Source organism: Squalius cephalus (assembly GCF_949319135.1).
Source record: "Squalius cephalus genome assembly, chromosome: 18".
NCBI lineage: Eukaryota > Metazoa > Chordata > Actinopteri > Cypriniformes > Leuciscidae > Squalius > Squalius cephalus.
The window spans coordinates 33,507,491-33,640,623 of NC_137139.1; the positions used below are offsets into that span (position 1 = coordinate 33,507,491).

Genomic DNA, 133,133 nt, shown 5'->3' on the forward strand with positions numbered 1-133,133 from the left:
TCTATAAACGCAGCCCCTAACGCATCATTTTGATTATCTATGTGTATGTTAAAATCTCCAACAATTAATGCTTTATCGACATTGACCAATAGGTCTGAGAGAAAATCTGCAAACTCTTTTAGGAAATCAGCGTAAGGCCCAGGCGGTCTATATACGGTAGCCAAGGCTAGAGATAATAGGGATGTTTTTCTAGCATCTAAGAGCGTAACATTTAGTACAAGTACTTCAAACGAAATAAACTTATAACCCGTTTTCTGAGTAACACTAAGAAAATCTCTATAGATTGTTGCAATACCGCCGCCACGACCAATCAGACGGGGCTCATGCTTATAGGAGTATCCTGATGGAGTAGACTCATTTAGACCGAAATAATTATTTGGTTTAAGCCAGGTTTCAGTAAGGCAAAGTACATCGAAGCTATTATCTGTGACTATTTCATTTACAATAACTGCCTTAGGTGTGAGTGATCTAATGTTTAGAAGACCTAGCTTTAGAAATTGTTTTTGTTTACTAATAGCAACATTTTCTGTTTTAATAACAATTAGATTTTTCCTAGATCCTGCAGTAGATTTATTATTTGATCTCACTAAACGAGGAATAGACACAATTTCTATGCAATGTTCTACACTAGTATTTATATCAGTTAATTTGGTGCAGCAGAGACTATGATTTGGACTTTTGGTTACTAGTCAAAAGGTATTTAACATTTTGGAGATGTTATCTGACAGAAGATCCGATCCGAATCTGCTTGGGTGTAAGCCATCAGCACGGTAAAGCCTAGGACGCTCCCAAAACAGATTCCAATTATTTACAAAGAGCAGTTTCTGCTCATTGCACCATGACGTTAACCATTCATTTAGCGCGAATAATCTACTAAACTTTTCATGTCCTAGACGGTACGTGGGAAGCGGTCCTGTCACAATGATCGTTATATCAGGCGATGTGCTGCGTACCGTATCGATCAGATTCCTGAAGTCTTTCTTCAGAACCTCCGTCTGGCGCAGCCTGATGTTGTTCACTCCCGCGTGCAAGACCACAGTTCCGACGCGCACGTCACCGTTCAGAATCTCGGGTATGTGAGCAGCGATTTCAGAAACACGAGCACCAGGAAAGCAGTGACTGTGCACCTTACTTTTACCTAATGTAGCGTGGACGTGCCGAACGATGGAATCGCCGATGATCACAGCATCGCGTTCTGTTCGCGAAGAGGGGAGAAGCGGTTTTGTGTGGATAACTCGAAAACCGGGAGGGTCGGAGAGAGTCTTGGTCTAGACCTGACTCGCGTCTTCCGCTGTGGAACCATCCAGGCTTCGTGGTGGCGTGTTGGAGCCGGAGTGAACGAGACCATGGCTGATCGCGACCTCGGCGCTCGGGACCGATGCTGAGTAACGCACGGAGTAGACGAGGTCGGAGTCAGCGGGTTAGTAACGTTAATCACTGATTTGTGTGCATCGGCGCGTGATGTTTCAAGAGCTAACCGCCGGTCTATCAGTTCGGCTTGTCTCACTAAAAGGTCGTGGATCTGTTTCTCAACAGCTTCCAGCTCAGACTGCACCGCGTGCAGCTCAAATGTGTCCTCACCTGCACCAAAAGGTAGACTACTTACATCTGATATATTCGCCATTTTAACAGATGGACAGTAAGTTAGCAACGACGCTACCAGTGATGCTATCAATATTAATACTAATTTATGACTGAAGTCTTGGATATAATCCGTTTTTTTAGTGGTACGGGTGTAGAGTAGACGCACGATAGGCAAAAAATGTTTGTAAGTGAGTGTTGAGAAGACGCGTTCAGCCGTGATCCACGGACGTAACCTATAGGAGTATCCAGCGTTGGATCACTAATAGGCTTGAGACGCGTCTGCTCAACAGTCCGAGTTGTAACTATGAGGTTTGAGCAGTAGTGCTTCTCAGTGAGGAAAAGTAGAAAATGTTTGTAAGTAAGTTTAAAGAGTAAAATCAAGAATTATAAATCAAATCGATGGAGCTCCAAAGACAACAACGCGTTCAGACGCGACGCATGCGCATTCTACAACAGGACAGACAACAGAATGCGCATGCGCATTCGAAAAACTGTAATTCTTTTGTCTTATATGAATTTAATAAAGAGCTCTGTCTCGTATTCTGTCCAAACATACCGGGTAATCTACGTCAGGTGACTGTAAATGCGTAAAATCTGTTTCCATTGCAGTTTTGCAAAAAAAAAAATATTTTTCGAATTGCCTGAAAAACACCTCATGTGAGTGTAAAAACTTTTTTGCGATAAATGGGAGTTTTTGCGAAATTGACGTGTTTCCATTGGGCGTATTTTCAATTCGCAATTTCAATTTGCGCAATTTGAAGGGTAATTTTGTGTTTATTTTAATGAGACAAATCTGATATTATTTTAATCTTATCTGTTATTTAAAGGGGGGGTGAAATGCTCATTTTCACTCAATCTCCTGTTAATCTTGAGTACCTATAGAGTAGTATTGCATCCTTCATATCTCCAAAACGTATTTATTATATTTATAAAAGAAAGATAGGCTGTACCGAGTCTTTCCGGAAAAAAACGAGCGGCTGGGGGCGGGCCGTGTGGGCGGTGTGCTATAGCTGTGCTAACTGAGCTAATAACAACACAGAGAGACATTTGAAGCAGTTTACTCACCGCATGCGACAGCGAACCTTTATCATTGTGACTGCTCGATCCTTAAGCATTAGACGATCTGCAAATCCGTCGATCTGGGCTTTGTTTATAAAACAATCATCGTCGAAATGCAGGGAACAAAGAGTCTTGCACAACCTCTGTTGATGCTTTGAAAAAACAAACTCCATCCACTGTTACCTTAACGCTGGGTTCTTTGGGAATCTGTGCAGGGTTGTCTTGCCCTGGCAACCAAAAACCCACTTCTTTGGTGACATTGACTTCCCTAAGCGGAAGGTAACGTACTGCTTTCGCTCTCTTCTCTCTCTGGTCTACGAGTGCGCGCCCGCCCGCGGAGATGTGCCCTTAAGGACCCATATAAGGAAATTCCGCCCTATCTTACGCAAGACAGAGCCATACTCGAAAAAAACTTTCCGAAACTTGTGACAAACCGGAAGGAGTATTTTTGGAACAAAAATACTTCTTCAAACGTACAACTTAACTTTTGAAACTTTGTCCATGTTTAGCATGGGAATCCAACTCTTTAACAGTGTAAAAAACTCAGTATGCATGAAACAGCAATTCACCCCCCCTTTAACCCTCTGGGGTCTGAGGTGTAGATCTACGCTATTCTATTCTATTCTATACTTTTATGAATTCTATTGAGAAACCATGAGATAAAGGGGAATAAAGACTGAGAGTCAATGTTCAGAAATTATTAATGATTATTATGTTTTGAACTATGCTCTATAGCTGTGTTTTGCGGTGTGTTTGTTGTCAAACTCAAAAATTTTGTTCTTTTTTATTATTAAAAATTGCGATAATTTTATATGAAAAAGTTAATTATTTTATTTTATTGACATGTATTTTATTTTTATTTATTTTTAATGATTGTATTTTATTTGAGTTTGTCTTGTAATTATTATTATTTTTAATTAGATCTGATAAAATTGTAATCTGTCATATGGTCATGTTACTATGGGGCATGTTGTCACATTTCACTTCCATTCTTTCGGGGTAAATCAAGAAAAAAATTTACACTGTATTAATGAAACAAAACTACATAATTGTACTAGACGTGTGGGACAAAAGAAAGTCAGAGTGTTCGGTTGTGTCCCGCTCTCCTCTATCAGTTATAGAATTGAACATTTGTCTTTATTTACATGAACCAAGAACCTCAACATTTCACAAGTAATTCAGTGTTAACAGCTGGAGAGAAGAGAGAGAAAATGGCTTCAGAAATGTTTGTAGAAACACTGGAAAGTTTGGAAATTTAGTATTTTGTAGAATTTCACCATATAATATGAAATCATATTATGTAAAATGTCATAGTGGATTTGAAAAGCAAAGTATTAATATAAGACAAAAGAAATGTATAGATGTGTAACAAATTATCCATTTACACGCGTATATTCAGTATAACACACAAATATTTAATTATCATTTTTAAGGGCCTGAAAAAAAAAAAAAAATTCCGCTTGTATCACATATTCATTTTCTTAATAATTGTAAGTAAAAACTTCTTGATTATGATTAGTGCAAATTCTTTTTTGGTTTTTAATTACATATTCTAAAAACAGCACATCCACAGGTAATATTTTGAGATTTTATGTTATTTTGTTCGTTTCATCTGACAGGAGTGATGATCAGTGGGTTTGAGTTTTTACCTTCATCATTAAGGCCTGGGCTGAAATATGGATAGAGTTTCTCAGTGAAAGTCTGACCAGTGAAAGAGTAGATATGAGATCTGGACTCCACGTCATAAAAAGAGACCAGACCCTCCTCATAATCCACAAACACACCAACCTTCTCAGGTTTCACTCTCTGAGATAAAGAGACAGATGGACTATCATAAGCTTTATAATGATTCTCATTCTTCAGAATCACAGTCCAGTATCCATCCTCAGGACTCAGTGTGATCACCTCCTTCCTGTTAATGGATTCTCTGGCCACTCCTAAAGCCCACTGAGTCTTTCCGTTCACCTGCACCTCATAGTAAAATCTCCCTGAACTGAATCCCTGCTTTGCCAGAACACACAAAAACGTATCAAATCTCTTTGGGTTTTCTGGGACGTTCTGCCAAACGTCTCCATCACTGACTTGTTTTCCATCATCAGACAGGATGAGAAATGGATTCGCTGTATCAGGATCCAGAGTCACATCCACTGAGAGAGATCAGACATTATCAATCAACTTCAGAACAAACATTTTCATGTGTTCATTATAAACAAAAGTATTGTGAGTGTATCGGTGTCAGTCACACTGTACCTGCAAACTTCTGCACAAACTTCAACCCTGTGGACACAGATGACAATATAATGATGAATTATTCATAGCAGTAATTTCAGGTTAACAGTGAGTTTCTCTACTGGCAGCATCATGGAAATATTGATCGGTTTGTAAAACAAAATGCAGAATGTTATTGCAGTAAATATACGTATGATGGAGGTCTATGAGACAATCATAACAGAGGGTTTAAAAGCAGAAATGTCAAGTTGTATTTTTATTAAAGCTGTAATAATAATTATTCAGTGTAAAAAAAATGTGTTATGTTTGCTGTCTATATTGTGAAGTGAGGAAACCTTTTAGACAGTTTATTTTATAGTCAGACTTGTGGTTGTGTGTCAGTGACGGGATCTCTGTGCTCTAGGGTTGCCAACTTCAGAAAAGGAAAATAAGGGACAATCGTGGTTCTTTATAAGGGACACTCAAAATATGTGTACTGTACCACACAGTGTATGTCATTTCAGTGTCTGCAGTTAAGTGTGTGTATAAAAGGTTCTCAGATATAAACACATTTGTTTTGCTTAACCTATCAATGCACAGTTCAATCCTAAAAATAATTTAATGTCATAGAAATAAATGTCAATTGTTACACACAAACCATCTAAAGCTTTTGTAGCATACACTACCGTTCTAACGTTTGGCATTAGTAATAATTTGTTTTAAAGAAATGAATAGTTTTATTCAGCAAGAATACATTAAATGTGTAAAAAGTGACAGTAAAGACATTTTAATGTCACAAAAGCTTTCTTTTTTACTTTCTATTCATCAAAGAATCCTGAAAAAAAATTTACAAAACTGTTTTCAACATGGATTTCTCATTACAGTATCACCGTGAATATCATAATGATTTGTTTGCAAAATAATCTAACACAAACAGATGTTCTTCCACATTTTACACGCATACACCTAGTTTGCCGAACAAATTAAACCAACAAACTAAGCGCTCTTGTGGTGTCTGCCATTGCTAAGCAATCATGAGCCACGTTCTCCATGATGATGAAGAAGTTTCAGCAAAGGATAAATGGATTTTCTTGCTTTAGCTCTACTGCTAGATATATTTATGGAGATGAGCAATCTATGATCAGCTGTTCGTCCATTTTGGCTGAGCTTTCAGTGTTGTTACGGAAAGGCCAAAGCTGATCGCTTGGTTCGATGTCACATGACCTGCTTGCTGCATTCTGAAAAGTTGAGATTTTTCCATCTCTCTGCGGCATAGACGCGCCTGGGGAAAATGAGTGCCGCAACGGCGTTGCTCTCTATGTGAGCGTGCTTGTAGCGCGTCTACATTTAAAATAACAAACTTGAGAGCACAAAAGACGCAACATATGTGAAGCCCCTTAGTTAGTGGTTAGATCAGCGTAGCAGTCAATAAATGGGACAAGGGAGGTCACGTACGGGACAAATTATTTAGGCCCAATATACAGGATGTCCCGGCTAATATGGGACAGTTGGTAACCCTACTGTGCTCACCGCGTGTGCTTTGTTTGCTCGTTTGAGATCTTAAGTTTGTTTTGAAGAGTTTGTTTTCATTTGATGTGAATTAAACTTGCTGGAAACGGTATTTTACCCTGTATTCTGCCATGAATTTCACACTACTGTGATATTATTTTGCCTTACGACATTCAGGCCTGGGAATAACTGCTGGACAGACGACAAGTCTATGCTAAGAGCTGAACATGATTGTGACCATGATTGTGAATTCAGGTCTTGTCCACACTAATACGGTTTCGTTTGAAAACACATCTTTTTCTCTCTGTTTTGGCTTTTCGTCCACACTGAGACCGTGTTTTTAGCAATGAAAACGAAGCTTTTCAAAAACGCTCTCCAAAGTGGATACATTAGAAAAAGCCGTTTTCGCGTTGTAGTGTGGACTGTCAGAACAGAGGTATTTGAAACCGATGACGCAAGTTTAGTCATGTTGTAACGCTTTAACCAGAAGTGCCTGAATGGTTGTAGCCAAGTGTAAGCAAAGACTCAAGTATCTGATATTCCACAGTGGTTATGTATTATCAGCGTTGTCGATCCCACGCACACATGGGGCGGTTTGCAAAACACTCCACTAACAACTGCGTTACTGAATAGACATAAAACAGGATAAGAGCAACAGAATTATAAAACAGGCTTTACATGCATACATGCCGTACCGTCCTCATACCGACTGACATACTCATCAGTGAGGGAGTAATGCCGAGTTCACACTGAACTATTTTCACTGTTATTTTCACACTGCAGGACTATCTGGGGTGACATTCAGTTGCTGCTGTTGCACGATGGATCGGCGACAGAATCCGCAAAACTACGTTTCACAACCAAACATGCGTGAGAAGTGATAAGGAAATAACGCAAGATCACGTGTGCGTGAGACAGAAATTGTTATTAAAAATGATAGCCTGCAAGAAGATTTACGGTCCAAATTGTTTGTGCGCTGATTTGCAGTGAAAAGATTATGCCGGAGGGAATGGTTGGGGAGACGTAATGTGGAGCAAGGATTGTGTTTCTGCAAAGAGAGTTGGAGAAAATAAATAATTTCACTGTGCTGCTGTTGCTGCTGGTCAAGCAAATGTTTGTGCTTTATTTTTGTATGATATAATTGTAAATATCAATTAAAAATACTGATACTGTGATCTATTACTCCTCCCTGAACTTCCTGCTGCCCTGTATCTTGTTCTCTCATTGGCTGTAGGTCTTCGCCGACGTAGTTTTCAGTCAGAACACATTCACACAGCAGGATTTTGAAGATACTTATCATGTCAAATATCTCAAGGGCTTCGGCTACTCATCGGCGATTCTCTCAGATCGTGTCTTTGATAATTCACACTGTGTGATTGTCACTTGCGTGAACGAGCACCGATTTGCCTGTGATTTCGCCCATTTGTCGGCAATCTCACAAAACCTGTCGACGAGCGAAAATCGGGCCTAAAATCATTCAATGTGAACTCGGCATAAGAGAGTGGTTTCCACCTTAAAGGAGCAGTACCTAATTCTACTTGTTACAATGTGACGCATAATGAACCCATAGATATTCATGTTTATACCGGTATTGTGCCTGTTATGTGTTATTCACTTTTACAAAGTTTCTAAAATATGTTTTATTTTTTGCACACTTTTTATGTCACAGTCCTGCAAAGATGACAGAAAATTCACTCGCATTTGCTGTCCTGCAGCAAAACATGAGAGCGTCGCGTTTTAGACCAAACACATAATGGTGAGTGAGTGCGACCTGGACGCATCAGTGAATGCTGAGATATTTAGCTAAATAAAATGATCCTGCCAGAAGAATTGAGTGATAACTTGATTATTTCAGTCTGTATCATCTCAGTGAGCTTTTATGAGGGTTTATGCATGCGCTGTAAGGGGAATTTAGTGTTTAATTTTATCGCATGAAACCACACGCGATTTGGCAAACGCTGCGATTATTTTATGTTTGTCAGTTTGTCAGTGCAACACGGCTGATCAGTAGTAAATGCTCCATCTGAAAACCAGAGGGCGTCTCAAACACACACACACACACACATCAAATATCCATCTGAACACCGCAGAAGTACGATAACACATATCATTCCAGGAAACCCCTATGGGCATCATCGCTGTCGCTGAATAAACAGAAGATTGAAACGCTTTGATTGATTAAACATGACTAATAAACACACGACTGCCTTATTCTGTGTAAGAAGCACATCATCCTTCTGATGAGCTCAGCTGTCGTTATGAAGTGAGTCTGGAGTTAAAGCATGTTATTAAGTAAGGGTTAATGCCCGACGAGGTGTCCATTGTCAGGTATTAATGGACGACAGCGAGGCGTGAACCACCCGACGCGCAGCGGAGCCTCCGCCGAAGTCCATTAATACCTGACAATGGACACCTCGAAGGGCATTAACTCGCAGTGCTTTCAGAGTGAGCTAGGGCTGCTCGATTATGGAAAAAATCATAATCACGATTATTTTGGTCAGTATTGAAATCACGATTATGTAACACGATTATTTCACATGACTTTGGGAATGTGTTGCATTTATTAAAAAGACACGGTAACACTTTACAATAAGGTTAATTAGTTAACATTAGCCTAGTTAATGTATTAACTAACATGAACTAACAATGAGAAATACATTTGTTACAGTATTTATTAATCTTTTTTAATGTTAGTTAATAAAAATACAGCTGTTCATTGTTCATGTTAGTTCACAGTGCATTAACTAATGTTTAAAAATACAACCTTTCATTTTAATAACATATTAGTAAATGGTGAAATTAATATTAACTAAGATTAATAAATGCTGTAGAAGTATTGTTCATTATTAGTTAATGTTAACTAAGGTAGTTAACTAATGCTAATTAATTAACCTTATTGTAAAGTGTTACCAAAGACACCTTTCAAGAATTCTTAAAAAAAAAAATCGAAATTTGAACATTGATTGTACTTTTTGAACTATTAAAATAAATAATGTAACAGATAATACTTCAATGAGTATTTTAATAATTCCCGCAGGTCTACCACTTATAATGCGGGAAATTCCCCCACAAACATTGATTCACTTTAGCATGTAGATTGTATGAGTAGCCTAAATGAATCCACACAGATTATAAAATCAAATCTATCATTTTAAAACTTTCTCCAAGACGCAATTTCACAAACCGCGTGAGTGTTCAGAGGTGCTGCGTCTTCTCTCTCTCTGTCTCTCTCTCTGAATGTGTTGGACAAGGCAAGCGTCGAAACTACACTTTCGCGTTTAGGAGTCGGGACATGACAGAATTGTCACTTACACAATCGGGACAGCATTGCATCGTAACTAAAGGTTATCATTTCCACTTCTTTTTAAGTCTTACCAGTTTAAACGTTCAAGCTAAGAGAGTTTACGGCTTCGGGAGGGGCGGATGTGCGCGTGCGCGCGTCATTCAGAACACAAGACAAAATTATCGCAAAATAATCGTTTTTACTCGATTGTACTATTTTGGTGATCGTTGGGAGCCAAAATCGAAATCGAAATTCAATTAATTGCACAGCCCTAGAGTGAGCTGCGTTTACAAGCCGATCATCAATGACAAGCTGCGCTTAACAAATAATCACAGGATTTACAATTTCAAAAGCGCTTTAAGCCAAATCGGTTGAAGTACGATTACATGGAAATTGCGATTAATCGTAAAGCTCTAGTGTGGATGAGAACTTTTTGAAAACGCTAGTGTGGACGGAGAGTATTTTGAAACAAAACTCAGTTTTCAAATCTATCCGGATTAATGTAGTAACCTTGTTTGTCTTACAGAAACTCGGATCAAAGATCATCATGCAACCCTGTGCCTAACAGATTAACAACAATACGAGCGACAGAGACGAGCGTAGATCATTTAAATCCATTGGAGGGCTGTGTGTGTTTGCTTACAACAGCTGGGCCACACAATACTGTGTACGCAAGTAAGTGTGCACACCGGACTTTGAGATTTTAACCATTTCTTTAGCCTATTTCTCACATACCCCTTTTCCACCTAAAAAGAACTGGTTCGGACCTGGTGCTGGTTCAAAGTTGGTTCAACTTGCAAACCTTCTCAGAACCTGTTTGTTTTTCCACTGACTAGAGAGCCCAGCGAACGACGTCGTTACATCACTGTGTACGTTGCCATAGGTCTTAGCTTTCGCCAACTTCAAGCATAATAATTACAATGCTGGACTACATCGTCTTTCTTCAAATGTTTCTCCTGGCTTAGACGTTTAGAACACATTTGTGCTGCTCGTCTGGATTACTATAGACGGAGGTTGCTTTCGAGAAGAAGTTCGACAATAACCCGCCCCCAGCCCCCGATGTAAGCATGACGAGGTAAAAGAACGGTTCTAGTCCAGCAAAGAGTTGGTGCCGCTTTGGAACCAATTTTCTTGGCCGAGAACCGGTTCTTTGGCTGTCGAAACACAAAGAAATGGTTTGCATGTAGGCACCGGCTCCGAACCGGCACCAGCACTGCCTTGGTGGAAAAGGGGTAAAAGAAGTTCATCCAGATAACTGTCAGATTTATTAATGTATCCGGACCGAACGTTGATGCTGCAGGAGAGAATACAATGATGCAGTATTCTTTTACTGTTCTTGTTTTTTTCTTTCTTTCCCGTAAATCCATTTAAATCCTTTATTTATTTATTTTAACCTCCAACCGAACTGCTGAGACCATCACATCGTTCAAGAAGCAGCTGAAGACACACTTAACTGCAGGTACCAAACCACACACTCCTAAACCAATGCACTTACACACACTCACTCACCCTCTCTCATGGTGTATTGTTTGGCCAAGATGATCAGTACTGCTACCAACAGGACACCCAGACCAATAATCATCCAGTTTGAAAAGTGGACGGTTCGAGAAAAAGTAGTGGAACAATCCATGGAGGCTCGGCGAGTCTGCAAAAAGAGGAAGATTCAGTTCAAGTAACACTTCTCGAAGAAAGATTGCAAAGCTTGTGATAAGTTGTGGCTCAAAGTGCAAGAAGCCAAATGATTCAAATATTTTTTTCCACTCACTTTTCTCTGCTCTGAGCGCGTGATCTCTTGAATCTTCTTAATTCTGTCCTGGATCATCTACACACATAGAAAAACACAGACACATTTATCACTGAATTTAGTGTTAAATCTTCTGACAACATAATTCTTATTTGAATAATAAATGTTTGACCCCATAAATTAAATTTTATACATATGGCTTTTAGTCCATGTCTGTCAGCTTTAAAGGTAACATATTGCATTCTCAAAAATTGATAAAATTAACTTTTACCTGATTTAGGATGCATTTCACAGTGTGTTTAAAGTGTTTTGTCTGTAACTCTTTACCTTCTTCTCTCGACTCTCCTCCTCTATAGGAACAGTGTTGTGAGTCCTGTGTTCTCCTTCAGTGCAGGACAGACAAACACACGTCTGATCATCTCTGCAGAACAGCTCCAGAGGTCTCTCGTGTTTCTGGCATATATAATCCTCCAGATTTTCCACAGGATTGATGAGTTTGTGTTTCTTTAGACGTGGGACTCTGTGATGAGGCTCCAGATGAGTCTCACAGTAAGAGCTTTGACACGTCAGGCAGGTCTTCACTGCTTTCTGCTTTCTTTCACCACAGAAGTCACAGAAGACCTCAGATTCTCCTGGATTAAGCTTCTTAAAGTGTTGCACAACCTCTCTGAATGTTGTATTAATCTTGAGATCAGGTCTTCTGCTGAATTTTTCTTTACAGAGTGGACAGAAGCAGGTCCGTGTGTTCGGCCAGCTCTTGCTCAGGCAGGTTCTGCAGAAGCTGTGTCCACATGGAGTGGTGACTGGATCAGTGAACACTTCCAGACAGATGGAGCACTGGAGCTCCTCATTTAGAGCTGGACCACTGGAGGACGCCATGGCTGAAAAAATAAGTAAGTAGTAATAAGATAAATAATGTCAATATATCTTCTACATTGCTGAAGAGAGCAAGTTTGATAATTATATGTGCTGAGTAAATTAGGCTATGGATGTTTGCATGTTAAATACTATTATAACTTACAACAATATATCATGTACCACTGTCTATATCAAAGTCAAATACTGTCAAACACGTACCAACACTAACCCTAACCACACTGAGCCTATAAGGTTTTGTTTTAGATGGTTACTGTAATAATAGAAATAACCTGAAGAAACTAAATACAAAAACTTAACAGAAACTAGGAGTCACAGTACAGCAAATGTAACAGGTTTTTAATACCATCATAAGATCTTTTATAAAAAAAAAAAACAACATAGAAAATGAGTGGAACTGTAATTTTTCAAACAAATAACTTGCTAAATTAACATCTGTAACCACCAAGAGTCATTTCTGTTTAATAGAGTTATGGTTTTCATTGAACTTTGTTTATTCTGTCTGCAGTTCAAATACTTCCTGGTTCTGATATATGTTGCATGAACTTTAATTTTACAAACGTTCTTGTACTGCATCATGCTATTAAACTAGTGCACTTTAAACTTATATTTCCATCACTTACCTGTGAGTGATTGTCAGATTTGATCGTTAATTTCAGGGTTTCTGAAAAGAAGTGTTGTTTTGAAGAAGCTTCCAGTTCATCTGTTCAGTTTCACTTTCACTGAAGTCTTTACACACGTGCAGTGTTGTCATATACTGTAGCTCCGCCCATAATCATAAATATGAAACTGTTCCTAATCCATTCATGATGAGTGAGTAAACAGTGTAAGAAACTTTTAGAATATGTGTAGTTTTGTTTAGTTCCTTAATTTTTTAAGAGAGCAGTGGCAAATATCAAGTTATCACAGTTTATACAACTGAAGTTTGTTTCAAAAGACACACTAAACATATGATTCAGTGTAATTTGCCTTTATTTCCTGGATCGGTAAAACAATAAAACATATAAAGGCTTTCTAGTAGCTAAAAATAAATGAAGGCGTGGTAAAAAAAAAAAAAAAAAAAAAAAAAAAAGATTGTTATATGTTTTTAAAATCAACCCCATAGAGATAAAATGCTTACCGTTGTCTGGCCACTGTACGAGTGCACACACACGTCACTGAAGCGCGAATCTCAGCTATTTAAATTTCAACTGATTTTTGTCGTCTGTCGTCTGAGAGAAATCTGATTTTACCTGCAGGTAAAACCACTAAAGAAAGAGCTCACAAAAGGATAAACATAAACAGAATCTATAAACATATTTCAAATATGCTAACAGTCGCTATAGAGTGCAGTGCTTTTGCTCTGGACGGTGTGTGAGGCTCAGTGTGGATATGAAGAGATGAAGGGTGTTTTCTGGTCCATATACTGCCAATAGGTGGCGCTAATGCACTGTTTAGTAGTTTAAAGGGGTGGTATAATGCCCTTTTCAAAAGATGTAAAATAAGTCTCTGATGTCCCCAGAGTGTGTGTGTGAAGTTTTAGCTCAAAATACACCACAGATATTTTTATAAAGCATGTTAAAGTTGTCACTTTTTGAGAGTGATCAAAAATGCACCATTTTGTGTCTGTCCCTTCAAATGCAAATGAGCTGCTGCTCCCGGCACAGGGGGCGGAGCTTCAACAGCTTGTGTCCTTTTACCTCACAAAGACATGCACTGAAAATGTCAAAAACTTTTAGCCTTTTATGTTCAAACCAGATTCAGAAACATGGAGAGACCCAAGAAGAAGTGACAACATGTAGACAACATTTCTGAATGGTTAGTTGGTGAATTTATGTAGCTTATGTGGAGTTTATGTGGAATTTATGTAGCTTATGTGGATCTTCTAGTCATTGATTAGCCTATTCTGTCTTGATAATCTATAAATCGTGTTCCGGGGGTGGGGTTTATGTAAATTCTTGGGTTTGTGATGTCACTAACCTGAGAGAAAGCTCTTGTAGTCCCTACCAGCCGTTTGTTGTAGTCCTTAAAAAGTGATTTCTGTAAAAGCAAATATCTCCCTTTTCTTTGAACTTTGAGTGTTGTAACTTTACAGATGTTGTTTATGCTCAAACAGCAACAATACACACTAACTAATGTTAGAAAAGTTAAATCATAATCAACCACCCCTTTAAAATCCACTGTAAATGTGGAAGCAGCAGTAGCTCACCCTATCTTTTGAAAGGAGTTCACACAGTGCTCACAGATTCAAACCAGCAGAAGTTTGAGAATATCATGTCTGCAATTTAATCGTGTTTAATGAAGGAGATAATATATGTCTGTCCATCCTGGATATTGATAGTTTCATAACAGAAATCTGTCAGCTGAAGAAAGAGAAGGCGTCACTGGAGGTAAAGATGATGGAGAGAAACCAGAAACTAAAGGGATCGAGAGCTTTGTACATTATAAAGATTCACTTCATCCTTAAATACCCGAATTACCTGAAACTGTTTGTCTTTCCCTCGTTTTTCTTTTCTTTCTGCTGAGTAATGATCTAATAAAGTTGATTATTGAATCGATTCTCACAATTCAAATATCCTGATATGACTGCAGATTCTGACTGCAATGTTTATATGTACAATAAAGTGTATTAGTGTATTTAGTGTATTACCAGAACAACGAGAAGCTTCCAGCATTCCTGTCAGACATAGTGACTGAGAACGACTCCATGGTCTCTACTGCTATTTTGACATTTCTAAAAATGTTACATCCAGTCTGCTTACAGTTTATTATTCTTTAAAATAGTCTCCTTCAGAGGAACAGTTGTTATATAAATTGAAAGTCGCTGTGATTCTGTGTTCCTCAGGAGCTGGAAGAGGTTTGAGTGTGTGTGACTGATGGACAGGATTCAGTGGAGCGTCAGAGATCAACTCTCTGAACACACACAGATCCAGATACACACAGGACTCACTTTACTCTGTTGCCCTGATGATGCTCAGGAGAGTGTGTGTGTGTGTATGACAGTCATAGATCCACCGATAAAACCTGCACAGTCTCTGGGTTCAGACTGTAACGCTGGAGAACAGCAGATGTAGCAGACGCCACTGAAGATGATGATGAAGATGAGGAGAAAAAACACAGCTGAGGAAGAACGGAGTGATGATGATTTTAATACTTCAGGTATTTTTTTTCCTTTTGTTACTTTTGCATAATTTTTACATTTGTAGTTTCAAAACCTGTAACAAGAAAGATGGTCAAAGACAAAACTTTTAAAAAGTCTAAAAAGTGTGATTTTTATTGTAGCTTCAAAAGTTCTCAGTCCCCTTTTAACCCTCTGAGGTCGGCAAACGCGCGGGCAAGTTTTCCTGGATTTTCTTCACATTGTAGCACAATAAACTTAAATTACTCTGTCATTTGTGGTCACACAGAAAAAAGAAATATAAAAAAGGAATCTGTGAGATGTCAACTTTTAAATGTGTCCACTTACAATCAAATCAAAACATTGTGCTTTTGTAAAATAAAGAAAATAAACAGGGTGTGCTTTCTGCCTCTCCGTCGCGGTGAACTTTTTTTTCTTGAGCACATCTATAAACTGAAACAAAACTCAGCGAATACTTGTCACACATTTATGAGCCATATATCTTTATAAACATTTAAGTGTGTACTTTTAAATAATCGGATTCAAACTGAAAACAAATATTCTCTGTTTAAGTAATTTGTATAAAACCAACAAGATGTCCAGCTTCTCAAATGCTTGCTCATTATTTTTAATTCGACCACGCCCACTCGCGCAAAAGAGATTCACATGCAAATCTCCACATGGAACGCGAAAGCTCTCGTTACCTCAAAACAAAGCAGCGCCAAACTTCATAAGTCTCTGCTTTTCGTCGAGTTTGGAAGACACTTTGTGAGCTTACATTGGATTTACCTCAGAAGAAGAAGAACGTGATTTGAAGACAAGAAAGATGTAAGGTAAGAAATTCTTACTTATATTAGTTGAATATTATTGTTGCATAAACTTCACATTGCAGTTGAACTGTTGCTAGATATATGATGAATATTATAATATTTAGACCCGTGTTTACTGTTAAATACTGTTTGTGGATATCTGCTCAAACGTAGATACTGTATAATATGGTAACCATAATGTTTCATATTTTGGAGCGCGCTCAGCGTTTGAATGTAACATATATTTTGAAGCGCGCTCTGTTTGAATGTAACATATTTTGGAGCGTGCTGTGCGTTTGAATTTTTCATATTATATCATCATAACGAATGGAAACATTTGAAGTAACTATAAGTTACGTATAAAGTTAACTATAAGTAATGGTAAGTTTTTCTAGTAGTTGTTACTGAAGTGATCCGTTTGCAAGATTTATAGGCTGCTATAGATTATTGTTATTATTATATATTGTTGGAAACATTTGTGTGTGTATTCTGTGAATTTTAAAAAGCAATTTTAACCAGAAAAAAAAAAAAACCTTTTAACCGTACCATAGTTTCTCTTGATATCAGCATGTTCACAGTTTTTTCTATTTATATACAGGGACCAGATGCCACTGAGTCCTGCTGACTTCAACATTCACATGAGTCTCTGAACATGAACATGGTAAAGTGAAAAACAAACACCTTGGAAATGAAAGGTATGTACAATGTTTTTAGGAATGGCACAAAAGTCTCTGTCTTTGGATCATTGTTTTCAATAGTGTTCTTTTTTGTAATTTGTTGTGTATCTTTGGATTATGTTATGTTGTAAATAAATCCAAACAATCAAAAAGCCATTCTTTTTTAAAGGAGTCATAACCTGCAAATTTCACTTTTCCACGAGAATCAATGTATGTTATGATTGCATAATGATTATACACTGGCCGGGAAGCCGATATTTAAAAGTGAAGCGTTTGTTTACCTCAGGGTTTGTAAAATAGCCCACGTGCACGCGCACTAAAAAACGAGATTTTGATTTCAGCCCCGTCTTGACGTCAAGACGGGGCAGGATATACCATATATGGACACCGCAGCAGGAAGCCCGCCCTTCCCCTCTCCCCCTCATATTCAGTTCAGTCGCGAAAGATGGAGAAACCGAGTGCACACGTGAGTTGCTCTGTGGTTGACTGCCAGAAACAACATGCGAATGTGTTTTCTATACCAAAAATGGACCAAACTATCAGGGACCAGTGGGTAAAATTCATTTTTAATGACGCTGTCCCAGCAACACTTTAAACTGGCTTATTGTTCGGTGTCTGCGCTAAACATTTTACGCCGGAATCATTCATAAATTTGGGCCAATATCAGGCGAAGTTGGCCACGAAGCTCCGTTTGAAAAAAGGTGCCATTCCAACCATCCGGGACTTGCCTGAAATTGAAACGGTAAGACTGTTTTTATTGCTCTACTGTGTGTAACAAACAGCAGCTAACTACTAATGCGGCTATTGTATGTAACGTTAGCTTCAAGGTAAACACGGGGAATGGACTCTACGTCCACGACAGCCAAAACATCGCATCAGATCTCGCGAGACAATAATGCCTTCAGAAATAAAGGTTTTAGGAGCTCTGTTTTTATTTTTTTTCCACTTTCATTTTTTAGAAGGGCATGAAAGACTATAATACAGCAGTAGGTATCCAAATTAAGACTAGGTTATGACTCCTTTAAATCTCCTCATTTTTTGTGAAAGGTTGCTCAGAATGATAGGGCCTGATAGCTCCTAATAGGGCCATAAGGGGAGGGCCTTTGTCTTTCTTAGGTGTGAAAAGCCATACATATGCAGGATGTGTTACGCCTCTTTGCATAAAGCATTCTTACACAAAACACGCCATACAAATTTTAAATCAATATATTGTCTTATCTGAATGAGCAGTCAGGGTGATTTTCACATAGTTTTGGAGCAAATATTCTAGGCTATGTGATACAATTTTCAAAAGTCTTGTGAAGAAATAATCAGTATGGGTTTCATGACCTTATTTCAGTGACATTTTTTTTTTGTATTTTCACAAACCACGCATAAATGTCATTATCTCAAAACTACAAACTTTTACATACATGCTGCTGATATATTATTGTAGCAGAGTTTGTGCTAAATACAGTGTAATCAGACTTTAGCCATGAAAATGTCACAAGTAACAGAAATAAGCACAAATGTCAGAGCATGTCAGAACACCTCCAGGGCCCAGAAAACACATCAGACCCCAGAGGGTTAAATACCTGGTTTCTCTGAATATCCTTCGTCGTGCGCTTTCTTCAGCCCAGGGACGTTACACTTATGCATCCTAAATGATATGCCAGGGTTTTATTAATAAATTTAAGCTCAGCTTTTAATTCAATGAAGACACACATTCTCCTGAAAATTCTGATTGATCTCAATATTAATACAGGGTTATTGGTCCACAATGCTGCGTTCTCTCCCCTGTTCTTTTTTCTCTTTTAACAAATAACTTTTTGATCAATTAGAAACACTTTAGATCTTTAAATATGCTGATGACACGGCCTTAGAGAACACAAACCCCTCAGCTGATACTGCCTATCTGACTCACATTAAGGCCCTTGAAACATGGTGTTGCTCTAGCCAGTTAGAAATTAATGTTGCCAAGACAAATTAATTAATTATTTGCACAAAACAAGATATGACAATTGAGCCAGTTTCACTTAATGGCCAACATGTTGAAATTGTGGAAAACTTTAAATATCTTGGAACAATTCTGGACTCCCAGGGTGAGCTTCTCTGGAAATACAGAGTATGTAGATGTAGTTTTGTGTTGGTGAGCCATAGACAAATTTCCACTCCAGTGGACAATAAAGATATTTAAATTCAAATAAAGTTTATAAAAGGATAGTTACGTCATGTGCCTTTTATGTCACTAAAGTTCACATAATGCTTCCTTACAGCTGCAGTCCGTAACTTTTGGGGCTTTAGCGTTTAATAAACAGACCTGCATGCGCCTGCTCCAGCTCAGTGTTTCTCCTCTTCAGCTCTTTAATGAGATCTTCAGCATGTTTCTCTGCTGCTTTATGCCGTTCCTCCTTCTTCAACAGCTCAGACTGACGTCTCTAAATTGAGCAGATCAGATCAGATCAGATCAGAAGAGCTCAGTATAAACCATGCTTAACACTGCTATTCTCTTGTCTTGTCATGGTGAGCATGTGGTTCCCTTTCAGTCGGTCACTCCCGACGTCACGTTAGTGACTGACGAATAGGAATCTCGCTAAAGAGGCCAATCTACTTCAAGTGTAACTAAAACGAGCCAATGCACATCGCAATGCGATAATTGCTATCAGCTACGCTGCATCGCGGCACGAGCATATAATGAGCAGAAGGTGCATCGCATCTTAAGGTTTTCGCTGAGGAGCCGAGCCGGTGAACTGAACCAGCGGGGCACAGCAGATATAGCGACGGGACACGACGCGAAGTGCGAGGTCCGTTGCGCTATGATGTTCGTACAAAACTCGAACTCGTGACCACCCTCATGCAGTTCCTTCAGTGCCTTGGCCTGATGGACCTGCAACAACGCCATGGTATGTATGGCAGAGGCGGCCTTGATGGTTAAATCCAAGTAGGTACTGGGGTGGGACGCTGGGAACAACCCCGAGAAACCAATCATCTAGCCTCAAGGGCTCGGGACACTGTGGTGGGTTCCACTTGAGCCTGACCCTCTGAGCGGCCCGGGATAGCATAGCTATCATCTCTGGATCTGACTCAGGCAATGCTACGGTTCACGAAATAGGCAACATAGCCGAATAGTCACCTCCAAAGAAGTCTGGCTCATCGTCCGATGCAGCGATCGACATCCGGTCATCAGGGGACTTCTGAGGAGGATTAGATCGAGGCAGAGACACAGGGACCCTGCCCGTGCCACGATGCAGCGCAGCTGATAGCAATTATCGCATTGTGATGTGCATTTGCTCGTTTTAGTTACACTCGAAGTAGTTTGGCCTCTCTAGCGAGATTCCTATTCGTCAGTCACTAACCTGACGTCAGGGGTGACCAACTGAAAGGGAACCACAGGCTCACCATGACAAGACAAGAGAATAGCAGTGTCAAGCTTGGTTCATACTGGTCGCATCCGCACAAGCACGAAAGTTCCTGTGCAAAAAATTACGTAATCACGGTGTGGGCGGGCGGTCTTGTGTGTTGAGTGTACGAGACCCCATTTTGCATGGTGGTGTGCACGGCATTGTTTGTAACTTTGTAAAAAAAAAAAACGACTTCGAGCCGATTCTGTCCGAGCAGGTACGTTGTCTACCATCAGGCACCCAGTTTGTCCATATTAATGGCTTACATTTACATAATGAGCCTACAATAGCAGAAATAAATATTTTTAATATAAGTAAAGATCCATGTTTAAGAAAATATTTAAGAGATTGTTGTTTAATTTAGTTTTATTCATATGTTCTCATATCCATATATTTTGTGCTAATGTCACAATGAATAATCTCAAGGTTTACTGCTTTACACAATTCTTTTGTAGTGTGTTTTGTAGTATTCTTTTTTATAACGTTTGCTTTCAGATACAACTACAAATGGCTGTCCCCAAATAGGGCCCTTCTTAATAGAGCCCTATTTGAGGGTATAGGGGGTGAATTCGGATTTAGCCATTGTCACGTGTGTATCTTACTTCTTCTCACCGCTGCGTCCTGATGGTTTAGAGGACAATTACTCCCAGTCGCACCCTGTTGTGTCAAAGAATATTACATTGGCGAGCACATCAAGTACAAACGCCTCGTCCGTTTGGGGAGAAGTGTGCGGAGTCAGCGGAGGCTCGCGCTACGGTGACAGGCAAAACTATAGGGTGTATTCACACCTGCCTTGTTTGGTTCGATTGAATCGAACTCTAGTTCGTTTCCCCCAGGGGCGCAACTACCCAGTGTCAGAGGGGTATGCAGCAACAATTTTGGTTAAGCTTTTTAATGTTGAATTCATCAATCTGGTGCACTTTGAGAGTTCAAAATTAAAAGGTCCAACCCATATTCAGTGTGCAAATTAAACAAAGAAAAATTCAAACCTTTTTTAGTAACAGTGTCTGTCTAGTGTCTACATTACACTACTACATAATAATAGTTATAATATTAATCCCATGATAGTAATAGCCATCGCCATGCATTTATTTTTCACAAATGCACTGAAAAATAAAGCAAACTTTCATAATTAGTTTTGTACTAATTTCTATACTTCACATTAAAGATGTGATTGGGCCAGCCCAGTGTCAATCAAGAAAAGAACCAATGGGCCGCTGATCTACATGTTTAATGAAAAATGTAAAAAAAATAAAAAATAACGCTGACTTGTTTTTTTTTTTTGACCAATGCATTACAACGGCACTAACCCAGCGTCGCAAATTACGCAAAACAAAATAAAACGAATGGGCCGATGTACGAGTTTTATGGGCCGTTAAGACAAAGACAAAAAAAAAAAAAATAGCCTATTTGATGTATCGGCCCAAAAAGCACGTCGGCCCACCAGGAATCTCCTAGCCTACATGCTGTTGCCTTTGACCATCCACTTTTTTAGCTGCTGGCTCATCAATTGACATGCCATCTAATTTTCCCTCTATCTTTTTCTATTTTTAGTCCCGACAGCTTTTTTGCGTTATCCATCTTTTTCGACTCGTAAAGTTACCTGCTCACGATATTACCCCCAACCCCCCCCCCCCCCCCCCCCCTCTATGTCAAAATTCTACGATGGAATCTTACGAATATCCTACTCTAGCCTGTTAGTCCTCTAAAAAGTTATATAACATTGAGGAAATGCAGAAATTATTTAGAAACGCACAACAGCAGCTACGTATAGATTTAAAAAAAAAAATTACCATCGCTTTGGCGCCCCCCTGGTGCTGCGCCCCTATGCGCCGCATATAGCGCATACCCACTTTTTTCGCCACTGGTTTCCCCCCTTGGTGCGGATCTTTTGGGCAGGTGTGAATACAGCAATCGAACTCGGGTGCGGACCAAACAACCGAACCGTTTTACGGTGTGAACATGAACCGACCCAATTGCAGAAAACTGCGCCTTTTTATTTGACTGCTCTTATGAGGATACTTAACAAAACGGACATTTTGGCATAATGGTGTTCGTTCAAGCGTGGAAGAGAATTCCAGCACGCTGTCTGTGCACGCGATACTGTTGCGCGTCTTTCTGCGCGTCATGTGTGCATCAGGACATTCACAGACAGAGCGTCCTCTTTTGTCTTATCGCGCTTACATGGTTTAAAAGCATGTTCTCTCCGCCGGAACCGTCTTGCAGCACATCATCGTCTTCTCAAAATCCTAATCACAACATCGTATAGATGACATTGTATCATATGATGCTCATTAGTTTCTTCATATTGCGTTTGTAGAGAATAACACCAAATCAGTCAAATAAATATTGCATTACGAAATATCTTCATGCTGAGCCTGTTTTTGCACTTCCTGCTTTTCCCTGCTTGAGAATTCCTGTCCAATGAATGGACGACCTTAGCACACGTGTGGTTTTGTTTACATATTTTGGTTCACTTGCAAAAAGAGCAGTGTGAAAGCGAACCGTACCAAACAAAAAAAATCAACATTGTATTTGGTCCGGACCAAAGCAAGTGAACTATCGGACTTTCCTGGTGTGAATACACCCATAAACAAGGCTTCAGAGTTCTCTCATCAAAACCACTAATAAACAGACCAAAGTGACAGAACACTGACACTGTTTTAATGTTAAATGACCAACAGTATTATCAAGTGATGCAAGTTATGTGATTTATGTAATTCATTGACTAAGGAGACTAGAAGACTAGATTTTTTCCGTTTTGCATTTTCAACATATTAGGTATATGAATACGACTGAATAAACAGTAACAAAAAAACAATCAGTAACTTTTACTGATCTTTTTATCTTTTTGTTTTCCCCTAATTTAAATATTTTATTTATTTATTTTAACCTCCAACCGAACAGCTGAGACCATCACATCATTCTAGAAGCAGCTGAAGACACACTTAACCGCAAGTACCAAACCACTCACTCCTAAACCAATGCCCTTACACACACTCTTGCACACTCACTTACACTGGTATATATCAATGCTGCTACCAACAGGACACCCAGACTAATAATCATCCAGTTGGAAATGTGGACGGTCTGAGACGAAGTAAGGAAACAATCATTGGAGGCGCGAGTCTGCAAAAAGAGGAAAATTCAGTTCAAGCAACACTTCTCGAAGAAAGATCGCAAAGCTTGTGATAAGTTGTGGCCCAAAGTGCAAGAAGCCAAATTATTAAAAAAAGAATAATTTCCACTCACTTTTTAAAGTGAAAGTGAAAGGGGGATCGGAACGACCATGAGTCAGGATATGAACTCAGGTTGATCGAAGCACAAACCTTTCTCAGCTCTACTGAGTGTTTAATCTCTTGAATCTTCTTCATTCTGTCCTGGATCATCTGATGAACGTCTGTCTGTGTCTGAACCAGCTGATTCTACTGTACATACAGAGAAACACACAGACACATTTATCACTGAATTTAGCATTCGATCTTCTGACAAAACAATTCTTATTTGAATAATAAATGTTAGACCCCATGAATTAAATGGCTTTTATACATATGTCTTTTAGTCCATGTCTGTCAGCTTTGAAGGTAACTTATATTGCATTCTCAAAAATTGACAAAATTAACTTTTAGCTGGAATTTAGGATGCATTTCACAGTGTGTTTAAAGTGTTTTGTCTGTATCTCTTTACCTTCTTCTCTCGACAGAAACAGTGTTGTGAGTCCTGGATAAACGGGATAAAAGTTTAGCTGGTTAGCACAGTCCACGTAGCCCCTGCTGGCAGATGCTGTAACTACACCATTCTATGGCCAAAAAGTATCATTCAGTAATTCACAAGTAGTCATGTACTGTATACTGGCAAAATATTTATTTCCATGCAACTTATAAATTGTATTAAAGACGCTGTGCTCATGGACAAAGATGACAACAGGTAAGTTGTGTATTTCTAGGTGTCCTGCACATGCCAAGCAACTGCCATTGAGATAAAAAGAAATACAGATAGCTTTTTATCAGGTATCATAGACTTTCTTATCTTTTGATACTGTAAGTCTAAATGAGACTGTAAGGAGTACAAAGTACAAGGTTTTTCCCTAGTTTTACTCTAACGTTTAGGCTACATGAGTAGGTAAAAATTCTTCAAAACTAACTAGAAACTAGTATTATTCTGTCAGTTATTCCTGGCCTTAAACTGCTAGGCTACACCACCACAGGCAGGGCAGCACCTCAGAAGATCAACTCGTATCATTCTTTCTAGTTCTGGATAATTTGTGTATTTTCATTTAAGAAATGCCTTTGCTGTATCACAGAAAAATACATGAAATTGATTATAAGGAATTGTTGTTAAGGAATTGTCATACAAACACCAAAAGTTGGGACAAAATCCATCATTATAGTGACATATTCCTAGCCTGGGTTTCCCCATGCTGCCTTGAGCGCAGCGCAATTTTATTCACGCTGGCAGCCTGGATACCATGGACTAGGTTTTCCCCTCAAATAGGGAACCAGTCACAGAATGGGGAGGGAGCAGCAAGACGATGACGAAGTCTATGCCACACACCGAAGCAGTTTGTTTATCTATGGATCCAACATGACAGACGTAAAAATATATGCATATTTTTAGGAACACATCTACAAAAATATGCCTGTATTTCAAGTTGATAAAATAATTTAAAATCCACATCAGTTCATTTGTGCCGACGCGCCACACCCTCCCAGGATCTATAACGTTACCTAGGCTACTTTCACTTTTAAAAATTCTTCATAACCGCGCGCGCGATCTGCTTGCAGTCGTCGAGATGGATGCTGAGGAGCTGAAGAAAAGAATAGCTAGTGGAGATTGTAAAGTTGTCGACAATACGTCATCAAAAATCAAGTCCAGTGTCTGGGAGAAATTTGGAGTTATCTGAAGAAAATATTGCGAAAGGCTTTGCTGCATCCATTTTCGTGTTGGATAGCCGCAAATGTGGAACTTCATCCCTGAGGAAGCACGCAGAAACTGTGGTAACAAAGCAGTACATCGAACAGTATTTTTCTAATTTAATACTGTTAAGTATGTGTGGTGTGCAGGGCGTGTTTGAACCCAAAATTGTCAGATGTAGGCTAGACGAAATTGCGTTGCAGATATAGGCTAGTGTTGTAGCCGCGTCTGTTCGATTGGTAAAATGTTATAAGGCTACTCAGTTTTGTGGTAACGTTAGCCATGTTCTTCATGTACCGGCCTTTTGACAGCTTCGGCTGAAGTTGTCCTTGTGTTAATTGTCGTGTAATAACTTCTGTATGACCTGGCAATAAACATTTTTGTAAGTGTGTCTATAATGTGATAGTCTAAACTGATTTTATTTCGGGGCGGGTCGGGTGTCGGTTCTATTTTAAGCGGGTCGGGTCGGGTGCAGATTTTAATTAGTGCTGCTGTTGGAAAACGGGTCGGGTGCGGATTTACAAAATCGGACCCGTGCAGGACTCTGGTGTACACATAAATCTCTGACCCATCGTCATCTTCGTTGAATATCTGTCGCTCTACATACGTCATCTGGTATAATTAAAACGATTGGCTATGAGCTACGTACAGGCGCATTTGATAGACATTTGTAGCGCCCAATAAACGGCTCTGGGCATTCGTAAACCACGCCTCAAATACGAGAAAATGAGCATGTGGTTCCCAGACCACGTCTCAACGAGAAAGAGGTCTGACGTTAGCCAGGCTAACATATTCCAGTGTATTCATAAAATCTGTTATAGCAATGTAAATATGAACAGCTGTTTATGTCAAAGTATTTGATTATCATCTTCATGCGTAAAATAAACTACTTGTGTCTCTAATAGCCACAGTGAAGAACAACAGCATTTAATACCAGCAAGAAAGGATCTTTCTATATATGAAAGACAACACAGCAAAGTACTTATTTTACAGATAAAAAAACCCAATAAATAAAAAATCTTCTAAACATTATGCAATTCTCATTTTATGGAGTAGCCTAGTTCTCTTACGAGAGGTTCTCTCGTATTGCGTAAGGAACTTACGCTACGGGAAAAGTCATCTTTTCTCGAGATACTGAAGCCAAAAAATTATCCTTAATTTTTCATAATTTGTCAACGCAGTGCAGCAGGCAGCACAGCAGAGCTAGAGCGGGCAATACTGCATGCTCATTGGCTGCCGCGCGGCAACTGCTTAAGCCTACCAGTGAGCCCCGCGTGACGTCACGCCCAATCAGGGTGCGCGCGCCCTCGCGCGTCACAGCCCGCCAGAAGGGGCGGCGTCAGAGCGTATAAAAACAGGGCTCGGAGGCTTAATTCTCTGATTTCTGTCTCTTCAGCGAAGCTCTTCGCATCGCTGCTCTCTGAGAGAAGCCGTCGCCGTCGAAACCAGCAACGAGCCAGCCTAGGACAGCCTGAGGAAGCCGGACGAATCTTCGCCGCCTTCAGCCTGCCGTGCCAGCTCAGCTATCCGGCGATATATCCTTTCTCATTATGTGTTTTACTGATGTATCTCTCCCCGCTCTCTCTCTCCCTCTGTCGAGCCGCGCAACTGCGCCTCTCACAAGGTGTGTTAGAGATGCGGATGATTACGGGGCTCGCTCTCTCCCTCTGTTCGAGCCGCGCAAAACGTGCCGCTCACAAGGGATCGCAGACGCGTACGGTCACGGGGCTAGCTTTCTTTACGTTACAAGAAAGCTACCCCCCTCCCCCCCGCCCGCCGTCTCCCGGCGAAAGGAGAAAAGAGTGTTCTAGACCCGCCAAGGCCGGTCTAACCTCCATCTCTAACATATTTCTCAGTCCCCTCCTAGTTCAGGCTACTGGGAATATCTATACTGCAGTAAACGAGCCTGTCACAGTACACGCACGCCTGCAAACAGGATAACGCTCTCTGGCTACTCGCTCTCCCCGCACTCTCTCCCTCTGTTCGAGCCGCGCAGACTGCGCCGCTCACAAGGGATTGCAGAAGCTGACAGTCGCGGGGTTAGTTTTCTTTACGTTACAAGAAAGCTACTGTCCCCGCGTCCGTCACTCGCCGGTGATAGGAGAAAAGAGAGTGTTCGAGTCTCACCGAGGCTTGGCTACCGCCTTTCTCACATATTTCTCAGTCCCCTCTAAGTTCAGGCGGCTGGAAATATTAATATTGCAGTAAACGAGCCTGTTACAGTACACGCACGCCTGCAAACAGGATAACGCTCTCTGGCTACTCGCTCTCCCCGCACTCTCTCCCTCTGTTCGAGCCGCGCAGACTGCGCCGCTCACAAGGGATTGCAGAAGCTGACAGTCGCGGGGTTAGTTTTCTTTACGTTACAAGAAAGCTACTGTCCCCGCGTCCGTCACTCGCCGGTGATAGGAGAAAAGAGAGTGTTCGAGTCTCACCGAGGCTTGGCTACCGCCTTTCTCACATATTTCTCAGTCCCCTCTAAGTTCAGGCGGCTGGAAATATTAATATTGCAGTAAACGAGCCTGTCTCAGTACACGCACGCCTGCAAACAGGATAACGCTCTCTGGCTACTCGCTCTCCCCGCACTCTCTCCCTCTGTTCGAGCCGCGCAGACTGCGCCGCTCACAAGGGATTGCAGAAGCTGACAGTCGCGGGGTTAGTTTTCTTTACGTTACAAGAAAGCTACTGTCCCCGCGTCCGTCACTCGCCGGTGATAGGAGGAAAGAGAGCGTTCGAGTCCCACCGAGGCTTGGCTTCCGCCTTTCTCACATATTTCTCAGTCCCCTCTAAGTTCAGGCGGCTGGAAATATTAATATTGCAGTAAACGAGCCTGTTACCTTACACGCTCGCCTGCAAAACATGACGACGCTCCGGCTACTCGCCCCGCTTCCCGCGCAAACTGCGCCGTTCTCAGGGATGTCAGAGCGGACGGTCACGAGTAATGCTCAGCACCCTGCGTGCCTCACTCACCGGCGGAATGAGGAGGGAGATGTTTGTAGCCCCGCTGAGGCCGGGCCATTCTCCAATTCCCATACGTTTCTCAGCCCCCTCTGAGTTTAGGCGGCTGAAAATGTTAATGTGGCAGCAACGAGCCTGTTATAATACACGCACGTCTGCACGCTATCGCCGACGAAAAACATGACCCGCACTCTCTTATGCTCGAGCGAACCGATAGCATATGCACTCTTCCCCTGTGGCTCAGTGGCAGAATAACAGGCTTTCACACCAGAGACCCGTGTTCGATCCCGGCTCTGGCAGCAAAATTTTTTATGCTGTTCGCTGATCCAAGCTCGCGGCCAGCTTCTCACACGCAGAAAGTGTGTGTATTGCAGCCAATGAGTCAGTTATACAACTCGCTCGCCTGCACACAAACGCTGTTCATACAGCGGCCCAGAAAATCTGGAAAAGAGTGTTAATTCTGGTTATTCGGCTCACGCCGACGGTGTTTGAGTGTGGTAAATATGCCCACGACCCAGTGTTCGTTTCTACACACAAGCACAATTCCCCCTGTGTACCCCACAGAGCACACTCACATAAAGCGCGCACTTGCCGCTCGAGTGTTAAGTGTAGGAAATGTGCCCGCTCACGAGTGCTCACAACCACACTCTGTTCGCTCTGTCTCACACGTTCAGGGTTCAGATATCGCCACTGCCACCGGCCGTGTTTTAATAAAGAGTCCTGTGCCCGCTCCCCCGCGTTCACACTCTGCTATAAACACTCACGCGCGCTCTCTCAGCGCAATCCGGCCGGTCACTGCTATCAGCGAGTCCCCGTCTCGCAGCACTGTCTCAGTGCGCACCGCACGCCCGCCACTGCAGGTCCCTCGTCCCACGCTATGCAGCGGGCAGGACTCAGAGGCCATTCGACCCCTAGCTATGAGTGCGAATGCATGGAAAGCTATTCCGGGTGTGTCGACATGGGTGCTGGACACGGCAATACAGGGCTATTCGCTACAGTTCAGTCGTCGGCCTCCGCGCTTTCAAGCCCGGACCGAAACGAAAGTGAACGCAGAAGCAGCCCATCTACTTCAGAAATAGCGAAGCTGCTACGAAAAAAGGCGATAGAGAGAGTTCCTCCTTCTCTGACCGAGGCGGGCTTTTACAGCCGTTATTTCCTTGTGCCCAAGAAGGACGGTGGTCTCAGACCCATATTAGATCTGAGACATTTGAACAGGGCTCTCATGAGACGGCCGTTCAAAATGCTTACGACCAGGCAGATCCTCGCGCTAATTCGCCCGAGGGACTGGTTCATATCTCTCGATCTGAAAGACGCGTATTTTCAAATCCAGATTATACCCCGTCACAGGCCATTCTTGAGATTCGCCTTCGACGGCCAGGTGTATCAATATACCGTCCTTCCGTTCGGCCTGTCCCTAGCACCCCGTACATTTACGAAGTGCATGGATTCAGCTCTCGCTCCCCTGAGAAAACAGGGCATGCGAATTCTGAACTATCTGGACGATTGGCTCATTCTAGCGCAGTCAAAAGAGGAACTCATCTCTCACAAGATAGCGCTTCTCAGTCATCTGGAAAGCCTGGGTCTTTCGGTGAACTAGGCCAAGAGCTCACTTATCCCCAGTCAGTCAATTTCCTTCCTAGGAATAGAACTGGACTCGGTGGCGATGACGGCCAGGCTGTCAGAACAGCGCGTGCGCTGTGTTCGACACCTCGCCGCATCCTTCCAAAAGGGCAGATACCTCCCTCTGAAACGTTTCCAGAAGCTGTTAGGCCATATGGCATCAGCCGCAGCGGTCCTACAGCTGGGTTTACTTCGAATGCGCCCGCTTCAATGCTGGCTGAAATCGAAAATACCCCGCGGAGCGTGGGTTTCGGGCAGCGCTCAAGTCAGCGTGACTCAGGTCTGTGTCTCAGCCCTGCAGCCCTGGCTAGCGCCCGAATGGTACCGACAGGGAGTGACAATGGGAGTCATCTCACACCGCAAAGTGGTCTCGACAGACGCGTCCAACATGGGTTGGGGAGCGCTTTACGAGGGCAGACCAATCTGCGGCCCCTGGTCGGGCCCAGAGCGGAACCTCCATATAAACTGTCTGGAGATGTTAGCGGTCGAGAAGGCTTTGAAGCATTTTCTCCCATACTTGCGGGTTCGCTCAGACAACATGTCAGTGGTGTCCTACGTGAACCGCCAGGGCGGACTCAGATCCAGAGCCCTGCGCGCTCTAACAGAACGCCTTTTGGTCTGGGCTCAGGGCTCGCTGCGCTCGCTGAGAGCCGCGCACGTGCCCGGGCACCTGAACGACGACCCGGACAAACTGTCCAGGGACAATGTTCCCCCAGGGGAATGGGCGTTACACAGCCAGACTGTACAGACGTTGTGGCGCCGCTTCGGCGAAGCGAAATTGGACCTTTTTGCCACAAGCGAGAACGCTCAGTGCAAAAGGTTCTTTTCGAAGAGCGAGGATGCGCTGGCCCAAGTTTGGCCCAGTGTCCCGTTGTACGCTTTCCCCCCGATCTCAATGCTGCCTCAGGTATTAGCAAAGATCAGGGAAACGCGCTGCGCAGTGCTCCTCATAGCCCCGCACTGGGAGAACCAACCCTGGTTCCCGGAGCTGGTGAGCCTGTCAGACACAGCCCCGTGGCCGATTCCGGCGAGGAGAGACCGTCTCTCTCAAGCCCGAGGGTCAATTCTGCATCCCCATCCAGAGCGCTGGTCTCTGCATGCGTGGGTAATCAACGAATATTCGCTGATCTGCCAGAAGGGGTAGTTAACACGATCTCGCAGTCCAGAGCCCCCTCGATGAGGCGGCTCTATGCGTCTAAATGGTCAGTGTTTAACAAATGGTGTGCAGGGAAGAGTTTGAACTCTCAGTCCTGTGGGGTTCCACAGGTTCTGAACTTCCTCCAAGAGCTCTTGGTCCCCCTCCACGCTCAAGGTGTATGTTGCGGCGATTGCTGCGTTCACCGACTCGGCGCGCGGCCGCGCACTAGGAAGAAACAAACTCATTACCCGTTTCCTGCGAGGCGCCAGGAGGCTGAACCCTCCGCGGCCACCTTCGGTTCCGATATGGGATCTGTCTTTGGTCCTGGAGGCCCTTAAAGCTTTTCCCTTCGAGCCGCTAGACTCTGTGGGTCTCAAATACCTCACTTTCAAAACCGTTTTTCTGCTGGCCCTCGCCTCAGTAAAACGTGTGGGTGACTTGCATGCGCTATCAGTTAGCGCGTCGTGTCTCGAGTTTGGACCTAACGACTCGTTAGTCATTCTCAAACCTAGACATGGCTATGTCCCTAAAGTGTTGGGTACTCCTTTCAGAGCACAGGTTATCTCCCTCTCAGCCCTGCCGCCGGCAGCCAGCGAGGTCGATAATAACCTCTTTTGCCCTGTCAGGGCGTTAAGGCTTTATATTACGCGCTCTGCAGCCTTCAGGCTCTCAGAGCAGCTCTTTGTTTCGTTTGGTGGGCACACCAAGGGTCTCGCCGCCTCGAAACAGACGCTATCCAGATGGATAGTGGACGCTATTGCTACAGCATACGCGTCCAAAGACCTGCAGTGCCCTCTGGGCATACGGGCTCATTCCACCAGAGGCGTTGCCTCATCGTGGGCATGGTCCAGTGGGATTTCCATTTATGACATTTGTACGGCAGCAGGCTGGGCCTCCCCGTCTACATTTGTTAGGTTTTATAACCTGGAAGTTCCCGCCCTGCAGGCTAAACTTCTTGCAGTCTAAAATCATGTTCATGCCCTGCTCTTCGCAGGCTGGATATTAGATTTGACTCTTCTGGTCGAGCCGCACTTTCAGGGAAAGCTTTTATATACAGACCGGCTGCGCCGCTCTGTTTCTCCCTGCCCGGGTCCCCTCCCCCTGGAGTTGTGTGTGGATGCATGGCGCGCACGGCGTTGACAAAGGGTTCCCGTAGCGTAAGTTCCTTACGCAATACGAGAGAACCTCTCGTAAGAGAACGATACTCGGTTACTCACGTAACCTCGGTTCTCTCTAGAGAGGGAACGAGTATTGCGTTCCTTGCCGTGCTTGCGCCTCGAGCTCATGTCGCTTCATTCGACAGAAATCAGAGAATTAAGCCTCCGAGCCCTGTTTTTATACGCTCTGACGCCGCCCCTTCTGGCGGGCTGTGACGCGCGAGGGCGCGCGCACCCTGATTGGGCGTGACGTCACGCGGGGCTCACTGGTAGGCTTAAGCAGTTGCCGCGCGGCAGCCAATGAGCATGCAGTATTGCCCGCTCTAGCTCTGCTGTGCTGCCTGCTGCACTGCGTTGACAAATTATGAAAAATTAAGGATAATTTTTTGGCTTCAGTATCTCGAGAAAAGATGACTTTTCCCGTAGCGTAAGTTCCTTACGCAATACGAGAGAACCTCTCGTAAGAGAACCGAGGTTACGTGAGTAACCGAGTATCGTTTTCATTGGACTTTGTTCATTCTGTCTATCTATTCAGGTTCTTCCTGTTTCTGAAGTCTGACATGAAAATACACAAATCAAACACACTTTTAATAGCATACTGCTTTTGATAATACTGCTTTCTGGTAAACTCTACTAAACTCTTACATTTCTGTCTCTTACCTGTGAGTGAATATCAGATGTAAATCACTAGTTTCAGAGTGTTTGAATAAAAAGGTTGTTGTCTGAAGAAGCTTTCAGTTTACCTGTTATAGTTTCACCTTCACGAAAGTCTTTCACTCGCCTGCAGTGATGTCATAAAGCTCCGCCCATATTTCATGAATATTGAGCAGTGTGTAAATAGTGTCATTAATCTTCATTGATTTCCTGCATATTGTACAAGGGTAAACCAATATGGCATTTAAAAGTAAAAAATAAATGATGAAAGCATACTAAAAAAGTTTCTAAGATATAATAATAATAATAATAATAATCTGTTAGCTTTAATAAAACTGTTGTCACTGTACGAGTGCACACGTCACTATCCTGAAGTGCGAATCTCTACAATTTAAAATTTACGGTCCGTCTGAGGAGAATTGAGCTAAAGGCCAAAATATTCTTCACTTTTTATGCGGACACGAGAAAAATTAAATGCAACCACCTTGTGTCAATCATGTTTACACACTGCCTCCGAAACATTCGTCCATCATAAAAATTTAAAATCTGGATCGGGTTAAATTTTATGCTTTTTTCGCTTCAGTAGCAAGCATGTTGAGAGGTGTTTTGACAATTCAGAGCCACCGTAGAAGCGAACGCCGATATCCAGAACTGTCCAGGATCAATATGTTCACATAAATTGATGGTCTTCTTTTATATGCGGCTCCAGTATCGCTAGCAAAGCATCAAACTGAGCCACTGACATCCTGACATAAACTTTGAATCGCTCTGGATAATCCCGCAGCGAACTCTCCTTCCTCTCTACGCAATCTCAGGATTGGATGGACCCAAATTTCCTCTTTCTTTTTCTCTTTTTAAGAAGAGAGGACAACAAAATCATCCTCACTGCTTGGAGACTCAATTTTGTATTGTTTCGCGAATTTTTCCGCAATGGATGAATTAATACGCATCGGACTCAGTGTGCAAGGTTTCTGTGTGTGACAAATTTTAAGGATGACGAAAACGAAAAAAACGCATACAAAAATTTCGGACACAGTGTGGACCTTAAGAAGCTAAAGTGATAACTTAGGTTCATTCATTAATCACTGTGGTAGTGAACTAAAACTATACATTTTTAGACCCTTGTCTGTTCAACTCTAAACCTCTGAGTTAGTCACACTCTGCTTGGTCAGTCACACAGGCTCTGGATCATTATTTAGACAAACTGATGTTATCTGAGCGTTCAGTTCAAATCCTATGCTTTCCTATCAGAGCTTAAGCTTCCAGCCTTACATACTCCAGTCTTCAGTGTCACGAGATCCTTCAGAACTCTTGCTAATATGCTGATTTGGTGCTCAAGAAACAAGAAACATCTCATCGTGTCAGCGTGGGTTTCCTCTGGATGCTCCGGTTTCCCTCACAGTGTCCAAAGACTATACGTGAGGAAGAGACTCAATTTATGTTAGATTTCGAACTTCATTCTCTATTTTGCACATTCAAACTTGCATGATACGCTCAGTTACGTCACGTAAGAATCCATTGCCTTTAGTGTTGATGCTCAACCTGGTGAAACATCTAAAGACGTCGTGTCTGGATTCAGTTCATCACAAAAATAATCTCTCTCTCTCTTGATTGTGTTTGTATGTTTCAGCCTCTAGATGGTGGGTAAAGCGTTGACGGTCAAGATCACGTTCCAGAACCCGCTGTCACAAGTGTTGAGGAATATTTTGTTCCATATAGAGGGATTGGGAATGCAGAGCGTCAGAAAGATCCCGTATGGGTAAGTGTTTAACAGCAGTTTAATTTCAGCTGTGACGTGTTCATGCACTTTAAATTTGCTTCAAAACATAAATTGTACTGCATTAAATATGATATTTATAGAGTGAAGCTTCCAGAGAGTTGATATTGTCTTTGTGTCTGTCAGTGATGTGGAGAAGCTTGCGACGGTTACACTGATGGAGAAGTTTGTTCCCACCATCTCCGGCTCTCAGAAGCTCCTGGCATCGATGGACTGCCGTCTGCTCACTCAGGTGCACGGATTCACTGATATTGTGCTCAAACCAAAGTCAAAAACACTGTCATTGTGAAGCCTTCTAATGCTCTCGCTTCTCTTGAAGAATATGTACTAGATTTAAGGGTCATCTGCATTCGAGGGCCATGCCCACCCTAACGAGTTACTGTGCCCCCCCACCAAACGCGAGCGATTTTCAAAATACAAATGCGTGAAATGGTTGAGCGCAGTAAAGTTAGTTTTAGGTTCGATATTCGCCGGTCATTTGTTTTCCCTTGCCACCGTTGCAACCTTCTTCGTTGCTCTGGTTGGTTGTAGTGCTATCCTATTGCGTGCAGAGGGAATTTGAAAGACAACCGTTTATCCCGCCCCTCAGATTGAGCCCTGCCAATCCTGTGTTCCCAGACCCAACATCTTGATGTGGGTCTAGCTTGCCAGGCTAGGAACGTCTGCCAAATCCACCAACTGCGTTAAACGGAGCCTATAGTTTGTATTATTTAAAATGACTTTTAACATTTAAAAACAGACATTTTCAAATTCCAAAGCTTGTAGAAGGGTTCCCTTTGACCAGACTGACTTGATACAGGTGAAATTGTCCCTAATACCTCCTTTCATGTATTTACAGTAAACAATTACTTTTATAAAAAATACTGTAATTCACCACAAGGGTTTTTGGTGATTTACTACAGGTGAGATTTTGCATGATTTACAAGTAGTAAGTCATTCTGGTCACTGGGAACGTACTACAACCATGGCTGGAGCCATGTATGAGCTCACAGAGGTCTGAATAATAATGGTGTATATAATAAAGGTTGTAAAATAATTGCCACATATAGTATTAACTCGACTTTAGTGCTGCAAGGATATTGCACAGCATCAAGATAATTTATTAATGGTCATAAAGTGTGAGGTAAGATAAAGTAGCTAAAGTAAAGATTTCATAATTGACAGCTTTTTTAAGATAGAAATGTTAAAAGACCAACAAAAATAATCAGGCAAACTAAGAAACTTTTGACTAATTTCACCATTTTGGATTAAAAATAGGCCTATATAATTTACGTAACATCCATGTATGTAATAATTTTAGAAACTGTCAATGTGAGAGAACAAGAAACCTTAATGAAGCCTTCTTTTTAATCATATTGGGCATGAGATTAATAATGAATGTATACATATTGTGAATGAATTTAATAAACTTTGTTAGCTTTCCTGGTAGCCTTCAGTAAATTAACTTGTCTAAGAAAATTATTCACAAAACATATAAGTATCAGTTGACCCTGTGTTTACTTGCTAAACTGACACAGACAAAAATTAAAATACTATCAGTCAAAGCTCAGCTTTAGGAGGGGAAGAGATGGGGCAGGATAAGGAGACAGAGAGAAAAAGAAAGAGTAATGAAGATGGTATTAGGACTTCCGGTTTGAGCATGTAGCGAACAGACGTGTGAGAAGTGGCTCCCGAACTATTTTTTTATTTTCTACCTCATTTTTTCGGCATAAAGTTTGGCGCACCTTAAGTTGATTACGTGAACGTTAAGACATAACTTTGCACAACTAAATGAGACCAAAGAGACGTGACCGAGGGCAAAAAACGACCGAGATGGACGAAGATGCCACAAGTGAAGACAACATGGCTACACAAGCTAGCCCAAGCTCGGAGTAACCTGCTGATCTTGATAAGCTTCACTCTGTGTTTCTGTCCGACCTTGCACAGCAAACGGACACCCTCCTGAATAAAGCACTCGGCGATGCACTGGCACCAATTTCGGCATCCCTGGAACTGGTAAAATCGTCGCTTGACTCCCACGAAGAACGTATCCATGACATGGAGGAAGGGCTAAACGACCACAGCGACAGGATTGAGGCTATCGAAACAACATGAACCGCACTTCTAACTGAAAACGAGAGGCTCAAAAACAAAGTGGAGGATTTGGAAAATCGCTCCCGTAGGTCCAATCTGCGAGTTGTTGGTATTCCGGAGCATATGGAGGGGCTGGACACAGTTAAGTTCATGACTGAATTTTTCGAAGAAGTCCTGGGTAAGGAATTCTTCCTGCATCCCCTCATTATCTCGCGCGCGCACCGAGTGGGACCCAAGCCGATCGCCGACTCCAGCGCTAGCTCCAAACGGCAGCGGATATTCCTCGTTCTCTTCCACAACTTCCAAAACAAACACCGCATAATAATGAGGAAACGAGTGCAGCTGTTCTTCAGGGGACATAAGGTATTTTTCCACAAGGATGTCAGCACGGAACTCGGCAGGAAACAAGCTGCTTTTAAAGAAGTGAAATCCCTCCTGTATAAGAAGAACGTCAGGTTCGCTCTTATCTATCCCGTCCCGTACTTTCACGACGGACAGACGCTGATCTTCGAGACTCCGGAGAAGGCCAGAGAGTTTTACGAGCTTCACTGGGGAAAGTAGCCTAAATGATGCTGAGCACAGAATATTTACGAGAAGGTGAAAGTAAGCCTAACTTTCAGCTTAGACACTTTGATTCCTTGGGACTATTTGTTTGCTTGGTTAATATATAGGGGATCTATGTAAACAAGAACTTTTTTTTTTTTTTTTTTTTTAAACCTTTTTTCATCAACCTACGTTGATGTGGTTTTCGTACATGTTTAAGGCACAATAACAACACAGTGGCCTCTGTGATTTAAATATACAACAGCTAAGGTTTTTTTTTTTTTTTTTTTTAAAAAGCATGGCAGGGTTGTTTTAGTTAGTGTGGCTTTAACACATAACTGGCATATGACCATTTCACAGACTGGTCAATTTTAGTAAGGTAAATTAACTGACAATATCTGTCCCAAGTGAGCTGGATACATTTTATTTTAACTAGGTCAGCCAATCGTTCTCTGTGTAATTGCACAGTGAGCACTGGTGATCCAGATGCAAATCAGGGATATATAATATTACTTTCAATTTTATTTATTGATTTAGTTTGGTCCCTTTTTTCTTTTTTCTCAAGGTGAGCCGAATAGATAATTGTATATAGGTAGAATACAAATCACTTACTGAGAGAGGAGCCATCCTCAAGTTAGGATAGGAGTTATAGACAACGCTAGATGTCTTGGAAGTTTTCCGTCTGGGAATTCCTGCGGTTTTCTTTGTTTGGGGAAGAAGATCTTGGTTTGGGGTGTTCAATGGGATTTTTTTTTCTTCTTCTATTTCAACTTAAGTTTCATGAGAACTGGGGAACATTTTATTTACATGGCAAAACCTTATCTTCTAAGGATGCACACAGCTATGTTAAACTGTATTTTTAGTTCATTATTATTACCATTTCATTTTACTTCTACACAACTGCATGCAGTGTGTGTTGACATCACTTATGACCACAAATGCACTTCCATAATGTGGTTCAGGCTAATCATACACATTTTGGATGTCTCCTATGATAAATAACGCAGGCGGTACAAGCCCAGTAGGGGGAGCTGCAGTTAGGTTTATGTCCTGGAATGTTAAGCGGATGAACGGTCCTGTGAAACGTTCTAGGATTTTTTCCCATCTTAAACAATTGAAAACTGATGTTTTGTTTTTGCAGGAGACTCATTTACGGCTAGAAGATCACACCAGACTCTGTAAATCATGGCTTAATCATATCTTCCATTCCAAATTTAATAACAGATCACGAGGGGTGGCAATTTTGATTAATAAACGAATTCAATTCTCACTAAATGCAATTATTGCAGACCCGAATGGTCGATATGTCATTGTCTCGGGCTTCCTATTTCAAACACCTGTTCTTTTGGTAAATGTGTATGCCCCTAACTGGGACGATACTGAATTTGCCAATAAGCTTCTGTCATCTCTCCCTAATTTAGATAAACATAGACTGATCCTTGCAGGAGATCTTAATTGTACAATTAACCCATTGCTCGATAAATCTACCTTCTGCAATGTCGAGGGTCTTTTCAAACTTTATGAGACAAAATGGCTGTGTAGACCCATGGAGGTTTCAAAATCCGACCTCCAAACAATTCTCTTTCTTTTCTCATGTCCACCATTCTTTCTCAAGGATAGATTACTTTTTTTATAGATAGCTCGTTCATCCCTGCAGTGAAATCGGTTGAATACTTGGCCATCATCATTTCAGATCATGCACCACTCATCTTAGACCTTTCTTTCACTTTGAACGTTAGAGAGCAATCCTTCTGGAGACTTAATTCGCTGCTGCTTTCAAATGAGAAATTTTGCGAACATGTGGCTACTAATATAGATACTTTTCTTGAAGTAAACAAGAAGGAAGGTATATCATATTCCCTACTTTGGGAAACCTTAAAAGCGTACTTAAGAGGACAAATTATCTCCTATGTAGCACATGTCAATAAGGAACGCCACAAACAAATACAAGACCTGACGGATTTAGTTTTTAATTTAGACCACAAATATTCTGAAAGCCCCTCCCCAGAATTATATAAAGAACGGATAGCTCTACAGTCTAAGCTTAATCTTCTATCCACCAACCAGGCTGAATACTTATTACTGCGGACCCAGAGCACTTACTATGAGTACGGAGAAAAAGCTAGTCGATTGCTGGCTCACCAGCTGAAACGTCAGGCTGCTTCATGGCTCATACCCCAAGTGAGAGATCAGGGTCAAAACATAGTCACCAACCCAAAGGAAATCAATAATACTTTTGCAACATTTTACTCTACACTTTACACATCTGAATTACCATCAGATGTTACGAATATGAACAGTTTTTTAGATAATTTAGAATTACCTACTATTGAGCCTGGAGACAGGGAAGTGTTAGATCAACCTCTTGCACTGACAGAGATCGCTGCAGCCATCGGAGACGTGCAAACTGATAAATCTCCAGGACCTGACGGTCCCCCCCCCCCCAGTATTTAACGAGTCATTGGGAAACGGTTCCTTGCCCCCAACCCTCACACAAGCTAAGATTACACTACTCCTCAAAAAGGACAAGGATCCTACTAACTGTGGCTCTTACCGTCCTATCTTCCTCTTAAATGTTGATATAAAAATTTTAGCCAAGGTGATGGCACATCGTTTAGAATCCGTTCTCCCTAAAGTAATCTCTGAGGATCAGACTGGTTTTATAAAGGGTCGCCACTCTTTTTCAAATATTCGCCGACTTGCTAACTTGATCTACTCCCCCGGTCCCTCCTCGACTGCAGAAGCTGTAATCTCTCTGGATGTGGAGAAAGCCTTTGATCGGGTGGAGTGGAAATACTTGTTTGCTGTATTGGAGAGGTTTGGGTTCGGTGACACATTTCTGGCATGGATTAGTCTGCTCTATTCGTCCCCACAAGCATGTATTCAAACTAATCAATCTCATTCCAAATTTTTCCCCCTGACACGTGGGACACGTCAAGGATGTCCTCTATCCCCGCTCCTGTTTGCAGTGGCAATCGAGGCTCTTTCGCTTGCTTTGAAGTCGTCGTTGTTATTTCGGGGGGTTGGGCGTGGGACTGAGGAACATCGCGTCTCTCTGTATGCAGACGATCTCTTGATCTATGTTAGCAATCCAGAAACTAGCACCCCTGTAATTGTATAACTATTGAATAATTTTGGGTCTTTTTCTGGCTACAAACTCAATTATCAGAAAAGCGAATGCTTCCCCATTAATGATTTGGAATTGCAAATTAAACAAGAAGCAGTCCCCTTTCACTTAACACATTCTGGTTTCAAATATCTTGGAATAAACACCTCTCTTCTTGGGGCTAATTTTACACCTCTAGTTAACCAAATGAAAGCTGACTTTCAAAGGTGGAGCTGCCTACCTCTGACTATTGCAGGGAGGGTACAATCGGTGAAGATGAACGTACTCCCAAAGTATTTGTATTTGTTAATCTACCGTTATTCCTGACTAAATCATTTTTAAAATCAGTTAACACATCCATTACCTCCTTCATCTGGAAGAATAAAGTTCCAAGAGTTAATAAAGGCTTACTTCAGAGGGGTCACGATGTGGGGGGACTAGCTCTCCCCAGTTTTATTCACTACTATTGGGCAGCTAACTTGCAGAAAATTTTATTCTGGCTTCATGTGCCAGACACCAACTGGTGTACACTTGAGGCACACTCTTGCCACTCGTCATCTCTCCCTGCTTTGGTGTACTCCTCCCTATAATATATGCCAGAAATATGATCTCTCACGCAGTAACTTTTTTAGATATCTCCAAATACGCCACTGTGTCAAAGCACTGTTCCCTTCCTTCCCGGTCCTCCCTACTGAGGCAGCATGGGAAGAAATGACCCTCCTCCGTCAAAAAAAAAAAGGACTGATATCACGATTATATTCTCAACTTATGTCTCTGGAAAACCATTACCTTTCAAAAATTAAGAACGAGTTGAAGGTTGAGTTGTCGGACAGACACTGGGAGGCTGCACTACAAAGGATTAACTCATCTTCATCCTGTGCACGCTTGGGGCTCATTCAGTTTAAAGTAGTGCATAGGGCTCATTTCAGTAGGGCTAGGTTAGCAGATATACAGTGCTATGCATAAGTGAATACACCCATGCTAAAGTTGACTAAAAAGAGGAATAAAAAATCATATTTTGGAAATTGAACTTAATGCCTTAATTTAAAAAATTAGGAAAAATCCAACCTTTAAGGACACCAATTTTCTTTGTGAATGAATAATGTATCGTAAATAAATAAATGTTCTTCCTTAAAATACATGGTGCATAAGTGAGTACACCCCTATGTTAAATTCCCATAGAGGCAGGCAGATTTTTATTTTTAAGTATTTTTAAAAAAAAAAATTTAGGATACTATGCATCCTGATAAAGTTCCCTTGGCCTTTGGAATTAAAATAACCCCACATCATCACATAGCCTTCACCATACCTAGAGATTGGCATGGTTTTATTTCAGTTAGCCTAAAAGCTAGTTTGATTTGCATTGAGAGATGATCTTATGGAAAGTACCCTATGCCAATCCCTAGGTATGGTGAAGGCTATGCGATGATGTGGGGCTATTTTAATTCCAAAGGCCAAGGGAACTTTATCAGGATGCATAGTATCCTAAATTTTTTTTTTTTAAAATACTTAAAAATAAAAATCTGCCTGCCTCTATGGGAATTTAACATAGGAGTGTACTCACTTATGCACCATGTATTTTAAGGAAGAACATTTATTTATTTGCGATACATTATTCATTCACAAAGAAAATTGGTGTCCTAAAAGGTTGGATTTTTCCTAATTTTTTAAATTAAGGCATTAAGTTCAATTTCCAAAATATGATTTTGTATTCCTCTTTTTAGTCAACTTTAGCATGGGTGTATTCACTTATGCATTGCACTGTATATCCAGGAACGGACGGGAGTTGTGATAGATGCTCCCTCTCTCCAGCTGATTTAACACACATTTTGGTTGTGCCCCTGTCTAAATCAATATTGGTCATCTGTTTTTCAAACTTTATCCGAAGTCATAAAAATTCAAATTAAGCCCTGTCCGTTGATTGCAATATTTGGTATTCCAAAGGAGACCTTAACTTTAACCCGGGACCAATTGGACATTATCGCTTTTACATCACTTCTTGCCCGTCGTAGAATCTTATTGGTTTGGACATCCGCTACTCCACCAGCGGTGGCTGCATGGTTAAGGGATGTTTTATTTTTTCTTAAACTAGAAAAAGTTAAATTCACGTTGAAAGGGTCAGTCCAGAAATTTTACTTAAAATGGCAACCCTTTGTGACATGTTTTGAGAATCTCAAAGTATTGCCCGAAGTATGAGATTCCTTTTTATTTTACAATTTACTCTCTGTTTCCTTTTTTATTTTTTCTGTATATGTTTATTCAAATCAATGGTCAATTACCTTAATGTGGTGGGAACTGAGTAGCCTGATTGACAATTGTGAAACTGTGAGTTTAAAGCCCTGTTAACCAATTGGGGTCGAAATGTGGGCATGCAGTTGTGTGCTTGTTTTCAATGTGTAGATCCTTACACTTTTTTTAAGTACTGTGTAACAAACAAAATAGGGGAGGGAGGAGGGAGGAGGGAGGGGGGAACTCAATTCCTGAGTATGTGCAATTTAAAAGTCTTAACTTTTGGAACATGAGGAAAAACACTTTTGGTGAGTTACAGTAATTCATTATTATTATTATTATTATTTTAATTTACAAGTCATATATTGGCAGAAGCTCATGCAGTATGTCAGTCTGTAGGCATTTACTATAACCTTGTAAATATCGTTCTTTGGAATAAATGATTATACGTTTATATTTTTGGACTGTGAGTGGAATTTGCAGACGGTCCCTTTAGCAGCCTCGGCGAATATGCAGCGAATGTCAAACCTAAAACTACAGCTTTCCCGGAACGGTTGCTTTCCCCTACAAATGCAATGTCAAATGCAAATGCCGTAGTGAGCAGATATTAGCAAGCAGTTTATATTATACTCAATATCAGTTATAGAATTGAACACTTGTCTTTATTCAGATTATGCAGTTATTACAATATAAAACAAGAACCACAATATTTCACAAGTAATTCAATGTTTACAGCTGGAGAGGAGAGAGAAAATGGCTTCAGAGATTTCCATTTTTCATTATTTAACTCTTTAAATATGAGTGAATTACAATAACACTTTGTTAATTACAGTGACAATGAATGAAGAACTCACTATTTGTATATAGTTTATTAATGTATTTACTACAGTTTATAAACTATTAATTCATTATAAACTAATAGTTTGTAAATGACTTAAGTTCTTTATTACTGTATTATTATAAAGTGTTCTGGTAAAATCTACTTGATTTTGGTTTGTGCAAACTCTTTTTTGGTTTTCATTTACATTTTCTAATCCATTAAAGTTGAGACAGGTGTGATGATCAGTGGGTTTGAGTTTTTACCTTCATCATTAAACCCTGGGCTGAAATATGGATAGAGTTTGTCAGTAAAAGTCTGACCAGTGAAAGAGTAGATATGAGATCTGGACTCCACGTCATAAAAAGAGACCAGACCCTCCTCATAATCCACAAACACACCAACCTTCTCAGGTTTCACTCTCAGAGATAAAGAGACAGGTGGACGTTCACAAGCTTTATATTGATTCTCGTTCCTCAGAGCCACAGTCCAGACTCCATCCTCAGGAGTCAGTGTGATCGTCTTCTTCTTCCTGTTAATGGATTCTCTGGCCACTCCTAAATCCCACTCAGTCTTTCCCTTCACCTGCACCTCATAGTAAAATCTCCCTGAACTGAATCCCTGCTTTGCCAGAACACACAAAAACTCATCAAATCTCTTTGGGTTTTTTGGGACGTCCTGCTCAATGTCTCCTTCACTGACTTGTTTTCCATCATCAGACAGGATGAGATATGGATCTGCTGTTTCAGGATCCAGAGTCACATCCACTGAGAGAGATCAGACATTATAAATCAACTTCAGAACAAACATTTTCATGTGTACAGTATATAATACAGATTATAAACAATGTAGTGTATTGAAGGAAATGGTGTCAGTCACACTGTACCTGCAAACTTCTGCACAAACTTCAACCCTGTGGACACAGATGACAATATAATGATGAATTATTTATAGCAATAGTTTGAGTTTAACAGATGAGTTTTATTTAGAGACACTGTTGTTAGTTCCCAGCATGCTTTGCACATGGCTGGAAATGGAGAGTAAATATTGAAGTTAAGTGTTATTTTATGTGTTTTTGAGTGAAGGGAAACATCAGTCATGTTTGACATGTGAAAGAGTTTCTGTTATGTTGATGTTTTGATCGTTTCCATTGAAGAGTAGAGCTTATGGATAGGTTGTGGATAACTGCATGTACTAATAATATGTTGCTTTGTTCAATAAGCAATAGCTTTCCTAATGCCAGTGCAGTAACAAGTGTGTGTACCGGTATTGTGCTGTGCTGAGCAGATACAGTCTTTTACTTGTACAACATAACTTAAAGTCAAGTCACCTTTATTTATACAGTGCTTTTTACAAAACAGATTGTTTCAAAGCAGCTTTGCAGAGATAACAGGAAAATAATGCAACAAAACCAAATGTCTTGAAGAAAATAGCGTTACAGTCCAGCTTAACTAAGTTCATTGAAGTTATTTTTTGTTGTAAAAAGTTATTAATTTAGTTCATTTATATATAAAGCCGCTCTGGAGAAAACAGTGATGTTCAGCTCAGTTCAGTTCTCATATAATGGTGTCAATGCAGGAGATCAATAATATTGTTGAATATTAAATGTCCCCAACTAAGCAAACCATAAGCCAAAGGAGACAGTGGCAATGAACCAAAACTCCGTCAGTGACAGAATGGAGAAAAAAAGAAGAAGAAGAAAAAAAACCTTTGGAGAAACCAGGATCACTGTCAAATACAATACAAGTCCATTTCAAACAGGTCATTTCCGTTCACTAAAAATCACACACTTTTGAGAGTCAACTTAAAAAAAAAAAAAAACACATTTCACAACGAAAAAATTAAATTATTAAATTATATTAAATTCATTGTGTCATATATATTAAATAATTTAGGAGATTTTACATTATTTATTCAGGTAGATTTCATTAAAGAAATCAAGCCTTAAAAACTACTCAAAAAATATCATGTGTAATATGGCTGAAAAGAACAGGGAGGTCCAAGCTGCCACGTTGAGAAGTAGGCCTATGATGGGATCTGTCACGGTTGTGAATTCATTGTTTCCTCTGTGTCTCGTGTCATTGTTGTTTACATGTCTGTGAGTTTGCGGGAGTGGGCGTTGTCCCGCTCACGTGTTTGTTCAGTGCTCCAGCTGTTCGCAATCATCTCATTCCCCACCTCAGCTGATTCACATTACCGTTCCCTATTTATACTCACTCATCTCTCCATTCCAGTGTCCATCCGTTGTTTGCTGTTCCTGTGTGAATGTTCGTGTCGTCTTCCGGGTTGTCGTGTCTTCAGTGGATCCCTGTTGTTTCACCGCACCCGAGCACAGATCACCGAGCACCAACACTCAGCACCGAGCACTTGACCATCGAAGTCCCTGTGTGTCCGAGTCTGAGCGTTTCCCCCTGTGTGGACCGTCCGGAGCTATCCCTGCACGCGAGATCGCGACCGCACCCTGAGAGGAACTTTCATTCCTGAATTGTCTTATTCTGTGTTTGAGTTCCAATAAATATTGTTCACCTGCAATTGTTTCCAGTCTTCTGTCATGACAGGATCTGAATGCAGACATGTTCACCGGCACAATTTGAATCTCACAGATGCACAACAAATAGACATTAAAACCATCCTAGATGCATTGGACGCATACTTCAAGCCTGCCAGGAATGTAATTTATGAGAGGTATGTGTTCGGCTGTAGTAGACAGGACGAAGGGGAATCCATAGATAATTTTGTGACCAGATTGAGAGAAAAAGCTGCAACTTGTGATTATGGTGGATTGAAGGATGAAATGATTCGTGACAAAATCGTACTGGGCATTACAAATGAAGTGCATGCCCCCAGCCGAAACGGTTCACGCTGTTGCTAGGAAACCATTCAAGCCTAACCAGTGGAAGCAGAGTAAATCACCAAGACTCTTAGACACAAGCAAGACATGCCGATATTGTGGTAATGTGCATTCAAGAGGCAGGGATCATTGTCCAGCATACGGCAAAACATGCAGACTCTGTGGAACTGACAATCACTTTGCTAAAGTGTGCCTTAAAAGCAAAAGCAGATCTACAGAGGGAAAGCTTCACTGCATGGAATATTCCACGGAAGTGCCGGATGGGGACAGTAATGAGGATATTTACACAGTTGAGTCCATTAGCACGGTGCACATGAAAGGGAAGAAATGATTTGTTTCCTGCAATTACATGGCAAGTCACTGCGTTGTCAGTTAGATTCAGGGGCAACATGCAATAAGGATACAAGGATAAAGTAAAGGTGGCACCGCACACACCACTCCGCCCCAGTAACGTCAAATTACGGCTGTACTCAGGTGAGTCGCTGGACTCCATGGGTGTTTTTGAAACAGAATGTTTGGGCAAAGGAGAGAGATATCAACTGTCATTTGAGATAGTAGAGACAAATCAAAGTCCACTTCTCTCAGGATCTACTTGTGAACAGCTAGGTCTGATGCAGTTTACAATCCCAGATGACGTGCTCAAAATGGAACATGAATGGTGTAAGCCTCTGACTAAGGAACAGTTAATTGACACATACAGTGATGTGTTCAACTTGCCTGTGGAATCTCTGCCTGGTGAGGTCCACTTTGAGCTGCATACCAGTGTTACACCGGTACAGTGTGCCCCCCGGAATGTTCCAACCGCTATGAAAGCAGCCGTCAAAGCCCAACTGGATGCGTATCAGGCAGAAGGTCATATTGCAGATGTTACAGAGCCAACAGATTGGATCAGCAACATGGTGATCGTACAGACAAGCTGAGGATTTGCTTGGACCCAATGTTCCTGAAAAAAGCTCTGAAACGCTCTCATTATATAATGCCAACTCTGGAGGATGTGCTATACAAACTGCCTAAAGCAAGGATCTTCACCTTGGTTGATACCAAAGATGCATTCTTACAGTGCAAGCTGGACCAAGAGAGCAGCTTCATGACCACATTCTGGACCCCATGGAGCAGGAAACGGTGGCTAAAGCTCCCATTTGGTGTCTCAGTGGCACCTGAGGTGTATCAGCGGAAACAGCATGAACTGTTAACAGGTTTAAAGGGGATTGATGATATTCTTGTCGTTGGCTGCGGTGACACAGACCAGCAAGCTGAAAGTGATCATGATCTCAAGCTTCGGGCCATGTTGGAGCGTTGCAGAGAGGTCAAGCTACGACTCTGCTTAAAAAAAATTGAAATTCAAGGTCACTGAAGTGAAGTTGAAGCCTGTGAGGGCTATCATGGACATGCCCAACCCCACAGATGCAAAAGGTGTGCAGCGTCTCATCGGCTTTGCTAATAATTATTTAGCCAAGTTCATGCCCCACTTGTCGACTGTTTGCAAGCCACTTCGGCGCTTGCTAGACAAAAACACACCTTGGCACTGGCTACCCAAACATGACGTTGCAGTTCGCAAGCTTAAATCCATGACCACATCGATGCCTGTGCTGCGCTATTATGATGTTACTAAGCCTATTACAGTACAAAGTGACTCCAGCCAGAGTGGTCTTGGGTGATGTCTTATGCAAGAAGGACAGCCTGTCGGCTTCGCTTCAAGAGCCCTCACTCTCGTAATAAAAAAATTACGCTCAAATCGAGAAAGAGTGTCTCAGTATCGTTTTCGCATGCCAAAGATGTCACCATTGCCTGTATGGACGAGAGTTGGTCACAGCAGAGACTGACCACAAACCCTTGATCACTATATTCAGCAAACCACTTCTCAGTGCACCCAAGCAAGTGTCAAAGCATGCTCATGACACTTCAAAACTACAGTCTCAAGGTTGTCTACAAGCAGGGGCCTAAAATGTTCATCAGTGACATGTTGAGCTGGGCCGTTGCTGACTGTACAGGCAAGGGATCAGTTTACCAGCGGCACGCTATATGCCATCTGCAGAAAGAGCAAGATGATGTACAACTCATCAACCAAGCAGAATTCTTGAATGTGACGGACCAGCGGCTGAAGACAATCAGGGAGCACACTGAAAGGGATGATGCACTACAGGCCCTTAAGGCCACTGTCCTTGCAGGCTGGCCTGATAAGAAAGAAAAAACAACACACATCATCTGAGAATTCTGGCCTTATCAAGATGAAATTAGTGTGCAAGATGGTATTTTGTACCGTGGACAGTAAGCTATTATCCCCAAGTCACTACGTCCAGAGATGCTCAAGCGCATACATTCAAGCCATATAGGAGGTTACGCATGTTATCGTCAAGCCCGTGACACACTGTATTGGCCTAGTATGCAAGCAGAAATCAAAGACTTTGTGAGTAACTGCTCGACTTGAATTGAATTTGCGAACAACTAACAGAAGAAAACCATGCTATCTCATGACAACCCAGGCAGGCCCTGGCAGATCGTCAGCATGGACTTGTTTAGTCACCGGCAAAAGGACTATCTTCTAATTGTGGATCATTTCTCAGATTTTTGGGAGATTGAACTGCTTACTGATCTATCTGCAGAGACGGTCATTAAGCACTGATAGGCTCAGTTTGCTCGACATGGTCAGCCAGATCGAGTGATCACAGATAATGGCCCTCAGTTTGGTGCTCTGTTTAAGCGTTTTGCCTCAAGCTGGGAATTTGAGCATGTCACTTCTTCACCAAGACATCCTAAATCAAATGGAAAGGCTGAGTCAGCCGTCAAGATTGCTAAGAACCTTCTGCACAAAGCTATGCACGAAGGAACTGACCCTTGGTAGAGAGGATACGCATGAAGCCCCTTCCAGGGGAAAACCCTGCGCTATGGATGAAAGTGGCATGCGCTCTTATCTTGTGAATGTGGGTGGATCCCTATATAGACGAAACAGAGTGCACCTAAGAACGGCAGAGTCAAACACCACACAAGCATTGGACAGTACTGAGCCCGAATTGCCTCTTATGCTGGAAGGGAGTGTTGCAGAGGCCCTTCCATCCGCTGACTCACCTCCTGCGAAGCCCATGCCACAGGCTTCACTTGGCCCTGTCAAACCCTCATCATCAGATGGACACACTTACACTAGGGCTGGCCGATTGTCCAAGCCACCCAAGAGGCTTGATTTGTAATAGGTTATAAATGCTGCTGTGACAGTTTTTGGAAAGGAAAAGAACAGTTAGTGTAACAAGGACTCTACAGTCAGTGATACTTCAGGTCATTAGTGCCTAATTTGAAGTTTATTGCAGTTGCTTTAAATGTTATGTGGCCTAAAGTTTATATAGTATTTTGTTCTTATTTACTTCTTATTTTAGAAGGGAAGTTCATATTTGTAAAGGGGGATGTTACGGAATGTAATGAATCGTGCGATCGGCAGTCGATTGCTTTTGCCTTGTTCTCTGGCTGTTCTGTTGTCAATACAGTTGCTGAGCTGCACTCGCATGTCTGCCTCTTATTTTATGATTATACTGCTGCATAAACAATATTCACATACCAGTTTGAGTGAGTTTTTCATTCAGTGTCTCATCTAGAGTTTTCTTCAGTTTAGTCAGAGCTCTACACAGAGAGTTCACATTCACATCAGAGTCAATCCTGATCTCAGTCCAGTTCTTGGTGTGTGGACGAGTGTTCAGGGATGAGCTCATCTACAGCAGGAGAGAGAGAATGTTAAATATGATCATTATTTTTAAAGCAATTCAATATGTTTTACACAGGAGCTTTCTAACACAGTTGAGGCAAAACCTCTGTATGAATATGGATGGATATCACCGTACTTCCTTTAGTTGATTGATTACAGGAAGAATTGCTTATATCTTCACTATTAAAACATTTCTGAAAATTTTAAATATGCAAATTAAGTATTGTCTTATGTTCAGTCTACAGTGTTTCATCGTCATCTAATTGCCTGGCAGCAGAATACAGGGTTTTTAGTCGTTTTCGCGGATCCGTGTGAATAAGGATCGTTTTGATAATGGTGTCGAAGAAAACTCAAAGGAAAAACTTCTCCATTTTCAGCATATCGGTGTCGTGTAAACGTATCCTCAAGCACAAGAAACAAACACATGCCGGCATCTGTCTCCATCTGGCATCTTGTTATGTCTAATTTTATTCTGACCTACTTTGAAACTATTGACTCTACTAGATTATGTTGTATCCATGTTTCTGCTAATCTGTGTCCAGGGTTGAGTACATACTAGATCTCAGGTTAGATTGAGCATGTAGCACATCAGGGGAGATTCTAGATGTCTGACTAACTGCTTGACTTTAGTTAAGTGGTTATATAGTTGCATTCACTATAGGCGGCTAGACAAAAATGCAATTTAAATAATAGCAAGCAACATTACTTCATAGTATTATCCATAACCTCTTGTTATTGTTTGAGCTTTAACTAAGTTGTTATATAGGTGACTATAAGGGCCCAAACGGAATTACTATTTAAATAATGGCAAGCATGGGCGGCCTATTAAATATAATTAGTCATAACCTCTGCTCTGACTAATGATCACACTGGCGAGTTTGTGACCATGAGATTCACGTTAACATCCGGTGTGAAACTCTGAGCAACATTGGAATCCGAATGAACAAGTACAATCTAAAGTAAAGAGTTAAACAGAATAATAAAATATCTAGATAAATATAAATTACCAATAATCCACTGGACAGAACACACAGAAAACCTTCAGCCACACCATTGGATACCATCGTTGGGTCAATTGAGTGGACCTTACAGAACAGACTGTTTGTCCTTTAACATTGTTGACAGACCTGTATGAGATGGAGATGATCTCTAATGTGTGAGAGCTGCTCCAGCTCAGTGTTTCTCCTCTTCAGTTCAGTGATTTCCTGATGCAGCTCTTTAATGAGATCTTCAGCCTGTTTCTCTGCTGCTTTCTGCTGTTCCTCCATCATCTTCAGCTGCTTAGACTGACATCTCTCAATGGAGCGGATCAGATCAGTGAAGATCTCCACACTGGAGGATCTCTCTTTCTCTGTGTTTCTCTGATGAATGAGAAAAGTTCTAATTGTTAATCTATTCCGTATTCACATATTATTTACAGGGATAGATCACCCCAAAATGAAAATTCTATCATCTTTAATTAGCCTTATGTCACTTGAAATGTGTGATTTTCAGTGGAACACAAAATAAATGTTTTGCATGCTGCTCTTGAGGACAAGCTGTTGAAGAACTCCATACAACAGATTTGACCTCTATGGGAAAAAATCATATGTGTTTGGAGCAATATGAGGGTTACTAGATGATGGCAGAACTCACAATTTAATTCAACGCTTTTATTAAATAGATTTAACTATTATGATGCATATAATTTTTATTTTTTTTTAAATGTATTTTTTTGCTAGGATAGTTAGAGAGTGAACACAAAGTGAAAGGGGGATCGGAAACGACCATGAGTCAGGATATGAACTCGGGTTGATCGAAGCACAAACCTTTCTCAGCTCTACTGAGTGTTTGATCTCTTGAATCTTCTTCATTCTGTCCTGGATCATCTGATGAACATCTGTCTGTGTCTGAACCAGCTGATTCTACATACAGAGAAAAACACAGACACATTTATCACTGAATATAGCTTTCCATCTTCTGACAGTCTTATTTATTTACAACCATTTAAAGATCAAATGAATTCAAAATTATAGTTTGAATCTTTTAGTCCATGTCTGACTGTTATGAGAGTGACAAAATCAGCTTTTATCAGATGTAATGAAAGGTTCTTCAACATGTCAAGACACAGGAAAGAAAATGTCTAGGTTACTAATGTAACCCCCATTCCCTGAAGAAAGGAATGGAGACGTTACGTTGGACTGAACTGATGTATTGCAATCTCCCATTAGAGCCCAATCACCTTTGAGTGGTAACAGAACAAGTTAATGTGAGATTTGCATTGCAAGCCACTCTCCGCTTCTCTCTTTGACATTAAGTTTTCTGCTTAGGGGCTGAGACGGGATCCCGGCCGTTTCAGCGGAGGTACAGGCGTTGTGTACAGGTGTCTAGGTTACATCAGTCAGTCACATTCGACGTTCCCAGTAATCCAGCCGCGGGACATGGTTGGAGGATTCCACTCGACATCTGGTCCTCTGCTGGAGCCCCGGATGCTGGGATTCACCCGGCAGGAGTGTCACACCAACAAAGGAACAACTCACTCTCTGAACGATGATTGAAGAGCAGAGTGAAACAACATCTGCTCTGCTCCGAAGCATAAGCTTAATGTGTGAGTTTGCACGCTGCCTTATATAACTGGAAGCTGGAAGTGGCTTGCGATGCAAATCTCTTTCGCCAATGTGCATTGACTTGTTCTGTTACCACTCGATGGTGATTGGGCTCTCGGGCGAGATTCCTATACGTCAGTTCAGTCCGATGTAACGTCGAACGTGACTGACTGATAGGGAACTGAATTTCATGGGGTGTTTAAAGTGATGTGTCTTATCTCTTTACCTTCTTCTCTCGACTCTCCTCCTCTATAGAAACAGTGTTGTGAGTCCTGTGTTCTCCTTCAGTGCAGGACAAACAAACACACGTCTGGTCATCTCTGCAGAACAGCTCCAGAGGTCTCTCGTGTTTCTGGCATATATAATCCTCCAGTTTTTCCACAGCGTTGATCAGTGTGTGTTTCTTTAGACGTGGGACTCTGCGATGAGGCTCCAAATGAGAGTCACAGTAAGAGCTTTGACACGTCAGGCAGGTCTTCACAGCTTTCTGCTTTCTTTCATCACAGAAGTCACAGAACAACTCAGTTTCTCCTAGATTGAGCTTCTCCTTAAAGTGTTGCATAACCTCTCTGAGTGTGGTATTAATCTTGAGCTTAGGTCTTCTGCTGAATTTTTCTTTACAGAGTGGACAGAAGCAGGTATGTGAGTTCGGCCAGCTCTTGCTCAGGCAGGTTCTGCAGAAGTTGTGTCCACATGGAGTGGTGACTGGATCAGTGAACACTTCCAGACAGATGGAACATTGGAGCTCCTCATTTAGTGATGGACCACTGGAGGATGCCATGGCTGAAAAGATAAGTAATGATGACAATATATAGTAAATAATAGTAAATTAGTTTGTGTTCTAAAATGTATGTTGCATGGTAAAAATGATTATAACTAAAATCTGTACTTTGAACCACTGTCCAGCAGTCAAAGCAGCCATACGTGCCAAAAACTGGCATGTAGGTCAAGTCAAGTCAAGTAATCTTCATTTATATAGCGCTTTAACAATGTAGATTGTTCCAAAGCAGCTTTACATTGATAATAGGAAATTAAAATAACAGAGACTGTTTTGGCTTTACAGCAGCTCAAGAATAAAGTTTTTGTCTTACTCTAGTTAGTTTTGATTGATTCACTTCCGTCGCAGTGATCATTGGTTATTAACTTAGCAACCACTAACACAACACTGTTTTAACAGAAAACTCTAAGTTCTTTCTGCGCAAACTTCAAAAACGCGAACCCATGAGAACGCTGATGGCGTGCACATGTACATTACGAGTTCAGTCTATAGGTATGCGCATTTGAATATATATGTGTGCAGGCGTGTAGTCCTTCCCTACAAACCAACCCTCAACAAACTACTTGTCTGGCCTTAAAATTTTTAATACAGAATTTCTATCGCTTCCGCGTAGCCACGCGAACCAGAATCATCCCGACAAAGCTTTATCTGTACAGAGGTAAAGAGAAGGGAAGGAGGCCTTCACAGGGGAGAGACTAGTTGACACTTCAGGACTGTGTTGTCGTCGCGTCTAGGCGCAGGTCCTTCATCAGATCTGGATACGCCCGGGATCCGGCAGACTGCAGCTAACCTCGAGATAAACAGAGAGACTAATATTAGCGTAGACGCTGTTCTTCTTATGATGTAACAAGTACATCAGGATTTATGGGAAGTGTTCCCGGTTCCCGGCTGCCCTAAACTATGCAGCCTAACATTGAATTATAGAAGTCTATAATGTGTTATGTGTATGCTAGGTCAAAGAGATGTGTTTTTAGTCTAGCTTTGAACTGACAGAGTGTGTCGGTTGCCGGCTGCAACTCAGGAGGTCGTCTGCAACAAGTGCTCTGCCATGACGGCTACACAATGAGAAACACGAGAGAGATACTTGTTACAAGTCCTCTTGCCATGACGGCTACACAACAAGAAACATGAGAGAAAGACACTTGTTGCAAGCGCTCTGCCATGACGGCTACACAACGAGAAACACAAGAGAGACACTTGTTACAATTGCTCTGCCATGACGGCTACATGACAAGAAACACGAGAGATATACTTGTTACAAGTCCTCTTGCCATGAGGGCTACACAACTAGAAACACGAGAGAGATACTTGTTACAAGTCCTTTGCCATGACGGCTACACGACGAGAAACACGAGAGAGATACTTGTTACAAGTCCTCTTGCCATGACGGCTACACAACGAGAAACACGAGAGAGATACTTGTTATAAGTCCTCTTGCCATGACGGCTACACAATGAGAAACATGAGAGAGATACTTGTTACAAGTCCTCTTGCCATGACGGCTACACAACAAGAAACACGAGAGAGATACTTGTTACAAGTCCTCTTGCCATGACGGCTACACAACGAGAAACACGAGAGAGATACTGGTTACAAGTCCTCTGCCATGACGGCTACACTACGAAAAATACAAGAGAAAGACACAAGTGCTACAAATGGTTGAGAGCAACCATACAATTCACATAAAATCGTGATAACCTGATCCAGATCCCCCTGTTCCTCACTGGGACAGTGCCTAATCCCCTCCCGTGCTTCACCTTCCAAGTGGTCGAAGTGAAAAAAACAAAACGCTTTGTCCGCCTTAGACAAATAACGAGCCCGCATGCATGCCTTAGCCTCCTCCACCCACTCGTCAATACCGGTGCCGGATTTGCCACAAAATTTTGGACATCGTCTGTCCCTGGGCACCCAAACAAAGCGTTCCGGCACGACAAAATCAGTTTCGACTGGCTAGGAAGGGTCAGGCACTGCTGCGGGGGCAACCACCGGAACAGTGTCAGGACCAGGTAGCTCACCTGGCACCTGCTCACGTTCACGACGCCAACAGTCATTATCTGCTCTCAACAAAGCCACTATTTCTCGGAACTCCTGCATCTTGTCCTCCATACTGGTCCTAGCTGCACTCACCCCAAAAAATAGAAAGGGCCACCGAGAAAAAAATACAGCTTGCTCACAAGGTCGAGACACACGCTGCTGTTTTGCTTCTGAAAAGAAAAAAGAAATAAAAATAAACCAATATTAAATTAAACACAGAATTACACCCACGTCTCACCTAAAATAATCTCTGCCTTACCCGGTAAACCCTGCCGACTATGCCAAAATGTGGCAAGACTCGAGTGGAAGGTAAAGTGATTCACTATTAAATTAATCCGACTACGCCACCCTGGTGGAGAGCCAGGGAAATAACTCCCAATAAGGACATACAGGTAAGTTTTACCATTTGAAGACAGAGATGACGTGAGATGTGAGGAAGAATACAAAAATACACTTTATTATAAAATCAACAGCGTCAATAAAATTCTCGCTCTCAGGAATTTCCCAACATGACAAAAATAAGTCTCCAGGGCCAGGCGTAGTGGGAACAAGGCAGGCCGGCTGCAACTCAGGAGGTCGTCCAAACCCACCTCAAATCACAACAGATCAAACATCAATCGCCCACACCATAAAGAAGTGTTGTCAGCACACACAGCACATGGTGAAGCACACACTACTGAATGAAGCAGTAGTGCCTCCCTTGCTCCACACCTAGTCCTCACTGGCTCCTGGAGATAGAGGGAAGAGACACACATTAACCCCCTGAGGTCGGCTCGTTTTTTTCCTTTTAAGTGAAAACAAATAAATAAAATAAAATATTACTTTTTATCTTATATGCTTGTGTTATACATCAATCGAAGTGTTGTGCTTTTCGCCAAATAAAGAAAAATAAACATGATGCGAGTTCTGCCTTCTCTCTGTCAGTGTAGTCCATTCTGAAACGCATCCGAAAATGAACCATAACTCAGCGAATACTCAGTCAAACAGACATACAGACACACAGGCATGAAGCTTGAATTCTCTTCTTTTAAATGAAGTAATTTATATAAAAAACAAATATTCTCATCTTGTGAAATCTGCATTAAAAGAGAGCGATTCCAGTCGAGCTAATTAGAGCTCATTCAGATGTAATTTGACCCCGCCCACGGAGAGCGCGCGCTATTCAAACGCAAATGTCTGAGGCAATCCATGCAAACTGTGAACGCCCACATCAGCTCGAGAAAACACATCAGATCATTGTACTTGTTTACACAGTCTCGCAGCGCTGTGAGGAATAATACTATAATGGAAAATTTACCTCAGAAGTACGAGGAGCAACAGATCCGAGGCTATGGAATAATGTAGTAAGTTTTTTTTTTTTTTTCATTCTCAAGTGCGGCGCGTATCTGTGCATGAATGAATGAATGAACGGCAGAGATGCCGCTGTTTACCACAACTGGCAAAAGACGGTTTAAATTTGAATCGTTTCTGTCTGTGAATCTTTCGCTTTTTAGCAAACTGTATTGCTATAGGCTACTGAGTAAAAATCGACTGAAATATGTTGAAATAAAATGTATTTGTATAAGCAACGTATTAAACTGCAAATTAACATTTATATTTCTTATAATAAAAACGAAAGTTACTATGTTACAGACATATGAAAGACAACATTTCATTGACTAGTTTTGGATAGATTATACATTTTTACTGTAAAATATCTGCCACCTCAAATAAGCTTTTGTTTGCCAATTTTTGCTCATATGTTAAATATAGTATGTTTTGTCAAAAATAATCAAATAATATGTTATAGTGTTTATTCCAATTTAGCCTAGGCTATATTCAAGTAATGAATCCTTAACTTTGAAATATGTATGATAAAATGTATACTTTAGTTTTTACAAAGAAAGATTACACTTGAATTGTTGTTGTAATTGTAACCTTTTTAATAAAAAAAAATACAAGGTAGATGTAAACAAACTAATAAAAGGTAAATATAAGCCTTTTCTTTAAAATAATTTTTATTGTGTTTTATTAGTGACAAATTTGGGGAGAGGATAAATATTCCAAAACTGAAAATACAGTATGAGAATTAACTGCACAATTACTAGACATGTTTTCATTTTGATATTATAGGCCAATTTGCAAGCACAATTTGTGGAAAAATAAAAAAAAACACGAGATGCTTCCAACTGTTGCTCTTGCATTCTTTCTTGTGACACACCTGAATGAATGGCTCATTAAGTATGTGGGCCCCATTGTCTCCAGGTGCGAACCACTAAATATGCATGATCGATGACGCCCACTCCGCATATTGCCTTTCCAGACAGAAAGTGTTTTGCAAAATTTAAATCAATGCATTGTTTTATGTGAACGATTAGGCAGGATGATTTTCACATCATTTTGAAGCCAGAACTCGAAGCGACAACATCCATTAGTCAAAAGTCTTGTGGACACATATTTAGTATGTGTTTTGTGGTCTTATTTCAGCAACTTTCATTTTTATTTTTTTCAATAACCACGCATAAACATTATTCTCTTAAAAATACAAACATGTACATACATGTTGCTCACATATTATGGTAGCCCCGTTTGTGCTATATAGAGTGAATTTACACCTTTGCCATTAACATGTTTATAAATAACTGAAAAAAGCACAAATGTCAGGGCATTTCAAAACATCCCAAGGGCTCCAAAAACACCTTGGTCCCCAGAGGGTTAAAATAATATAGCCTTGATATCATGAACACATTAACTAATTGTTCTGCATTTGTCAATGATAGCATATGACGTATTTTAGATATATTTTCAAGATGGTAAAATGCGGTTTTACAGATACTAGACACGTGACTTTCAAATGAAAGATTGGTATCCAAGAGCACACCCAGGTTCATAACCGACGACTAAGAATTGACAGAGCAGCCATCAAGTGTTAGACAGTATTCTAGGTTGTTACGTTTTTTGTCCAATAATTACAATCTCTGTTTTTCAGAATTAAGTAGTAGGAAATTACTTGTCATCCAATTTTTTAGATCAGCTATGCATTCCGTTAATTTTGTGAATTGGTAAGTTTCGTCAGGGAATGAAGAAATATAGAGCTGAGTATCATCAGAATAACAGTGAAAACTAATGCCATGCTTGCTAATGAAATCTCCCAAGGGTAGCATGTACAGAGTGAAAAGCAACGGTCCTAGTACTGAGCCTTGTGGTGCGCCATACTGTGATCGATGAGACATCTCTTCATTTAATGCTACAAACTGCTAACGGTCTGTAACGACACTGACAGTCCATCCGGCCAGATGCTCTGAATTAGCAAATCCTGATTGTTTCTCTCATGCTAAAACGCATATGAGCATATACAAGCCCTAAATGACTAGCTTTCTGACACAATGACTACAAGTATCTACAAGGAGGGCCTGGTTAATGTTTCACACAACTTAATGAAATCAACGAACAGGCCATGGTTTGTTTCTCAAACTATCACGTGCTGCGACCACAATTCCCTTACTGTGTCTAACGTTTGTTCTTTGTGTACTGAAGGCAAATTACAAGACGTACCCCATTCAGTTGTTTTGGGACAACTAGGACTATCTTGCTTCTCTCAGCAAAATTATATGACGCCTCAGGCTGTCAAGTTAGTCTGCCCACAGAACTACCTTTGTTTTGGCCGAGTAACATGTTCCAATCAAACCCCCAACCCCTCACATGGTACGCCACCACAAGATGCAACTGAAGAGACATTCTAACACACACACACACACACACACACACACGCACATTGCCATATATGGACTTCCACGTAGTAAAATTTCATATTACCATTCCTTACAAATGTACAAAGCGTGTTCCAGGTGATTTGCATGTTCACCAGTGTGATATTAGAATAGTTGTGTTTTTGGATTACAGTAAGGTAATTTTAAAGTGCCTTTGTTCAACAAAATAATGTATCTCTATGTTGCTATCTTTGTCAATATTCGTCCTTAGTATTGTTTAAATTCCCTTTGCACAAGGAAGAAGATTTTTGATAAGAGACTGTGATAAACGTTATGGTTCCATGCGTTTTAATTCCCCGAGCATAATATCATATTTTGCCCCCTCGTGATTCCACACGAGGGTCGGGAAGCATTAACACACCCAGACGATCTTCCTGCTCGGAATGCTCTAAACTGATTCGTCATCCACGAAAAAGGAGGCGTACACAGGACACTGATAAAAAGTCCAAACCCTCCTTCCTCACTCTCTCATTCCTACGCTCTTTCCTCCTCCAAAACCAAAGTCCGGACCGGCTTCGGCCTGCTTCTCTTTTCTTTTCATTTATTTCTTTTATGTTTTTCTAAAGTCTAGTTTCGTTTTCCTCTTCGCCTCTGTTCATTCACGAGCTGAATGAACTTAGCCTGAATCATTCCCGGCAACTTCACCACAAAGAAAGAGACTCTTTGAAGCTCCCGCGCTCGCACGCGCGCCGGAAGACAGCACGCGCACGCCTCCCCTCAGACGACTCGCGCTGCTTTTAAAGACACGCAGAACCCTGCCTTCCTACTACCTCATACAAAGAGAACCATATGCCATGCAAGTATCGATTATTGAATTGAACTTACGATGTGATTTCTTTGTTGTGTCTTAAGGGTTACTGTCTGTGATTTTTGCCATAGCCAACTGCGATCTCTGATCGCAGATTTTTGCTTTCACTTCCGATCTCGTCTCCCATCCTTCTCTCTCTCTCTCATCCACTCTCTCTTAATCCTTTTCTGGCATTCTATCTTTTTCTAACTCTGATCATTTTATTCTCTCTCACTGTTATTCGTTATCTTGTATTGTTTAACTGTATTTTATGTACATAGACATATAATCCGTGTGTATTGTGTAGTTTGATATATTCCTTAGTTCGATGTATTGGTCCAATTATTAAATTCCATATGCCCTTGACTGACTCTGATTTAATTGCCCATGTTACTTAGTCCCTGAAATGTTCGATCTTAGCTATATGCTTTATCTTGGTAGGCTACGATTTAAGTAACCTAATTTTAGTCTACAAACACCGAGAGTGTCTTTTCAAGGCCTGGAAAAGATACTCTTTCCCGTGTTTGTAAGAAGGATAATTTTCCTTGAGAGTTAAGTTAATCTTACGTATGTTTGCTGGACAAACAGATTGTTTGATAACTAAATTAATTCCATTAAAGTTATCCCATAACTTCGAGCTGAAATAAGAACAATTGATGTATTAATGACGAACCATAACCCGTTATGGTAATCGTTCATATATCAATCTAGTTCAGCTGCGATAAATTAATGTAACTGTAACATACAAAATATTAATCATATTCATGATTAATTATTAAAATTCCCTATAGATCATTTGAGCTAATATTAATATTAATGTACAACCCATTGTTGCTACAGGTCAGATAAGTATGATTTAAACCATGCTAATGCAATTCCACTAATGCCAACATAATTTTTGAGTCTATTTAAAAGAATGTTGTGGTCAATAGTATCAAATGCAGCATTAAGATCAAGTAACACTAATAGCGAGATACAACCACGATTGGATGATAAGAGCAAATCATTTGTGACTCTGATGAGAGCTGTCTCGGTACTATGGTACGGTCTAAATCCTGACTGGAAATCCTCGCAGATGTCATTTCTGTCTAAAAAGGAACATAGTTGTGAGGATACCGCCTTTTCTAGTATCTTTGACAGAAAAGGTAGATTCGAGATCGGCCTGTAATTGACTACTTCTGTACGATCTATTTGCGTTTTTTTAACAAGCGGTTTAAACATAGCCAGCGTAAAAGTTTTTGGTACGTATCCTAATGACAAATATGAATTAATGATATTAAGAAGAGGATCTATGACCTCTGTAAGCATCTCTTTCAGTAGCTTAGTCGGTATAGGGTCTAACATACATGTTGTTGATTTAGATGATTTAACGAGTTTAGCGATATTCTTCCTCTTCTATAGCAATGAATGAATCTAATTTTTCCTCAGGGAGACTACAATGCACTGCCTTGATGCGATACTGTAGTAGACGGTTGCATGGTTATAATTTTCTCCCTGATATTATCAATCTTATAAGTGAAGAAGTTCATTAAGTCATTACTGCTGTGCTGCTTGGAAACTTCTGGGCTTGAGGCTTTATTTTTCGTTAGTTTAGCCACTGTTTCAAATAAATACCTAGGGCTTTGTTTATTTTCTTCTAATAGGGTTGAACAATAAGCAGATCTAGCAACTTTTAAGGCCTCTCTGTATGCAATCGAGCTCTCTTTCCATGAAATGTGAAATGCCTCTAGTTTTGTTTTCTTCCAGTTGCGCTCCATTTTTCTGGCTGCTCTCTTAACCCCCTGAGGTCGACGGTATCGCCAGCGATACCAGCTCGCTTTTTTTTATCAGTGTAAAAGAAACTCATAAATACTCTGTTGACTTTGATTTTCCATAGGAGTTTCATACATCAATCGATTCTGTTAAATGTGTGTTATTTTTGTGTATACTCACAATAAAAACAAAGTGTTGTGCTTTTTGCCAAATAAAGAAAAATAAACACGAAGCGAGTTCTGCCTTCTCTCTGCCAATAAAGTCCATTCTGAAACGCGTCCGAAAATGAACTGTAGCTCAGCGAATACTCAGTCAAACAGGCACACAGACACACAGGCATGAAGCTTGAATTCTCTTCTTTTAAATGAAGTAATTTATATAAAAAACAAATATTCTCATCTTGTGAAATCTGTATTAAAAGAGAGCGATTCCAGTCGACCTAATTACAGCTGATTCAGATGTAATGTGACTCCGCCCACGGAGAGCGCACGCTATTCAAACGCAAATGGCTGACGCAATTCAAACGCAAACGCAAATGTGAACGCCCCCATCAGCTCGAGAAAACACACAAGTTTATTCAGATCATTACTTGTTTACACCGTCTTGCAGCGCTGTGAGGAATAATAATAATGGAAAATGTCCCTCAGAAGTGCGGGTATATCGAGGAGCGAGCTGAGGAATACTAGTAAGTTTTTTTCCTTCTCACGTGAATTTCTTCACGTGGGTTTCTGTTTATGAATGAATGAACGGCAGAGATGCGCGCTGTTTACCACAGCTGGCAAAGACAGTTTAAATTTAAATCGCGTGTGTGAATGAATGATGATGTTTTAGCAAACTGTATTGCTATACTGAGATGAGTAAAAATCGACTGAAATATGTTGAAATAAAATGTAGGCTATTTGTATAAGCAACGTATTAAACTGCAAATTAACAATATGCCCTAATATTTCATGAAAACAACCTTACAGTCAGGTGAAATATGAAAGTTTATAAAGTTTAAGAAATATACAGTTTTTACTGTAGAATATACTGCCTCGTCAAATAAGCTTTTGTTTAGCAATTTCTATATATAAAATACTATTTTTGTCAAAAATATATTCATCAACTAAGATGTTAGCTGTTCCAATGTTGGCTATATTCAAACTAATGAATACATAGATAAAATGTAGGCCTATAATCATTTTTTTACAAAGAAAGAGTACACTTGAAATATTGTTGAAATTGTAATTATTGTTGTAATTGTAACCTTTTTAATAAAATAGCAAAACATATTTACAAGATAGATGTAAGCAAAATCTTAAATGATCAATATAAGTCTTCTTCTAAATATATCTTTTGTCCTTGCATTGTGGCTCAGTCAGTTTCACACCTGAATGAATGGCTCATTATGCAGAGTCATTATGCAGAGTGGGTGGGACATTGTATTCTAAGGTGTAAACCACTCCTCTTTCACGCCCCCCTCGCATATTGGCTTTCCAAGCAAAACCTGTTTTACATCAATTTAAATCAATGTATGGTTTTATGTGAACGATAAAGCAAGACTATTTTCACATAATTTTGAAGAAAATACTATAGGCAACGACATCCATTAGTCAAAAGTCTTATTGCCACATATTTAGTATGTGGCCTTATTAGGCCTTATTTCAAAAACTTTAATTTTTAGTTTTTTCGATAACCACGCATAAACATTATTCTCTCAAAAATGAAAACATGTACATACATGTGGCTCACATATTATTGTAGTCCTGTTTGTGCTATATAGAGTGAATTTACACCTTTGCCATTAATATGTTTATAAGCAACTGAAAAAAGCACAAATGTCAGAGCATGTCAGAACACCCCCAGGGCCCAGAAAACCGCTCAGACTCCAGAGGGTTAAGGGCCCGAGTGTGCTCGTTGTACCACGGCGTTGGACTATTTTCTTTAATCTTCTTTAAGCACATCGGAGCAACTGTGTCTAAAGTGCTGGAAAAGAGAGAGTTGAAAGTTTCTGTCGCAATATCGAGTTCTTCTAAGCTATCCGGGATGCTGAGATGATGAAACTGATCAGGAAGATTATTAATAAAGCAATCTTTAGTGGCAGAAGTGATAGGTCTAACATATGTGTAACATGGAGTCAGCTTTGCAGCCTTGGCTAAATGAAGTTTACACGAGACTAGATAATGATCTGAGACGTCTTTGCTCTGTTTCAGAATTTCAACGGCATCAACTTTGATTCTGTGTGATAATATTATATCTAGAGTATGATTATGACAACGAGCAGGTCCTGACATGTGTTGTCTAACTCCAATAGAGTTAAGAATGTCTTTAAATGCCAATCCCAATGCATATTTTTTGTTATCCACATGTATATTAAAATCACCAACAATTAGGACTTTATCTGCAGCCAATACTAACTCTGATAGAAAATCAGCAAATTCTTTGATAAAGTCTTTATGGTGCCCTGGTGACCTGTATACAGTAGCCAGCACAAATCTCAAACATGATTTGTCATTTACACTATATATTGCGATATTAAGCACCAACACTTCAAAATAATTATATTTGAAACTAGACTTCTTAGTAATTCTTAAAATATGACTATAAATTACAGCAACACCTCCCCCTTTGCCTTTCAGACGAGGTTCATGTTTATAACAGTAATCTTGCGGGGTGGACTCATTTAAAGTAATACAATCATTTGGTTTTAGCCAGGTTTCTGTCAATCACAGCGCATCTAGATTATAGTCTGTAATCATATCATTAACAATAAGTGCTTTTGAAGTAAGGGATCTAATATTCAGCAACCCAAGCTTTATCATTTGCTCATTTGTATTTTATCTGTTTTTTATTTGTTGAACATCAATTACATTTTTACCCTCAGATGGGTTTGGAAGTTTTTTGTATGTCCTAATTTGGGGAACAGACACAGTCTCTATATGATGATATCTAGGTGAAAGAGGCTCTAGTAAGTAAGTAAGTAAGTAAGTTTTATTTATATAGCACCTTTCACAGGTATAAGGCCACAAAGTGCTTCACAACTAAAAACATTTACATCATAAAATACACTCAATAAAAGCATAGACCGAACATGATCATATCAACCCACAAACAGCTAATTAAAAGCCTGAACAAATAGATGAGTCTTTAGTCTGCATTTGAAGACATCAACAGAGTCAATAGAGCGCATAGATGGTGGGAGGTCATTCCACAACCTAGAAGCAACAGCTTGAAAAGATCGGTCACCTCTAGTACGATAGCGAGTGCGCGGAACCGTCAGCAGATTCTGATCCACAGACCTCAGAGCACGCACAGGGGTGTAGCGCTGAATCAGGTCACTAATATAAGAGGGTGCCTGACCATGCAAAGCTCTAAAAACTAAAACCAAAATTTTAAAATTTATCCTATAAGACACTGGTAGCCAATGAAGTTCTTTTAGGATAGGGGATATATGAGACCTCCTATTTGTATGCGTCAGAATTCTAGCTGCAGAGTTTTGTACTAATTGCAGTCGACAGAGCTCCTTCTCTACTAAGCTACATTAGCTCTACTGTATGTAATGGGATTTATCTGACCTTGGTGACGTGAGACAGTCAGCAGACGGTCAGTTTAGCCAGTCTGTCTGCTTCCTGACCTGATCCCCAATTCATGTTTGAGCTCTAAGACTATGTGCCATATTACTAGAGAGAAGAGCTGCACCATCCCAGGAGGGATGAATACCATCTCTTTTTAACAGGTCAGGTCTGCCCCAAATGTTTTTCCAATTGTCTATAAATTCAATATTATTTTGCGGACACCACTTAGACAGCCAGCCATTGAGTGAGGACAATCTACTAAGTATCTCATCACTCCTGCGAACAGGAAGGGGATCAGAGCAAATTACTGTGCCTGACATTGTACTTGCGAGTTCACACACCTCTTTAACATAAATTTTAGTGATCTCCGACTGGCGGAGTCGAACATCATTAGTGCCGACATGAATAATGATCTTAGAGAATTTACGATTAGCCAGCACTTTTAAATTTGCTTTGATGTCAGGCGCTCTGGCTCCCGGCAAACATGTGACTATGGTGGCTGGTGTGTTTATTTTCACGTTCTGTGTAATAGAATCGCCAATAACTAGGGCACAATCAACAGGATTCTCAGTGGGTGTTTCACTGAGAGGGGAGAATCTATTTGAAGTTGTAATCGGAACGGAAGAGCGGTGTTTTGTCCCACAACTACAGCGTCTCACCGTCACCCAGTTGCCCTGCTACACGGGCTCTACTTCAGCCGGAACTGAACAATGTAAAGAGTTCACTAAGCTGGTCGCATCCAAAGCAGTATCTAAAGCCCTTACGCCCTTACAATTAACCTTGATTAAAGCTTGGATGCGTGTCTCTAGTTCTGAAATCTTCCCCGTCAGCTTGTCTATCTCCCTGCATTTATCACATGTAAATCCTGTGCTGACGGTGAAGGCTATGCTAAACATGTGGCATGAAGTGCAAGTAACAATAAGAGGAGAAGATGACATGCAGTCATCTTGTGAGACAGCAGTTTCTGACAGGAAGTTCCTCCGCCTCTAACTCTAACCTCACTGAGCCTATAAGCTCCGCCTCTAACTCTAACCTCACTGAGCCTATAAGCTCCGCCTCTAACTGCCAGTCTGAGACCATGTGCTGTAGTTAGATCTATTAGGCTGCAGAAGAAGAAACTAAATACAGAAACTAAATGTGTCACTGGGAGCCATAGTACAGCAAATGTAACTGGTTTTTACAACACCATATTATACAATCATGAAAAGGTATGTATATATAAATTAAAGACAACACAGAAAGGGGTGAAAGTGTATTTTTCAAACAAATAACCCTCTAAATAAACATCTGTAAATACCACGTGTCAGTTTTGTTCAACCCTCTACTGCACACATTTTGATGGTACATGATAAAAATGTGTTCCACATCATTTCTTGTTTCATTTAGGAACATTTTATTGATAAAATATTTTTTCGCTGCCTAATGATTAATTGACATATTGTAAGAAAATGGTCAGAGAGCAATACAAAATCACAAATCTTTTTAAAAAATGTAAAGAAATCTACTAACTATATTTAGAGCTTATATTGTGCACTAATACGTGATAATATGTGATAACGTCCAAACACATTGTTAGCAAAGACATCCTTGAAAAGTACCCCTTAACGCACAACGTTGCCCTGAGGCAACAAAAGGAAAAACTAAATGAACTGAATATGCAAAATAAATAAAAAAAACTTCATAAAACCTTCTCTACACCTTCATTCACACACACACACGTTTTTATGTACAGTTCATGTCATTTTAAATAAGATTACTAAAGCAAATAAACTTACTTTCTTCTCACATCAAATCTGCCCTACAAAGGCAAAAGACCTTATGTCGCTAGAGTGTGGAACTGAGAAAAATGACTTTAAAGATTTTTAGTTGTCCCGCCAAATTAATTATAGGTAGGACACTGGAAATCTGGCAAATAGATGTTTTAGTAATGGAAATTATATACATAAAAAAATCTTGAGCTCAAACTTGACTTTTGACCACTATTTTAAAGTTACTGTACTCTGCCTTTGTATTGTCAGCAAAAAGTGAGAAGTCATGCTAAGGCAAAAGGCAGTAACTTCCACATTATCAATATTTAGTTGCTGATCACCATTAACAAAATCATTATAGTAACACCTGTATAAAATCTAGTGATCATGGCATTTATTTTGTATGATTTACAATTATTTATAGCCATCTACTTATTGCTATCCTGTGCTTTGGTTGCATTCTGATGGCATTATTAATACATTTGACATGACAAAATACCTCCTATTAGTCCAGCGTTGACTCGACCACGTTTAGGGCGGGGCTGAAGGCGAAGTTTTGGCACTCTGCCAGCTAGTTTGCAGAGCTTTAATTGTTGGTTGTATTCATCTGATACGGCAATGTGTAACGTTTTTCTGTCAACTCTGCATAATCCTTCGCGATCGATATCGCACGTTTGTCGATGGAGCGGGTTTAATGGACATTAAAACAAAGGCAGATAACCGTACAATCTGGTAGGTAGCATTATTTGATTGAACACCGGCACAGTAACTTCATATTGACGCGCGGCTAAACAAAGGCAGAGCACCGTAACTCGTAATTTGAGCGTTCCAAAACAAAGCCAAAGAGCGGTAACTGATGTTACGGTGTTCTGCCTTGGTTTCTCATGGGCTTTTGGAAGTTACTGTTAACACAAATCATTATTTTCTCGAAAAAAAACCGGAATTGATACAAGATTCTTGTCCACATGATAAAGAAGGTCTTGAATGTGCCAAAAATATAAATAACTCATTTTCGACCAAAAACGAAGTTACGGTCTTTTGCCTTTGCACGGCAGAAATCTTCTCAAATCCCCGCTTTCAAATGGTGCTTGACTTTGATAAAATAATTTACCATTCTAATTGGTTGCAATCTTTTATAGAAACATATAGTACTGAACATAGAGCTTAAGAAAACTTTCAGCGCTGTGCTGTAGAGGGTTAATAGACGTGACTTTTACTAGAGAAGTCATCATTCTGATTTTTCATTTGTTCATTCTGCCGCCAATTCAAGTACTTCCTGTTTCTAAAGTCTCTAAAGTGTGACATGACCACAAATAATCAAACTTTGATTTACAGCCACAAAAAAAATACATACAGTACTTTTACCAACAATCTGATGAATCTACTGAACTAGCTCTTACATTTCCATCACTTACCTGTGAGTCAATATCAGATTAGGTCGTTGATTTCAGAGTTTCTGAAATGAAATGCTGTTTGCTGAAGCCTCCTGTTCATATGTTTAGCTTCACTTTCACTTAAGTCTTTACACACTTGCAGCGATGCTATATAATCCAGTCATTTTAAGCCAAAATGGGGCTCCACCTACGACAAATTGCAACAGAAGCAAACTCAACTGATTCTGTATCCTCAATATGTCCTGAGGAAAAAAAAGCCCCAAAGAAACCCATTAGGGGAAAGTTTTGAAAAAGACCCAAATATACCCTATTCATACGCCTCTTCATTCTCTTTCTCATGTGAATATGCTAAAATTTTTACCCTTTAGATATCCTTTACCCTATTGATTACGTACATTAAGACAAACAAAAAATGTATTACAAGTTTTTTTTACATTTTTTGGTACATGAGCAAACGGTGCATAATAATGTATGCGCTAATTTGTATAAATAACACAACATATCTAAACATTGGATATAGCCAGGTGAAAATGTCTGTTGAATTTTGTTGACATCTTACAGTAAAAGACTATAGAGGCAAACAAATGTCACCATAAGGGGCAGAGATTCAGTCATTCATTCAAGGTCCACTCAACTGTCAATCAACTGTCACTAAGATGTCACTCAGGTAAGAAAGATTTCCTTTTGTTTCTCCTACTAGGATTATTCAACCTACATTAATAAAACATACCTGGTGATCAACTACAATTTACTGGGAACATCTGGATGTGTATTGAGCTGTGGTACAACTATTATTGGTGAAACAATCTCTGCAATAATAATTAATAAAGGCTGGTTTAAAGTAATTCTTCCTGCCCCTATGTATTAAAGGTAGGGTAGGTAATCCTGTTCAGAAACATTTTTTTTTATACTGGGTGAAATGGTCCTTCCATTCTGATAGTAGTCAATACATTATGTGTTCAGAAAAAGGAATGGAAAAAATCTGACCTCTGTAGCAGCTGCAGGACAGTAAAAACTCTGACCAATCACTGCCATTCGGTGCGAATGTAAAGAACCAATCAGATGCCTTCATGTCTCGTGCCCGAGCACCACTGCGTGCACAGCCCTGCGTGCACTCATCATCACATGTCACCGTTCCCGGAAATATTCAGCTCACTACACCGAGTAAGCAGGAGTTTGCGGCACAATGGCTGAGAAAATGCAGCAAAAAGTACCAATGCCAGCTTTGCTACTTTGCTAAACTACTTCCTCGGACCTCTTGAACGACCTCCTCTGCTTCGCCCTCGACCCCGAAGTGGACCTGTCCTCGAACCGACGATGCGGTACTTGTCACCGGAGTGTAACGTTAGTCCTCATCAGAGTCAACAATGTTTTCATCATGGAAACTCTTACATGCAAAACACCGTATATGTTATGACTCTTACACGAAATTCACCTTCATCACAGTTTAACTGATGGTAATGGAAAAACGTGTATCAATGCAACCTAGCTTTGCCTTATAAATATAGCTCGTTACCTATAGCCTAAATATAGCTCGTTACCGAATCAAACAAAATATATTTTAAACTTTACCAGTATCGATATGCTAGCTTGATAGTGAGTACTAAAAGCCATCATATTTGTTTATATTCATAGTGATAAAGTTAGGTATTTTATTACATGTGATTCTGACATGATGTCACTGCATGCACTGCGCTCCTTCCTCTCCGCTCGTCTCAGGTAAATAATAAATGCGTCTTCAGCTGAGCCTGAGCGTTTGGCGTCGCGCATTCTGACTAGTCAAAATTCCTTTATAGATACATGCATGCAAATTCACATTTGCTAAACTACACCTTAAACATTTTTTTAACCAATCCTACCTTGGAAACTGTTGGCATCCGCCATTTTGTCTAAGAATTGTATAATAAAAGTCCTGTGTCTTGGAGTTATTATAAACTGCTTTATACAGACGTTATTCAAAAGTATGGAAAATAAAAAGTATCTGGGGCACGTGTAGAAGTGACATATAATATGCAGAGGAGACTCAAGAAGGTTTTCTTCCTATTCTATATTTAAAGTAGGATAATGTTGAGATGTGCTTGCTGTGGATTAAATGTAGCCTTTATTCCCAAACAAACACATTTAAAATCAGTAAGCATTTGTATAGGCCTCAATGCACTGGCGCTCATCACTGAACAGCAAAATATCGCCATCTCGGATCTCTTGTACAATACAATACAATACAATACTCCCACCTTGTGGTTTATTATTGTATTCCACAAATAAACCTGCATCAACACAGAAAGCACAATCTATACATAACAATGTACTAATCAATGTCATTAATTCCACTGAAACTTCTATTAACTTGTAAACTTTTTCAAATCAGCCTTCACTTCACTTGGTCTGCCTTAATTCTGATTTCTGAAGCTCTCTTGACCATCACACGTTTATTTGTACTATTTTTCAAGTTTCTGGTGTATAATTCCATTGTTCTTCACTCATGTCTTTTCAAAATATATAATAAATAAATTCAGACGATCAGTTTACGGTTCTGTCTTTATTTAACATTGCACTCCAGTTGGTCCGTTTTGCAACATGATTCAATTAAAATAACAGCGCTATACACATACATACATGCTGGAGAACTTTTACCACATGAAGGCATTCAGATATTATTTAGTAATTTAGTATTAGTTAGCAATTCATCCAGCAGCTTTTCTCTCCTTGATAACAAAAGCAGTAAACCCGAATAAGTTGGCAAAACTCAAAAAATGTAAGGCAATCAGTTGCCTAAATTTTTTTAAGTTAAGAAATTCAAAGTTTAAGTAAGCAGAACTGGCAGATTTTTATGTTGTACTTATATATTTTAATTGTTCTTAACTTGAAATGTTTGAGTATACGAATTCATACATTTAACTTAAAACCTTCATGCAATCTCAGTGTGAATAATTTTATTAGTATAAGCTTAACTAGCTTTAACAAGCTACTTTGCTAGCATATTAGTTTGTAAACATGTTAATAGTATGTTATACAGAGGAACTTGCTGTATGAGTGCAGCAAAATAAAGGTTTTCTTTGCTCTCAAATCAAGCCGCATGCACCACTTGTCACCATGATGGTAACTATCCTAAAACCAACATTAACAGAAATTCTTCTAAATTAGCATAACAAAACATTAATCACTACTAAATCTCCCACTTAACATTAATCTTACACGCACACAAAAAAAAACATTACACTTAATTTTAGCATTTACTCTCCCTTTCGAGTGCCATCGGCAAAGCATGCTGGGAAATAGAGATCCCAGCTGTTTCCATTAAACTTAAGATTGTCTAAATTAAAATAAATAATTTCATAAAACTAAAAACAATGAAACAGTTCAGTTTACTTCAAATATATCAGTTCTGTGAACTTGAAATAAAAAGAAAGTGCTAAATACTCATAAAAGTTGACTGAACTAACTAGTTTAATTTAAGTTTGTCCTACTCAAACCAATTCATTATTTTGAGCATTAGGGTTTTTGACCACACGCGAAATTGTAGATTGTGTGGATTCTTATGGAAATGACTGGAATTCACCAGTGAAAATTCACAGAACAACAGCTCATTTTACTGCACCTTAACTCTGTTATAATGGAAAATGTTTTCTGCATGTTGTGACATATTAGGAATACTGTTTCCGGGTCGAAGCCTCTACTACTACTTCCTCTATCTTGTTTCTAGTGAGAATACTCAACAACCATATGAGCACTGATGATTCAAGTCACACATTTAAGCTTTTCAAAAGCCATAGTGTACATTACAGTCTCCAGTCTCACGGCATCCCAGACTTCAATATTTTACAATTCTAAATAGCTGAATAACTAACCATCTGAGATTTCGGTATAGAGATCAAAGTTAGGATTATAATTTTCAGGAATATTACAGAACAATGAGTGTATATTAGCATCGTTTGTTTGCATTTGATAGAGCTTTTGGATTTGGAAACAGTGACGTCAGACTTAACAAGCTTAACAAAACTTAAGTTAAGTGAAGATGCACATTTTTAATTAGGCTAGTCAAAATGTTAATATCAATTCTTTTTAACATTGATTTATTACACGGAACATATGTTTCCATTCATTTTGTTGAGATGTCTTTTCTTGTATAGCCTATTGTATATACATGGTTGATTATTCATGTTGCTTATGTATTATACAATTTTTTTGTGTTATGATGGTGTAAGGAGAAGAACCCAAATGCAGACAGTATTTAAGTGAACTACGTTTATTACAGAAAAACAAGGAAAACAAAACCCACGAGGGGGCAAAACAAGACAGGATCGACTATATAAGACTAACAAGACTAGACTAAGACTCAGACAGAAAACTGAACAATAAACTAACAGCTAAGACAGGATCAAACTCTTCACAAGACTTTCAACAGGTTACTCACGATAGGTTTCACATAAAGAATGACAATGAACCGGCACAGGACAGCAAACACAAGGGGATTAAATAGGGAGAAACTAATGAGGGAAACAGGTGACAAGGGTAAAGCAATGATGAATAAACGAGGATAACAAGGGGGCCGGGGCAAGGAACGAGACAACACAAGCACATGGCCAGCAAAAGGCCATGTGTGTGAACATAAAACATGGGTCTGTCATGATTCTGCCACAAGACAAGAGAAAATCAAGAACAAGATGGCAGAATCATGACAGAATCCCTCCCCTAAGGAGCGGCTACCAGACGCTCCCAAAGGGAAACTAAACACGAGACATAAGGGACTGTGACAAGGACACGGACCAACAAAACATGACAAATAACAACAACGGCAAACATGAATAAACAATTACAGGGTTGGGGTGCAAAATCAAAAACAATAAACAAGGCAAAGGAGGTGGAGGAAACACACAGTTCTTAGGGGGTAGTCCAGGGTGAACGGGTGGACTAGGGGTCTTGGGTTGACGGGACGATGGCTGATGGCGAGGGGTCCGGGCAGACTTGGATGGGGACACATGAGGAAAAGTCTTGGAGGAAACAGTCCGGGGTTTAGTGAAGACAGGGGTGACTGGGGAAACAGTCTGGAGACTAGTGGTGACAAGGGACACCGGGAAAACAGACTGGAATACTGCATTAGTGGCAGCAGCAACAGACTCAGACACAGAGGAAACAGAGGAAGACGAAACAGGACTCCTGATGGGGGACAAGGCAGGCGAAGGCGCAGGACACAAGACAGGGGGTGAAACAGATGATAGTGGAGCTGGAACAGGGACAGAGATCTCGGAAGACGATCCGGAATCGACGATTCTCACTTCAAATTCAGTTGAGGCGTCGAAGGCAGCAGACTGGGGATCTGAGCCTCTGGCAGCTGGCCTGGGATCAGCACTTACGGCAGCTGGCTTGGGGCCAGAGCTCACTGCGGTTGGACTGCAATCATGACTCTCTGCAGTAGACTTGAGATCGGTGCTCTCTGGAGCATTAGGAACAGAGACTGGGGACAAGACAGGACTGACTGGGACATCAAGAATTCTGGCAAGACGGGATAAATATTCGGACAGGGCTCTGGCAGCGATGATGACTGGCATCTCCTGGCGAGCTGATACGGACTCTATCACAGCTTTTGCAGCGGAATCGGCCGCTGCTTTCTCTTCAGCAGACATGACTGAAGACTCAGAGATGACATTCACGGTACAAGTCTCTGGAATGGATCTCCCCAACGCCGACTGGGAAACAGCACATTCTGCAGCAGGCTGTAGAACTATGTCTCCTGTTGCTAAGACCGGAACCGCGCTTACAGCAGCGGGGCCAGGAACAGCGCTTTTGACTTCAGCGGCGGGTTGGAGAACCATCGCGGACTCAAGCGGAGGTAGAGACGGAGAACCAGAAGCTCCCCTCCTCCTCCTCTTCCTCCTGGGTCGCGGAGCGGAGACGGTAGCCAGACTGGTGACAGGAGAGGGAGGTGAAGCAGGAACCGTTACAGGAACTTGGGAGCTCAGCGCAGGCGAGGAGGACTTCGGGCAGGAAGACTCCGATGCTGACTCCCACGACGGGTGCCTTCCACGCTTACCATGAAGATTGATGGACGTGGAAGGTGTCTCAGGAGTCGCGGCGGTTGGTCCCCATGTGTAGCGACGGCTAGCAGACGACCCTCAGGGATCACAGGAAGTGAAGCGGGAGAAGAAGACCTTGTAGTACTCTGCAGCTCCCTCCAAGACAGACTCTCCACCATACTGTGGAACGGGCGGCTGACCAGTCCTTCTCGTTCGGAGAGAGGGGGAGGGACGTTGAGACCCGCAATGAGGTAGCTATTAACCAGGACGTCCGGCAATAAAAACCTCCTCTCTTCTACGACCTGGGCGTACTTCCTCAGGGTCAGCTTACCCTGAGGAGGGAAAGGAAGCTTGCCCTCCCGGGCGTCGGCGATAACTAACTGCCACCATCGTTCAGGGTCTGATGGCTGCAGAGTAGGGAAAACAGGCAAGTCAGCTGGGTTGCTTGTTCGGTGGTGCTCCGACTGACATGGAAACGGGGAAGACATTCTGTCTGCTGGGCTCCTTGTTGGCCGGTTCATTCTGTTATGATGGTGCAAGTAGAAGAACCCAAATGCAGACAGTATTTAAGTGAACTACGTTTATTACAGAAAAACAAGGAAAACAAAACCCACGAGGGGGCAAAACAAGACAGGATCGACTATATAAGACTAACAAGACTAGACTAAGACTCAGACAGAAAACTGAACAATAAACTAACAGCTAAGACAGGATCAAACTCTTCACAAGACTTTCAACAGGTTACTCACGATAGGTTTCACATAAAGAATGACAATGAACCGGCACAGGACAGCAAACACAAGGGGATTAAATAGGGAGAAACTAATGAGGGAAACAGGTGACAAGGGTAAAGCAATGATGAATAAACGAGGATAACAAGGGGGCCGGGGCAAGGAACGAGACAACACAAGCACATGGCCAGCAAAAGGCCATGTGTGTGAACATAAAACATGGGTCTGTCATGATTCTGCCACAAGACAAGAGAAAATCAAGAACAAGATGGCAGAATCATGACATTTTGTGTATTCGATTAATTGATATTAATCTATTACTAGCTTTTTTTCCCCCAAGTGCATGGAAGTGTATGTATTCAAATGGATCTAAAATATGTTATAAACAATTCTTATTTTGTATTTGGTTCAGTTTGTTTATTTTAATAGAAGTTAATGGAAAGCATAGTAACAACATGAAATTAATCACAAAAAAAACCAAAAAAAAAAACCGGTTGCACACACTAATATAAGAGTTCCTCAGGAAACCTGTGTGGTTCCTCAGAGAACCGACCCTTTAAAGGGTGTCTAGAGGATCTGCAGACGGTTCCGCCGGTGAAGTGAAGAACCCCAAAAGTTCCTCCAGGCACTTTTTATTTTTACAGTGTAAACCGAAAACTATTTATGATTAATAAATTGTTAACAAAGCATAATCTAACTCTTTATATATGAGCAAATTAAACACTTATTAAAGTGACAATGAATGAAGAACTCACTATTTGTATATAGTTTATTAATGTATTAACTACAGTTTATAAACTATTAATTAACTATAAACTAATAGTTTGTAAATGACTTAAGTGCTTTATTACTGTATTATTATAAAGTGTTATGGTAAAATCTACTTGATTGTGGTTTAGTGCAAAATCTTTTTTGGTTTTCATTTACATATTCTAATCCATTAAAGGTGAGACAGGAGTGATGATCAGTGGGTTTGAGTTTTCACCTTCATCATTATTGCATGGGCTGAAATATGGATAGAGTTTGTCAGTGAAAGTCTGACCAGTGAATGAGTGGATATGAGATCTGGACTCCACGTCATAAAAAGAGACCAGACCCTCCTCATAATCCACAAACACACCAACCTTCTCAGGGTTCACTCTCAGAGATAAAGAGAGTAATGGACTTTCACAAGCATCATATTGATTCTCATTCCTCAGAATCACAGTCCAGAATCCATCCTCTGGACTCAGTGTGATCGTCTTCTTCCTGTCAATGGATTCTCTGGCCACTCCTAAATCCCACTGAGTCTTTCCCTTCACCTGCACCTCATAGTAAAATCTCCCTGAACTGAATCCCTGCTTTGCCAGAACACAACAATTATTTTCAAATCTCTTTGGGTTTTCTGGGACGTCCTGCTCAATGTCTCCATCACTGACTTGTTTTCCATCATCAGACAGGATGAGAGATGGATAAGCTGTATCAGGATCCAGAGTCACATCCACTGAGAGAGATCAGACATTATCAATCAACTTCAGAACAAACATTTTCAGATGTACAGTATATAATACAGATTATAAACAATGTAGTGTATTGAAGAAAATGGTGTCAGTCACACTGTACCTGCAAACTTCTGCACAAACTTCAACCCTGTGGACACAGATGACAATATAATGATGAATTATGATCAAATATGATCAAGAGATACATTTTCCTATTTTTTAAAGGAAACTTGAGCAGTTTTGAGGCTTGAATTGAGGAACCGATTAAGCTGATTAAATTAAGGAAAGAAGGCTACCTATTTATTTTTAGAGAATTAGTTCAATTATGCAGTTTTATTTAGAGACACCATTGTTAGTTCCCAGCATGCTTTGCACATGGCTGGAAATGGAGAGTAAATATTGAAATTAAGTGTTATTGTATGTGTTTTTGAGTGAAGGGAAACATATGTTAATGTTTAATGTTCAATTATGTTTGACATGTGAAAGAGTTTCTGTTATCCCAAATAAACAGTAGTTCTGAGGCACTCACAAGGAATATAAGTTGAAAAAGCCTTTATTTAAACTTGGCTATCCATTAAAAACATGCCAACATGTTTCGGCCTCTGTGGCCTTCTTCAGGGCAAAGAGTTTCTGTTATGTTGATGTTTTGATCGTTTCCATTGAAGAGTAGAGCTTATGGATAGGTTATGAATAACTGCATGTACTAATAATATGTTGCTTTGTTCAATAAGCAATTGCTTTGCTAATGCCACCCAGCGGGCACCTTTACGTCAAAATGACATCACGAAATAGGTCAAAAATGAAAGTCATATTGACGTCAAAGTGTCGATGTCAATTTGATGTCAAGATTTTGACCTCTGCTGATGTCATTTTGCCAAACAAAAAGGTGAAATGCATGGCCGTACACTTATTACCAGCTTCACTTAAAACTAACCAGATTTACTTTATTTAATTTCCAGTTTAATGAAATCATATTTTGCATTTTAAAGTCACCATGATGGTGGTTAGCGTTTGCTTTAGTTGTGCTCTTGACCCTTGACTCTTTAATATAAAATTTTCTCTGCCTGCTATAATAGTGTGTTTGCAATTTGCAAACATTTTGCAAATCTATAACAATTGTTGTAGCTAAAAAAGCCATGAGAAAATGAGATCAGGTGATGTTGGCTGTTAATTGATGATGATGATGATGATGATGATGATGATATCATCATGTTGTGGCCTGAATCCCTGATCTTATTCAGAGTCTAATGCTTTGATTGTATAGGACTTGTGTTTTTAATGTTTTTTTATAATAGAAGCCATTTGATTTTACAGCATGAGAGCAATGTTGTTTATCAAATAATATAAAGGATTTTAAAAACATTTAGTGCATTAAACTTTTTCCTCTACTTTATTACTTAGTCATCAAGAATCAGTGTATGACTCTCAACAATGGTGACAATCAATGAAATGCTTCATGCTGCAGTGCATGCTGGGTACCACCAATCAAAACTCACCCATATCTCCCAGCATGCATTGCGGCATTAATAAATTATGCAGCTGGAGTTGATCTGATTATCTGGATATTTTGTTTGATTGTCACCATTGTTGAGATTCATGCTGTTTCTTGATGTCTGTGTGTGCGTCTAAGTAATGCCATAGATGAAAGGTTTTTGTGCACTAAATAGTTTTTAAAAACCAAGTATATTATTTGATAAAATTGCTAGACATGCTGTAGAATCAAATGACTTCTGTTATGAATAAAACAGTTTTAAAACCACAAGTCCTATATAATCAAAGCATTAGACACTGAATAAGATCAGGGATTCAAGCAATTACATGATGATATCAACATCATCATCATCATCATCATCATCATCAATAAACAACCAACATCTCCTGATCTCATTTTCTCATGGCTTTTTTAGCTACAACACATGTTTTAAAAACACACATTTATAGCAGCCAGAAAAATTTTATATTAAAAAGTCAAGGGTCAAGAGCACAACTAAAGCAAACGCTAACCACAATTACAAAATGTGATTTCATTAAACTGGAAATTAAATAAAGTGAAGCTGGTAATAAGTGTACGGCCATGCATTTCACCTTTTTGTTTGGCAAAATGACATCAGCAGAGGTCAAAATCTTGACATCAAATTGACATCGACATTTCGTGACATCATTTTGACATCAATGTTGATGTTATATTGATGTTAAATTGACGTCAAGGTGCCCGCTGGGCAGTGCAGTAACAAGTGTGTGTATTGTGCTGTGCTGAGCAGATACAGTCTTTTACTTGTACAACATAACTTAAAGTCAAGTCACCTTTATTTATACAGCGCTTTTACAATACAGATTGTATCAAAGCAGCTTTACAGAGATAACAGGAAAATAATGCAACAAAGTTTGTTTCTAGAAGAAAATAGCGTTACAGTCCAGCTTAAGTTCACTGAAGTTAATTCTTGTTGTAAAAAGTTATTAATTTAGTTGATTTATATATAAAGCCGCTCTGGAGAAAACAGTGATGTCATCGTCCAGCTCAGTTCAGTTCTCATATAATGGTGTCAATGCATCAATAATATTGTTGAATATTAAATGTCCCCAACTAAGCAAGCCAAAAGCCAAAGGAGACAGTGGCAATGAACCAAAACTCCGTCAGTGACAGAATGGAGAAAAAAAAGCCTTTGGAGAAACCAGGATCACTGTCAAATACAATACAAGTTGCCTTGTATTTGCTCAGTTGGGGATATTTGGCGATATTTAATTTAATTTAATTAATCAATCAACAATACTATTGATCAGCATTACCAAACGTGGACGTTTTCCACTAGAAACAAACATTGATGTATTATTTTAATTTATTACTGTGAAGCAGCTTTGATACAATCTATGTTGTGAAAAGCGCTATATAAATAAACTTGACTTGACTTGATTTGACAAGTCCAATTCAAACAGGTCATTTCCATTCACTAAAAATCACACACTTTTGAGAGTCAACTTAAATAAATAAAAAACACATTTCATAAAGAAAATATTAAATTATTATTAAATTATGTTAAATTCTTTGTGTCATATATATTAAATAATTTAGGAGATTTTACATTATTTATTCAGGTAGATTTCATTAAAGAAATCAAGCCTTAAAGCCCATGTTGCAGGTTAACCACCACTGTCAATTAATGGGTACATAAATCACTCAAGATATGTATATCATTTTTAAAACATCTCAAAAATGGTCTTAAAGAGCAGTTTTTTATGTTTTTGGTATTAACAGTTTTTTTTTACGCAATTCGGTGATGACATCACATTGGGGAGAAGTGGGGGAAACTAGGTAGCCTCAGCCTAGTATTAGAACTATGGCGACTGACTGGGATGAGGAAGAGGTGGCAAGAGCCAACATGTATGATGGCCCGTAGCCGTATAATTTCGAACCTGCCATACGTGAGAGGGCAAATGAGGAATTGCCAAGAACTGATGGCCGTCAAAGCCAATTAAATTCATGGTTCGAGGAGAATAAGTGTAGAGTTGGTGAAGTGTCCTGGTGAGTTGCTATCATTTAGCAACGCAGCAATGAGCACTGGAGCTAGTCTACGAGCAGCAGTGCACAATAACGACACTTTTTCTCTTTTTTTTTTTACTGTCATTGAATAGCACTGAGTGAAAAATCAACATTTTCTTTATATCTAGTGGCAGTGATCATGACGTTAGTTCAGATAAGTACCGGTAACCTTTGTCATGGTAAACTTTGTCTTTGTCATCTAGAAATAGAAGGCATCATGCTAGCTATACGGGCGTTTCTAAGCGTTTATCTCTTCCTCTGGTGAAAATGTTGTTGCAAGCGTAGCCGCCGCGTGTCTGTCGCTGTGTTTGGCAGGTGCTTGTGTGGGCGGTGCCATCCCATGGAAACTGCGTTGGAAAGCTTGTGTTGTAGGGAAGTGAGTGCGTTTTGGTCGCTGGTCGAGGAGCTCACCCCGCGACCAGATGTTCACCATTGTCAATCTACCTACTATATATTTCTATCTATTTATCTATCTAGCTGCTAGCTATCTATGCTAACGTTATGCTATCTGGGTGTCTGCCTATCTCTCTCTATACTATCCTATCTATCTATATCTATCTATCTATCTATCTATCTATCTATCTATCTATCTATCTATCTATCTATCTATCTGTCTGTCTGTCTGTCTGTCTATCTATCTATCTATCTACCTATATCTATGTATTTATCTATAATCTGAATACTCCCGTCTCTCTAGTCACTCTCAATGCTCTCAAGGTGGGCTTTGGTAAATTCTCTCCCCAAGGTGACGTAATGCAATGCATTGTGGGGGAAAGGAGAAGCGTTGCAAACCGCTGTAAGATAGTACCTACTTTTTCGTATTATATTCCGTTTTGTGATACCCAACAACATAAAATAAAATGGATAACAGTTTAAATGTTTATTACCAACAAGCAAATTGCACAAATTTGTTGAAAAATTAACCCTGCAACACGGCCTTTAAAAAATACTCAAAAAGATCATGTGTAATATGGTAAAATAAAATAGTATTTTTTTTAAATAGCATGTTTCAGTTTTTACAGTGATTTGTATTAGTGTTTGTTCATGAATAGTTACTGTACATCATATCACTTACATGTCTCTAAAGTTAAAGTAATACTGTAATAACTGGTTATGGTAAAGTCTGGATATGACTTTACATACTCTACGTTTATTAAAGGGGGGGTACAATGGTGTTTCATGTATTCAGAGTTGTTTACAGTGTTAAAGAGATGGATTCTCATGCTAAACATGGGCAAAGTTTTTAAAAAATATTTTGGACGAATAACGGAGAATTTCTATGCTGAAAATCTTACTTCCGGGTTGGTACAAGTTTCGGCTGTTTTTTTTTAGATCGTGGATCTAATGACGTAGATAAGAGTGGAACTCCTTATATGAGCATTTCTCCCGGAAAAGCTCGCCCGCGAGCACGTCGACTAGAGGAGAGCGAGACCGCGCACATCAACGCGCTTCAACAGGAAATCATCGGCAGCGCTGCATAGGATTTGTTCAAGAATGTCTCCAAAAAAGTGTGTATTTGGATGTGAGGGAAAGCTTACCGTGTTCAGTTTTCCAAAGAACCCAGTGTTACAGGAACAGTGGATGCAGTTTGTTTTTCCGGGGCAGCAACGGAGTGTAGGAAGTGCGGTTGTGTGTTCTGGTCGTTTCAGTGACGAATGTTTTATTAACAAGGCTCAGGTCGACGCTGGATTTGCAAATCGTTTGCTATTAAAACGTGGAGCGGTCCCAGTGATAAAAGACCCCATTCATGTAAGTACAACTGGATCAGATTTCTGTCTTTTGCTAGAAATAAAGCACTACCGCTTGACTCTATAGCTCCGCCTCCAGGACCTCGGCTTTTTCCGGAGAGAATCGGAAAGCTGTATTTTTCTTTTCTAAATATAATAAAACTAAACACTTTTTTGAGATATTAAGGATGCACTACTACTCTATAGGTACTCAAGATTAACATGAGATTGTCACGATCCACACTCAGGGAAACACAGGAAGATCCAATAATGCAAAATGGAATTTTAATAGGGAAATCCGTAATCAGAAACTAGTCCAGGCAAGGGTCAAAAATACAAAAAAAGCAGTCCAAAAACATAAAACAATAAACAGGAACAACAAGTGGAACAGACCTCACAAGTGGCGTGATGAAAAACAAGGAATCCGTAACAAACACAAAACAGGCAGGGTATTTATACACAGGGAAACGACAATGATAATGGGAAACAGGCTGAGTGCAATGATCAGTGATGAGGGACAGCTGAGTGCAATGAACAGACAAGGATCATGGGGAATGTAGTGCAAGAGTGTGCTGGACACCGTGAGGAAGGAGGACATCTAGTGGTGACCCAAGGAACATAAACCAGACACTGTGACATGACCCCACTTCTACGGAGCGGCTACCAGACGCTCCAAGACATAGAAACAAACAAAACAAGAGTCCAGGCGGGAGGTGGAACGGTGGAGGATCAGGGGGAGGGATGGGGGGCCAGGTCCATGGAGGGGAACAGAAACAGGGAGTGACAGCTCATCTGGCGGCCAGGACGGGGACGACAGTCCATCGGGCGGCCAGGGCGGAGCAGAGAGTCCATCGGGCAGCCAGGACGGAGCAGAGGGTCCATCGGCCGGCCAGGACGGAGACTCTCCCTCGGGCGGCCAGGGCGGAGACTCTCCCTCGGGCGGCCAGGGCGGAGAAGACCTCTCGGGCGGCCAGGGCGTAGAAGACCCCTCGGGCCAGGGCGGAGAAGACCTCTCGGGCGGCCAGGGTGGAGAAGACCCCTCGGGCGGCCAGGGCGGAGAAGACCCCTCGGGCGGCCATGGCGGAGACTTTCCCTCGGGCGGCCAGGGCGGAGAAGACCCCTCGGGCGGCCAGGGCGGAGACGACCCCTCGGGCGGCCAGGGCGGAGACGACCCCTCGGGCGGCCAGGGCGGAGAAGACCCCTCGGGCGGCCAGGGCGGAGACGACCCCTCGGGCGGCCACGGCGGAGACGACCCCTCGGACGGCCAGGGCGGAGACGACCCCTCGGGCGGCCACGGCGGAGACGACCCCTCGGGCGGCCAGGGCGGAGAAGGCCTCTCGGGCGGCCAGGGCTCAGGCCCAGGAACTGGCACCAGCGGCTCAGGCACTGGAACTGGCACCACCGGCTCAGGCACTGGAACTGGCACCACCGGCTCAGGAACTGGAACTGGCACCACCGGCTCAGGAACTGGAACTGGCACCACCGGCTCAGGAACTGGAACTGGCACCACCGGCTCAGGCACTGGAACTGGCACCACCGGCTCAGGCACTGGAACTGGCACCACCGGCTCAGGCACTGGAACTGGCACCACCGGCTCAGGCACTGGAACTGGCACCACCGGCTCAGGCACCGACCTCACCGGCCCAGGCACAGACATCACCGGCTCAGGAACAGACATAGGTACAGGAACAGACACAGGAACAGACACAGGAACAGACACTGGCTCAGGAGCCGACACTGGCTCCGGCTCAGGAGCGGCTCAGGAGCCGACACTGGCTCCGGCTCAGGAGCCGACACTGGCTCCGGCTCAGGAGCCGACACTGAACCCCCAATAGTCCAGGACCTCCAACCCCTTCATCTCCCGACACTGGCTCCGGCTCAGGCTCAGGAGCCGACACTGGCTCCGGCTCAGGCTCAGGAGCCGACACTGGCTCCGGCTCAGGCTCAGGAGCCGACACTGGCTCCGGCTCAGGCTCAGGAGCCGACACTGGCTCCGGCTCAGGCTCAGGAGCCGACACTGGCTCCGGCTCAGGCTCAGGAGCCGACACTGGCTCCGGCTCAGGCTCAGGAGCCGACACTGGCTCCGGCTCAGGCTCAGGAGCCGACACTGGCTCCGGCTCAGGCTCAGGAGCCGACACTGGCTCCGGCTCAGGCTCAGGAGCCGACACTGGCTCCGGCTCAGGCTCAGGAGCCGACACTGGCTCCGGCTCAGGCTCAGGAGCCGACACTGGCTCCGGCTCGGCAGCGGCCATCTTGTCCGAAGACACAGGCTCGGCAGACGTGACGGGAACACTCTCGGCGGCGGCCATCTTGTCCGAAGACACAGGCTCGGCAGACGTGAAGGGAACACTCTCGGCGGCTCAGGCTCAGGAGCCGACACTGGCTCCGGCTCGGCAGCGGCCATCTTGTCCGAAGACACAGGCTCGGCAGACGTGACGGGAACACTCTCGGCGGCGGCCATCTTGTCCGAAGACACAGGCTCGGCAGACGTGAAGGGAACACTCTCGGCGGCGGCCATCTTGTCCGAAGACACAGGCTCGGCAGACGTGAAGGGAACACTCTCGGCGGCGGCCATCTTGTCCGAAGACACAGGCTCGGCAGACGTGAAGGGAACACTCTCGGCGGCGGCCATCTTGTCCGAAGACACCGGCTCAGCAGACGTGACGTGAACAGTCTCTGGCTGGGCAGACGTGACGTGAACAGTCTCTGGCTGGGCAGACGTGACGTGAACAGTCTCTGGCTGGGCAGACGTGACGTGAACAGTCTCTGGCTGGGCAGACGTGACGTGAAGTGCAGGCTCAGTGGGAAGATACTCAGGCGTCCTGGTCTTGGTGGGACGAGACTTAGACACGATGGCCCTCCTGGCAACACGCGCTGACATCAGCGGAGAATCGGCCATGCTGGAAACCAGTCCTGGACAGCAATAGACAGATCCGGTGGTTGGCTTGATGGTTGGCGTGACTGGTGTGTCCCACTGGCTCCGATGATGGAGGTATTTGGTGAACCCCCAAAAGTCCAGGACCTCCAACCCCTTCATCTCCCACCCAGGCAATGGGTCATCCAGGCAGCCATTAAAAAAATCCTTTAAAGCTGCATCGTTGTAGTCCATGCCTCTAGAGAGGGTCCAAAAAGTCTGAGCCAGACAATTCACCGTCTGGCCTTGCTGGCGTAGAAGCATCAAATTTTGGACCCGTCCCCTCCTCTCCTTCTCCGTCTTAGGGGGAGAGATACAAAACCCCATAATGCTGGATCTTTATTCTTGACGGATTCCTTCTGTCACGATCCACACTCAGGGAAACACAGGAAGATCCAATAATGCCAAATGGAATTTTAATAGGGAAATCCGTAATCAGAAACTAGTCCAGGCAAGGGTCAAAAATACAAAAAAAGCAGTCCAAAAACATAAAACAATAAACAGGAACAACAAGTGGAACAGACCTCACAAGTGGCGTGATGAAAAACAAGGAATCCGTAACAAACACAAAACAGGCAGGGTATTTATACACAGGGAAACGACAATGATAATGGGAAACAGGCTGAGTGCAATGATCAGTGATGAGGGACAGCTGAGTGCAATGAACAGACAAGGATCATGGGGAATGTAGTGCAAGAGTGTGCTGGACACCGTGAGGAAGGAGGACATCTAGTGGTGACCCAAGGAACATAAACCAGACACTGTGACAGAGATTAGGTGAAACTGTGCATGTTATGTACCCTTTAAGTGATTTTATCATACCAGTCTAATGCTAACATGGCAAGTTTAAGTTATGTTATGATTATATTTCTCAAACAGTGTGATCTTTTGCAGACTGAGACAAAATAATTGTGGTGATCACCAACTTTTTATTCAACCCATAATATTCCTTGAAAAACGTAATTTCTAAGTTAATAGCAAAAAACTCTCTACACTGTATTTGATATTCACATACCAGTTTGAGTGAGTTTTTCATTCAGTGTCTCATCTAGAGTTTTCTTCAGTTCAGTCAGAGCTCTTTTCAGAGAGTTCACATTCACACCAGAGTCAATCCTGATCTCAGTCCAGTTCTCTGTGTGTGGACGAGTGTTCAGGGATGAGCTCATCTACAGCAGGAGAGAGAGAAGACTGTTAAATATGATCATTATTATTAAAGCAGTTCAATATGTTTTACACAGGAGCTTTCTAACACAGTTGAGGCAAAACCTCTGTATGGATATGGATGATATCACCGTACTTGCCCTAGTTGATTGATTACAAAGGAAAAACTTCTCCATTTTCAGCATATCAGTGTCATGTAAACGTATCCTCAAGCACAAGAAACAAACACAAGCAGACATCCGTCTCCACACCCCACAGAGTGAATATGTGGGAAAGCTTCTTTCACTCTTGTCCTTCCTTCACAATTTAGAATCAGAATCAGAATCAGAAAGAGCTTTATTGCCAAGTATGCTTGCGCATACAAGGAATTTGTCTTGGTGACAGTAGCTTCCAGTACACATACAATATAAAGTGACAAGACAAGTGACAAGTAACATAGGTATAAATAAAAAAATTAAAATAAAAGATTATAAATTATAAATATATATAAAGTAAAGTTATAAGGTGCTATAATGAAATGTCTGAGGGAAGTATTGCACATGTTTGTTCCACAGTAGGGGAACATTTAAGTGTTCATGAGGTAGATGGCCTGGGGAAAGAAACTTTTCCTGTGTCTGGTTGTTTTTGTGCTCGGTGCTCTGTAGCGTCGACCAGACGGTAACAGTTCAAACAGAAAGTGTGCTGGGTGTGACGGGTCCAGAGTGATTTTGCGAGCCCTTTTACTCACTCTGGATGAGTACAGTTCTTTGAGTGTGGGAAGGGTAGTGCCAGTGATTCGCTCAGCAGTCCGAACTATCCGCTGTAGTCTACGGAGGTCGGTTTTGGTTGCAGAGCCGAACCAGACGGTGATGGAAGTGCAGAGGATGGACTGGATGACAGCTGAGTAGAACTGTACGAGCAGCTCCTGTGGCAGGTTGAATTTCCTCAGCTGACGCAGGAAGTACAGTCTCTGTTGGCCTTTCTTAACAATAGAGTCTATGTGAGTGTCCCACTTCAGATCCTGAGAGATGGTGGTGCCCAGGAACCTGAATGACTCTACTGCAGTCACAGTGCTGTCCATGATGGTGAGTGAAGGGAGTGCAGGGGGGTTTCTCCTGAAGTCCACGATCATCTCCACTGTTTTGAGCGTGTTCAGCTCCAGGTTGTTATAACTGCACCAAAGAGCCAGCTGCTCCACCTCCTGTCTGTACGCAGACTCGTCACCGTTCCGGATGAGTCCGATAACAGTAGTGTCGTCCGCAAACTTCAGGAGCTTGACAGAGGGGTCTTTAGAGGTGCAGTCATTTGTGTACAGGGAGAAGAGCAGTGGTGAGAGAACACATCCCTGTGGAGCACCGGTGCTGATGATGCGGCTGTCGGACGTGATTTTGCCCATTCTGACTAGCTGTTGTCTGTCTGTCAGAAAGCTGGTGATCCATTTACAGACGGAGCTAGGGACAGAGAGCTGGGTCAGTTTGGTCTGGAGCAGTGATGGGACAATGGTGTTGAAGGCAGAACTAAAGTCCACGAACAGAATCCTTGCATAGGTCCCTGGTTTGTCCAGATGTTGCAGGGTGTAATGCAGTCCCATACTGACCGCATCATCCACAGACCGGTTTGCTCTGTAGGCAAACTGCAGGGGGTCCAGCAAGGGTCCAGTGATGTCCTTCAGATATGCTAACACCAGTCTTTCGAATGACTTCATGGCCACAGATGTTAAGGCAACAGGTCTGTAGTCATTGAGTCCTGTGATCTTTGGTTTCTTCGGGATTGGGATGATGGTGGAGCGTTTAAAGCAGAAAGGGACTTTGCACTGCTCCAGTGATCTGTTGAAGATCAGTGAGAAGATAGAGGCCAGCTGGTCAGCGCAGGTTTTCAGACAGGCTGGTGAAACACCGTCTGGGCCTGGTGCTTTCCTTCTCTTCTGTTTCCTGAAGATCTGACGCACATTATCCTCACTGATCTGAAGTGCAGGGGGAGAGGGGAGGGGGATGACTGGAGGTGTTGATGGCTGTGTAGAGAGATGGTCAGGGCGGGTGTGGGGTGTCTGATCGGGGGTCTCAAATCTACAGTAAAAGACATTCAGCTCGTTCGCAAGATGCTTGTTGCTGTCGGTGCTGGGGGATGATGTCTTGTAGTTGGTAATGTCTTTCAGGCCTTTCCACACTGATGCAGGGTCGTTGGAGGAAAACTGGTTTTCCAGCTTTTTGGCATAGCTCTTCTTAGCCACTTCAATCTCCTTTGTCAGTGTGTTCCTGGCCTGATTAAACAAGATCCTATCCCCACTCCTGTAGGCATCTTCTTTGACCTGACGAAGCTGTCTGAGTTTTGGTGTGAACCATGGTTTATCATTGTTGAATGATAAGTAAGTCCTGGTAGGGATGCATAAATCCTCACAGAAACTGATGTATGATGTTACAGTCTCTGTGAGCTCGTCCAGATCGCTGGCAGCAGCTTCAAAAACACTCCAGTCAGTGCATTCAAAACAGGCTTGTAAGACCTGCTCTGTGTCGTTGGTCCATCTCTTTACAGTCCTTATTACTGGCTTAGCAGTTTTAAGTTTTTGCCTGTAAGTTGGTAGAAGATGAACCAGGCAGTGATCGGAAAGTCCTAGAGCTGCTCTGGCGACGGAGCGATATGCATCCTTTGTTGTGGTGTAGCAATGGTCCAAAATATTATTGTCTCTGGTGGGGCATGTAATGTGCTGTTTGAATTTAGGCAGCTCACATGTGAGTTTTGCCTGATTAAAGTCTCCGAGAATGATAAGAACAGAGTCCGGGTGTTGTTGTTCTGTTTCTGTGATCAGATCAGCCAGCTGTTGCAGCGCCGTACTCACGTGTGCATGCGGTGGAATGTAAACACTGATGAGAACGAGCGAGGAAAACTCCCGCGGCGAGTAGAACGGCTTACAGTTAATGAAAAGCACTTCCACATCAGGACAGCACATCTTCCTTAACACAGTTACATCAGTACACCACCTTCTGTTGATGTAAAAGCATGTCCCACCACCGCGCGTTTTCCCCGTTGACTCCATATCGCGATCCGCTCTGAACAGCTGAAAGTCCGGTAGATGTAACGCGCTGTCCGGAATGGCTTCGTTCAGCCAGGTTTCCGTGAAACACAGAGCAGCAGAGTTGGTAAAGTCCTTGTTTTTGCGTGAGAGCAGAAGTAGTTCGTCCATTTTGTTAGGGAGAGAGCGGACATTCGCCAGATGGATGCTAGGCAGCGCCGTTCTGAATTCGCGCTGCCTGAGCTTAACGAGTGCGCCGGCTCGCTTCCCACGCCTGCGCGTCTTATACTGTTTCCACAGTGCAGCGGCGCAACCGACGACAATGTTCCGCAAAACGCCAGAAGAATCAAAAACTGGTTGGTGATCAGTTGGTGTGCGCTGCCGAATGTTCAGCAGTTCGTCCCTGGAATAACTGATAGCGTATGACAAACATAAAACAGGACAAACTAACAAAAACAGTGTAACAACTGGAGAGCTCAACACCGAGGCAGCCATCCGCGGCGCCATCTTGGATCCCTTTATTCAGGATCAGGATTATGCATTTATCCCTTCCCTTCACCCATTCTTCCCTTCACTCAGTTCAATCAGAATTACATGAAAAATATAATGTTCTGTCAATGCAAGTGAATTAACAGTCATGTTTGGTATCATTTGAAATGTTTCACTATGATTTGTACAATGGTCTCAAGTCCAGAGAAATAGACCAAAAGCTACAAGTTAGAGAGTTTAGAAATACTTTGTTTACTGTGGAGGGAGAGCCCTTTACCAGTGTATTTCATGCAAATTACCTTCTGTCCTCAATAAGGTCTAAACTACCCAAGTCTGGGATCTTGATTAATGCAAATTCCAATTGTTAGTTCGTGCCTCCATTTGGAGGATGTTTAGTCTTGTTCTGAGTATTTAAAGAAATGTTGCAAAAGGCTCAGGGTGATTCTGTATTCAGATCAGCCCGTAATGCTGAAGGTCTTTCATACACTCAGGATTATGCATGTTTCAGATGTCAGGTATGCATCTTTTACTCTTTATTTCTGAGCATTTTATGTTTTGTATTGATTATCTTCGAAATGATTATGTAATTTGCATTATAGATTTACCTGACTAATAAGAAATTATTATTGACTCTACTAGATTACCTTGTAGGCTATCCATGTTTGTACAAAAGGCTAAGCTTTAATGACGCTGGTGCCCTTTAGTATATACGTATTATTTCTGAATCACCTGACTATCATTCCAGTAATTTCATTGGTTTAGATTGGAAGAACTAAATGTCAATCAAAGAGTGTTCATGCCCAGACATGTAGCTATGTTGCTAAATTCTGCAGCAGTTTTGTAGTGATCTCCTTGCTGATCTGGTCCGATTTCTAGCATATTTTTGTTCATACTGTGTGCTTACATCTTAAAAGTAGTTAAATACTCTTTCATGTATATATTTGTAGATTTATTTGCTGCTATGTTATATTGCAATACTAAAAGTTTGTTTATTCCTTTGAAGAAATCAATGCACACGTAACCTTGATCGCACATTCATTTCAGCATAAAAACACGCTGAATCAGACTTTAAATGTTACTTTTTCAATATTATGTGGAAATATTTAATTCTGTTTCATCTGATAGTTTATTTAAAGTGAATATGTGTATAAACCTGAGAAAATTTACAGCTGCTGGACTTGTATAAATATGTCCTTATCGATGTGTTATTGCATTACTTTTATATTGTTCAGTTATTACTGTTTCTGCCTCATTGTATATTCATTATTGTTATTATTGTTCATTTATAGAACCACACCCATACTGATGTATGAATCAAAAGTCAACAGTAAAGAACTTTATTGTGGACATGGACCAAGTGATTTATTGTTCTGCCTGAACAATCTGTAGCGGTTGTCACTTAGTTTAAGATCCGCACCCCAACAACTTTCATACAATGTTTCTGCTAGTATGTATCCAGGGTTGAGTAAATACTAGGGGCCCTATTTTAACGATCTGAAACGCAAGTGTCAAAGCGCAAGTAACTTTGTGGGCGGGTCTTGGCGCTGTTGCTATTTTCCCGGCGGGATAAATGACTCTTGCGCCCGACGCAAATCTAAAAGGGGTTGGTCTGAAGTAGCTTCATTATTCATAGGTGTGGTTTGGGCGTAACGTGAAATAAACCAAACAGAGCGTCATCTCACATTCCCTTTAAGAGCAGGCGCGCTTGTTCTATAGCGGATTCCTATTATAACGGCGGATTTGCCAGGCGCGTGCCAGGAGCGGTTCACAGCCGAGGAGAGCAACGCTCTCGTCAGGGACGTTGGGGATGGAGAAACACACCCAAATTAACTTCGGTTAAACATTAAACAGGCGTATGATAATTTGGGTAAATGTGTAAGCTAGATGTATGCTTTTATAATAAACTATCTATCTATCGATCTATCTATCATAATAATGTATGATTTGCAAAAATGAAAACTGCTGCTTCTGTGTAGATGAGAGAATCAAAGTGTATGTTGTGCACACGCTACATTGATTATGGCCAAGCATGCGCCCTTAAAATAGCATATGAATAACATGCACAACGCGCCACTGACTTTAAACTGTTTTTTTTTCAGTCAGTGGCGCAATTGTTTTCTAAACCTGTAAAATAGCATGAGGGAACGTTTGCGCCGGAACACGCCTCCTCTTTGCGCTGAACGGCCCCCGCGAGCGCAAGTGTATTTCTTAGTTAACCGACGTGCCTCTGTGGAGGGAAAAGTCCGCTTTGCGCGGGTGCAAAATAGGAATGATACATGCGTCGTTGTACAAAGTCAATTGCGCTGGGTGCAAGATAGGGCCCAATATCTCGGGTTAGATTGAGCATGCAGCACATCAGGCGAGATTCTAGATGTCTGACTAACTGCTTGACTTTAGTTAAGTTGTTATATAGTTGTATTCACTATAGGGGGCTTGTCACGGTCTTACCATGTTATTTTCTTTTGGTTGAATTTTTTGCTTTCTGTTACCTGTCAAGTCAAGTCATCTTCATTTATATAGCGCTTTTAACGATGTAGATTGTTCCAAAGCAGCTTTACAGAGATACAAGGATAGTTTAAAGTAACAGAGATTGTTTTGGCTTTATAGCAGTTCTTGAATAAAGTTATTTTCCAGCTAAAGTTAATTTGATTGATTCACTTCCGTTGCAACGATCATTAGTTATTAACTTAGGGGCCGCTAACACAACACTGTTCTAACAGAAAACTCTACACAGACTTTAAAAGCAAAACCTGTGAGAACGCTGATAATGTGCACATGCGTATTACGAGTTCAGTTTATTGGTATGCGCGTTTGAATACATGTGCGCAGGTTTGTAATTCCCTACAAACCAAGCCTTAAAAAACTACTTGTCTGGCCTTAACATTTTGATACAGAATTTTATCACTTCGGGGTAAAATAAATAAGATAAGATAAAATAAAATTTTATCAATTTTATCACTACCTGTTATTTTTTGTTGCAGTCACAAGCCGAACTGTAACAGGGCTAGACAAAAATACAATTTAAATAATAGCAAGCATGGGGCGGCATTACTTCATAGCACTAGCCATAATCTCTGATGATTGTTTGAGCTTTAACTAAGTTGTTATATAGGCGACTGTAAGTCTCACGATCACCAGTGAGAGTGACTGGGATTACCACCAGAGGGCACTCCAATCCGGACTATTACCACACCATATCAGACTTAATTTCCCACAATCCTTTGCGCAGACTAATCAGCCATGATTACATCCACCTGTGGTTCATTAGCCTTGTTAACTCTGTCATTCACTGTGAGGTTTTGTCAGTAGTTACACTGCAGATCTGAGCATTCTCCCTGGTTTCATGTCTCTTGGTATTTTGGATTTCTTACCTGTTTCTGGATTACTCTTTTGCCCATGTTCTCTTCCTTGTTGTGTTTGTGTGGACGGACTGCCTGTGTTTGACCTCGTCTGTACTTTGGATTACGTGTTTGAATTGTCCCTGTTATTAAAGCTGCGTTTGGATCTCCAACCTTTTGAGTCTCGGAGCAGTTCGTAACAGTAAGGGACTAAACGGAATTACTATTTAAATAATGGCAAGCATGGGCGGCTTATTAAATATTATTAGTCATAACCTCTGCTCTGACTAATGATCAGACTGGCGAGTTTATGACCGTGAGATTCACGTTAACATCCGGTGTGAGACTCTGAGCAACATTGGAATCCGAATGAACAAGTACAATCTAAAGTAAAGAGTTAAAAAAGAATAATAAAAATATCTAGATAAATATAAATTACCAATAATCCATTGGCATTCCAACCTAAATTCAAGGTCAAGATAAAATTGAGTCAGATAAAACTGTAATTGAAATTAAATCACATTGCATAATGAAAAGACAGAACACACAGAAACCTTCAGCCACACCATTGGACACCGTCATTGGGTCAATTTGGTGGACCTTAAAGAACAGAGTGTTTGTCCTGTAATATTGTACATCTTGACTGAGACAGATGTTGACAGACCTGTATGAGATGGAGATGATCGTCAGTGTGTGAGAGCTGCTCCAGCTCAGTGTTTCTCCTCTTCAGCTCAGTGATTTCCTGATGCAGCTCTTTAATGAGATCTTCAGCCTGTTTCTCTGCTGCTTTCTGCTGTTCCTCCATCATCTTCAGCTGATCAGACTGACATCTCTCAATGGAGCGGATCAGATCAGTGAAGATCTCAACACTGGAGGATTTCTCTTTCTCTGTGTTTCTCTGATGAATGAGAACAGTTATATTAGTCAATCTATTCAATATTCACATATTATTTAAAGGGATACTTCACCCCAGAATGAAAATTCTATCATCTTTAATTAGCCTTATGTCACTTGTTTTTCAGTGGAACAAAATAAATGTTTTGCACTCTTGAGGACGAGCTGTTGAAGAACTCCAATAGAACTCCATACAACAGATTTGTGCTCTATGGGGAAAAAATCATATGTGTTTGGAGCAATGTGATGCCACCGTTATGTTCTGTTAGTTTCTGTCTTCATGGATTCTCAGTTTGCTTTCATTCGTCACATATGTTCCTTGTTCTCATTTTCCGCCACTCATCAGTTACTATGGACATTAACACTAATCATCACAGCTGTTCTTCTTCTAGTTAATCATCTCTGTATATTTAAGTTACTCCCTTTGTTCTGTTCATTTTTCAGTTATTATTTGTGCACAGCACACTGTCTGTTTGGCTGTTTAATTAGATTATCATATTAAATATTATGTTTTTGAATCATCGTCTTCATCTTCTGTGGAACTAATGCCGAGTTCACACTGAACGATTTTAGGCCCGATTTTCACTCATTGACAGGTTTTGAGCTCGCCGACAAATGCCCGAAATCATAGGCAAATCGGTGCTCGTTCACGTGAGTGACAGTCATGCAGTGTGAATTATCAAAGATGCGATCTGAGAGAATCGCTGATGAGTCACTGACACTCGTGAGATATTTGACATGCTAAATATCTAGACCTGTCTGCGATTCACAATCCTGCTGTGTGAATGTGTTCTGACTGAAAACTACATCTGTGAAGACCTACAGCCAATGAGAGAGAGCAAGAAACAGGACAGCGGGATGTTCGGGGAGGAGTTATAGACCAGGATATTATTTTAATAGATATATTTGCAATTATATCAAACAGAAAAAAAGCGAACATTTGCTTGACCAGCAGCAACAGCAGCACATTGTAAAATTATTTATTTACCCCCAACTCTCTTAGCAGAAACACAATCCTTGCTCCCCTCGTCTCCCCAACCATTTCCTCCACCATAATCTGTTTTTTCCCTCCTTTTTGCTGCAAATCAATGCACAGACAATTTGGATCGCAACCTTCTAGCAGGCTATAATTTTTAATAACAAGTTCAGTCTCCGGTCTCAAGCACGCGTGATCTTACGTTATGTTGCCTTTTCACTTCTCGCGTGTGTTTGGTTGTGAAACGTAGTTTGCGGACCAGACAGAAATTGTCGGCGATTCTTTCTTTTCTAAAGTTATCCAATGTGAAACCTCCTGTCGCAGATGCATCGTACAGTGTGAACAGCAACTGAATGATAATCCCAGATAGTCATGCAGTGTGAAAAGAACAGTGACCCGACTACTTTGAAAATCGTGCAGTGTGAACTCTGCATTAAAATAACACATGAGGGTTACTAGATGATGGCAGAACTCACAATTTAATAAAACGCCTTTATTAATTAGATTGAAATATTATGATGCATTTCATTTTTTGAAATGTATTTTTTGCTAGGATAGTTAGAGAGTGAACAGAAAGTGAAATGGGAGAAGGGGATCGGAAATGACCATGAGTGAAACGACCATATCAACTCGGGTTGATCGAAGCACAAACCTTTCTCAGCTCTACTGAGTGTTTGATCTCTTGAATCTTCTTCATTCTGTCCTGGATCATCTGATGAACGTCTATCTGTGTCTGAACCAGCTGATTCTGCATACAGAGAAAAACACAGACACATTTATCACTGAATAGAGCTTTCTTACTGTCTTATAAAAAATAAAAAATAAAAAACATTTAAAATGATAGTTTTGAATCTTTTAATTCATGTCTGACAGTTTTGAGGGTAACAAAATTAGCTTTTATCAGATGTAATGAAACACTATTGGATTAAGCTGTTTTTCTTTTTAAAAAGACAGATTCTTCAGGACACAGGAAAGAAAACATCTAGGTAACTAATGAAACCCCCATTCCCTGAAGGAGGGAACCGAGACTTTACGTTGGACTGAACTGATGTATTGGGATCTCATCTTTGAGAGTCTTTGAGTGGTAACAGAACAGGTCAATGCACAATGCGAGTGAGATTTGCATCGCAAGCCAGTCCCCGCTTCCGAGTATATAAGGCAGCGTGCAAACTCACACATTAAGTTTTCTGCTGAGGAGCCGAGACGGGGTCCTGGCCGTTTCAGCTGAGGTACAGGAGTTGGGGCGATGGGATTTAAAGTTTCTGTTCCCTCCTTCCGGGAGTGAGGGTTACATCAGTAACCTAGACATTCCCTATTAGTCAGTCATGTTCGATGCTACATCGGACTGAACTGACATATTGGGATACCTATGGAAAGTGTCACAACAGCTGCCTTGAGTAAGCCGCCTAGTATCCCTGCACCTGTTGGGGCAGAAGAAAGGACAGAGCTTTGTACAGAGAATGTCAATCACTGGTGTTTCTTCTGACCCTATACAATGAGACTACTTGATAGCACTAGGAAAGTGTGCCTATTCCAACCAGAAAGGAATGCTGCAGAGACCACATCTTGCCCGTAGGCAGGTAACATGCCTCCGCTGCATCTGACTGCCAAGGATGCTGGAGGAACTTCACCAAAGTTTAACTGTTGGGGGAACTGAGACTCACCTGAGGAGCAGAATAGGCGCTCGGATCCCGTCCTCAGAGGGGAATGGTGCAGCAAGCAAGACAGAGCCAGCCTATCCGCATATTACCTGTTTGTACCCAACACACGGGAAGAAACTGGCTCCATTTAGGTGTTTCCTAGCCCGCAGCTCTGCATATGTCTGCCAGAGAGGAACGCCTAGGAGGAAGCAACCCTCCGTGTCGAGTGAGCTCTCACTCCAAGGGGACACGGCTCGCCTTGGGATTGGTAAGCCAAGACATTGCCATCCACTTTCCAGGGGGCCAACCTCTGCTTGGAGACAACCTTTCCATTCTGTTTCCATTGCAGGCAAAGAGCTGTTCTGAGGTTCTGAAGCTCTGTGATAGTTGACCGGCCGGTATTCCAGGCAGGCTTCGCTGACCGAAAATGCCTGCAGGTCCCCCACCCTCTTAATGGATGTGAATGAAGTCAGGAGCACTGTCTTTAGATCTCTACTGACTGCAAGGGCTCAAAAGATGTTCTCAGTAGGGCCGTTAAGACCAGAGAGATGTCCCAAGAGGGTATGAGATATGGCTGAGGAGGATTCAACCTCCTGGCGCCTCTCAGGAATCTGATGACCAAGTTGTGTTTCCCAAGAGACTTACTGTCTACTGCGTTGTGATGTACGGTGATAGCGGCAACATACACTTTCAGAGTGGAGGGAGACAGCCTTCGCTCCAACCCTTTTTGCAGGACATCTACAGGGGTCTTCCCTGCGAGAAGAACACCAATCAACAAAGGGGCTCCACTTAAAAGCATAAGCACGCCTCGTAGAGGGGGCTCTAGCTGAAGTGATAGTGTCAGCTACTGCTGGAGGTAGGCCACTTAAGTCCTCCACGTCCTGTCCAGAGGCTACATGTGAAGGTTCCAGAGGTCTGGATGCGGGTCCCTCATCCCTAAGAAAGCAGCTCCTTCCTCAGTAGGATCCGCCAAGGAGGGGCTGTTTTGAGGAGCATGAGTTCTGTGAACCAGGACCAGGTGGACCAGTAAGTTCCTCATCCTCCCTGACCTTGAACAGTGTCTGTGCGAGCAGGCTCACTGGGGGAAACGGATACTTGTGTAGGCCCCGGGGGCAGCTTGTTGTTTTATTCCCCTAAAACAACAGCAAATGTTTGCCCCGCAGCAATGACAGAAACCGGCCAACAGTACGGCAACTCGAGGCAACTCATGGCAGTCAACTCTGGGTCGGACTCGAACAATGCTACTCACCGCGAAGGGGGCAGTGCAGTCGAATCTTCATCCCCAGAGGACTCAAACCTGCTCTCTGATGCAGCGATCGACATCCGGTCCTCTGCTGGAGCCTCGAATGAGATGCTGGGTCACCCATGGGACCGCGGGGATTCACCCGGCAGGAAAGTGAACAAAGGAACAACTCACTCACTGAACGATGATTGAAGAGCAGAATGAAACAACATCTGCTCTGCTCAGAAGCAAAAGCTTAATGTGTGAGTTTGCACGCTGCCTAATATAACTGGAAGCTGGAAGTGGCAATGTGCATTGGCTTGTTCTGTAACCACTCGATGGTGATTGGGCTCTCAGGCGAGATCCCTATACGTCAGTTCAGTCCGATGTAACGTCGAACGTGACTGACTGATAGGTAACTGAATTTCATGGGGTGTTTAAAGTGTTTTGTCTGTATCTCTTTACCTTCTTCTCTCGACTCTCCTCCTCTATAGGAACAGTGTTGTGAGTCCTGTGTTCTCCTTCAGTGCAGAACAGACAAACACACGTCTGGTCATCTCTGCAGAACAGCTCCAGAGGTCTCTCGTGTTTCTGGCATATATAATCCTCCAGATTTTCCACAGGATTGATGAGTTTGTGTTTCTTTAGACGTGGGACACTGAGATGAGGCTCCAGATGAGTCTCACAGTAAGAGCTTGGACACGTCAGGCAGGTCTTCACTGCTTTTTGCTTTCTTTCACCACAGACGTCACAGAACACCTCAGATTCTCCTAGATTGAGCTTCTCCTTAAAGTGTTGCACAACCTCTCTGAGTGTTGTATTAATCTTGAGCTCAGGTCTTTTGCTGAATTTTTCTTTACAGAGTGGACAGAAGCAGGTCTGTGAGTTCGTCCAGCACTTGATCAGGCAGGTTCTGCAGAAGTTGTGTCCACATGGAGTGGTGACTGGATCAATGAACACTTCCAGACAGATGGAGCACTGGAGCTCCTCATTTAGTGCTGGACCACTGGAGGACGCCATGGCTGAAAAAAAAAGTACTGTAAGTAGTAATAAGATAAATAATGTCAATATATCTTCTACATTCCTGAAGAGAGCAATTTTGATAACTATATGTACTGAGTAAATTAATTCAATTCAATTCAATTCAAATTTATTTGTATAGCGCTTTTCACAATACATATTGTTTCAAAGCAGCTTTACAGAAAGTGCATTTCAGAAATGTACATAGAGAAATACAGTTAGTTAATCATGTATTGATTTAGGGCATAAACATCGCCAGCGTCGAGTCGTCTCTTCACAGGCGCCGAGTCGTCTCTGCACGGGTGTTGGAGAATCTGTAGTTTCCATGAGAGGCTGGATACAAACTGGAGCTGACGATCTGTATTTATCTCGGGACTAGCGTCCCGAGATAACAACAGAAAAGCATATGGGAAATAATTAGCGTAGCTGCTGTTCGCAATATTAATGCATTCAATCTGATTCAACTGTAGTATAAAATGTAAGTATTATGTGAATGCCTGGCTGAAGAGATGCGTCTTTAATCTAGTTTTAAACTGGGACAGCGAGTCTGAGCCTCGAACAATATCAGGAAGGCCATTCCACAGTTTAGGAGCTAAATGTGAAAACGCTCTCCCTCCTTTAGTGGACTTAGATGTTAGCCTAAATTAGGCTATGGATGTTGCATGTTAAATACCTGTAGAAAAAATCTGAAGAAACTAAATACAGACACTAAACTAGGGAAAAAACACAGTACAGCAAATGTAATAGGATTTCACAACAACATTTTAATACAACCATGAGATTTATAAATAAAAAAAACACAGAAAATGAGCGGAACTGTACTTTTTCAAGCAAATATCTTGCTAAATAAACATCTGTAACCACAAAGAGTCATTTCTGTTTAATAGAGTTATGGTTTTCATTGAACTTTGTTTATTCTGTCTGCAGTTCTAATACTTCCTGATTCTGATATATGTTGCATGAACACATACTTTCATTTTATAAACGTTCTTGTTCTGCATCATGCTATTAAACTAGTGAACTTACATTTCCATCGCTTACCTGTGAGTGAATGTCAGATTTTATCGTTAATTTCAGGGTTTCGGAAAAGAAGTGTTGTTTGAAGAAGCTTCCAGTTCATCTGTTCAGTTTCACTTTCACGGAAGTCTTTACACACATGCAGTGATGTCATATACTGTAGCTCCGCCCATAATCATAAATATGAAACTGTTCCTAATCCATCCATGATTAGTGAGTAAACAGTGTAAGAAACTTTTAGAATGTGTGTAGTTTTGTTTAGTTCCTTAATTTTTGAAGAGAGCAAATATCAAGTTATAACAGTTTATACAATTGAAGTTTATTTAAAAAGACACACTAAACATATGATTCAGTGTAATTTGCCTTTATTTATTATTGCCTTTATCGCTATAGTGTGCAGTGCTTTTTGTTTGCTCTGGACGGTGTGTGAGGCTCAGTGTGGCTATGAAGAGATGAAGGGTGTTTTCTGGTCCATATACTGCCAATAGGTGGCGCTAATGCACTGTTTAGTAGTTTAAAGTGTTGGTATAATGCCCTTTTCACAAGATGTAAAATAAGTATCTGATGTCCCCAGAGTGTGTATGTGAAGTTTTAGCTCAAAATACCCCACAGATATTTTTATATAGCATGTTAAAGTTGTCACTTTTTGAGAGTGAGCAAAAACACACCATTTTGTGTCTGTCCCTTTAAATGCAAATGAGCTGCTGCTCCCGGCACAGGGGGCGGAGCTTCAACAGCTTGTGTCATTTTACCTCACAAAGACATGCACTGAAAATTTCAAAAACTTTTAGCCTTTTATGTTCAAACCGGATTCAGACAAAGATGGAGAGACTCAAGTAGAAGTGACAACATGTAGACAACATTTCTGAATGGTTAGTTGGTGAATTTATGTAGCTTATGTGGAGTTATCTTCTAGTCATTGATTAGCCTATTCTGTCTTGTGGTGCGTTCCAGGCAACCTGTAACCCATGTTTTTCCAACATTATACCCGTGAAAGTGCACTGGAACGGCAGTCAAACCCGTGACTTCCCACCCGTGAACTCGTACTAGATCGATGTACTCCCAGTTACGAGCTCTGATGTCACATAGCCCGCGAAACCATACAAAACAACAATGGCAGCCTACATCTAGCTACCACAATTCCTTGCGCTCAGGTAGTTTGGCGTGACTGGCCTGGAACGCTACAAAGTCGTGAGTCGTGGTTTGAGGTCGTGATTTACGTGCTCAAAAACCTGCCTGGAACGCAGCATTGATAATCTATAAATCGTGTTCAGGGGGCAGGGTTTATGTAAATTCTAGGGTTTGTGATGTCACTAACCTGGGAGGAAGATTGTGTAGTCCCTACCAGCAGTTTGCTAGCCTGACTACGTCAGACTTCGTACTTCCGCTCAATTTCAGTTCGCTTCTGTACTCAGTCTGAGATAGCGACCTATCTCCCCGTTTTCCTCCGGCCTCAAAACAGCCGGCCAATCAATGAACAGAGGGCGGGCTGAGAGCCATGACGTAGACGCTGATTGTACCGTGGATGCGTAGACTAACTTCACACTTTTGAGTGTTGTAACTTTGCAGATGTTTTTTATGCTCAAATAGCAACATTACACACTAACTAAAATTAGAAAAGTAAAATCATAATCAACCACCCCTTTAAAATCCACTGTAAACGAGGAAGTAGCAGCAGCTCACCCTCATTTTTGAAAGGAGTTCACACAGTGCTCACAGATTCAAACCAGCAGGAGTTTGAGAATATGTCTAAAATTTAATCGTATTGATAGTTGAAAGTTTCATCACAGAAATCTGTCAGCTGAAGAAAGAGAAGGCGTCACTGGAGGTAAAGATGATGGAGACAAACCAGAAACTGAAGGGATCGAGAGGTTTGTACATGATAAATATTCACTTCATCCATAAATACCTGAATTACCTGAAACTCTGTTTGTTTGTCTTTCCCTCGTTTTTCTTTTCTTTCTGCTGACTAATTATCTAATAAAGTTATTTAATTGATTCGATTCTCACAATTCAAATATCTTGATAAGACTGCAGATTCTGACTGCAGTGTTTATATGTAAAATAAACATGTGATTTAGTGTCAATATTACCAGAACAACGAGAAGCTTCCAGCATTCCTGTCAGACATTAGTGACTGAGAACGGCTCCATGGTCTCTACTGCTATTTTGACACATCTAAAAATGTTACATCCAGTCTGCTTACAGTTTATTATTCTTTAAAATAGTCTCCTTCAGAGGAACAGTTGTTATATAAATCGAAAGTCGCTGTGATTCTGTGTTCCTCAGGAGCTGGAAGAGGTTTGAGTGTGTGTGACTGATGGACAGGATTCAGTGGAGCATCAGAGATCAACTCTCTGAACACACACAGATCCAGAGACACACAGGACTCACTTTACTATGTTGCCCTGATGCTCAGGAGAGTGCGTGTGTGTGTGTGTGTGACAGTCATGGATCCACCGATAAAAACTGCACAGTCTCTGGATTCAGACTGTAACGCTGGAGAACAGTAGATGTAGCAGACGCCACTGAAGATGATGATGATGAAGATGAGGAGTAAAAACACAGCTGAGGAAGAAAAGAGCGATGATGATGATTTTAATACTTCAGGTATGTTTCTTCCTTTTATTACTTTTTCATAATATTTTACATTTGTAGTTTCAAAACCTGTAACAAGAAAGATGGTCAAAGACAAAACTTTTAAAAAGTCTAAAAAGTGTGATTTTTATTGTAGCTTCAAAAGTTCTCACTCCCCTTTTAAAGGGATGGTTCGGAGTAAAATCAACCTAGGGTCCTTTGCACCATGACCTCAAGCCAAACACCCAAATGATGCTGATGCTGCAGGAGAGAGAATAGCGAAGAGCTACAATGATGCACTCGCTCTGCAGGTCAACCTGTTTTAATTCTTGGAGACTTTCATTTATGTGACTTTTCTGAATATCTACCTACTCTTAAGCAATATGTGGACTGTCCCACTCGTTTAAACTGGACTATTGATTGATTATATTATGTTGTATATCAAATTTTGATAGATAGATTCAGAAGATATTGTCTGAAACTAAAACTAAATTTCCCCATATAACAAGCTCTCAATAACCAGTCATTTGACCTCGACTTTGGCGTCTTTACTAGATCCACTCCAGTTCACATATAAGATAGACAGAGAGACAGATGATGCTGACCCTGCTTAATACAGTTACTAAACATCTTATGCATCCTAAAGGATATGCCAAGGTTTTATTCATAGATTTGAGCTCAGCTTTTAATTCAATGAAGACACACATTCTCCTGAAAATGCTGATTGATCTCAATATTAATACAGGGTTATTGGTCCACAACGCTGTGTTCTCTCCTTTTGCGTTCTGCGTTCTCTCTTTTAACAAATGACTGTTTGATCAATGAGAAACACTTTAGATTGTTTAAATATGCCGATGACACGGCCTTAGAGAACACAAACCCCTCAGCTGATGCTGCCTTTCTGACTCACATTAAGGCCCTTGAAACATGATGTTGCTCTAGCCAGATAGAAATTAACTGGAATTTCAGCTTCTCTGGAAATACAGAGTATGTAGATGTAGTTTTGTGTTGGTGAGCCATAGACAAATTTCCACTCCGGTGGGTTTATACAAGGATAGTTACATAATGTGCTTTACATGTCACTAAAGTTCACATAATGCTTCTTTAAAGCTGTAGTCCGTAACTTTTGGGGCTTTAGCGGTTAATAAACAGACCTGCATGCGCCTTAAGGAAGAACATTGTAGCTGGAGCTACTTCTCTCTGTTTATGATGAGTTACACAGGTACTGGGCTCCTCTGCAGCAGTACGATCCGAACCAGTCTAAAATAGTCCCAATATAAACACTTATTATAGGTGTACCGTAGTGATTCAGTTTGGAAATTGGTTTCATGATGTACTTGCTCATTTTATAAATTTGATAAATATTGAACACAAAAAAAGGTTATGGTCTGCAGCTTTAACTGCTTATGACATGAGTTGAAGATAAAACTTTAAGTGATTTTATAATAATGTGGTGATCACCTGAACATCATAGATGCTTACAATTAATTTAACACTTTAAAAAAAAGTTTGACAAAAACCCTGTATTTAATATTCACATACCAGTTTGAGAGAGGTCAGTGTTTATCCTGTTCAGCTCATAGATTTCCTGCTCCAGGTCAGTGTTTCTCCTCTTCAGCTCAGTGTTTCTCCTCTTCTGCTCAGTGATTTCCTGCTCCAGGTCAGTGTTTCTCCTCTTCTGCTCATTGATTTCCTGATGCAGCGCTTTACTGAGATCTTCAGCCTGTTTCTCTGCTGCTTTCTGCTGATCCTCCATCTTCAGCAGCTCAAAATGACATATCTAAATGGAGTGGATAGGATCAGTGAAGAGCTCAGTATAAACCAAGCTTGACACTGCTATTCTCTTGTCTTGTCATGGTGAGCATGTGATTCCCTTTCAGTCGGTCACTCCTGACATCATGACCGACGAATAGGAACCTCGCTAGAGAGGCCAATCTACTTTGAGTGTAACTAAAACAAGCCAATGCACATCTCAATGCGATAATTGCTATCAGTTGCGCTGCATCGCGGCACGAGCATATAATGAGCAGCAGGTGCATCGCATCTTAAGGTTTTTGCTGAGGAGCTGAGCCGGTGAACTGAACCAGCGGGGCACAGCAGATGTGGCAATGGGACGTGACGTGAAGCGCGAGGTCCGTTGCGGTATGAAGTTTGTGCACCACCCTCGTGCAGGTCCTTCAGTGCCTTGGCCTGATGGACCTGCGACAACGCCATGGTGTGTATGGCAGAGGCGGCCTTGCTGGTTAAATCCAACGAGTGCTTACAGGCTTCCCCACCAGGTGGAGTTAGGGTACAGTTGCATAGCAATGGCCCATTCCACAGGGAAAATCGACGTGTAACACTTCAAGGGCACCATAAAGGGTGGTGAGGGGGGAGGAATTACCAAGAGGGTTTCGGTCATTAAAAGGTCTCGTCCACGATGTAGTGAGCTCCTCAGGCACCTCCGGAAAGAAAGGTACCTCAGTGTCCCACACCAAAAAACCAATCGTCCAGCCTCAAGGGACAATCGTTCAGGCTCGGGACACTGTGGTGGGTTCCACTTGAGCCCGACCCTCTGAGCAGCCTGGGATAGCATAGCCATCATCTTTGGATCTGACTCAGGCAATGCTACGGTTCCTGAAGTAGGCAACATAACCGAATAGTCACCTCCAAAGAAGTCTGGCTCACCCTCTGATGCAGCGATTGACATCTGGTCGTCGGGGGACCTCTGAGGAGGATTAGATCGAGGCAGAGAGACGGGGACACCACCTCTTTGGAGGTACTGGAGTCTCGACCGCAACTCCGCGATGGTCATCTTCCTGCAATGGGTGCATGACTCATCCACGAACGCTATTTGAGCGTGTTTGAAGCCCAGACACGTGACACAGCGGTCGTGACCATCCCTCGGCGTCAGGTAATGACCGCATCCAGAAACACACTCGTTTAATGTCCTCTTTATAAAGATGCAAGCCCAAACCTGTGTAAGCTCTTTTAGAGACGCAGGGGAACAGCCGCAGCGATTCAGACAGGGAATAGTGCAGTTTGTCGTGTGCTTCACTCTTTGAAGGCGCCCTTACACACAGCGCACCCGACCAGCTGTGAAAACAGCCTTTTTGCTCAGTGAACTAGCAAACAAACAAAGAGGAAATCGGACCCCGTGCAGCACTGTAAAGAGCAGAGATAAACTGCTCGGCTCCGAAACGATAAGCTTAAATGCGATGCACCTGCTGCTCATTATATGCTCGTGCCGCGATGCAGCGCAGCTGATAGCAATTATCGATTGCCAATGTGCTTTGGCTCGTTTTAGTTACACTCAAAGTAGATTGGCCTCTCTAGTGAGATTCCTATTCGTCGGTCACTAACGTGACATCGGGAGTGATCGACTGAAAGGGACCACACGCTCACCATGACAAGACAAGAGAATAGCAGTGTCAAGCTTGGTTCATACTGGCCATGAGATGACGCTCTGATTGGTTTATTTCACGTTATGCCCAAACCACACCTATGAGTAATGAAGCTACTTCAGACCAAACCATTTTAGATTTGCGTTGGGCGCAAGAGTTATTTATCCCGCCGGTGTAATAGCAACAGCGCCCAAGATCCGCCCACAACGTTACTTGCGTTTCGCGCTTGATACTTGCGTTTCATATCGTTAAAATAGGGCCCGTAGTGTGGTTTTGATGAAGTGTACTAAAATAAACATCGGCTGAATCCGAAATCGCCCCCTAAACCCTCAATCACTATTCCCTAGATTAGTCCACTAATACATTTCACTTGGAGTAAATGAAAACTAGTGAGTGAATTCGGACAGCCGTGTAACGTACATCAGTTGTACACATTATTGCAGTGTATAATGTGGGATTGAATTGGTGTACTCGATAACGTTTGGTTTCAGATACAACTACAAATGGCTGTCCCTTCAAATAATGCCCTTCTTAATAGTGCCCTATTTGAGGGTATATGGGGCGATTTCGGATTTAGTCATCGTAATGTGTATCTTACTACTTCTCACCGCTGCGTCCTGATGGTTTAGAGGACAATTACTCTGAGTCGCACCCTGTCATTTCAAAGAATATTACAACGGCGAGCACATCAAGTATGAATGCCTCGTCTGTTTGGGGAGAAGTGTGCGGAGTCAGCGGAGGCTCGTGCTGCAGAGCCAGGCCAAAGTATAAACAAGGCTTCTGAGTTCTCTCATCAAAACCACTAATAATAACAGGAAAGATCAACAGACCCACGGAGAGGCGATGTAGTCGGAGATGTGAGAGGAAGCGGAAGCGGGGTAAGCAAGCCAGCATTCATGCTAGGCTTCGACGATGCCCGCACAAACTTGCCATGCCGAGCATCTTCCTCGCAAATGCCTGCTCCCTTGTTAACAAACTGGACGACGTAAGGTTGCGGATTACCAATAACCGCTTGGATTGCTGCATCATGGTGATAACTGAGACCTGGCTGCATGATAACATCCCTGACCTAGCCATGGAGCTAGCTGGCCGCTCCCTCTACATTGTAGACCGCACAGCCGACTCTGGTAAGTCAAGAGGAGGAGGCGTATGTGCATACATCCACAACAGTTGGTGCACAGACACTATTGTCATTGAGAGACATTGCTGCCTGATGCTGAAATGCAGGCCTTTTTATCTGCCTAGGGAATTTTCATCTGTTTTTATCACTGCTGTCTATGTGCACCCCAGAGCCAATGCTAAAACAGCCACGGGTAAGCTATATAATGCCATATGCAACCAGCAAAACAGACACCCGGAGAGCATATTTATAGTGGCAGGGGATTTTAACCACACTAACCTGAAGACAGTTCTGCCCAAATTTGACAAGAATGTGCACATTAAAACAAGGAATAACAAGACACTGGACCAGGTGTATACAAATGTTCCTGGAGCTTATAAAACCCAGTCTTCACCTCATCTTGGACAGTCTGACCATCTATCCCTGCTCCTGACACCAGCCTACAAGCCCATCAGCAGCAGGATCAAACCTCAGGTAAAGACAGTGCAGATCTGGACTGCAGAAGCCTCCTCAGCCCTGCAGGACTGCTTTGATGACACCAGGTGGGAGCTCTTTGAACATACAGACATTGAGCACCATACATCCACAGTCCTCTCCTACATCAACTTCTGCACGGACATTGTAACAACAAAAATACAAATTAAAGTGCTCCCCAACCAAAAGCCCTGTTGTTGTTCAACAACAGGGTGAGGGAGCTGCTCAGAGCTCAGGACACAGCGCTGAGATCAGGGGACAGGGAGGAGTACAGAAGGGCGAAGGCCAACCTACTTAGAGGCATCACATGTGCAAAACGGAAATACAAACAACGCATTGAGGACAACTTCAATGACAACAACCCCCATGCAATGTGGCAGGGTGTAAAGAACATTACTGGCTACAAACAAAGCAACAGTAATCCCACCTCAACTAACTCCTCTCTCCCAGACCAGCTAAACACCTTCTTCGCCCACTTTGAAGACTCCAGCTACAACAGGGGACCGGATTCACATACACGCACCACCTCCTCAGGGAGCGACCAGCCACTCACTCTTCTGACCTACCAGGTAAAGAGAGCACTACACAACATCAACTGCAATAAAGCAACGGGCCTGATGGAGTTGCAGGACGAGTGCTGAAGGAATACGCTGACCAGCTCGCTCCAGTATTCACACGCATTTTTAACCTGTCATTACAGCAAACCATAGTCCCCACCTGTCTGAAAACCACCACTATAATCCCTGTTCCCAAAACCTCAGCTATCACAAGCCTGAATGATTACCGGCCAGTGGCTCTCAAGCCAGTGGCTCTCACACACTTGGAAACCCTCAACAGCTATGTTAGGATGCTATTTATTGACTACAGCTCTGCATTCAACTCCATCAACCCAGACAAATTGATTAACAAACTACAAACACTGGGTCTGGGAGATCTTCTCTGCCAGTGGATTAAAGACTTCCTCACAAATAGACCCCAGTGTGTCAGGATCAGCCATCATACCTCCTCTAGCATTATTCTCAACACCGCCGTCCCCCAGGGCTGCGTCCTTAGTCCAGCCCTCTATTCACTCTTCACCCACGACTGCACTTCCTCAGACAACTCCAACACTCTCATCAAATTTGCCGATAACACAACCATAGTGGGACTCATATCAGACAACAACGAAATAGCCTACAGGAAAGAGGTCCAGAACCTGTCAGCTTAATGCACGGACAACGACCTCAACATTAAGAAGACAAAAGAAATAATAATTGAATACAGAAGGAACAAAATAAACCACAACGGCTGTATATGAACGGGAAGGGGGTGGAGAGGGTGGCAACCTTTAAGTTCCTGGGAGTGCACATTGCAGAGGATCTAACCTGGAGCCAGAATACCTCCCATACCATTAAAAAAGCCCAGCAGAAGATGTTCTTCCTGAGGACCCTGAAGCGCAATGGGCTCCCTCAGGAACTTCTGACGCACTTTTATCGCTGCACAATTGAGAGCACCCTGACATACTGCTGCACCGTGTGGCACTCCAGCTGCACAGCAGCAGAAAGAAAGTACCTGCAGCGGGTTGTCAAGATGGCTGAGAGAATAATTGGCTCCCCCCTACCGAACCTGAGTGAAATATACTCTAGCCGTCTTCTCACACGGGCCACAAACATCAGGCAGGATACCTCACACCCCGGACACTCCCTGTTCACCACCCTCCCCTCAGGCAGACTGAGAACCCCCAGCACATGCACAAATAGACTCCGGAACATCTTCTTCCCCAGAGCTGTGAACATATTACAAAAAGTCATACACACATCCATGCATACAAACATAGATACACACATCTCTCACCCCCCTGCAATCGGACTCTGTGCAATAACTGCTGTGTTCACTGTTTTAGCTGTTTTATCTATTTATTGAGAATGTGTATGTGTATGCGTGTGTATGTGTGTATGTGTATGTATATGTATGTAGGTATGTATGCATTTATGTATGTATGTGCGTATGTACAGTATGTATGTGCATGCGCGCATATGTAAGTATGTATGTATGTAAATGGATGTGTATGTGAATAGGTTAATATTTTTATATATTTCTATCTTTTTACTCTATGCTGCCATCTGGAGAGGACTGCTCCAACAGAATTTCGTATCGCATTGTATCACATACAATGACAATAAAGATCTATCTATCTATCTATGTATCTAATAAAGAGACTGAAGTGACAGAACACTGACACTGTTTTAATGTTGAATGACCAACAGTAAAATTAAGTGATGTTTTTTTTAATTAAAATTTTCAGTTATGTGATTTATGCAATTCATTCATTGAGGAGACTAGAACACTAGATTTTTTCCGTTTTGCATTTTCAACATATTAGGTATATGAATACGACTGAATAGGTGCATATTTAAAAAAATACATATATTATTTGCAAACAGTAACAAAAAACATATTGTTTTTATCTTTTTGTTTTCCCCTAATTTAAATATTTTATTTATTTATTTTAACCTCCAACGAACTGCTGAGACCATCACATTGTTCAAGAAGCAGCTGAAGACACACTTAACTGCAAGTACCAAACCACTCACTCCTAAACCAATGCACTTACACACTCTCGCACACACACTTACACTGGTGTATATCAATGTTGCTACCAACAGGACACCCAGACCAATAATCATCCAGTTTGAATTGTGGACGGTCTGAGACGAAGTAAGGAAACAATCATTGGAGGCGAGAGTCTGCAAAAAGAGGAAGATTGAGTTCAAGCAACACTTCTCGAAGAAAGATCGCAAAGCTTGTGATAAGTTGTGGCCCAAAATGCAAGAAGCCAAATGATTAAAATATTTTTTTCCACTCACTTTTCTCTGCTCTGAGCGCGTGATCTCTTGAATCTTCTTCATTCTGTCCTGGATCATCTACATACAGAGAAAAACACAGACACATTTATTACTGAATTTAGCGTTAAATCTTCTGACAAAAGAAAATCTTATTTGAATAATAAATGTTAGACCCCATGAATTATTTTTTTTGTCTCCTGGCCTTTAGTCCATGTCTGTCAGCTTTAAAAGTAACTTATATTGCATTCTCAAAAATTGACAAAATTAACTTTTAGCTGGTTTAGGATGCATTTCACAGTGTGTTTAAAGTGTTTTGTCTGTATCTCTTTACCTTCTTCTCTCGACTCACCTCCTCTATAGGAATAGTGTTGATCAGTGTGTGTTTCTTTAGACGTGGGATACTGAGATGAGGCTCCAGATGAGAGTCACAGTAAGAGCTTTGACACGTCAGGCAGGTCTTCACTGCTTTCTGCTTTCTTTCACAACAGAAGTCACATAACACCTCAGTTTCTTTTAGATTGAGCTTCTCCTTAAAGTGATGCACAACCTCTCTGAGTGTTGTATTAATCTTGAGCTCAGGTCTTCTGCTGAATATTTCTTTACAGAGTGGACAGAAGCAGATCTGTGAGTTCGGCCAGCTCTTGATCAGGCAGGTTCTGCAGAAGTTGTGTCCACATGGAGTGGTGACTGGATCAGTGAACACTTCCAGACAGATGGAGCACTGGAGCTCCTCATTTAGTGATGGACCACTGGAGGATGCCATGGCTGAAAAGATAAGTAATTTCAATAAATCGTCTACATGCTGAAGAGAGCAATTTTGATAATTATATGTACTGAGTAAATTAGGCTATGGATGTTGCATGTTAAATACTATTATAACTAACAACAATAAATTATGTACCACTGTCTATATCAAAATCAAATACTGTCAAACACGTACCAACACTAACCCTAACCACACTGAGCCTATAAGGTTTTGTTTTGGTTGGGTACTGTATTGAGTAATAGAAAAAACCTGATGAAACTAAATACAGAAACTAGGAGCCACAGTACAGCAAATGTAACAGGTTTTTACAACAACATTTTAATACCATCATAAGATCTTTTATAAAATAAAATAAATAAAAACACAGAAAATGAGTGGAACTGTAATTTTTCAAACAAATAACTTACTAAATAAACATCTGTAACCACCAAGAGTAATTTCTGTTTAATAGAGTTACGGTTTTCATTGAACTTTATTTATTCTGTCTGCAGTTCAAATACTTCCTGATTCTGATATGTGTTGCATGAACACAGACTTTCATTTTATAAACGTTCTTGTACTGCATCATGCTATTAAACTAGTGAACTTACATTTCCATCGCTTACCTGTGAGTGAATGTCAGATTTGATCGTTAATTTCAGGGTTTCGGAAAAGAAATGTTGTTTGAAGAAGCTTCCAGTTCATCTGTTCAGTTTCACTTTCACGGAAGTCTTTACACACATGCAGTGATGTCATATACTGTAGCTCCGCCCATAATCATAAATATGAAACTGTTCCTAATCCATCCATGATGAGTGAGTAAACAGTGTAAGAAACTTTTAGAATGTGTGTAGTTTTGTTTAGTTCCTTAATTTTTGAAGAGAGCAGAGGCAAATATCAAGTTATCACAGTTTATACAATTGAAGTTTGTTTGAAAAGGCACACACTAAACATATGATTCAGTGCAATTTACCTGGATTCCCTGGATCGGTAAAACAATAAAACATATAAAGGCTTTCGGGTAGCTAAAAATAAATTTTGATTATTATTTAATTAATTATATAAAAAAAATGTTTTTAAAATTAACCCCATAGAGATAAAATGCTGACCATTGTCTGGCCACTGTACGAGAGCACACACACGTCACGATCCTGAAGCGCGAATCTCAGCCGTTATTTTGGCGGTCCGTCTGAGGGAAATCTGATTTTACCCGCCGGCAAAACCACTAAAGAAAGAGCTCACAGGAGGATGAAACATATATCTATAAACATATTTCAAATATGCTAACAGTCGCTATAGAGTGCAGTGCTTGTTTGCTCTGGATGGTGTGTGAGGCTCAGTGTGGATATGAAGAGAGGAAGGGTGTTTTCTGGTCCATATACTGCCAATAGGTGGCGCTAATGCACGATTAAAGGCCCTTTCACACTGGATGCGTAACGAAAAAGCGAATAGTTCGTGTGCGAATATTTCGCGTCAAAACCCATCATCACATGAGCAGCGTAAACACGGTCTCTATCTCTATCTTTGACTATTAGCTTTCTATCTCAAATGTAGTTTAGCCTGCTAGCCTACACAGCACAGGACTATACAACGACTAAAACTATCACACAACATACTCACAGTCGTGATAACCGAGTTGGTTGGCAATGCTACGCCACACAATCATTGTCCTTGTAGTATGCGTTTGGCTGAAGCCTTTTCTGTCGCCTCAAAAGAAAAGAAAAAATCGACATCGAAACGGAAAAAATAAAAGTCGTTTTTTCGCCGCAGCACATTCGCGTTCGGTGTGAAAGCACTCATACACAAACAGCTGATCAAAAAATAATACCATCACGCGAATTATTCGTGCGTCAAAATCGCGTCCAGTGTGAAAGGGCCTTTAGTAGTTTAATATCCACTGTAAACGATACGAAGCAGCAGCAGCAGCAGCTCACCCTCACTTTTGAAAGGAGTTCACACAGTGCTCACAGATTCAGAAGAAACCAGTTGAAGTTTGAGAATAGCATGTTTAAAATGTAAACCTGTTAAATGTAGATAATATATGTCTGTCCATGATGGATATTGATAGTTTCATCACAGAAATCTGTCAGCTGAAGAAAGAGAAGGCGTCACTGGAGGTAAAGATGATGGAGAGAAACCAGAAACTGAAGGGATCGAGAGGTTTGTACATGATAAAGATTCACTTCATCCTTAAATACCTGAATTACCTGAAACTCTGTGTCTGTTTGTTTGTCTTTCTCCGTTTTTTTCTTTCTTTCTGCTGACTAATGAACTAATCAAATTGATTCATTGATTCAATTCTCACAATTCAAACATCTTGATATGACTGCAGATTCTGACTGCAATGTTTATATATAAAATAAACATGTGATTTATTGTCAGTATTACCAGAACAACGAGAAGCTTCCAGCATTCCTGTCAAGGGCGAAATTGTCAATCACACATTGGGGGGGACAGCTGTGGGACTTTTTGTGTTGGCGCATGCACAAATTTTTTTTATCAAAATAAAATAAAAGTCAGTCTGAACACTTACCAGCATACAACAGTCATGCTGTTAAGTGTACTTGGTACTTCTAGGGGGGTCCGGGGGCATGCTCCCCCGGAAGAAAATTTTGTACATTTTAAAGGTAAGTTCATTAATCTGGTGCACTTTGAGTCACCCGAATCCACTGTTAAAAATAAATAATCCACCCGCAAACCGCCCGAACCTATGATATTCTCTGATTTAGATATCTGCATCTGATCATCACATTACAATTATTCAAATTCTTAGTGTTAAGCATGATAATATGGTAACATATCACACTGAAGTAGGCTGATTTAAAATGAACATTTATTTAAAATAAAAGTTCTTCTTTTGCCAAAATTATATTTCCTTAATAGCCTAAACAGAGGCTTTACTCAGTTTGGGCCATGCAAATTATGGGAGTTTCCCGGGAGAAATAACAAACCGGGAGGGGTCCGGGAGATAGGGCTAAAAAACGGGAGAAACCCGGGAAAAACGGGAGTGTTGACAGGTATGGCCAAATGTCTGTCAGATTTCGCGCTCCTAACTCTTCTTCTGTTTGTTTTTTCCTAACTCACTGACGGTGCACGAGCTACTAAAGGTATAGGGAAAACATGACATGGATTTCAGGAGAAATAGGTTTTGTTAATGTATAGTGTAAGGCCAGTCGAATGAATTTGGGAAATGGACCGGCCGGGATTTTATATTTTCGGAGCTCGAAAGAAAGACGTATTTGCAATCACATCGATATCGCCCGCATAATCATACAGTATGATCAAATATTGGGGGGGACAAATTGTCCTTCTTTGAATATTGGGGGGGACGTGTCCCCCTGTCCCCCCATAGAATTACGCCTATGATTCCTGTCACGACATTAGTGAGTGAAAACGGCTCCATGGTCTATGATAGATACTGCTATTTTGACATATCTAAAAATGTTACATCCAGTCTGCTTAGTTTATTATTCTTTAAAATAGTCTCCTTCAGAGGAACAGTTGTTATATAAATTGAAAGTCGCTGTGATTCTGTGTTCCTCAGGAGCTGGAAGAGGTTTGAGTGTGTGTGACTGATGGACAGGATTCAGTGGAGCGTCAGAGATCAACTCTCTGAACACACACAGATCCAGAGACACACAGGACTCACTTTACTCTGTTTCACTGACGCTCAGGAGAGTGTGTGTGTGTGTGTGTGTGTGTGTGTGTGTGTGTGTGTGTGTGTGTGTGTGTGTGTGTGTGTGTGTGTGACAGTCATGGATCCACCGATCAAACCTGCACAGAGTCTCTGGGTTCAGACTGTAACGCTGGAGAACAGCAGATGCTGCAGACGCCACTGAAGATGATGAAGATGAGGGGAGAAACCACAGCTGAGGAAGAATAGAGCGATGATGATGATGATGAAGATGAGGAGAGAAACCACAGCTGAGGAAGAACAGAGCGATGATGATGAAGATGAGGAGAGAAACCACAGCTGAGGAAGAACAGAGTGATGATGATGATGATGAGGAGGAGGAGAGAAACCACAGCTGAGGAAGAACAGAGTGATGATGATGATGATGATGATGATGAAGATGAGGAGAGAAACCACAGCTGAGGAAGAACAGAGCGATGATGATAATTTTATTCCATCAGGTATGTTTCTTCATTTTATTACATTTGTAATTTCAGAACCTGTAACAAGAAAGATGGTTTCACTTGAGTCAAAGACAACAATTTTAAAAAAGGCTAAAAGTGATTTTTATTGTAGCTTCAAAAGTTCTCAGTCCCCTTTTAACATGTGCACTTTTTATTTGTGATAATTATTTTAAGCTACAGCAGTTCTGCAGGAGAACTGACTCTGTGTTATGAAGCGCAGACATTTAACAACACACAACTAGTGTCATCTAGTGTTATCTAGTGTTATCTAGACACAGCACGTACTCAGTGTTATTCTGGCTAACTCAAGCCACATCTACTGCCTTCTGCCATCTCTCACATTTCAAAATGTAGGCTAGATTTATTGAGTATTGTTTTGTTTTTTATGTCAGTTAACGATTCTAGTGCTGGTAAAATCATAAAAAAGAAAAGAAAGCTCGCATGAGGATAAACCATGCTTAAACACACATGAGATAGATATGCTCCTGAAATCAGCTGAGAATGAACACTGGAGAGAAGCCGCACACAATCTGTGTCGGAGGAGTTTAGCACATAAAGAAATCAGTTTTTCATGATCGTTCGCACTGGAGCGAAGCCGTTCACGGGCCGTCAGTGTGGCGTTTCACTCGGATAGAGTCACGCTTTTTAATATCATTGAGTCGTAACAGTAATACAACTATTACTGGACTGCACTAGTAAATTGTGTTCCCATTAAAACTGAATAATTAACGATGGGAACAAACGTCTCGGGTTACGTATGTAACCCTCGTTCCCTGAGTAGGGAACGAGACGCTGCATCGATACTCGATACTTTGGGGAATGCCTTCGGCATGAAGCGTCTGAAGTCAACTATGGAACTATTCCAATCTTGATTGGTGCAACGTCACCCGTGACGTCGCATGTGACGGTGATCCGGAAGCTACAAAAGGGTCACAGGAACCAGGAAATGTTAGCTTCTAATTGGTCAAAGCAAGTCGTTCTCAGGGGCGCGAAAAGTGTGGCCGAGGGATGCAGCGTCTCGTTCCCTACTCAGGGAACGAGGGTTACATACGTAACCCGAGACGTTCCCTTTCGTAAAGGGAACTCCCGCTGCATCGATACTCGATACTTTGGGGAACGAATACCCACGCCGCCACACTGAGAGAAAAAACGCCCTGGTATAAAGCATCTGGTACACTCACGGACGATAGAATGAGTAGAGGGCAGATCCAAACTAGCTTGTCATAAGATTTGGTGCAAGAAGGGGAGGTCTGGAGCCGGAGGCTCGACTGACCTCATGGCTGGGAGCCCCAGACAGTAGAAAATATTAGATGAGAGGTGAAGGCAGAAGCGCACCTTGTACTTCAAATATGAGTGGTTTTAGATAACCAACTGTACTCTTAATAAAGGGAATAGCTCCTAACCCTTGATGCATAACTAGATGGACTGACTCCTCTCAGCCTGAGTCCTAATGTAGGAACCTCAAAGGCTACGACCTTGACCATCCGACACATGCGATGGAGGATGGAATACCTGAAGAATCTTAGCATTGCCTACAAGTACCTCAGTACCGGGCAAAAATAACGTTGAGTGGCTCCCACGCTAGCAAGTAAGAGGGGGCAGCACCACCACTCTTCCAGGGAGTAAGACGAGCAGGAAGCAGACTCAATAGATTCTCCTATATATACTTATATATCTCAAATATATATTTGTATACCTCACCCACAGGACATGATGGGTGCCAGGGATAACCCATCAGCCTGATGCCAATAGGCTGGATGACAGGATTCATCCTCCAATCTACAGGAACATGGAGTTTCAGTGGGAACGTCCTTTCGAGAACACCCTTAGAGGCTTGCGGAGGGCACTGAGGCCGCCACAGAGGCCCTAAGCATGAACAGGAGATCCCGTTAGAGAGCGGGATGGAACACCAGTACTGAAGCCAGTGGGCAGTAATAAACTGGGTTCAATGCCCTCCCTAACTTAATTGTTTAGTTCCTAGTAGAGTGGGGTTCTAGTATGGATGTCCTGACCACCTCGGTGGAAAGGGCAACCTAATTATGGGTGGGACCCCCTCAGGGGCCAGACCCATAGTCTCCATAACTCTGGTCGGGGATGAAATAATATACCATCAGCCTGAGACAGAAGATCTCTCCTAATAGGAATTTTCCATGGAGGACTCTCCAAGAGACTAATAAGGTCCGAAAACCAAATTTGGGCCGGCCAGTACGGAGCTACAAGGAGTAGTCTCACTCCGTACCTCCTGACCCTTTCTAGAACCCCAGGGAGCAGAGCGATCGGGGGAAAAGCATACAGATGTGACCTCAGCCACATCTGTACCGTGGCATCCAAGCCCAAAGGAGCTGGATGTGAGAGAGAGTACCAGAGCGGGCAATGAGAGTTCTCATGAGAAGCGAACAGGTCAACCTCCGCCCGGCCAAACTCTCTCCATATAAGCTCAACCACTTCAGGGTGGAGCCGCCATTCCCCGGGCCTCAGCCCCTGCCTCGACAGGATGTCTGCTCCCATATTTTCAACCCCAGGAATATAAATAGATCTGACAGAGAGAAATTTGTCCTGGGACCAAAGAAGAATTTGATGCGCCAGTCTACAAAGAGGGCGAGATCTCAAACCTCCTTGGCGGTTGATATAAGAGACCACCGACATATTGTCTGTCCTAACAAGAACATGATGGCCTCTGAGGTCTACAAGGAAGTGCCTCAGGGCAAAAAATACAGCCAACATCTCCAAGCGATTAATATACAATGTGAGATGATGGTCTTTCCAAGTACCTCGGGTGTAACGGCCCTCCATAACCGCACCCCAGCCCGTGAGGGACGCATCCGTGGTCAGAGTTTTTCTCTCACATGGTGCTCCCAAAACCGGGCCCTGAGACAGGAACCATGGTTTCTTCCATACGACAAGAGAACGAAGGCATCTGCGCGTAACTCTGATCGTACGAAAAGGGTTTCCCAGAGGAGAAAATCCCTTGTTCCTGAGCCACCACTGCAAGGCCCTCATATGGAGCAGACCAAAGGGTACTACCGTGGAAGCTGCAGCCATAAGACCCAAAACTCTTTGAAAGTGTTTGACAGTGATAGCCTGGCCTAACCTAATACTCTTCATTGTGTTTAAGATAGTATTTATACAAGCAGGAGACACTTGTGCCCGCATTGTGACTAAGTCCCACTCTACTCCCAGGGACGTAGTCCTCTGAAGAGGAGTTAAGGAACTTTTCTTGACATTGAGTCTCAACCCCACACACCTCAGATGGCGCAAAACAACATCTCGATGTTGAATTGGTAGTTCTTTTTGACTGAGCCAAAATGAGCCAGTCATCTATAAGATACGGACCCCCTGAAGTCTCAATGGAGCAAGGGCCGTGTCCATACATTTAGTGAAGGTGCGAGGGGATAAGGCTAGGCCGACTGGAAGAGTCCAGAACTGATGCGCTTTTCCCCCCAAAAGCGGATCTCGGAAACTTCCTGTGATGGGGTTAGAAGGGAAAGAGGAGTTAAGGAGCTTGTGGATCTATCAAGACAGACCAGTCCTCGGAGCTGGTCTGACTGACAGTCGGTAACTTGAATCTGAACCCCCTCGGAGGTTGATCCAGTACCCTGAGATCCAAAATAAGGCCTAACTCCCCCCCCTCATAGGAACTATGAAGTGCCAGCTGTAGAACCCGGGCTCCCGTAACCAAGGAAGAGCCCACTTTGAGGTTTCCTGTGTTAAGAGGGACTAGACTTCCTGTTCCAAAAACCGACCCTGCTCGGGGCTGGCCGACATGTGAACCACCCTTAGTAGATATTTTTTATTAGCTCCACCATAAGCAGGACCCCCTAGGCTATATTTTGAAGACCCCTCGGGGTGTCTAAATATGCCATTATGGGGACCAGTCCCTCGAGACTGGCCTCGGCTATAAATTTCCAAATGGCTTTGGTGACCTGAAGCAGCTAACTGGCAGGAACTAACCAAAATATGCTCTCTACAGACCTCCTGAGAGGCGGCGAACTCGACAGTGCCGCAACGTCTTCGGGCAGATACTGCGATTTGTGTTCGCTGGAAGCCGATGTGTCCCGAAGCGCCATCGGCGGCGGGAAGCAAACATCGATTTCCTAAGGGCTGCATAAGGGGGCGAGACTCCTGTACTCGCTCTCCTGGGGGAACGCCCATAAGGGTCTGCGTGTTACGACAAGACCTCTTAGTTGAAGCCTTCTTAGCCAGAGAGACAGTCCTCAGACCTGTCTTCGGTATGGAGAGCTTCGTGCGAGAATGTTTCTTCTGGCCCCAAGCCTTATACGGGGGGGCACGAGAGGAAACCTTCTCAAAATATGAGGAGCTGGCGGCTGTCCCATGAGGCTGCCCCCTGGCAGCAACCCCATGAGACCTGGACTGACAACTGGGGATAGCTGATTGTCGCTCTGCCTCCTGAAGCCTCTCGACAACGGTTCTTGCCGCGTCGCCAAAGAGGCCAGAAGGTGAAAGGGGAGCATCGAGAAGGAAAGCCCTGTCTTTCTTCCCGATCCACAAGCGAATAAGCCATAAATGTCTCTCTGAGACGACTAGTGCTGCCATAGAACGGCCAATAGCACGGGCCGTCTCTTTAATAATACGGAGAGATAAGTCAGATACTCTACGATATTCAGTAATATAGAGTGAGACCTCCCAGTTATCATCCACCTGCTTGAGGAGGTCAGCCAGGTATGCCTGTAATAACCCCATCGTGTGTGGGCATGCACCAGCTCGACCACCGCCATATATGCTTTCCCTAACAAATTCGATGTACGAGATTTGGAGGGAAGTGTCTGAGCTATCAGGGGTGACGCAATGTCGGGGAGAAAATATTTCGCAAAATATTCCTCAACCCGAGCCATCACCTAATAACCATTTTCATTAGATTCCCTAATGGATGAGTAAATATATACATGGGGGAAAATAATTGAGATGAAAATGGATTTTTCCACGATCTTGATACCTCAGTATGGAGATCAGTGAAAAAGGGAAGGCTCTGACACGAAGATTGTGACTGGGTCTGCAGGAAGCGCTCATTCATTTTATTTTTCTTAGTCGCTTCCTGCTTATTATATGGCCATTTAACATTTAATTTAACCACTGCCCTGATTACAACCTCCAGCAACTCCTCACTAACGGGAATATGGGGTGGCGAATCCCCCTATCCACGTGATTCAGTGTTAATAGATAATATCTAACTCCTCGGAGCCAGATAAATCAAACGCTGTGTCTTTAACACGGTCGGAAGAAGCCGCAGCGCGGGCTTCCGAACCGTGCGCGAGACCAGTGGAGCTGGTTAATAAACACTGAGAAAGGGTCGCAACCGTCTCAGTATCATATGCCAGCCCCACGTGTGAATCACATGCATACAAGCGCCGCGCTGCCTCAACAGACGCGGGACCCGATGCACTGGAAACGCGAGCCTGATCTAATTGATCGAACAAGCTCAAACGGGAGCGGAGCTTTTTCATTGAAAACAGTTTGCACAGACAGCGCCCTCGAGCACCGCCCGTGCATGCTCCACTCCCAGACAAACTACACAAAGCGTGTGTGTGTCATCCTCGCTTAAATAACGTGGGCAAGGGGACGCACACTGCCTGAATAGCTTCTCTTTTTTCGCCATAAATAATACTCTTTTCACGGGACAAACAACACCAAATAGAACAGACAAGATGACATAGAGCGCTTGCTGAAGACCAGAAGCTAACATTTCCTGGTTCCTGTGACCCTTTTGTAGCTTCCGGATCACCGTCACATGCGACGTCACGGGTGACGTTGCACCAATCAAGATTGGAATAGTTCCATAGTTGACTTCAGACGCTTCATGCCGAAGGCATTCCCCAAAGTATCGAGTATCGATGCAGCGGGAGTTCCCTTTACGAAAGGGAACTATTTTTCTCAGCTGATGAAGAATATAAAGATCATGGAGGAGCTTATAGGATAGGCTACGTTAAAAATGTCAATTATTGTAAATTCTAATCAAAGCCACTAATACATGGAGTGCAATGTGCTAGATGTACATGACATTACCAGCAATGAAACGTCAGTGGCTTATTTAATGAAAACAGAGAATAGTTTTATTTATGTAGTGGTTGAACTTCTCACACTTGCACCAGATTATGTTTTGAGTTTTGATCAAATTACTCTTTTCCCCCTTTTACCTCGAGGCACTCGGAGGATTCTTGAGTAAATAAAAATGATGCAAATTGGAGGGAGTGTGAGATATGAATAAATTGGAGGTCTAAGGTCAAATCTTTCCGATCGACAAATGCCTTGATCGCGGTTCTTTGTTCCTCTTTTAAAATGAATGCGCTGTCGATGTCTTCTATAACAGACTATGACAGACGCGATGGCGGAATCTACACATCTCAATTCTCCAGCGGCAGCCATCTTTGTTGTAAACGAATTCAACCCAAGCGCTCGTTGGTGACGTGGATGATTACGTTACTGTTGATCATCTGTCCATCATCGTATAAAGCCCGCCCTGACCATTTGATCTGTCCAAACAGCTCTGGTTCGAGCATAGTTGCTCCACAACAGATCAGGGCTGGGTTTCCCGAAACCTTCTTAACGCTACGTCGTTCTTAAGTTACACTTTAAGCTGTACCTTATCGTTAATAAGTGTTTCCCGAAACGTTCTTAGTTAAGTATATATTCTGTAAGTCATACGTTCGGAAGGTTGGTCTGGACCACTCTTAGCTTTACCTCATCACTGTTGCAGGTCTATATGAATATAATTCTGAAGTTTTAATACACCCAGACAGTGTTCAATTAGGCTAATTCAAGTGTTTTCATGCAAAGAATAAAATTGTCAATCACACTGATTGTTGTTAGAATTTTAATTATATTATTATTATATATTATATTATTAATATAATAAAAGAGCGCTTTTAAAGGCCAGTGAAAGCATAGGCTACTGTCGGTTAAGTCCTATTCGGACGCTAATATTGTTTCTCATGGACTCGTCCGGTATTTTAAACATTTACAGGGGTAAGTCGGTGATTTTAGTGCCGTCCGAATCCATAATGTCAGTGTTTTTTCTCACCCAACCCGCGTAAAAATCCCTGGCCAAATACCTATTGTTTTTTGACAAACAGGTCGTGTGGGAATTTAATTGCCGTCCGAATCCACATCTCTGAGTTTACAAGAAGAGATTCAAAATCCACTGTTTAAATCCTTTTTGATCACTGCCGAGCACCGTACGCAAGATGTACACTTTTATTACTGAAATGGTGGAAAGTATTTACAAGAACAATATTTCATCGCAGCTCTACCTCAGCGAACAAAACTGGGAAAGAGATGAAAGCACGTAAAAATTTGAAATGGTTATTATGGAAGCAATATATGATACAATTTAAAAATATGTAGGCTAGGCTATTATAGGCTATTATAGTTTGGATTATTTTTTTATAATATCCCATGAGTCCAATTAAAGGCAATTTCAACTATTTCTAAAGTGCTTCTTTTATAAAGAACACCACTTTATAGAATAAAGCAGTGAATCAGCGCCTGGACTAGAGAATGATTGATTCTCGAGCCAACGATATCAACTAATTCAGCACCTTCGCCACGGACAGCACCGGGTAACGTCGCACGTAAGAATAAGAAGGTACAGTGCCCTCCACAATTATTGAACCCCCTGGTAAATATGATCAAAATTGGCTGTAAAAAATAAATCTGCATCGATTATCCTTGTGATCTTTCATTCAAAAACTGTGCAAAATTCTAACCTTTCATTGAAGTAAAAGAATTGAAAGTGGGGGGAAATCACATTATGAAATAAATGTTTTTCTCCAAAACATGTTGGCCACAATTATTGAAACCCCAAGAATTTTTTACGAGTAAAATATCTCTGAAGTATATTCCCATTAATATTTACCTTTTTTAGTACACCAGGGTGACTAGGAACATGAAACTGTCCAGCTATGACTTCGTGTTTCACAGGAGTTTAAATATGAGGAAGCACAAAGGCCAAATTCCCTTAATCATCCATCACAATGAGTAAAACCACAGAATACAGTTCTGATGCGTAGCAAAAGATTGTTGAGCATCACAAACTAGAAAGTGGCTGTAAGACAATAGCTAAAGAATTGAAAATCCCCATTTTGACCATCAGGGCAATAATTAAGAAGTTATAACCAACTAAAGATGTTATGAATCTGCCAGGAAAAGGACGTGTGTCTATACTGTCTTAATGCACGGCGAGGATGAAAGTTTGAGTGGCCAAAGACTCTCCAAGGATCACAGATGGAGAATTGCAGAGATTAGTTGAGTCTTAGGGTCAGAAAGCCTAAAAAAAAAAATATCAAACAACCCCTACATCCCCACATGTTGTTTGGGAGGGTTTAAAAAAAAAACCTCCTCGCTCATCCAAAAACAAATTCCAGCAAATTTAATTGTCAGACACGACTGGATCTTCAAACAACACAGGGTTCTGTGGTCAGATGAGACTAAAACAGAGCTTTTTGGCAGCAAACACACTAGATGGGTTTGGTGAACACAAGGATAAAAAGTACCCCATGTGTACAATTTAATATACCATTGGATCTTTAATGTTGTGGGCATATTTTTCTGCTGGAGGTCCTGGACTTCTTGTTCAGATACATGGCATTGTGGATTCTATCAAATATCAACAGATAAAAAATCAAAACCTGACGCCTTCTGCTAGAAATCTTATAATATGCCGTGGTTGGATCTTCCATCAGGACAACGATCCAAAACAAACATCAAAATCAAAACAAAAATTTGTTGTGGAGCACAAAATGAAGCTTCTGCCATGACCGTCCCAGTCCCCTGACCTGATGAGTGGGCTGAACTGAAGAGGAGAAGCACCAACATGGATCTGGGAATCTGAAGGATCTGGAGAGATTCTGTGTGGAGGAATGGTCTCTGATCTCTTGTCAGGTGTTCTCCAAACTCATCAGGCATTATAGGAGAAGACTCAGAGCTGTTATCTTGGCAAAAGGAGATTGCAAAAAGTATTTAATAAAAGGGTTTCAATAATTGTGGCCAACGTGTTTTGGAGAAAAACATTTATTTCATAATGTGATTTTCCCCCCACTTTCAATTCTTTTACTTCAATGAAAGGTTAGAATTTTGCACATTTTTTGAATGAAAGATCACAAGGATAATCGATGCAGATTTATTTTTTACAGCCAATTTTGATCATATTTACCAGGGGGTTCAATAATTGTGGAGGGCACTGTATATCTTAAGCAGCTTCCTAAGGTATAGTTCGGGGAACACGCCTAGCAATGGTATACCTTTAGTTAAGTTATACCTTAAGAGTCTTCGTAGCGCGCTAAGAGACAGCGTTATCGGGAAACCCAGCCCATGTCCAGACCGAACTTCCTGACCTCAAAAGTTGTGGGCGGGGCTAAGTTCGGCTGGCAACCAGGCTAGAAAACTCAAGTGGGCCTATTTGAACGATCTGAAACGCAAGTATTAAATGCGAAACACAAGAAACTTTGTGGGCGGATCTCGGAATAGCGTGTGCTTTCATGTCGTGTTTTGTCTTGTGCTGTTTAGCACGCAGCTTGTGTTTTACTCTGGCTGTGTGCTTTCTTGTGTTCTGTGTGAGCTTACGAGTTCTCAGTCAGATTTGGTCAGTGCTCACAAACACACACATACACACACACACATCATTCATAAAAACAGCTTTAATTAACATTTTAATGAAGACATTCCAGATTCAGTTTGTTCAGGTATGAGTTTAAGATCTCAGATTCTATTTTTTTTCTAAAAAAAGTGCTATTTCTAAATAAAGCAATTCTAACTACAGCTTTTTTCAAAAACACATTCTTTGGTCATTACTGGCATCCCATATATACTTCCATACCATACCATCTTCTTCCGCTTATCCCATATATACTCAGTTTCCAAATTCAATTTACTACATTCAGGTCCTTTTCAGACTAGTAGCTAGGGGTTTTATGACCACCTGTTTGTTGACCTTTGACTGTGTGTGTGTTTCCGGAATTTTTATGGTTGTGTGTTTATGATTGTAATCTGGTTGGTGTGAGAGGAATGTTTTTTTCAGGAGGGGTGTTTTTATTATGAATAATATTCACAGAATGACGAAATTATGAATATGAAGAGATCTGTCATGGATTTGTTTTTCAGATGTGTTTTGACTGTAAACTGCTTGGTGTGACAAGGAAGTGAATGTTTGATAGTCTCTCAGGAGTGTATAAATAGCCGATCGGGGAATTTTTGTCAGAAATTGCCGATTGTGGAATTTTTCGTCGAATAAATATATCAGAGTGATTTGTTTTCAGATTACACAGTCACATCCATAAATAAAACAATTTAGATTATATGAAACAAGATGTTAAATGATCAAGTATAAGTATTTTAATCTAATACACAACAAAACACTGACTTACATGATAAAACATAAATAGTGAATAATAGTGCATATTATTTGAAATGTTAAATGATCAAGTATAAGTATTTTAATACTGAATAATAGTTCATATTATTTGAAATGTTAAATTATCAAGTATAAGTATTTTAATAGTGAATAATAGTTCATATTATTTGAAATGTTAAATTATCAAGTATAAGTATTTTAATACACAACAAAACACTGACTTACATGATAAAACATAAAATAGTGAATATTTCATATTATTTGAAATGTTAAATTATCAAGTATAAGTATTTTAATAGTGAATAATAGTTCATATTATTTGAAATGTTAAATGACCAAGTATGAGTATTTTAATCTAATACACAACAAAACACTGACTTACATAGTTAAAACATAAAATATTTTTTTTTTTTTTTAAATAAGACGTTAAATTATCAAGTATTTTAAGGTTTAAACATGTGTTGAAGTGAACTTACCATCAGTGAAATTAGGAGGTCTTTTGTGTATCTGGTTAAAATCATAGATTCATGAATTTAGAATCCTTGAGCAGAAGAGATGTATGCTCTCCGTTTGCTAAATTGAGAATGAAGATTGTTTCCATCATGGCAGGGGCACAGGCCCTCCCCTTCCTCTCAGCGTAGTTGCTATGTATTAGCATATGCAGTTTGTTTCAGAAAACATTGAGCAATTTAAAGATAGGACGGACACCTGTTGTTTAACAATCAAAGATACCACAGTCTCCTATCATAAAATCTCCTGATCTGAAGCATTCTTGTCAGGAAGGGAGACCCCAAAATGTGCCCATTCTGACACTTCACAGGGACCAGGTTGTAAGAGCAGCATAATTAGATGTTTTCAGTGTCTTCAGGAAAAGTCAGGGGTCACAATAAAAGAGCCAGGAAGTTACATTTTATACAGCCTACTCTTATCAGTGATTGTTCTGATAAGTTAAATCGTCCTCTTCCTGGGGGAGCTGTCCCCTAGCCTGTTGTTCTAGGAGAACGCGTGAAAGAAAGATGAAACCTAAAAAGATCAGATTTCTTTTTCTAACATTTAAACTTTGACTTTATGAATACACAAAAATGACCGCTTAATGATTTTTATATTTTGTGCATTTATTTAAAGACTGCATGTAGGCCTACCATTTTGATGCTTGTGTTACTTTTCTTCTTTGGCAGTAATTATTTATATTTTTTCAGCACATGCAGTCAGAGTTACAGAAAATAATAATTGTGCAACAAATAAGGAGATTATGTTTTAGTTATTTTAATCAGGGTTGTTAAAAGTATGCTTGAATGATGTTATTTCATCTGCGCTACCATGTATTTGCTAGAACAATGAAGATATTTGAAAAACCTGTTAAAATCAAGTAATGATGCAATCCTTTAAATCTTAACTTTGAGTAGATCAGAATTAAATGGATGTAAAATTATTATCATGTGACATTTTATTTAACGTGACAGAAAAAGAGCAACGAAACACATGAGACCAAAGATCATTATTCTTCAACCATAATTAAGTAGATGAGACTAAATTGTTACATTTGGCATACAATCTAAATGAATAGCTTCAAATAAAGTTTATCTATAAATGGGGGTCACCGGTGTCACTGGGGTTCTCCCATAAGAAAAGAGACACCAGTGACAGTAACACCAGTGACAATTTTCATGAAAAATACCACATCTTGTCAATCATGGTATACTAACTAAATATACTACTAACTAGTTGTTTATTCCATAAGTATTCTAGTTTATTTTTTTTTATTTTTTTTTTTACAACTCCCTAACAGTAAAGTGGGGCATACCAGTGAGTTCAACTAAAGCTTCATTATGAAATCATTAGATAAATGAGAAGATTTTTGATCATTGAAAAGAGACCATGGGCCTTTCTTCATAGATATTCATGAATTTGGAAGAAGGAAGTTGAGTGATGTCATCAGTATGATTTTTATTTTAAAATATTAGATTTTTGTTGAACGGTAACGCTAGTGGCACAACTCCAGGGGACCACTACTTTCAAATATTAAAAATCAAATATTGCCACATAGATGGCTCAAGACGACGTAATTGTTCAAATAACATATTGTTTTATTTTAAAATGTGAAGAAATTGTAACCCTAAAGTATTTTTCAAGTGTGATATTTCTGTAAAGGCTAGGGACAGAAAATGGACATTGCCATAAAATGACCCAGAAATGATATTGCATAAATTTTACCCGAGCTATTATTTTACATAACAGCATCTGTTCAAAACTTTACAATTTTAAACCAAAAACTGTGCATAATTGCCTTAAATATTATTTATCCAAAGATATTCAAACAGTATTTTGTCCACTGACACACACCAGCATGCTGTATTTGTGGCGTGCGTATGTAACGTTATGTATGTATTTGTATATGCGTGCGTGTATGAAAAAGTATCCTAAATGAAAACAGTGCAACCCAGTGTCACAAAAAGACTTTTAGGCTATATATGCATTATAATTAGATTTTCCACTTTAAAGTGTTAGTTTCTTTTGTTGGTGATTTTTTTTTTTTTTTTCAAAGATTTTTCTAAATAAAAATCTGTACATTTATTCACGTTTCTATTATTTTTGTCTATTTAAATTCTATTTACACAAACACACACACACACTAACTGTAATTTATATAAAGCCATCTTTTTTCTGAAAAAGTTGACACCTTACACTTGAAGAGCGCACATTGTTTTAGAATTTTACAGTTAAAAAACTAATTACGTGAAAAATCACCAATTGTAGCTTCAGGTTCTAAAAAGGGTTAATGCACTGTTCTCAAACCAAGCTCATACTCCACTGGTCACAATGGTGGTAATCCCCCAAAATCCAAAATACCAGAAACTTTTCTAAACTATAGCAAAACAAAACATTAAACATTACTAAATCCCCCACTTAACATTAATCTGGTACAAAACAATTTTAGCATTTACTCTCCCTTTTAAGTGCCATGGCAAAGCATGCTGGGGAATAAAGATCCCAGCCCAGTTTCAGTTAAATTTAAGTTTTTCTAAATGAAAAGAAACAAGTTCATAGAACTCAAAACAATTAAACTATTCAACATAATTAAAATGTGTAAGTTTGCTGAACTCAAAAAGAAAAAGTTCTAAATACTCATAAAAGTTAATTTGATTGAACTAATTTGTATAATTTAAGTTGGTCCATACTCAACCAATGAATTATTTTGAGCGTTAGGGTTTACAGTGTATCTTTTAGAAAATCAGCCTGCATAAGCCTCTGTAGTCCATGAGGCAGCATAAGTAAAGTTGTCTTGAGTGGATATTTAATTGTACTCGTCTTAAGGTCTTCAGAAGTCATAACTTCAGGGTCAATGGGGATCCCGAGAATATTGAATTTCCCTTAAAACCAAAGATTAAGCTAAAAGACACTAGTTTCCAGTGTTCCCTACCAAAATCAAATAGTGTATACAATTTGTATTACACTTGTTGTTGTGTTCTGATACAATATCATTAATTGGTACTTTTTCTTTTATAAAATTGACTTTTCTCATGTCTACAAAGATTCAATTTCAATTCATTGCCTAGCAAGTATAAAGTAAAAATATGATAAATATGCCTGACGCAATGTTTTAAGAATTAGCTGTTGCAATACTCCAAACAGTTCCTCACACAATGACACCATTAAGGACGGTCAACGGCTCACGTCATTCGGTGAAAACACAGCGTGTAAGGTAGTTTTCCAAATATCCCCCCAAAACAAAGACCGTATGTTTTGTATTACACTTTTTAAAGGGTAATCTAGCTTTAAAGTTAGAATAAAAAAGTTAAAACAAATCATATCTTCATACGTGGTGGGTTCTGACACAAAACCATTAACTGGTTCTTTTTGTGTTATAAATGTACTTATCTTATTTCTACAAATTTCAACCGGATAAATATAGTTAATACACGATAAATTATATCCCGCGGTGTTTAACATCCAAGAAGTAGTTCTTTATGCAAAGGCTAATTAATTAAAAACAACAGCAATACAAATAGTTTAAGTAGTCATAAACAAAACACACCCAGATCCTCCCATAGTTGTAGTAAACATTCACAATATGTAAATTCTGTCAGATTTGTTATAGTGCCTGTAACACATTATTGTAAGGCAATCACATTTGAGGACTAATGTTACCTGTCCCTTGTAAAGGTTATGGATAAATTCAAGCATAATCTTTATGCAACAATCACGCATGCACAATTTACTACAAAAGTGTGTACGGTGTAGAAAAGAGCCATTTAGCTGTAATGAATACATAATACAGAAACCCTCTCTTCCAATCTATTGTAAAAGTTTGTAACCATGATTGTAAATAATTTTTTCCCCCCACTAGCAGATGACACCATTTTTCATCTTGTTTCTTTGTACAGTTTTTAGACGAAGACTACACTTTGAGCACTGTCAAACATGTTCATATAGGAATTAATGAACAAATACAACATAAGAAAATTACAAAAAAAATAAAAAATTAAACTGTGATATTCTTTTAGGTCTGTCTATGAAGCGGTCACAAGACACATTATAGGCCCAACATGAAAAGTGAGGGTTGATGTTTTTCTGATGCATATACGACTGTTACACTTAAAACAAACCTATCAATTAGGTACACATTACAAATCAAGGTGCCACAGACACACAATTTCTCATGTTTGTCTTCACAATTTGTGTTGCTTTAAGAAAAAAAAAGTTTTGTCCCTCATCAGTGAATACCAAATTGTTTAACATAGCTCAATCTCCCAAATATTTACAATTGTGAAAAATTACTTTTCTTTGATTTTGTTCTATTTTTTCTAAAACAAACTGTTTTGAAACTGTTTACCACGTTTTTAATTTTTAACAATGAACAATTTCATTTTTCTACAGTTATCAGTAATGCACTCTAGGTGTTCTCGTCTTCTCTTTGTTCATATACGACAGCATTCACATGAATTGGTTTGATTTAATAAAATGACGGTTTAAACCATCATCTTCACTTGAGACACAATTACATTATATTAGTATACCCCAGTCAAACTCTACTCTAGGGCATTTTTGAAGAAGAACTTGCATCACAGGACCCCTGACTGATTTTCCCTGTCAAAGACTAGGCTATTTTACTATCAAATGTGGAGAGAACTGAATAGGGTTGCTGAAAACCACTATTTGTAGAATGATATTGAATGCGTGCATCTGTTTGTGTGTTACTCGACATTATCTCAGTGTTTCTTGCTATATGTTTATTTGTTTTGTTTAACCGTGATTGGAACCAGTTTTCCCCGCCTCAAAGAATCTGTATGTTACCTACGTAATAATGGTTTATTCAGAATGTAGATTACTGTTTAAAAGTCGATGTCTAGGGTTATATACAATAAGTACATTGCATTTAAATTTTACTCTAGACCATTTAATAAACGCTTCAGGGACTGAACTTTAACATTTTAATCTTTGGTAATTGTTAACTTAAAGTATGCACAAAAGAAATTCCATCTACTTTCTAAATGTGTGTTATGGATCTATTGTGAACAATTCACACATGCATATGTTTTTGACTTTGTAATGTTTAATCAAAATTTTGTTGGAAAATCAAAATATATGTTGGATTTACTTAACTTTTTAGATCAGCAGGTTCCACGTAACTGGGTTATGTTGCATTTCATTAACATTGTTTATTTCAGTAGACTTACGTTTATTACATAAGGTTAATGAAATGCCATTTAGTAGAATCAGGTTAACATTCTTAATTTTGTCCAAACTGTTTAATTATTCTAAAATTAATATCAAACAAAAATTAAAACAAATAATCCAGTTTAATTGATTCGCTTATTGAGTGAATGCGTTCAACAATTTTTACAACCTTTACAAATGTTATCTAATAAGAAAACCTTTTACAAAATATTTACTCCGTAAAGACTCTTATTGTTAGGCATTTGCTAGAAGACAGTTTTGTTACATCCAATGCATGCCCAAAGTAGTTGTTTTTTATTATTATTAAAACCACTTTTATTGTTGTTAGCACATCATCACCCCAAGCACGGTCTACACCTCACCACAATGGTAAACTCCAAAAAACACTAACATATCAGAAACTCTTTTAAATATAAACATAAAAGAACATGAACAAGTCACCAATTTTTTTATCATGATGAAAAACACATAAAAAATATACACCCCTATCCAGTCCTGTGCAAAGCATGATGGGAAAGGGGAAATCCTGTTCCTAGTTTTCTATATTGCTATTTTAACACAACTAAACTCATTTATGTAATCTCAACTCAAATGGATTAAGTAAAACGGTTGAAAAGAATAGTTAACTCCATTTACTTAAGTAAATTGAGCAAGCATCAATTGTTATTTTTGGTCTACTTAACTGAAACATGTTCTTTCGACATGAAAAAATTTAGTTAAGCCAAACACAACTGTTTCAAGTCAGTTTAACGCAATGCATTGTGTTTGAATGAGAAAGCTAATACAATGGTGTTAAATAAAAATTAGTTTTTAAATAAACTGAACAGTATCGTAAAAGAATTTGAGCGAAATCAAAAACTTCTCTCTGGTGACATGCAGGACTCGTTGTTTATGCAGGACCTAGTTATTTATGGCTTACTGATGACGACCCCCGTACACAACAGGAGGGCTAGGGTGGAGCTCCCAGAGCTCAGCCTCAGTTATCGCACGCAAGCTGGTTTCCTAACTAATGTGTGTGGTGGTAACGATTCAGCTGCTAAACCCTGTTTCAGCGCTACAGACGATTGCTTCAGCACCGTTGGATTCAAAATCGTAAAAACGCAGACTGCTGTGCTACTGCAACATCTCACTGATCAAAAGCTGAAGGAACATTTGCTTGTTACATGGAATGCCAAAGCCTGCGTCAGCATTCCTATTTGTCTGAACCTAACGCAAACTGTGCTTCTTCGACTCACACTTCTGACCCAAAACCCCAAACTTCAGAGCGTTAACGCACAAGGCCTGGATAATTGTACCGCAAGGACTCGCTCAGGAGATTCAAGGACCTAACTGAATCTTTCATCATCAAACAGGGGCCTATTCGAAAATCGAAAAATCTAGAAACTTCTGAAATGGAGAGCGACTGCCCGTCGAGTTCTGGCGATGCAGGGCACAAGTATCATCCGGAGTGTGAGTGCGCCACAGGCAATGAGTGTCGATTAAGAGCTACTATAGACTGTATGTTTAAAGATTATTTTAGAGGCCAGATGGTTAGCTTGATGCATAGGATCATCGATGCTGCGTGTGATATGAAAAACGATTGTGCGCAGGATACCAAACGTGTAACAAATCTCAAAAATGAAATGGATGTTGTAAGAGGCCTGACAAATTCATGGACAGATGTGACCCCCATGTTTTTTAACACCAAAGAGCCGATCGGTGTAATCCTCAGAAAAGTTCTGGATGTGTTGTGTGAATGTGATGGTGAACTAGAAGTCACTCAAATATTGTGTATTTATACTTTTGTAACAGATCTCTGTGCGTCACTGGTGTCAAAAAATGCAAAAACGGTCGTTGATGAAATAGTTGAAAGTCTGGTCAACTATACCCTTGACCAAAACATGATAGCCTGCCGCGATTTCCTATTCTGGCTAGACCACCTGTAAATGGCGTTATTGTTTTCATAATGTTTTTGGGCAATCATATTTTTGTAAAGAAATATTTAATATTGTTGAAATAAAAGGTTGAATTACTTAACTCGTCATTCGTTTGTCTGAGCTTGTAAAAAATGGTATTATGCATCTTGATTCTTACAATAACAATTGATGCTTGCTCAATTTACTTAAGTAAATGGAGTTAACTATTCTTTTCAACCGTTTTACTTAATCCATTTGAGTTGAGATTACATAAATGAGTTTAGTTGTGTTAAAATAGCAATATAGAAAACTAGGAACAGGATTTCCCCTTTCCCATCATGCTTTGCACAGGACTGGATAGGGGTGTATATTTTTTATGTGTTTTTCATCATGATAAAAAAATTGGTGACTTGTTCATGTTCTTTTATGTTTATATTTAAAAGAGTTTCTGATATGTTAGTGTTTTTTGGAGTTTACCATTGTGGTGAGGTGTAGACCGTGCTTGGGGTGATGATGTGCTAACAACAATAAAAGTGGTTTTAATAATAATAAAAAACAACTACTTTGGGCATGCATTGGATGTAACAAAACTGTCTTCTAGCAAATGCCTAACAATAAGAGTCTTTACGGAGTAAATATTTTGTAAAAG

At 41.1% G+C, this 133,133-nt stretch overlaps 4 protein-coding genes across 7 annotated transcripts; all 4 read right to left on the reverse strand.

The window, feature by feature from the left end:
* Positions 1-3,511: 3,511 nt before the first annotated feature.
* Positions 3,512-15,204, reverse strand: LOC307146005 (E3 ubiquitin-protein ligase TRIM39-like). 2 transcript variants are annotated; one of them, XM_079849728.1, is made up of 6 exons: positions 15,193-15,204; positions 11,715-12,268; positions 11,409-11,465; positions 11,153-11,288; positions 4,894-4,920; positions 3,512-4,790 (listed from the first exon to the last, which is right to left on the reverse strand). In XM_079849728.1, exons 2-6 carry the CDS (start codon positions 12,264-12,266, stop codon positions 4,252-4,254), a joined length of 1,311 nt encoding a protein of 436 aa, XP_079705854.1. In that variant the 5' UTR covers positions 12,267-12,268; positions 15,193-15,204; the 3' UTR covers positions 3,512-4,251. The 2 variants fall into 2 exon arrangements, with proteins under 2 accessions (XP_079705854.1, XP_079705853.1); XM_079849727.1 differs by lacking the exon at positions 15,193-15,204 and adding an exon at positions 12,887-12,993.
* Positions 15,205-43,040: 27,836 nt separating this feature from the next.
* LOC307145999 (E3 ubiquitin-protein ligase TRIM39-like) lies at positions 43,041-99,374 on the reverse strand. The gene is made up of 7 exons (XM_079849720.1): positions 99,311-99,374; positions 52,566-53,122; positions 51,563-51,658; positions 50,882-51,115; positions 49,611-49,761; positions 44,099-44,125; positions 43,041-43,979 (listed from the first exon to the last, which is right to left on the reverse strand). The coding sequence occupies exons 2-7, from the start codon at positions 53,118-53,120 to the stop codon at positions 43,426-43,428; spliced, it is 1,617 nt and encodes a 538-aa protein (XP_079705846.1). The 5' UTR covers positions 53,121-53,122; positions 99,311-99,374; the 3' UTR covers positions 43,041-43,425.
* Positions 74,282-99,453, reverse strand: LOC307145998 (E3 ubiquitin-protein ligase TRIM39-like). Of its 2 annotated transcripts, none has more exons than XM_079849719.1 (7): positions 98,486-99,453; positions 97,715-98,271; positions 95,040-95,135; positions 93,182-93,415; positions 85,556-85,706; positions 76,483-76,509; positions 74,282-76,363 (listed from the first exon to the last, which is right to left on the reverse strand). In XM_079849719.1, exons 2-7 carry the CDS (start codon positions 98,267-98,269, stop codon positions 75,813-75,815), a joined length of 1,614 nt encoding a protein of 537 aa, XP_079705845.1. In that variant the 5' UTR covers positions 98,270-98,271; positions 98,486-99,453; the 3' UTR covers positions 74,282-75,812. The 2 variants fall into 2 exon arrangements, with proteins under 2 accessions (XP_079705845.1, XP_079705844.1); XM_079849718.1 differs by having other exon boundaries at positions 98,521-99,416.
* LOC307146007 (uncharacterized protein) lies at positions 99,419-111,305 on the reverse strand. 2 transcript variants are annotated; one of them, XM_079849731.1, is made up of 6 exons: positions 111,037-111,305; positions 110,015-110,430; positions 109,687-109,743; positions 109,456-109,566; positions 103,406-103,643; positions 99,419-101,854 (listed from the first exon to the last, which is right to left on the reverse strand). In XM_079849731.1, the coding sequence occupies exons 2-6, from the start codon at positions 110,426-110,428 to the stop codon at positions 101,685-101,687; spliced, it is 990 nt and encodes a 329-aa protein (XP_079705857.1). In that variant the 5' UTR covers positions 110,429-110,430; positions 111,037-111,305; the 3' UTR covers positions 99,419-101,684. The 2 variants fall into 2 exon arrangements, with proteins under 2 accessions (XP_079705857.1, XP_079705856.1); XM_079849730.1 differs by having other exon boundaries at positions 109,997-110,430.
* Positions 111,306-133,133: the final 21,828 nt, after the last annotated feature.

Excerpts from the sequence above, each read along its gene's own strand:
- LOC307145998 (XM_079849718.1), bottom strand. The coding sequence starts at position 98,596 with ATGGAAACTACAGATTCTCCAACACCCGTGCAGAGACGACTCGGCGCC. Across the intron at positions 93,416-95,039 it reads ACTCAGTAGAGCTGAGAAAG|AGAAACACAGAGAAAGAGAA; the intron begins GTTTGTGCTTCG and ends CTCATTCATCAG. Across the intron at positions 76,364-76,482 it reads GTTTGTGCAGAAGTTTGCAG|TGGATGTGACTCTGGATCCT; the intron begins GTACAGTGTGAC and ends GATCTCTCTCAG.
- LOC307145999 (XM_079849720.1), bottom strand. The coding sequence starts at position 53,120 with ATGGCATCCTCCAGTGGTCCATCACTAAATGAGGAGCTCCAATGTTCC. Across the intron at positions 51,116-51,562 it reads ACTCAGTAGAGCTGAGAAAG|AGAAACACAGAGAAAGAGAG; the intron begins GTTTGTGCTTCG and ends CTCATTCATCAG. Across the intron at positions 43,980-44,098 it reads GTTTGTGCAGAAGTTTGCAG|TGGATGTGACTCTGGATCCT; the intron begins GTACAGTGTGAC and ends GATCTCTCTCAG.
- LOC307146005 (XM_079849728.1), bottom strand. The coding sequence starts at position 12,266 with ATGGCGTCCTCCAGTGGTCCAGCTCTAAATGAGGAGCTCCAGTGCTCC. Across the intron at positions 11,289-11,408 it reads CGCGCTCAGAGCAGAGAAAA|ACTCGCCGAGCCTCCATGGA; the intron begins GTGAGTGGAAAA and ends CTCTTTTTGCAG. Across the intron at positions 4,791-4,893 it reads GTTTGTGCAGAAGTTTGCAG|TGGATGTGACTCTGGATCCT; the intron begins GTACAGTGTGAC and ends GATCTCTCTCAG.
- LOC307146007 (XM_079849730.1), bottom strand. The coding sequence starts at position 110,428 with ATGGCATCCTCCAGTGGTCCATCACTAAATGAGGAGCTCCAGTGCTCC. Across the intron at positions 103,644-109,455 it reads CAACATTGATATACACCAGT|ATATGTCATTTTGAGCTGCT; the intron begins GTAAGTGTGTGT and ends CACTCCATTTAG. Across the intron at positions 101,855-103,405 it reads CACTGACCTCTCTCAAACTG|CTGTGTTTTTACTCCTCATC; the intron begins GTATGTGAATAT and ends TTTCTTCCTCAG.